The following is a 112,038-nucleotide window of genomic DNA, read 5'->3' as shown; positions in this document are numbered from 1 at the left end:
ATTTGGTCTTCTAAGTTATGACAGTTTAGATTCAAACACATCTATCTTCTGGACAAATCCATCATGCTTTTTAGTAGCAGATGCATTTCCATGCAAATAGCTTCCTGGGCCAGGTGTGTGTGATAATCAGGTAGCTGCAGAAAACTGAAGCACACATTGAGCTGAAGTTAAGCCAGGTAGCATGTTTGCTGAGCACTCTGTGGGTGCTTGGTTCCAGAGGCAAGGTGAGGTGAACATCAGATGACGGAGGTAATCTTTATGGTCAATAGCCCTGTCAGACTGATGACTATGCATCTATATGTTCTGATGTATTGAGCCAGAAGGGGAAATAAAGGATTGTGCTCCTGGACAGACACATGATGGCAATTATTAGTAAAGTGTTGGGTCATCTCCTATACTATCCCATTGGAAAGTCTGACTAATTCCTATCCTCAATAAGGTAACATGTCAAGAAAAAAGATTGTACCTTTGGCAGCACTCTGAAAATGTCAGACTGGAAGAGAGACATAAATGGAGAATCCTAATAGTTTTCCAGTTCCCAGTTCTGGGCTCCAACGAGAGTCCTGAAGAATCGCTTTTATACCGAAAACATGACCTGAAGATGAATGCACATTCATTCATTCATTCCTTTGGCCAGTATCTGTCACGACCTACCACAAGCCACGCATTAGGTTGGGTACAAGGGGCATGAAGATGAATAAGACAGTTCATTTTCCTCCAGGAGCTTATAGCAGAGGGAGGGAGTGGTATGTTCCACCCAAAGTGGGAGCACAGGGAAGATATAAATAACCTGAAAGGTAGGGTAGGAAAAGAATGCTAGACAGGTAACATTGAGCTGGAGCTCAGAGGACTAGAGAGTTTACTAGTTGAAAACAGTAAAGGGCATTCCATACAGAAGGAATAGCAATATGAAAAGGCTAATCAGCTTGAAGGGGGCAGGGCATGTTAGAAATATGAAAAGTTTAGAATGATCAGAAGAGGGTAAATGAGAGGGACATAATGGAGAATGAGAGTCTGGAGAAGGGTAGTAGTAGGTATGAAAAGAGGGAATTTTAACATCTGTTGTCACTTTTGAGAGTTAACAGGAAAAAGGGCCACAAAGCAATGTGGTGTGAATGACATCACACAGAGAAAATGGCAACCTAGTGGAAACAGTGCAATGTTATAAGCTTCTAGGTACACTTCTGGTGTATAAATGATGGGTTTGAGTTGAATGGTTCTCAGATGAACAGAGCTTAGTCCATGTTTAGGGGGCAGCATGGCATGATTATGGGTGCAATTTTAAAGAAGAAGGTAGGAAGGGGCTGGTAAATGAGTTGGCCTTTGATGGGACTATAGTTTGACCACGAAGCTGGGAGTTTGGCCAAATGATGGGAAAGAGTGCTTCTGGGAGGGTAGTATGGCTGAAATGAAGCTGGAGGAAGAACATCAACGTTATCAAGGGACTTTGAAAATAACTTCCAGACATTTGCATTTGGCTAGACAGATCTGGAAGCGTGAATGCTTGATGTGAGAAGGAGAATACACATATTTAACTCAGTGCAGTAGATTTAAGGTATTTGGAAAATAAGATAACTGCCTCCTTTCTAGTTTCATGCATCAAGTTAGTCACTTTTTATATTGTCTCATTTCGTTCTCAAAGCAACTTGCAAGGGAAATACTTTATTACTCACATTTTACACAAGCAGAAACCATGCTGAGAAGTTAGGTAGCTTCCCCAAGTCTCACAGTTAGTAAATGGCAGAATCTAGTTTTCAGCACCAGATCTGTCTTATCTATAAAGTTTGCATTCTCCCACCCTCCCAACTTTTATTTTAAAACATTTTAAACCTAAAAAAAAGTTGAAAAAGCTCAACTTTTCAATCTCTTTACCAGGAATAACCAACTGATTAACAGGCTGAGCTTGATGCTACAATATCTTACCTTATCTCCTTCAAGGTACTACTTGGGATGTGACTGTATACACAACAAAATCCCAGTATCTGATAGAAGGAAGTCATGGGGGGAAATTTTTTTGGAGAAATCCCTGTACAGATGGCTGAAGAAAGCCTGAAAATGTATGGACATCTAGAAGGCAGAGAAAGAATAAGAACAGCTACGGGCTGTCCAACTTCTGTCCACAGACCAAGGCCAGGGGAGTCACTGGCAATGGAAATGGAGGGTTAGCCCTAGAATCCAAGCACTGAGCAGAAAAGAGTGACATATTTTTGAAATGAGCTTCAAAAAATTTGGGGGAAGGGGGTACTGGGGATTGAATCCAGAAGCGCTTTATCACTGAGTTACATCTCCAGTCCTTTTATTTTTTATTTCGAGATAGGGTCTCACTAAGTTACTTAGGGCCTCGCTAAGTATTGAGGCTGGCCTCTAACTTGTGATCCTCTTGCCTCAGTCTCCTGAATCACTGAGATTACAGGCAAGCTCCACCATGGCTGGTGTACTTCAGAATTTTATATCTATATCTATACAAACTTTTTGTTAGTGAGTATGGTACTGGGGATTGACCCAAGGGTGCTTAACCACTGAGACACATCTCCAGCCCTTTTTATTTTTTATTTTAATATGGGTATCCCTGAGTTTCTTAAGGTCTGGCTAGACTGCTTAGGAGCTTACTAAGTTGCTTAGGGCCTTGCTAAATTGCTGAGGCTGGCCTCGAAATCGCAATCCTCCTACCTCAGCTTCCAAAGTCTCTGGGATTATGGGCATGAGACACTACACCTGGCTAGATGTTTTTTAACAAACACTTTATGCATTCGTTCCTGTGTCTGAACTCATAAAATAAGTCTTCAGGCCAAGTGGTGGTGTTCTTATCAGGCAAAGGGGAGAATTACATTCTCTTCTCTCACTTTCTACACACATACACACATACACAACCTACACCCAAGAAGAAACTGGGGTTTGCCAGAAAGAGTTAAGGGCTTGGCAGACGGAAAGATTCAGGTTCAAATCCTCAGCACCAGGAAAAAAAAAGAAGAAGAAAAAAAAAAAAAAGTCCTGACATAAAGCACATCAGTCACAACCCCTTCTACGTCGTAACAGGGCAAGGAAGACTAAAAGACAGGCTGAGGCAGTTTGTCTTGTTCTGCTTTTAGCTCCATAACTGGGCACTGGAGCATAGGACTTAATTTATCTACTCCCCTTCGCTCTCCAAAATATTTCAGGTAATAGCACATCTCACGGTAATATCAGGGCTCTCCTGAAACTGGGGGTGGTAGGGGGATGTTGAGGTTAACAATTCCTCAGTGGTGACAAATTACAAATACCACCCAGACTACAATGAAGCGTCCCGATTTCAAAAGTCTTGTCCGTTTGTCGCACCACCCCATCAACTGGGGTGCCTCACATTGTTAAGAAATTCACGCTCGAGGAAACCCTCTCGGCTCGCAGTCTATTCCTACCACAGGGAGCTCACCCAAACCCCTCACAGCTCGGGGCGGCGCCTATAGCGCGCAGGAGGCTGGGAATGGAAGTACTTGCCTGGGCTCCGAGGGCGGGGTCGGGGGTCGAGGCAGAGGGAGCCGCGCGCCCAGGCTCGCCCAGGAGTTTCCGGTCGCAGGCGGGGCCTGAAGGAGGACGGCACGCGCGAGGCCATCTGGGAAAAGGGGCGGTGTAAGAGCGTGCGCGCTCAGCCGGCCGGCAGTGGTGGTGGAGATGGAGGAGGGTGGCCGAGACAAGGCGCCGGTGCAGCCCCAACAGCCCCCAGCGACGGCCCCCGGCGGGGCGGACGAAAAGTCGGGCGGCAAGGAGAGGCGGGATACCGGGGACAAAGACAAAGAGCAGGAGCTGGTGAGGCGCGGCGCCGGGAGCTGCCAAGAGGAGGCCTCGGGCTGAGTCACCGCGGCCCCGCAGGCCTCGGGCCCGACTTCCAACGGCCCCACCATGCCCGGGAGAGGGCGGATGGGGCGACCCCCAGGGCTCCCAGCACCTTGCCTCTCTGTCCCTCATTCTCCATTTCGTGCTGTCACCTCCGTCGTCCCCACCAATCCTCACCAACGTTTCATGAGGTGGGCTCGGGCGGGTCATCATCATTCGCTTTTCCTAGAACGGCATTCAAGCAGAGCCTGGCCCAGAAACTGCCTTCCCAACAGGGCTTCCCATTCTCATTCCCTTTCCTTGCCCATCTGGCCCCTCCAAAGGAGGCAGGCGCACTCTGCACCTGCCCCAAGGTGAATGGGAGGAGAATGTGATTGAGATTCCTTCTCTTGATGAGCTTCTTCCCTCAACTCCAGTCTGAGGAGGACAAACAACTTCAAGATGAGCTGGAGATGCTCGTGGAACGACTGGGGGTGAGTCATGATGTTAATGTGAGCCGGTAAATACCTGAATCTTTCCCACTTGTTTTATTCCCACTTGTTTTTGTGATAACAACTCCTATGTATTTTAGGGTCAGTGTTTTGATGATAATGTGAAGGAGGAGAATTACAAATGATATTTTAAGTGGGTCTTTTGGTTCTGTGCCTGGCAGGGTGTTGGGGAATTACAGATAGATAAGACATAGTTATATACTTGGGGGAAATTTTGGTAAAATGTCTCTGTTGACTTGGAAGAGTCGTGACTCCTTTTGTCTCAGTCCTTACATCTCCATGATCAGGAGAAGGACACATCCCTGTACCGGCCAGCCCTGGAGGAACTGCGAAGGCAGATTCGATCTTCTACAACTTCCATGACTTCAGTGCCCAAGCCTCTTAAATTTCTGCGTCCACACTATGGCAAACTGAAGGAAATCTATGAGAGTATGGCTCCTGGGGAGAATAAGGTAAAACTAGTTCAGAAGCTGGTGGAGGGCTAGCTAGCTAGCAGTTCATTGGAAACCTAGCAGACCTAAGAACTAATTGAGTTGAAGTCCGTTGCAGTGAAAATATCTGCAAAAGAACTGAAAGGAGGGTCACTTTTCAGAATATGTTCCTGTGTTTATGTTGGACCTTCGATTTTCTTAGCATTTTCTGTTTCTAATTTATGTTTAACTATGTATGCTTTTTTTCTCCCTTTTGTCCCATGTACATGCATTTATCTCTAAAACATACCCCCAGTTCAATAACTTCTCTGCCTCTTGGTACTTTGTAATCTTCAGTTCTCACCTGGATTATGGCAGCAGCCTCCTAACTGATCTTTTTGCTTTTGCCTGGGACCACTTATGTAATCTGTCCTTCATATAGCAGCTATAATGATTTTTCTAGATCATGATTTTTTGCTTAAAACTTTTTAGTAGCTTATTACTACAATTAAAGTAAAATTAAAACTAAGCATGGTAGCATGCCTATAGCCCCAGCTACTCAGGAGGCTGAGGCAGGAGGATCTGTTGAGTTCAAGATTGCAGGGCCAACCTGGGCAACATAACAAGATGCCTGCCCCGCCCTCCCTGCCTATTTGCAATAGTGGGGATTAAAACCAGGGACACTGCCTCTGAGCTACATCCCCAGCCCTTTTTACTTTTTATTTTCAGATGGGGTCTTATTAAGTTGCTGAGGCTGACCTCAAACCTGAAATCTTCCTGCCTCAGCCTCCCAAATAGCTCAGATTACAGGTGTGCACCACCATGCCCAGCTAAATCCCATATCTTTAAATAGATAAGTAAAATTTAGAGTATCTTTCTTTACTTTTTCTCTTGTTTATTACCCTTCATCTCTGTTGGTTTAAAAGGGAGATGGCAACACCAGCTTTAGGGTTATTGTGAGGTTTAGCTTAGGTAAGATAGAAATTTTTAGTACAGAGACTAGGATATAGTTATTGGTTAATTTTGAGGACAGTAGCAATGATCTCAATTCCATAATATTACACTGCCCTTATCCTGGACTATTGAGTTTGACTTTAAATTTCTGGTTTCTTTATAGCGTTTTGCTGCTGACATCATCTCTGTTTTGGCCATGACCATGAGTGGGGAGCGTGAGTGCCTCAAGTATCGACTGGTGGGCTCTCAGGAGGAATTGGCATCATGGGGTCATGAGTATGTCAGGTAAGACCCCTTGGGAATCGGAATGGGACTCAGGCATAATTCTGAGATCTGTCTTAGATATTTATTTTAGAGTATGGGCACACTGAATTTCCTGAACACTAAATTCCTGTGCACAGGGAACTGTTTCCCCTAAAACTGTGCTCCCTCAATGTTCTATGTCTGTCCACAGGCATTTGGCAGGAGAAGTGGCTAAGGAGTGGCAGGAGCTGGATGATGCAGAGAAAGTACAGAGGGAACCATTGCTTACCCTGGTGAAGGAGATTGTTCCGTACAACATGGCCCATAATGCAGAGCATGAGGCCTGTGACCTGCTCATGGAAATTGAGCAGGTGGATATGCTGGAGAAGGACATTGATGAGAATGCATATGCGAAGGTCTGCCTCTATCTTACCAGGTAAGTGAGCGTGGTAGAAATGGGTGGCAAGTGTGCCCTTCCCAGCATTTCTCTCTCAGTTGTCCCTCTTCTTTTCTCCTAGATCCTTTACTTCAAGGGTCACATCAGACTGTAGTTAGTTGATATTCATGAATTTCTCGAAGACAGAGATTTTGTGTCTCTTCAGTAGTCTCAGCATCTAGCATGGTACCTGATGTATAGTAGACATTTGGTCTTTATTTGGGGATAAGTGAATTAAATGGGATAAATGAATGTCTGAGACTTCCTGAATTTTATTATTTGTAACCTTCATAGTTGTGTGAATTACGTGCCAGAACCTGAGAACTCTGCCCTACTGCGTTGTGCCTTGGGTGTGTTCCGAAAGTTTAGCCGTTTCCCTGAAGCCCTCAGATTGGCATTGATGCTCAATGACATGGAGCTGGTAGAAGACATCTTTACCTCCTGCAAGGATGTGTATGTAAAAAAGAAATTGGCAAAAGAAGACATAAGCTCATGCATGGGGCATTTGCATGAGGAGCTGGGACTTGTAGTTCTGGTTAGGGATAAGGGACTTTCCTATACCCTTAAGGGATGAGAGTGAGCAGGGATGATGGCTGTCTCCCACAGGGTGGTGCAGAAGCAAATGGCATTCATGCTAGGACGGCATGGGGTATTCCTGGAACTGAGTGAAGATGTAGAGGAGTATGAGGACCTGACAGAGATCATGTCCAATGTACAGCTCAACAGCAACTTCTTGGCCTTAGCTCGGGAGGTAAGACTCTTTTCCCTTTTTCATTCAGGCTTTTTGATTGTAATTTGACCTCCCCAACTATACCTCTGACTTTACTCTCTCTCTGGTTTGAGTTGTCATTCAGTGGGATAGCAAAAGGGACAGCTGGGGAAGCAGTTGTGACCCTCTAGCTTCTTTTTCTTCAGCTGGACATCATGGAGCCCAAGGTGCCTGATGACATCTATAAAACCCACCTAGAGAACAATAGTAAGTAACCCTCTTTGTAGAGAATTAGAGGATTGTTAATGGTTCCCCTAGTATTGGGAATGATGGCTTGGCCAACCTGCTTATTCTAAAGGGCTTGGATTTCCATGAACCTTTTTTCTAAGTTATTGTCTGGAGCATAGTTAAATATCCTAAGGGGCCAGCTTAGAAACAGGGACTGGCTGCTGTGCTGTGTTCTTTTGTTTTTCTACTCTAAACCCTTCCTTTCCTTCCTGTGCAGGATTTGGGGGCAGTGGCTCTCAGGTAGACTCTGCCCGCATGAACCTGGCCTCCTCTTTTGTGAATGGCTTTGTGAATGCAGCCTTTGGCCAGGACAAACTGCTGACTGATGATGGCAATAAATGGCTTTACAAGAACAAGGACCATGGTATGGTTCTGTTAGTACTTTTATTTGTGTATTGCTTTGGTTATTCTTTTTGTCCTCCTAGAGTCATGTTACTTGATAAGGCATCCACAGTATAGTTCCTTGGGGAGCCTTTTATAATAGTTTCCTAAGGGTAGGATCCTTTTAAGGCTGATTGATTTTTCCTTGGTACAGGAATGTTGAGTGCAGCTGCATCTCTTGGCATGATTCTGCTGTGGGATGTGGATGGTGGCCTCACCCAGATTGACAAGTACCTGTACTCATCTGAGGATTACATTAAGGTTGGTCTGGGCATAACCTGTTCACTGGGGACTTCTTGCCTTCTTCTAGTGTCCCCCAGTTTTTCATTCCAGTTAAGTCAGGTGCTGCACTGAGGCTTATGTTGCATCTTTTTTGGTGAAGAAGCTAGAGTCACCTGAGTAAAGAATCTGTTTGCTCTTTACAGTCAGGAGCTCTCCTGGCCTGTGGTATTGTGAACTCAGGGGTCCGGAATGAGTGTGACCCTGCTCTGGCATTGCTTTCAGACTATGTTCTCCATAACAGCAACACCATGAGACTTGGTTCCATCTTTGGGTAAGAATTCTCACTTTTGGTAGTGCTCAACTGGGGAATAGGAACTGAACCCATTTCACCTTGTATTGCCAAGGACTGCCACCGTGTCACTGAATATTTGGCTCTTGGTGATTGTGTGGAGGTGCTGGTGGTGGTGCTGGGGATGGGCCTCACACACACTAAGCCTGCACCCTTCCACTGAGCTACATCCCCAGCCCATTGTGGATGTTTGTTGACATGATGAATGAATGACTAGTCCTCTCTGGTTCTTTATTGTCTCCATCCTTGGGTACATGTTGGGGACTGACTCTATCTGGCTTTTGCAGGCTAGGCTTGGCCTATGCTGGCTCAAATCGTGAAGATGTTTTAACATTGCTGCTTCCTGTGATGGGAGATTCCAAGTCTAGCATGGAGGTGAGTAGAGGATGTTGGTCATTTATAGAAGGTAGGAAAGGTGCTCTAAGTTACTCTATGATATCTAGTAAAAAGCAGGTATATGTGTGTGTGCTTATGTATGAGCTTGCACATGTTGTGGGGGTGGTCAACCTCAGTGAAATCCCTTAGAACTGGGATTTTAAGATGAGTTGAAGCTAAAGAGTTAACATTTTGGTATTGAGTTCCAGTCCTTGGGTATCCTTAAGGCTGGAGGATGGGGTAAATTAATGCAGTTTAGGGTTGATGATTGTGTTAGTCAGCTTTCTGTTGTTATAACAAAATACCTGAGATGTTCAACTTATAAATGGAAAAACTTAGCTTATTGTTTTGGAGTTTGCAGTCCATTGATTGAGTAGACCCATTGCTTTGGGTGAAGTATTACATCATGGTGCGAGCATGCAGCTAAGCATAACTGTTCACCTCATCACAAGCCAGGGAGTAGAGTGAGAGAGAGAGAGAGATGAAGAGGAAGGGCCTAGGGTTTCACAGTCTCTTTCACAAGCACTCACCAGTGACCTAAAGATCTCCCATTAGATCCTACCTGTTAGTTTCTACCACCTACTAATAGTACCACCTTGGGGACCAAGCTTTTAATTTTAATAATTGGGCCTTTGGGGGGCATTCCATATCTTAACTACAGCAATGATTTTCTCAGTGTTTTAGTCATTGGCCAACCTTAAGTTTTCTTGCCTGTGCAGAGTAATTTCAGTGATGATTAAATACAGTATGGTGACTAGAAGTAGAGGTTTTTAGAGTTAGAAAGACCTGAGTTCAAATCCTGCCACCTCTGCTTAGAAGGAGTATGATCCTGGAAAAACAATCTCTTTAGGCCTCATTTTTTTCATCAGTGAAAATGGAATAACAAGGCCTGTTCATGGAGTTGTTGTGAAGATTAAATGTTAAAAGTATGCAAAGCAGTTGGCACAGCAGCCAGCATGTAGTAAGTACTCAGTGAATAATCATAACTCTTGTTATTTTGACCTACTATCAGAAAGTGATTATCACCAAGTGTGGTTAGGGAGGATGTCTAATACTGGACTGTGGGATCAGGTATCTTGAATAAAGACAGAAAAAATATCTTACTATGTGTAATACTGATTTTCTTATTTGTAGGTGGCAGGAGTGACAGCTCTAGCTTGTGGAATGATAGCAGTGGGATCCTGCAATGGAGATGTCACTTCCACTATCCTTCAGACCATCATGGAAAAGTCGGAAACTGAGCTTAAGGATACTTATGCTCGCTGGCTTCCTCTTGGCCTGGGCCTCAATCACCTGGGTGAGGAGGCATCTGTTTGGTCAAAGGGCTAACAGTAAATATGTCAGACTGAGCTGGATAGAAGCAAGTGTTCTCTGACCTCTTGATTCTGTCCTGTAGGGAAAGGTGAGGCCATTGAGGCGATCCTTGCTGCTCTGGAGGTTGTGTCAGAACCATTCCGCAGTTTTGCCAACACACTGGTAGACGTGTGTGCCTATGCAGGTCTGTGCCTCTAATACCGTGGCTTGTGGTGTGCCCCGCTCCGCCACCCCCACCATATTGTTTCTCCTTTGTTATTCATTCTGAACTGCTTTAGTTTCTTTAGGCTTCTCCCATTTACAAAGTAAGTTTTTCCTTGATGCCTTCTCATTTCCTTCTCTTCTTACCCCACCACAGGCTCTGGGAATGTACTGAAGGTGCAGCAGCTGCTTCACATTTGTAGTGAACACTTTGACTCCAAGGAAAAAGAGGAAGACAAAGACAAGAAGGAAAAAAAAGACAAGGACAAAAAGGAAGCCCCTGCTGACATGGGAGCACATCAGGTTAGGGAGGCAGCTGGGCACTCTCAGAGGGGAGGCTTTGAGAAAAGATGAATGTGTAGGAGAACAGCTTCGGCTTTGTTTTTTTGTGTTTGGGTATTGCCATCTATCGAAATAGCAGGAGACTTGAGTTCTGTCTATGAGGGGCATAGAGTGACTTTTCTCCATAGAGTGACTTTTCTTCTTAGATAGGTCCTGAGTCAAGGAAGTCAAGAATAACTTTTTTATTTTGTTTTTTTCTGGTGCTTAGTGGATTCTGCTGTCTCTTCAATTGCAGGGAGTAGCTGTTCTGGGTATTGCCCTTATTGCGATGGGGGAGGAGATTGGTGCAGAGATGGCACTACGAACCTTTGGCCATTTGGTGAGTAAAGACAGAGAAGATTGGAATATACTTTTTTTTGGTGATGTTGAGGATTGAACCCAAGGGCCTTATGCAAGCAGGGCAATTGCTCTATACCCCCGGTCCTGGACTGTTACTATATTATGATGACTGAAGGGTCCCCAGAGAAGACTCTCTTGACCGATTTTCTGGGTGGAGAAATGATCTTTTTGCTGTGCCCTTTCTACAGAAGTGAAGTCTTCCTTTCACTTGTCAGCCCATTCCTATAACTGAATTTGTTTTTACTGCTTTCCCTCATTCTGTCATTGTTTTCTTTTAACACCAGCTGAGATATGGAGAGCCTACACTCCGGCGGGCTGTACCTTTAGCACTGGCCCTAATCTCTGTTTCAAATCCACGACTCAACATTCTGGATACTCTAAGCAAATTCTCTCATGATGCTGATCCAGAAGTTTCCTATAATTCCATCTTTGCCATGGGCATGGTGGGCAGTGGTGAGTACCAGGCAGAAAATGATGGTAAACAGACTGAGGGAAGATTTGAGATTCTTTAGCTCTGTCATTCTTAATATTTCCAGGTACCAATAATGCCCGTCTGGCTGCGATGCTGCGCCAGTTAGCCCAATATCATGCCAAGGACCCCAACAACCTCTTCATGGTGCGCTTGGCACAGGTAAAAAATAGAACTCTTCTCCTTGGAGTGTGCCAGGGGTGGTGGTGGTGGAACAGAGAGATGGAGTCTTGGCCTGGAAGGGAAGATGTGAGCAAGTTGTAGAATTTCTGCTTGACCAGGTTAGGTGGTGTCTCCTTCTCTTGCCTTTTTTTTTTTTTTTGTAGGGCCTGACACATTTAGGGAAGGGCACACTTACCCTTTGCCCTTACCATAGTGACCGGCAGCTTATGAGTCAAGTGGCTGTGGCTGGGCTGCTCACTGTACTTGTCTCTTTCCTGGATGTTCGCAACAGTGAGTTCCTGTCAGAAATACTGTATTGTGGCATGTGACACCCTGTTTCCACCTCTACCAGGGCCACCTTGGCAATTTAGGATCAAGACCCCAAGTTAGCTCTATATTAGTCTAGATTCTTTGGGCCTATAAGGGCTCTCATGAGACTATTATCTCTCACAATTTTGATTAGGCCTAAAAAGGCTTAAGGCTGATCAGCCCAGTAACTGCTCCTAAATGGCTAGGGAAAGTGATTCTCAAATCTGAAGCTGTGGATAAAGGGAGGAAGGGCATCTTGGATTAGTAGTAAGGTTTATGAGGACAATGTGGATTCAGCTGAAGATGGGTTAAAGGGTCATGGCTAGGGTGGAATCCCAAGGATCAGGCCGGGTTTGCTGTATTGTCTATAACAGTGTGTCCCATGTGCTTCCCTCAAGTAATTCTAGGCAAATCGCACTATGTATTGTATGGTCTGGTGGCTGCCATGCAGCCCCGAATGCTGGTTACCTTCGATGAGGAGCTGCGGCCATTACCGGTGTCTGTCCGTGTGGGCCAGGTGAGGGGCTGAGTTGTGGGGAGGGCTCAGACTATACTCTAGGACTTGGAGAATGCACATATAATCTTGCTTTTCTGAAACTGGTGTGGGCAGTGGGGTGTTCCTTCTCTCCTATTGGCCATCCCTTCATTTCAGTTTTCTCATCCCACAGGCAGTGGATGTGGTGGGCCAGGCTGGCAAGCCTAAGACCATCACAGGGTTCCAGACACACACAACCCCAGTGTTGTTGGCACATGGGGAACGGGCAGAATTGGCCACTGAGGAGTTTCTTCCTGTTACCCCCATTCTGGAAGGTTTTGTTATCCTTCGGAAGAATCCCAACTATGACCTCTAAGTGGCCATCAGGGATGGACACTGCTCTAGATCATTGGGGGAATTATTACCTCCTATTCTTTTGTTACTGAGTGAGATAATTTGTTCAATAAAGACCTTTATCCCCAAGGTCTCCGTCTATTTTCTGGGGTATCATGGCCCAGGGCTAGAGTAGAGTGTGAAGCTGATGTGAGAGAGCATTGTTTGGAGCAACTCTGAGCCTAGACTAGTAGTAGGGAGGCTGCCCCTGAATCAAAAGAACTAGCTCCTTTCTCTTCTTCCCCATCCCTTCTTAATCATTTTCTGTTTTCATTTTCTTAGAATCCTTCAGAAGCTAATAAGTATAATGAATCTTCTTTATAGGAATTGCATATATAAAAGTTTTTATGTAAACTTTTTTTTGGTACTGGAGATATAATCCAGGGGTGGTTTATCACTGAGCTACATCTCTAGCCCTTTTCAGTTTTTATTTTGAGATAGGGTCTCACTAAGTTGCTTAGGGCCTTGAACTTCTGATCCTCCTACCTCAGCCTCCCAAGGCCTTGGGATTATAGGCGTGAGCCACCATTCCTGGCTTTAGATAAACTCTTAAGAATTTCTAAGGGACTTGTTGATCTTGTGTTCCCCACTCTATCACACACCCATGCCCATCATCTCCTGACTTGGGGCTGAGGATGCCCAAGAATAAGCAGCCCCCCCCCCCCCTTTTTTTTTTTTTTTTCCCTAACTTGTGCTGCTGAGCAAGAGGGACATCTTTATCTCCTGTGACCCACCCTCTGTTGCTCTTGGGAGGATTTGATCATATTAACATCTACTTTTGAGTTGTCCTTGTACAAACTAGATAGAAAGCCTGACCCTGACCTTCCTCTTAACTTGGTGTATAAATGGGAAAGAGGAGTGGCCTCCTTCCTGGAAAATAATCATCCTTGATCTGCCGTGCTCCTTCCTGGTGATGCTGGTACAAGTATAGCTATCCTGCTGCTTAGGGCCTAAACCCCTGGAGATGCAGTGTATGTGGAGGGGGATCATGTCCTGCCAGATAATCTTAGCTAACATTAATCCAATACTGTAAATTTAACCACCTAACAGTGGCCGGTACTAAATAGATTTTCTATAAATATTGAAAGAATAACTTTTTCATGCTTCTGAGACTTTACAACAGTTTTCAAGTAGGTATATCTCCATGTTTTGTTGAGAAATGGTTTGGAGAAGTTCAGTAAGTTATACAAAATGATAAAGGCTAGATTAGAATCTTAAGTCCATTTGACTCCAAAGCCCATGAACTTTTTCACTGTATTAATCTGTATTTATTGGAGACTTGAGAGCCTCATTTTAATTCAAGGACTTACCTGGAGAAGCAGCAACAACTTTGAATGTCTCCATGTCTCTGCTTTCGCTAGGCAGCCTATATAAAAGTTTGAAGTACTGGGCACAGTGGCGCAGGCCTGTAATCCCAGTGACTCAGAAGGCTGAGGCAGGAGGATTGTGAGTTTGAGGCCAGCCTTAGCAACTTTGTGAGACCCCCATATCCAATTTAAAAAATAATAACAAAAAATGGAATATAGCTCAGTATCCCTGATACTAAAAAACAGTTTACACTGGACATCAGCAGCCCTGTTGTCCCCTCTTTATGTGACTGCTATCTTGGCTCTTAACCTTTCATATTCAGTCATTTATTTAGTAACAAATACCAGTGGAGCTTTAATCTGCATTGGACATTAGATGTTTGTGGAAATGAAAAGCTAGGGGGGAAAAAAGCCTGTCCTCAAAAACTTAATGAAAAAAAAAAAAAAACACACACATGAAAACAATTGTGAAAAATTATGATCCATGCTCTATTGAAATGTGAACATTTACCCTGAGATCATTGAAATAGGGCCCAAGTGCCTGGTTTAATCAGGGGAAAGTTATTTGAGGAAACAGATTTGGAAGAAGGTGAATTTGTACAGAGGAATAAAAGAAGGTTAGATATAGCTTATGGAGTAGAAATGGCAAGAAGGAGGGAGGAAAAGCTATTTTCAGAAATCGTGAATAATTTGGTTTGACTTAAGTATTTAGGGTCTGGGGGGAAAGTGGACGATTCATCTGAGATTCAGACTCAAACCAGGGAAGAGCTTTGTCTTGCTAAAAGAATGCGAGTATCTCAATAGAGATGGTTGAATGAGAGCAGACAAGTGACATGATTTACTATCTGGGTAAAGAAGCTCACTCGAGCTGTGGAGATCAGGTAAGGGAATGAATGCCTCAACTAGGGCAATAGAAGTGGGAGATGGAAAAGGGAGAAGCAAGTTTTTTAAAAAAGTAAAGTCAATAGGATTTGATTTTGATTCAATCCCCAATAGGACCTGGGTCTGATTAGATATAATATAGTGAATGGGAAGGAATGTAGTATGATTCAGGTTGGCCACTATTCATTGCAAGGAACAGAGCAAAAACGGGTTAAGGGTGGGGAGGGGGACTTTAGTGTAGGGATCCTTGACAAATTCTTATCTGACCATTTGTAATCTGAGATGCCTGTGGGAGTGATAAGGTAAAGATGTCTTAGTACCTTGTTCTGACCAGTATGAGTTCAAGAAAATGGTTTCTGATTTAGCAATGGATTGAGGGACATGTGGTGTCATGCCATGCATGTCATTATTGGGTAGGCAGTAATTGATTTAAAAAAAATTTTTTTTAGATCTTGATAGACCTTTATTTTATTCATTTATTTATATGTGGTGCTGAGAATCGAACCCAGTGCCTCATACATGCTAGGTAAGCGCTCTACCACTGAGTCACAATCCCAGCCCAATAATTGATTATTAGTTTGCTTAGGAAAAAAAGTAAGAGAAGTGAGAAGAGGTAAGGAAGGAAGTCCTGCATGACAGCAGTCAGAGCTCAGGTGGAGTGTCCCAGAACATTATGGATCTGCATTTTCATTCTCACTAAGGGTCCTCCTACAAGTATGTTTTACTCTCCTTTCCTTAGAGTTGTTGCCCTACTTTTCTTCAGGAAGGTGACGTGAAGGGATTCTTGTGCCTGTGTTTGTACTTTAATTGTACTAACCTATAATTGTACTTTTTTGACAAGATGATGATGAAGGCTATTTTATTGCCACTCTGCCTTAGCCCACCAAGTTCTGTGGTGTCATGCGTGTCAGGATGCAGTCCATGATAGCAGGAAAAGTGGGCTTTGGAGTAAGGTCTATGGTGCCCTTCACATAATTGGGAATAATTGACTATTTTGTTGGAGATCAAGAAAATTAAGTGAGGTCACAGATCACTTACATTAAGTGACCAGTTCACCATTGGTGCTCAGAACGGTGGGAGGGAATACCTTTTGTTAACTACCAAGGCACTGTACTGTTTTAAGCACTTTCACATGAAATCACAACTCCTTTAATCCTCAAAATCTAGAGTGGATGTTACCATTGTGAGAAAAAGCACAATGGTTAAAAGCTTAGGACTGGAGCCAGACTGGTTTCAAATCTTTCCATTTTACAACAGATAGTAGGCAATAGTAAGTAGCTAGGTATTAAGTAATGGAGCTTGAATTAAAACGCAAGGAAGCTGACTCCCAGTACTGGTTTCCTCCCTAGGACTGTACCTTCTGACCTCCAAGATTTGGCTACTTGGCAAAGGTCTCTGAGTTGTTTCTCTGAATTTTTTTGACGGACTTTTGCCCCTCCCTGTGAGTGGCAAAAGTGAACAACAAAGCTACTCAAGTTACTTCTTTAGTTAGAATGTTTCAATTCTTTTAGGGTAACATTTAATTTCCTTTGTGAAGCCCTTCAATGATCTAATGTACACTGTTTTCAAAGGCTGCATAATTCGTATTGTATCAAGATTTACTTACACAGGACCCAGTTTTAGTATTCTCAACCCTGGGTTGGCTTCTCGCCTAGCACTTAGTATGCACTAAATAAATGCTTGCGCAAAGTATGAATGAGCTAAAGAACCAAACAGCCAGAGAGGGGTCGGTCTGGGAGTTCCAGAGTTCGGAAGGGGACACGGGGGCGGGTAGTAGCTGTCACGTGATGGGGCGGGGCAAATCCCATGTGCTTCCCGGCGCCGGACGCCCGGCGCGGCTCCGCCTTCGGCGCCGGTCACGTGGGGGCGCCGGCTGCGCCTGCGGAGAAGCGGTGGCCGCCGAGCGGGATCTGTGCGGGGAGCCGGAAATGGTTGTGGACTACGTCTGTGCGGCTGCGTGGGGCTCGGCCGCGCGGACTGAAGGAGACTGAAGGTAAAGCCGCCATGTCCGGGCTCGACCCGGCCCCCCCACCCCCTCCCCCCGCATCCGCCGCCATCCGGGCCGGGACCGGCCACCCTGCGCCGCCGCCCCGGCGCCCTGGCCCCAAGGCCCAAACCCGGGCTCCGGCCCGCCGGGGCCTGATCTCCGGCCCACGTGTGCCCGGCCTGGCCCGGCCTGGCAGCCGAGTGGGGGTGGGGGAGCGCGGGGCCGAACTGTGCGGGCCCTGCGGGTTGGGAGGGCGCCCGGCTCGCTGGAAGCGAAATGCCACCTCCGCCCGACCCGTGGAGGCCCGGCAGCCTGCGGGCACAGGCACCACGGTTCCCGGCCTGCCGCCCCCTCCCCCCTTCGCGGCCGGGCCGCCGGGAAGTGACACGTTGTTCTTTGGCACTGGCCGGCGCTGCGCAAGGAGGGCGCAGGGGAGGGAGGCGGCGGCGGCGGGCAGGGAGGAGCCCCCAGCCCCGCCCGCCTTTCCAGGCCGACCCTCACTTGCCTGAAACCGGCTTCTCTGTGACCGCCGCCCGCCTGGCCTTTTAGGGTCTGACTCCCGCCCTTCCTGGCCTACACTTCTGGGCGGTGGCAGGCTTCGCCCCTGGCCCCGCGCGGGTGTTCCCGCGGCAGACACCTTGTGTGCCCCTGGGCCAGGCCCCGAACCCGGTGTCCCCGGGTGGGGGGGGTGGGGACACCACGGCCGAAGCAGCCTGCTCCGTTTGTGATCCGGGAGCCTGGTGCCAGCGAGACCTGGAATTTCCGGTCTGGTTGGTCTTGGGCCCCGTGGAGCCAGGTTGATACCCCTCACCTCCCAATCCCAGGCCCTCGGATGCCCAGAACCTGTAGGCCGCACCGTGGACTTATTCTTTACCGAGGGGGTGAGTGTGGGGGCTGTTTCAGCAGGGCCCGGGGTGTGGGGTTGGAGATGATGCGGGTTTGACAACGTAGTGGTGGGGACACAGGCTGAATCTTTTCTGCACCTTCACTCCCTTGGCACCTCCTGGGCTCCGGGTTGAACCCAGCCCTTGCTTCAACCCTTACCCCACTCCATTTGCTTTAAGCTTAGGTCCCTTCTCCTTTCCAAGCTCCACTCTTTCCCAACAGGTGCTGGGGGGACCCTGATGTGGCACCAAATGAAATGAACAAAGCTCCACAGCCCACAGGCCCCCCGCCCACCCCATCCCCTGGACTCCCACAGGTAATTAGGGAGGAATTAGCAGGACTGGGATGGGGGTGGGGGAGACCAGGCAGTCGGTCAGGAACAGGTTTCAACCTCTGGATTTTCCCAGCCCCATCTGTGTCAGGGCAAAGTGCAGCTGCTTGCTGCCAAATTGAGACAGGGCCCCTGGCTGTCCCTGGGGGCTGTCACAGGGAGGGGGTATGTAGACTGCTGAGGCTCTTGCCGCAGATCTGCTCCCCTTATTTCACCAGCTTGGGTTTCGGCCCCAACCGGGCTTCCCCTCTTGCTGAACTCTGGTCTCCCCCCTTCAGCCAGCGTTTCCCCCGGGGCAGACAGCACCGGTGGTGTTCAGTACGCCACAAGCGACACAAATGAACACGCCTTCTCAGCCCCGCCAGGTGAGGGGCTTTGGGAGGGGAGTAGGGGGCCTGGGTGGAAACTGGAAAGCTTCTGCACATTTGGGCCTAGGATGGAAACTGTGGAAGCTGTGTACCTGGCCCCAACTTCCTGACAGTTGCTCTGTGTTTTTTCATCTGGCTCTGCACTTTGTGCTATTGATTACTTTTGGTGACTGGCCCCTTGAGGAAGTATGTAGTTGGTAAGGGTGGCATTATTTGGGTCCTTATGCGTGAGGATTGGGGACAGTGCTGTGGGCCCTGCTGCCAACTCTTGCTTTCCTATTTCCTTTCACTGGGAGGTTGCCATTGCTCTATTCCCCTTTCCTATTTGTCTTTGGACTGTGTTTTGAGAAAAGCATTCCAGCTGGTTTTTGCCTTTCTCTCTTCCCCAAGTTCTTCCTCACTACTAAGTGGGAGGATTCTTGTCCTACCTCCTTCATTTCCCCCATCACCTTGGGGATAATTCTCTTCTTTCCTGTCCCCATGTGCTCTCAGGGAGGATTCAGGTCTCTGCAGGTAATACCCCTTTCCTAATCCTGGACTGTCTCCTGATCTCAATCCTGCCCTCTGTCTAGTCAGGGGCTAGACCCAGAGATTGGGGGTCTTTAGGGTGGGGACTTGTTTGCTGTTTAGGTCTTGAGTTTGAGCTAAGTGATGCATGTTAGGGGCTAAATATTGAAGAGTGAGTATCTGGAAGCTAGGAGACTTGCATGTTAGTGGTTAGCTGCTCAGTGCCTTAGGTGGAACAATGCATGCTGGGGAGTATGTTGCCTGAAAGGGCCTTACTGTAGGCATGATGCATCTGGTAGTTAGGAATCCTCTGCAAAGGGGTAGACTGGTGGAGGTGACATGAGTATGCATGGTAGTGAGTGATTAAATATATACCGGATGCATAGTGTTCATCTGAATTTGGAGGGTGTGAATACAAGAGGCCACTTAACCCTCAGTTGATCGAGTGGGTTTAGGAGGATTGGTCTACATTCTGTAAAGCCCACAGTACTTCTCTCCAGAGTGCAGAGACATCGCGGAGTGATGATTTTGCTGTCCACTTCCCTTCCTGATGCCAACTGCTTTCTTCCCTCCTGACAGCACTTCTACCCTAGCCGGGCCCAGCCCCCAAGCAGTGCAGCCTCCCGAGTGCAGAGTGCAGCCCCCGCCCGCCCTGGCCCAGCTGCCCATGTCTACCCTGCTGGATCCCAAGTAATGATGATCCCTTCCCAGATCTCCTACTCAGCCTCACAGGGGGCGTACTACATCCCTGGACAGGTGAGGCTGGAGGTTTAGTGGCTGGAAGCCACAGACCTTGTACCCCAATCCTTAACTTCCTCCACCTTGATCCTCTAGTCCCATTCCTTCTCTGGGGGTGGAACAACTTGTCATCGCCCAGAGTTGATTTGCTCTACTTTTGTCATTATAGTCTGATGTGATGCTGGTAGCTCCCCTCAACTCCTCTTCCCTCTTCCTCCCCATCCCCCACCAGGGGCGTTCCACATATGTTGTTCCGACACAACAGTACCCTGTGCAGCCAGGAGCCCCAGGCTTCTATCCTGGTGCAAGCCCCACCGAGTTTGGGACTTACGGTAAGCAGGGGAGGAAGTCAGGTGAGAATGACACAAAGAGCATCTAAACTGATCTATTGCTTTCTAAAACATAAGATCAGTCCTAGGCATGGTTTTGGTCAGAAAATAATAGGGTTAATAGGTGGTAGGGATTGATGCTTAATATTTAACTGGAGTTGGTGGGGGGAGAAGATTTGATCCTCTGCCAACAGAGTTGAAGTCCCCATGTCAAGAAATGTAGGATTAGGCTCCAGCTTCAGAGCCCGTTAGTGGACTTTCCATGTGATACTCCTTCTATGGTTGGGGATTGGGTCTTGTAGCATGATTTGGGGAGATTTTCATAGCTTTTTCATTTATGTTCTAGGAAAGGATTAATCTGTTCTTTATGGCAGTGGTTTCCAAAATTTTTTCTACCAGGAAAATTTTTGACTGTATCTTTAATGCATGTGTAGTTGTGTTTGTATATATGTATGCATAATTTAAGTAACACTGGCGATTGTTAAAAACAAGTGGAAATTATGGATGAGATTAGAAATACATCTCATTTGGAGACTATTGCTTTGAGGAATATTTTTCATCCTGGACCTGGTTCATAGTGTTGTTTGTTTCCTCGCCCCCTCCCTGCAAAGGGCAGGATGCTAGAATTGGACTTAAGTTGAATTGAACAGGGTTGGCAAATTTCACATTTTTCATTCCCAGTCAAAGAGTTGATTCTTTTTTGGTTTCACAGTATATGTGTGTATGATGCTGGAGATAGAATGCTTATAGAGTCCCTTGTGGGATAGAACAGAGACTTCCAGGTAGCTGGTGTGGTGGAGAAGGAGTGTCTGCCTACAAGGCACATGCGTGCGCACATGCGTTTGTGTGTGTGTGTGTGTGTGTGTGTGTGTGTGTGTGTGTGTGTGTGTGTGAGAGAGTGTCAGGAATTCTTGTAAACGCAGTTCAGACTGGTTCCCCAGCTTTGACGGGCACCTAATTCCCTGGGGGAGGAGGGCGGGGCAGGGCAAGGGGCCGGCTTGGGTGATGAGAGGTTCTGGGGGTGGGAAGTCTTCAACAGGCATTAGTATATAGTTAGGTCTTGACGCTGCCACCATTCTTCCTTTCTGTCCCCCTCCCCCAAGCTGGCGCCTATTACCCAGCCCAAGGTGTGCAGCAGTTTCCTGCTGGTGTGGCCCCCGCCCCAGTTTTGATGAACCAGCCACCCCAGATTGCTCCTAAGAGGGAGCGTAAAACGGTGAGTAGTAGCAAGGGGCTCTGGGTTGGGGAAAACTCCAGCGCCGCTGGGACATTGTGCCTGTGGGAGCAGGAAGTTGAAAAAGGTCTTTAACTGAGGATACACAGAGAGTGGGGGGTCATAGAATGCTCAGGTTCTTTGTAAGGTACTAAGGTTTCAGTGAGATGTAGCTTATGGGAAGGCTGAAGTGGCTAACAGGGAAATTCCCATGAGACTTGGGCTCTGGTGGCGGGGGTTCATAAGAACTATGCTTGGTTTTGGGTTTCTGATGGCTTGTCTTAGAAATGGTTTGTTTTCTATAGCCCCACCCCCCCACCCCCTAGTCCTGGAAGCTCTGGAGGCCTCCGCCTCTGCTCAGTCCTCAAGCCCTGGGCGTGGTGCCCAGAATAGGGTGCCAGGGCTGGGGAAGCCGCTGAGTCACCCTGGCTCCACCCACTGGATCTGGGCCCTGCCCCCAGAGATCAGTCCGACTAGCCACAAGTGAGCCCGCTGGGTGCTAGATGGGGGTCCTGGGCCCCAGGGTGTGCAGCCACTGACTTGGGGACTGCTGGCCAGGGCAGGGGTGAGGGAGGGAGGGGCATTGTGATGTACAGGGCTGCTCTATGAGGTCAAGGGTCTCTTAGGGGTGGGGGCTAGGGCAGGGACTGCAAGAGCAGCTGGATGGGTTGACAGTAGAACTCATGGGGTTTCTGGCACCCACCCACCTACTTCCCAGTAGGGGGTGGGGGGTTGGCCCAGAGTCTTAGGAGTGGGGCAGGGTGGAGAGGTGGGCTCCTCCTGCTTCCCGCTCATTCCATAGCTTTCTTTTCCTCAGATTCGAATTCGAGATCCAAACCAAGGAGGGAAGGATATCACTGAGGAGATCATGTCTGGGGCCCGTACTGCCTCCACACCCACCCCTCCCCAGGTACTGCCTCCTCTTTTGAGTGATACCTTAACTGGGATGACTTTTCTGTCTTGAACTGTGAAATACCTGTCTGCTTCCTGAAGGGTTTTGTTTCCTTGCTTTCCTGAATTAGGCAATGTTAAAGTAGAAATAGCCTAGCGAAAAAGGGTTGTGGGATTGTTCAGTGCAAATTTGTTAATGACCCTTTGTCCTACAGACGGCGGGAGGTGGTCAGGAGCCTCAAGCTAATGGGGAGACACCCCAGGTTGCTGTCATTGTCCGGCCAGGTAAGAAAGACGCTGGGAAGGAGCTTTTGTGGGAAATAAAGTATGACAACTGGAAATTCCAGGAACGTGGATTGACTTGAACTGGGTACCACAGAAGAATGACTGAGGTTTTGGGTAGTGGATTCAAGGGCGGGTGGCATTTTGGATGAGACAGGAATAACTTCAGTGGAAGAAGTTTTGAAGGGTGAGGTGGAAATGTTTAATTAGGAGTGTTCTGACTAGGAGAAGTAACAACAGTGAAGGACTTGGCTTCAGATACTCATTCTTCCTTCCTGTGGTGCAGATGACCGGTCGCAGGGAGCAATCATTGGGGGCCGGTCAGGTCTGCCTGGCCCAGAGCACAGCCCTTCAGAATCCCAGCCTTCATCACCTTCTCCAACCCCATCACCCCCCCCAATCTTGGAACCGGGGTCTGAGCCTAATCTCGGAGTCCTCTCTATTCCTGGGGACACTATGACAACGGGGATGATACAAATGTCTGTAGAAGAATCTACCCCTATCTCCCGTGAAACTGGGGAGCCATACTGCCTCTCTCCAGAACCCACTCCTCTTGCTGAACCTATACTGGAAGTAGAAGTGACACTTAGCAAACCAGTTCCAGAATCCGAGTTCTCTTCCAGTCCTCTCCAGGTTCCCACTCCCCTGGCATCTCACAAAGTGGAAATACATGAGCCTAATGGCATGGTCCCATCTGAGGATCTGGAACCAGAGGTGGAATCAAGCCCAGAGCTTGTCCCTCCCCCTCTTCCGGCTTGCCCTTCCGAATCTCCTGTGCTTGTTGCTCCAACTGCCCAACCTGAGGAATTGCTCAACGGAGCCCCCTCGCCACCAGCTGTGGACTTAAGCCCAGTCAGTGAGCCAGAAGAGCAGGCCAAGGAGGTCACCACATCAGTGGCTTCCCCCACCATCCTCTCTGCTACTCCAGCTTCTCCAGCTTCGGCTCCTCCAGCTATTTCCTCTGCTCAGGAGGAGGAAATGGAGGAAGAAGAAGAGGAAGAGGAAGAAGAAGCAGTAGAAGCTGAGAATGAGAAAGGAGGAGAGGAACTCCTCCCTCCAGAGAGTACCCCTGTCCCAGCCCACTTGTCCCAGAATTTGGAGGTGGCAGCAGCCACCCAAGGTAAGGTGTGGCTGGATGGTGGAGGTGGGGCAAGCTACAGGGTGGGGCTCTTTTCTTCATTGATGACCTTCCATTTGGGCAGCCTGTCTGGGTTTTGGAAGTCCTGTGACTGAACCAACCTAGAGCTAGAATAAGAACTTTTAAAACTTGTAAGCCTAGATTGGGTGTGATTGAGAAAGATTTTACTGATTGCTTTGTAATTTTTTCCATGAGGGTTAGGGGTACTCTTTAAGTTATTCCCACCCTGCCTTTTTTTTTTTTTTTTTTTTTTAAAGTGGCAGTATCTGTGCCAAAGAGGAGACGGAAAATTAAGGAGCTCAATAAGAAGGAGGCTGTGGGAGACCTTCTGGATGCCTTCAAGGAGGTAAGGGAAGCAGGAAATATGGGGAAGGAAGAGGGCAGAGTTTGGGTATGAACAGTGGTCATTTTGTAACCCAAACTGGGTGTTGTATGTTTATAGGTGAACCCAGCAGTACCAGAGGTGGAGAATCAGCCTCCTATAGGCAACAATCCAGGTCCAGAGTCTGAGGGTAGCAGTGTGCCCCCACGACCTGAGGAAACAGACGAGACTTGGGACTCAAAGGAGGACAAAATCCACAATGCTGAGAACATCCAACCTGGGGAACAGAAGTATGAATACAAGTCAGGTATGCGGAAGGAAGGGTCAAGAATGGCTAATGGTTCTCGTTCAGGCTGTAGGAGACCAAAGTATGACGGATGCATCTTCTGTTGCAGATCAGTGGAAGCCTCTGAACCTTGAGGAGAAAAAGCGTTATGACCGCGAGTTCCTCCTTGGCTTTCAGTTCATCTTTGCCAGTATGCAAAAGCCAGAAGGATTGCCCCATATTACTGATGTGGTGCTGGACAAGGTTGGTAGTTTGAAGGGGAGGAGGGTAAGTGTGAGCTGGATGAACTGAGGAGGAGCCTGAGGCTTGGAAAGAATAGTCAGTAATATTGGCTGCTTTTGAGTCCTTCTGTGTCTTCTTTGCAGGCCAATAAAACACCACTGCGGCCGCTGGATCCCTCCAGACTACCTGGCATAAATTGTGGCCCAGACTTCACTCCATCCTTTGCCAACCTTGGCCGACCAGCCCTTAGCAATCGTGGGCCCCCAAGGGGTGGGCCAGGTGGGGAGCTGCCCCGAGGGCCGGTGAGTGGGGCTGGCTAGAGGCAGATGGGCAAGATGTTAGGGTCTTGGGTGTGTCTTGGGGGATGGGGAGAAATCTGCCCTTGAGATGTGTGCTTTTGGGGTCATGTATTGTGCTTCTTGGCTTTGTATCTTCACTTGTCCTAATCCCTTGCTTAGCAGGCTGGTCTGGGGCCCAGGCGTTCTCAGCAGGGTCCCCGAAAGGAACCCCGCAAAATCATTGCCACTGTTTTGATGACTGAAGATATAAAGCTGAACAAAGCAGAGAAGGCCTGGAAACCCAGCAGCAAGCGGACAGCAGCTGATAAGGACCGTGGTGAAGAAGATGCTGATGGCAGCAAAACCCAGGTACTGGCAAGTCCTGCTATTGGTCTCCATTTATGCCCTCAGGTCTACCATCTTGAGCCTACTATGCTCTCTCATACTGACCACTAGTGCCTACCTCTGTCCCCACCATCTTCTCATGTCCTTCCTAGCAATCTTTATCTTAGAACCTCATGAGCGCCTATGATTTCTCTATCCCTTCTTCCCTATAGGACCTGTTCCGCAGGGTACGCTCCATCCTGAATAAGTTGACACCCCAGATGTTCCAGCAGCTAATGAAGCAGGTGACGCAGCTGGCCATCGACACAGAGGAACGCCTCAAAGGGGTCATTGACCTTATCTTTGAGAAGGCCATTTCAGAGCCCAACTTCTCTGTGGCCTATGCCAACATGTGCCGTTGCCTCATGGCGGTTAGTTTCCACTGTTTTCTAAATCTCGTCTCTTACTTCCAATTTCAAGGCTTCTGGAATCCAGCTTCTTGGTTCCCCTCCAGCCTGTGTTGTTGATGGCAGCCAGGAAGGGGTAGAACCAGGGCCAGAGGTCTTCTGGGTCAGGTAGTTAAAGACTCATGGCCTTCCTTGCTCTGGACAGGTCTGAGTATGACATTCTTTTTGACATACAGCTGAAAGTGCCCACTACAGAAAAGCCAACAGTAACTGTGAACTTCCGAAAACTGTTGTTAAATCGATGTCAGAAAGAGTTTGAGAAAGACAAAGATGATGATGAAGTATTTGAAAAAAAACAAAAAGAGATGGATGAAGCTGCTACGGTGAGAAAACCTGCCAAATTTATTCTTTACCCACCCTCCAGGTGCTGCTAGGCTGTAGAATTTGAATGGGGTGGGGTTCGTGACATCCTTGTTGGGGAGGAGATCTCTGCCTCTGGCTGAATTTCCACATAGTAGAGAAGAGTTTTTAGCCAAGCATCTGGTATCTTTTTGAAATGGATTCCTGTTCTGTGACTGGTAGGCAGAGGAACGGGGACGCCTGAAGGAAGAGCTGGAAGAGGCTCGGGACATAGCCCGGCGGCGCTCTTTAGGGAATATAAAGTTTATTGGGGAGTTGTTCAAGCTGAAGATGTTGACAGAGGCCATAATGCATGACTGTGTGGTCAAACTACTCAAGAACCATGATGAAGAGTCCCTGGAATGCCTCTGCCGTTTGCTTACCACCATTGGCAAAGACCTGGACTTTGCAAAAGCCAAGGTAGGGGCACTTGGACATGGAAGTGGAAGGCTGAAGCATATGGAGCCCAGTCCACTGACCTTCTTGTTAGGCTGATGGGTCTGTGCTACTGAGCCATAGCATTGGAAGGGAGGTATTACAAGTTCCTGACCTGATCCCTTTGCTTCTTCCTAGCCCCGAATGGATCAGTACTTCAACCAGATGGAAAAAATCATTAAAGAAAAGAAGACGTCATCTCGCATCCGTTTTATGCTACAGGATGTGCTAGATCTGCGACAGGTCTGAGTTCCCTCCTTGCTACTGCCTTTCTGCTGTTTCCGGTTCCTGATACCATCTTTCTAACATAATTGCAACTGACCTCCTATTCACACAGAGCAACTGGGTGCCTCGCCGAGGGGATCAGGGTCCTAAGACAATTGACCAGATCCACAAGGAGGCTGAGATGGAAGAGCATCGGGAACACATCAAAGTGCAGCAGCTCATGGCCAAGGGCAGCGACAAGCGTCGGGGTGGCCCTCCAGGCCCACCCATTAGTGAGTTGGTGGCTAAGACCAAGGAATGGGCAGTGAAGGGACTGAGGGGTTATTCTTTCCACTGATGACTTCTTGTTAGTGCCACGTGTCTGGGCCACTGAGACCCCATGATGGAACTGAGGATCTGAGGAAGGGAGGCTTAGGGTGGCCCAAGGGGAAGGGACTTGTAAGATCTACTCATTATTCCAGTACGTCCCCCTTTTTGTCCCAGGCCGTGGTCTTCCACTTGTGGATGATGGTGGCTGGAACACAGTCCCCATCAGCAAAGGCAGCCGCCCCATTGACACCTCACGACTTACCAAGATCACAAAGGTAGGGCTATGTGCTTGTGAGGAAGAGGGTAAAGAGGGATCAGGCAAGCATCAGGCTCAGGTTTGGATCTTAGTCTGTAAATTGGGGGAGGTAGCTGCTCAATTTTTCTTAGACTCACTGTTGAGGTTATTAGAGACGGAACTGCCAACTCTAGGAATTTATTCACATTGTTCTGGGTAAATTGTCAGAAATGCCAAATCCAGTCATCGCCTGCTTCTGTACTTCCCGTGCAACAAGAATTTTTTTTATGTTTTTAAATGGTTGAGAAAAATCAAAAAGTAAATATTTTATGAAGGAGAGATTACATAAAATTTTAATTTCAGTGTCTATAAATAATTTAGTTGTGCTGACATGGTGGCCCACTCCTGTAATCTCAGCTGTTTGGGAGGTTGAGGCAGGAGGATCACAAGATCAAGGCCAACCTCTGCAATTTATCAAGACCCCGTCTCAGAAGCAAAAAATGAAAAAAAAAGGGCTGGAAATGTAGTTCAGGTAGAGTGTCCCTGGGTTCAATCTTCATTTCCTGGTGCATTACATTGTAACCACACACACCAAACACAAGTTTTACTGGAATATAACTGCATTCATTCCTCTTAAGTATCATCCAGGGCTGTTTTCATGCTACAGTGGCAGAATTGAGTAGTTGCAATGGAGACTGTGACTTATAAAGCTGTATGCTACAAATAAATTTTTTGCTCTTTGGCCTTTTACAGAAAGTTTGACCCCTGATCTGGGGTATCCACTACTGGTGTGGCTGTGTGTGGTGGTGCTGGCCAAGAGTTTTGGCCAGGTCAGACCCAAGACTCTCTACTCCCTTTTATTCTACAGCCTGGCTCCATTGATTCCAACAACCAGCTCTTTGCACCTGGAGGGCGACTGAGTTGGGGCAAGGGCAGCAGCGGGGGCTCAGGAGCCAAGCCCTCAGATGCAGGTATGGGTGCCACTGTAAGGAGCTGAGTGGTTATAAATCTAAGCTCCCTTGAGGATAGAGCCTTACCTCTACCTGTATGAGTGGTTAGGTATGCAGGAGGCATAGAGGTGGTGCTAGATGTTGAATTGCTTTTTCTCAGCACTGGAACCGATTGGCCTAAACTGGCAAGTAGGAGAGAAAATGCAAGAAAGTGGAGATTTTAATCCAGGTTTTCTGCCTCCCCAGCATCAGAAACTGCTCGCCCAGCTACTAGTACCTTGAATCGCTTCTCAGCCCTTCAACAAGCAGTACCCACAGAGAGCACAGATAACAGACGTGTGGTGCAGAGGTGAGGTTTCTTAGGGGTCTTTGTTCTTGTCACTCAGAATACTGTGAGTGGGTTTTGGTTATTTGGTATAGCATGGGAGTTCCTCATACCTGTAATGCTCAAAGCCCTTATCTAAGATTAAGGCACATTCCTGATGCCATCAAAGAGGTCCAGCAGTTGCATGTTGGGTAATTACATGCCTGATTTCCTGACAGTACAGGGAAGAGACAATGTGCCTCTATTTCTTCCAGGAGTAGCTTGAGCCGGGAACGAGGTGAGAAAACTGGGGACCGGGGAGACAGACTAGAGCGGAGTGAACGGGGAGGTGAACGAGGGGACCGACTTGATCGAGCACGGACACCAGCCACCAAGAGAAGTTTCAGCAAGGAAGTGGAGGAGCGGAGTAGAGAGCGGCCCTCCCAGCCTGAGGGACTACGCAAGGCAGCTAGCCTCACAGAGGATCGGGACCGTGGGCGAGATGCTGGTGAGGGGCTGGGAGAATGCAGAGAGAAAGGGTGTTGGCTAGTGTGGGATTAGCTGGTTCCTGTCTCTCAAGAGGTCCAGGTCCTGCTTACTAAGAAGACTAGAACTAAAGAATCTGGGATCTGTTTTCCCCCCCACCCCCACCCCCCAGTGAAGCGGGAAGCTACCCTACCCCCAGTGAGCCCCCCCAAGGCCTCACTTTCTGAGGAGGAGCTGGAAAAGAAATCTAAGGCCATCATCGAGGAATATCTCCATCTCAATGACATGAAGGTTAGTCAAGGAATGGTCCTGAGCTGTTGCCAAGTGGGTAGGGTGGGAGCCATGTTGACAGGCATAAGGGGGTGCAGGGTTTAGATCAGGCTTGACTGCTCTCTCCCTGCTCCCCTTAGGAGGCAGTGCAGTGTGTGCAGGAACTGGCCTCACCCTCTCTGCTCTTCATCTTTGTGCGGCATGGCATCGAGTCCACGTTGGAGCGCAGCACCATTACTCGTGAGCATATGGGGCGACTGCTGCACCAGCTGCTCTGCGCCGGGCACCTCTCTACTGCCCAGTACTACCAAGGGTATGACCAACTTCTGTGGGCCTCCCACATTCTTGTACCTACAAGTTTTTTTTTTTTTCCTTTGTGGGATCCCCAGAAATTCGCATAGGCCCAGCTGGGCATGGTGGTGCATGCCTATAGTCCCAGCTCCTTTGGAGTTTGAGGCAGGGGGACGCAAGTTCGAGGCCAGCCGGGAAGCATAGCAAGACCCTGTCTCAAAAACATAGTAGGTTCAACCATCTTGGTCAACATTGCAAGGTGGGTGAGCCATCCAAGGATAAGAAGGTGACCTTAGCTTGAGATAACTCTCACATTCCTAGAAAATGTTCCCGGAGGGTTCCATAAGTTGATATTTAATCATGCTGTGTTACCCCAGAAGCAGAGTGGAGGCCTGGCCCATCTTTCCTAGAATGCCCTGACATTGTATTCCCTTTGCAGGCTGTATGAAATCCTGGAATTGGCTGAGGATATGGAAATTGACATCCCTCATGTGTGGCTTTACCTGGCAGAACTGGTAACGCCCATTCTGCAGGAAGGTGGCATACCTATGGGAGAGCTGTTCAGGTAAGTTCCCCTTGGTGGAACTCAGGGAAGGTAGAAGATAGAGGAAAGAGGGAGGGAGGGAGGGAGGTGTGATAGGCTGGATGGCTATATTTGGAGAGGGATGGAGTGGAGTGGTGGTGAGAGGGCAGTAGAGGCTATCAGCACTGGGATTTTCTCTTTTTATAGGGAGATTACAAAGCCTCTGAGACCTTTAGGCAAAGCTGCTTCCCTGTTGCTAGAGATCCTGGGCCTTCTGTGCAAAAGCATGGTGAGTGGGCCTGTTACTGGATGATGTATTCATGATTTCTGTATGGTTTTTGCTCTTCCCTGTGGCTGTGAATCCACATGGTCCTTTGTTGGGCCTAGAGTATTGGTGATGGCAGGACCATGATGGTATCTGAGAGAGGAAATGTTGAGGTGGGCATTCTCCTTCATATAGTTCCTGTCATAAGTTCTGGTCAAGGCCAGAGAACAGCATTGTAAGATCCTACACTGTGATTGATTGATTGATTCAACTAGAATTCCTTTGAACATTTACAACCTGCGAACACTGAGGATACAGCAGTGAGTAAAATGCTGTTATGTATGAAACACTAGTTGGTAGAGAAAAGGTAAGAAATGACAGCTTACTAAAGGCAACAGTGTATTGTGGAGTGTGAAACAGTAGTTGAAAAAGGAGTGTCTTAAGCATTGTGAGGTTACCAAGTGTTTGCCAGTGTTCACCACAGAAGGTTTTCTTTGAAAGGCGCTGAAGCTGCTTTTGAAAGTTAATTGGTGACTGACGAATATAAAGGCGAAAAGATGGAGAAAGGCAAGTTGGGTGTGGTGCTTATTGGTAGTGAGAAACCAGGATGTGCAGTTGCAGGAGTTCAGCTACCTGGAACTTGGAGGAGTGAGACTAGATTGAAAAGGACTCAGATTGTTCATTTTGTGAGGATTTCTGATCTGTGTTGGGGGTGTGGTGGACCACCTCCTGAGATTTTCTGAATTTAGGAAACAAGTAGGCATACTCGTGTTACAAGTTATCTTTCCAAAAGCAAACATTTGTTAGTTGGGATGATGACAAGCTATTTTAGAAAAAGAAATGTATGTAAGATTGGAAGGCACTAGAGGTATTTGGATTTTTAAGATTCAGTAATTTATTGAGAGTCCTGCAAAAGCTGGTTGATGTTTGTTTATCTAGAGGCTCTTAAGTAACTTCCCCCACCCTAATATCATAGCACTATAGTGGTGTGTGTGTTTTTGTTTTTGTTTTTTTATCTGAGTGTTTGACAGCTGTGCTCTACACTAGAGTGTAAGCATGGAAGGGCTCTGCCTTAGTGTTACCTCTGTGGCATCTTTAGCTCCTAGCAGGTACCTAGTGGGCTTTTAGTGAATATTTGTTGGATATCTGTGTTGAAGTTGTTGGATCTTTGGAGAGATACAAGGTTGCTGAGTTGTTCTTATGTTTTCCAGGGCCCCAAAAAGGTAGGGATGCTTTGGCGAGAGGCTGGACTCAGCTGGAAAGAATTTCTACCTGAAGGTCAGGATGTTGGTGCATTCGTCACTGAACAGGTTTGGGGCTATTAAAATGTTCATTTTAGCATTTGAGTCTGGCTAGTGTTCACCTACTTCCCTCATCTGACCTCTTGACTGTGGGTATTTGTGATTGCAGAAGGTGGAGTATACCCTAGGAGAGGAGCCAGAAGGCCCTGGCCAGAGGGCACTCCCCTTTGAGGAGCTGAGCAGGCAGCTGGAGAAGCTGCTGAAGGAGGGTAGCAGTAACCAGCGGGTGTTCGACTGGATAGACGTATGTTTCTCCTGAATACTGGGGGAGAGGGATAGAGGAAAGGCATTTCTTGCATTGGGGTTGGGGGTGGCAAGCATGGAGACTGAAGGGCACAAGTCAAAACTTACGGGCCATTTGTTTCTCCTACACAGGCCAACCTGAGTGAGCAACAGATAGCATCCAACACATTAGTTCGAGCCCTTATGACAACTGTCTGCTATTCTGCAATTATCTGTAAGAGAAGCCACGGAGAAGGGAGGGAAAGGGATTTCAGTCTTGCCTCCTAGGGCCGAACCAGGCTAAGGCTGCATTGTTCCACTTACCCATCTTCTTCCTTATAGTTGAGACTCCTCTCCGAGTGGATGTTGCAGTGCTGAAAGCACGAGCAAGACTGCTACAGAAATACCTGTGTGATGAGCAGAAGGAGCTACAAGCGCTCTATGCCCTCCAAGCCCTTGTAGTGACCTTAGAACAGCCTGCCAGTAAGAGCCAGGCTGCAGGGACAGAAGTTGGGGTGGAGGGATTTCCAGATAGCAGGGGGTGGTTGTGGAAGGGACTCAAACCAAGAAAAGTTGGTGAGCAAAATGCCCTGATGGTTTGATTCCTTTCCCTTGCACTGGTTTTCCTTGCCTACAAATTGAAGGACTTTGTCTCAGCCTTGAAGGTTAATTGGCTACTTGCTTGCTTTATGTGTAGCTGTCTGTTAGATGCCAGTAGTGCAGAGGTGATAAATGATAGCATCTTTTGTCCCACTCTGCCTGGCACAAGTCTGAAATGCTTTGTTTAACCTTGCCTCCTTGTATCTTCACAACTATTGTTGAGGGTAGATGGTATTATCCCTGTTTTCCACATTAGGAGACCAAGGCTTAGGTTCACATGTCTGAAATTATGCACTCTGCAGATAAGTATGTGTCAGGGCATTGGGGTAATCGCAGGAAGTTTAGCGTAGTTCCCATGGTGGTGTGGAGTCAGTGACAGTGTAAGTGATTGAAAGATGGGTATGAGGGATGATAAGTGGGTAATAGCTAAGAGACAGATGGGAGGGGGATCCTGAAACCAAAGGAACTATGTATATAAAGTAGGTCCTCAAGTGGAAAATGTGACATAGGGCAGAAGAGCTGCTGAAGAGAGGGCCAGTGCAGGAGAGCACAGTGGCCAATTGGGTATAAGGCAGGAGGGGCTGGAGAGATGGACAGAAACAGGGTCCTGCAGGGCTGTGTGAGCCATGGCAAGGTCTTTGGGCTTTTACTTACCGGCCAGGTAAGACCCTTAGGGGAACTGAAGTAAGGGAGAAAAGAATTTTTGTTAGATCATTGGCTGTACTGGGAAAGAATGGCTTGGAGTGGGGCGAGAATGTGGGAGATTGACATTCGTAGTTCCATCTTCCTGGTGATAATGGAGATGGAGGAAAGAGTGGGCAGATTCAAGAGATACTTAGGAAATGGAGTTGATGGCTTTTAGTCACTGGCCTGAAAGATTGGAAGTCACAAATGGCTCTCTCAATAGTTTGAGTAGGGGAGGTGATGCCATCTGTCACTGCAGAGTTCATGGTGTCGGTCGGGACTCAGAGAGGGTAGGTAGATAGTTGGATATTTGGATCCGTCTGGGGAGAATGAGGTCAGGTTAGGAGACACCTCTGTGAGGTGCTAGCACAGGGTAATAAGTACCTGTGTAAGTCACAAGAGGTTGTCTTGTCCAACGGGGAGCCTTGAGGGCCTGGGCTAAAACACTGGGGAGGATACAGGTAGGTACTAAAAGGAGGGCAAGGACCTGTGAACAAAGAGAGATTTTAGGATAGGGAAGTAATTGGTAACTCTAGAGTGCTGGAGAGTTCAGTAAGAGCAGACCTGAAAGGGCTTCTGAAATGTAAAAACATGGCTGTTATCCTGGCAAAAGCAGTATTTAGTGGCGCAGGAGGCAGGCTTTGGTTGGAAAGGACTGAAGTAATGACTGAGACAGGAAAGGGAGACAGCAAGTGTAGACAGAATCTTCTATTTAGCTATGAGTTAGTGGTTGAAGGGGCCCTTTGTGTAGATGAAACAATATAGAGGGCAAAGTGGATAGTTGATTAAATGGAGTCCTCTGTGAAGGGTGTGCATGGGATTTGAAGCACAGGTGTGGGATAAGGGAATAATTTGCTGCTGGTGGGTGCCCAACAAGCAGTTTGTGGACTCAGGAGTGGAATGTCCTGAGGAGTATTCTGGTTTGCTGCTTCTCATAGATGGTGTAGGATTTTATCAAGTCTAGACTTGAGATCCTATATTTCACTTACTCTGCCATCCTGTTTTTAGGAGTATAGTTTGGTTTGGAAAGACAGGCAAGGCTGTGTGGGATAGGACAAGTGTTTGAGGAAGCCCTGTAGTGGCCAGTGCTGGAGAAGGTGTTAAAAGCAGTGGGGGTACTTGAATCTTGTAGAGATTTATCAGGAAAGTGACAAGAGAAAGGGTCTGGCAAAGGATATAGCACCCCTCAAAAGTATCAAGGCTGGAGATGGTTCAGGAGGTGTATGGGAAGGAAGAGGAAATGGGAATCAAGGGTCAGGATATTTTGGTGGGCTGGTGGATGTTCCAGGTTATACCCTTAACCAATTGTGTTAGACTTGTGAGTCCACCAGTCCAGGAGTGCCAATTCTGCACATTCTCTACATTATATATGTCACAAGTAGAGAAGTTGAAGCTGCCAAGGTGAGGCTGGGCAAGTTTGTAAAGTTTTTTGGATGACTGACTCATTTCTGTGCATCAGTCTCATCATGAGATTAGTATCCTGACCGAGGCCTAGTCACTGTGGAATGCCTAGACAAATGTCAGGGTGGTAGGTCAGGGCCTTGTTTTAACCGTGGAACTTGAGAGGAATCCCTAGGGACCGGATAGCATGGCTGTGGCTAGTCACTTCTAACTGCTGTCCTGATGGCTTGCAGACCTGCTTCGGATGTTCTTTGATGCGCTGTATGATGAAGATGTGGTGAAGGAGGACGCTTTCTACAGCTGGGAGAGCAGCAAGGATCCCGCTGAGCAGCAGGGCAAGGGCGTGGCCCTTAAATCTGTCACAGCTTTCTTCAATTGGCTTCGTGAGGCCGAGGAGGAGGAGTCCGACCACAACTGAGGGCGGGTGGGGCTGGGGACTTGGAGCCCCATGGACACGCGGATGGCCCGGCCAGCCGTCTGGACTGCAGGGGGGCGGCAGCGGCGGCGGCGGCGGCGGAGTGGGTGCCTGTAGTGCGATGTGTCTGAGCTAATAAAGTGGCTGAAGAGGCAGGATGGCTTGGGGCTGCCTGGGGCCCCCCTCCAGGATGCTGCCAGGTGTCCCTTTCCCCCTGGGGCACAGAGATATATTATATATAAAGTCTTGAAATTTGGTGTGTCTTGGGGGGAGGGCACCACCGCCTGCCCCTGGGGTCCTTTTTTATTTTCTGAAAATCACTCTTGGGACTGCCGTCCTCGCTGCTGGGGGCATATGCCCCAGCCCCTGCACCACCCCTGCTGCTGCCTGGGCAGGGGGAAGGGGGGGCACGGTGCCTGTAATTATTAAACATGAATTCAATTAAGCTCACTGCCTCTGCTTTATGGCCTGCTCCTTTTGGAGAAGGGGTATGGATAGGTGGGCATCTCCCTTTTTCAGGGCTGGCACTGTAGCATTGTTCCTGTAACCTAGCACCCCTCCTGACATTCTTTCCACGATTTTGGAGCCTTCTGAAGGGTTAGGCTCTTGATGTGGATGTGAGGGGTTCCCTCGGTTAGGAGACGAGATGGAAATCTGGTACCTGTGGAGTACTTAAGGTAATTGGCAGGGACTCCTGCTCTTACCTGAATGTGATCCATTCCCCTGAGTGCCAAGAAGCCTCTGGGTTTCAGGCAGATGGCAGAGAAGCCCTTCTGACTTAAGGATGTCCTCTGTAAAATGGGGGGGACTGGATGCAGCAAGATTTTCTGCCCTTGTGTAGTGTGGCAGTACTGCCCAGTGAGAAACCACCGCTCGTTTTCAGGGAGGTTTCGCAGTGGCGGGCAAAGAGACCAGCGTTTTCCGAACTCAGCCCTAGGCCCCCACTGCGCGGCTGTGACGTCAGCTTCGTCCCGCCCGCTCTAGGTGGAGACGCGGGCAGCCACGCCCCTGTGCTTACGTCATCGACCCGGTTCCCTCTCCCGGGAGCGGCGACGGACGCGCGGCTCCCACCCCCTCCCCTCACCGGCTGTCCCCTCCCTGGTGGTGGCCGCGGCCGGACCCTCTGCGAGGCGATGGCCCGGGCCCCGAGCACGGGCTAACGTGCTTGGGTGCCCGGCCATGGGCTGTATCGGCTCCCGGAGCCCGGCGGGTCAGGGTAAGAGGCGGAGGCCGGGCACTGTTGGGGAGTCGGGGAACGGCCGCCCGATGCACGGCCGCGGGGGGGTGTGGGCCTTGAGGAGGGGGCTGGTGACAGAAGGAGGAGCCTGCACCGGGGAGGCGGGCCAGGCCAGAGGAGAAAACGGGAATGGGAGAGGAGGGGGCTAGCCGGAGTCCGGTTCGCTCCCTTGGCCTGCCTGCTTCTTGGCTTTGCTAGGCGGACGCATGGTCTCACCGCCGTCCCGTATTCCTCCCACTGCTGAGGGTGGCCAGAGGCGCACAGCCTTGGAATGGACTGGACCAGCTGAGGTCCCCGCCTCTACGGGGCCCCTGGCGACTGGCCTTGCGTGCCCACACATTCCCCTTTGCCTACACCTCGCCTCTCACACTGTCCTGGGAGTGGCCCTGCCTTTCCCATCTAGGTCGCTGTTCTCTTAATGAAGCAGCCTGCAAAGGCTGGCCAAGCACCCCGTCACAGAGTTTTGGCCTAACACTTGCTCACCCTTCAGAGTCAGCTGGTTGATCAAGGGGACTAAGGCCCCATGTAGGGCACCTGTGAGCACCTGGTCACCTCTCACTTGTTATAACTTTTAATTTCGTTTCTCCACCACCACTGAAAACAAAAACAAATCACCCTTACTCTGTGGAGGAAAAGGAGTTCAGAGGGAGACTTCCTTCTCACAACTGTTGACCCCTGCTTGGGCCTTAGTTACCATGGATGGTGATGCATTCAGGGGCCTGGCCTTAGTCCTATGCATCTAAATTCTGCCGGGGTACTTTACTTCAGTGTTATGCATGGATTTCGCCAAAGCCTAAGGCCAGACAGGGACTTGTGATGTCAAGGGCTGGATTTGGAATGGGTTCTGAACCTTAAGGGCAGGTGGTCAGTCACATAGGCCTTAGTATGGTTGGCACTTCAGATTCTTCAGAGCTAAACTCTGGCTGAGATTTGTACTTTCCTGAAGGAATTCTGGGATTTGTAGTCCTAAATAAACCTCATGGCTTTTGAAGCTGAGAAGCAGCAGGCTGCTCTGATCCCTCTGGTCTGCTTGGAGTTCAGGAAATCATCCCCTCCTGTAGTCAGAGGAGAGTTTGGTTGACCTCAGGACTGGCCTTGAGAACCCTGATTGGGTACCAGCTAGGGGCCAGGGATGGCCTGTAACCTGTCTTCCTTCTGGTTGGTAGCATTTCTGGGGACCACCAGCTGGCTGAGGCTCAGGGACAGAGACGGCTGCTCCAGCTAAAGGTCAGTTGTGATGTACATGGCCTGTTGGCACTAAGGGATGGGCCTAGCTCCCCAAGCCAGCTCCCCAAGCCCCAGAGAGCTTGGCTAGGCCCCTGGCACACCCACCTCCTCAAAGCCATGAGGCAGGAGTGTTCTCCTTATGTGACTAGGCACAAGTTCCAAGTGGGGAGGGGACTGGCTCAGCATCCGGAGCCAAAACAGGAATAGAACTGGGAGCTGAGCCTGGAGCAGTTCTGGGCTTTTGGTTCTCTGCATCAACACAGCCAGCATGCCTATGATTTCTGTGCTGGGCAAAATGTTTCTGTGGCAGCGTGAAGGGCCTGGAGGACGATGGACTTGTCAGACAAGTCGCAGAGGTGAGACTGGAGACCCCAAATGTGATCTGGGAGGTGATGAGAAGCTGAAGAGTAAGGTGCTCAGATGGCAAGAGGAAAATTACTCTGGTTTAGATACTGGGAACCAGGCTGAAGCAAGAACAGGGCTTTAGGATAGGGCAAAAATCAGAAAAAGAAAAAAAAAATCATGGGTTTGTCAGAATAGAAGAGTAAAGAACTGCTGACTAGCTAAGGCTGGTGATGGGAAAGAACCAAGGCAGCAGAAGGAGAGAAGGAAGGCAGCCAGCCTGCAAAGGGTCCCGGTGGTGGTGGGAAGGGGGACAGTGATGGTGGGAGAATTCAGTGTGCTTTCCAAGAGGAATGGTTAGGCTGAGAAACTGGAAGAAGATTCAGAAATTATCTACATTTGGGTTTCACCCTTGAGTTTTGATGGCAAAATATTTGCAGAGAAGGGTGGCCAGTGGGCTGCCACAAAAGGGCCCCAGAAACACAGCTGTAGGATTGGGATTTTCAGAGTTGAGACCACCAGGTTGTGGCTGATGTTCTGGCTAGTGGGGGAGGAGATGCCAAGAAATGATATGGCAAGACTGGATGTAAATCGTGATCTTGGCAGAAGTGGGGGCCCAGCTGAACAGTCTTTCCCCTACTTCTCAGTGTCCTCGGACCCCGCGTGGGCTGTGGAGTGGATTGAACTTCCTCGCGGCCTTTCTCTATCCTCCTTGGGATCTGCTCGGACCCTCCGAGGCTGGAGCCGGTCTTCTCGTCCTTCCTCGGTGGACAGCCAGGACTTGCCAGAGGTGCTTGGCCCCTGGTGTCCGTGTGTGTCGGGGGGGGGGGGGGGAGTGGGGGGGGGGCCACATCCACATCCAGGGGATCTGTGTTCCCCCACCCCCGCCTAGCCAGTCTGCTTCGGGCTCCCTTTTCCTGCGAGCGGAGGCGCTATCCGGCCGGCGGGCAACAAGGCCGCCCCCGCGCCGGTCTGCTCCGCTCGGCTCTGTGCCAGCGGGCGGGCTTGCTCGCTCCTTTGGCGCTGACGTCAGCGCATCCCAGGCCGTATCCCGGGAGACCCTGTTGCATGGTGATGGGTTGCCAGGGAGACATACACCTTTTTCTCTGGGCCTGGGCCGCAGCTGCGCGGAGCGCCTGCACGGATGGCGGCGGCGCCTGGGGGGAGCAAGAGGAGGGAGGGAGAGAGAGCCTGGAAACACCCTGTAGGTGCTCCTCCCCTCAGGCCTACCCGGAGGCTACCAGCGCCACCCTGGGGGCCCTGTCAGCCAGGTACTGAAGGGGAGGGACAGAGGGTGGGCTTGAGGTCAAGGGGCAGGTGGAGGCTGCTCCTGTGCGAGGTGGGATTGTAGTAGAGGAGAGCTAGGTAATGCTGGGGAGTGGGGGTGTGCCTCCCTTCATTGAGGAAAGCATTTGTTGGGTTTGCCAAGGAGCACTGAGCTAGGTGCAGGGTGGAGGTAGGAACCCAGATGGATCAGAATGGGGCCTTGCCATTCCCTGCTCCCTCAGGAGCCATACAAGGGCAATGCTGGGGGAAGGGTGTCAAAGAAAAGTCAGTCAGTCTGGGCTGAAAGCACCACTAGGCACTTGAGGCAGACCTTACATGGTAGGAAGCACACTGTCAGTCAAGGAAGGCCTTCTTGGCTCAGAAGAAAGCTGGGTTCCTTTTCCTGGAGGCCTGCAGGCTGCTTACTGACAGGGAAGGCGTAATGGGGTTGTGTTGGACAGGGGTATCAGTGGTGAATTCCAAGGAGGTCTGAAAGGAGGCAGGGCCTCACAGAGGGGTCCTTCAGTGCCTGGGTGTGAAGCCTGCACTAATGTTACTGAAAAGATTTTAACTAGAGATATGCTGTGACCAGCTGCACTCCAGGAAAATTATTTGTTTACATTTATGCCTTGTCTCATTCATTCAGCCAAAGCATTTTGAGAGAGTACACTTTATTAGGCACTACACGAAACACTGGGGTGCATCAGTAACCACAACAGATGAAATTCCTCAAGGAGGTAAGGACCATTGAGAGAGACCAGCAAGAAATAGGAAACACATGAAATAGACCATAATTACATCCTATAATTAAGGGTCACAAACAGGGTATGTTGATAGAAGACAGATAGTGATTTATTGGCGACTACACAGGGAGGACACAGTGGCAGGGTGGCCAGGAAGGTTCTTCTGAGAGGGTGATAGTTCAGCCAACATTGGAGGGATGTTCAAAGGAACCAGCCAGCCATGGGAAAGAGAGGGAGGGAAAGAGAATGCTCACACATAACATCCTGGGTTGAGAAAATACTAGTAGGAGGAGGTTGGGGAATCCCAACTTGTGCTAATCTGAGCAGGGATCCTTGAGGACTTAAGGAAAGATGAGGTTGGTATTAGAGGCAGTTTGGAGGTGGAATCACGAGGTCTTAACAACAGATGTGAGCAGGCCAAGAGCATAGGGAAGAGTTGATGGTAATGTTGAGGTTTGACACCAGGCTGAATGAGAAAATGGCAGGATGATACAAAGTAAGGGAGTCAGGAAATAGGGCCAAATGTGGGAAGAGGGTGTTGGTTCGATTTGGTCATACTGAGTTTGTGGCTCTGGTAGATGGTCTGGGAATAACTGGAATGTAGATCTGAAAAGAAAGGAAGAGAGGAGCAAAAGGGAGAGGAACTTAAGGAAGTCTGATACCATATATACCATATATACCCTTCCTCGTCTTTCTTCTCCCTGGAGGCCCCACTCTTTGACTCTTCACTTCCTGACCTGCCTGCTTCCCCTCTGGTAGCCAGGAAGATGGAGGGTAGCAATAGTTCTGTTCCCTTGGACCTGCCTGATGCTACATTGTTCCCTGGCAGGGCAGTTCACTGGTCCTGGCTTCTTAACCTTTTAAGTTTCCCAGCAGCCACCGGGCCACACGTGCTGCCCTTACATTCTTCCCAGCTCCAATGTCCCCCTGATACCATGGGTTGGGGTTTGGGTCTATTGGGGTGAAGATCAGTGCTATCAGAGGGGTACTGACCTTCTGATTGTGCCACTCAAGGTGAATGTTGGAGACACAGTCGCAATGCTGCCCAAGTCCCGGAGAGCCCTAACCATCCAGGAGATTGCTGCGCTGGCCAGATCCTCCCTGCATGGTATGCACCCGCCTCCCATGCCTCTGACCATTTTGTCCTTTCTCCTTCCTTTCACACATGTCTTTTGGAACTCTTTCGTGTGCGTGTTGTCTGGGATCCCCCTTTTCCTAATGAATCCCAGCCCTTCCTCCCACCTGCAGGTACACTTGGATTCTTACTATCACCACCTTCCACTTCCCTTCCAGATGTTTCCTGATTCTTGCCCTTCCTAGTTTCTCTCTCTTTCTCCCATCTCCAGGCATTTCCCAGGTGGTGAAGGATCACGTGACCAAGCCTACGGCCATGGCCCAGGGCCGAGTGGCTCACCTCATTGAGTGGAAGGGCTGGAGCAAGCCGAGTGACTCGCCTGCTGCCCTGGAATCAGCCTTTTCCTCCTATTCAGACCTCAGTGAGGGTGAACAAGAGGCTCGCTTTGCAGCAGGTAGGTGGCACAAGGGGTCAGTCGCATACCACTGCCTCTGATCTTGGATTTGGCAGGAGGGTTGAAGTCTTTTCCTACCCGTCTCTGCTCTCCCATCTGTACATTGAGCCCCAGTATTAGCTGAACTCCTGTTAACAAATTCTGTGTCCTCCTGATAGGAGTGGCCGAGCAGTTTGCTATTGCAGAAGCCAAGCTCCGGGCATGGTCTTCAGTGGATGGTGACGACTCCACTGATGACTCCTATGACGAGGATTTTGCTGGAGGAACTGACACAGGTGAGGAGCATTCTGTGCTGATGCTGTGTGCTGGGGTGGACTTGCCTGATAGGCCTTGTGATTCACTCAGAGCCTCTGGAAGGGGAGGGGAGAGGGACAGACTATTCAGGCAGACCTTGACACCCCAGGGGCAGGAGGGCTAGCCACACTCATGTGTGGGGTATCAGCAGTTGAAATGGAGTGGTCCCTTTCCTAGACATCCTGAGCCTTCTGTGCCTGTGTGTGCAGTTGGGCCTCACAGTCCTTAGGGAAAAAAAAAAAAAAAAAAGCCCAGGGATCTCTGTGACAACTCAAGTGCAGACATGTCTGCGAGAGGGTCTGTGGTGCCCTTGCCTTTGCCTCTCAGGCAGGCTTCTGGCTGTCTGTGGCAGGACAGATGAGCCGCAGTGCAGCACCTCACAGGGCACTGGCCCCAGGCAAACAGGAAGGCATGCTGGGCCTGGACTCCCACAGGGCTGTGCTGGCTCCAGCTCAACATCCTTGCATTCCAGCCTGTGGGCCTTTCTCTGGGCCATTGCTTGTGGAGGGGACCCTGCAGTGCTGCACAGCTGTGCTCAGCTCTCCTTTCATCTTCCTTTCCCTGGAGTTCATGGCTGACTTTCTGTACAGCTTCTGGGCTCAAGCCTTGCAGGATCCTGCCCCCACCCCCACCTCTATGCCTTTGAGGATCACTGTACCAGCCCCCACCCCTCCAGTTAGGTAATAATTCTCCATGGCATACTCTACAGCAGGACAGCCTAGTGATGGCTGCTTCGGTAAAAGGGGGACTGATTTGGATGCCCAAGGCCAAGATGGAACCCCCTCCACATGCATTTTCCTTTGATTATAGTCCAGGCCTGCTTTGACCTTTGAGATAATAACTAACATTTGTCTGAGGCTGCTACTAGCCCATGTGGAATCTTTAAGCAAATTTTAAAAAGGCACCCCTTTCTCTGGTGGGCACAGCCCCAGGCCAGGGCATGTTGCTCAGTGAGCTGGAATTCAGCCTACACCCACTGCCTTGTGCATTGAACAACCTGCATGACCATATGCAGTGGCTCTACATTTATTGTTTGCTTCCTGTGTGCCAGACTCTTGTTTTCTCAACAACCCCGAAGGTAGGTATTATTAGAATCCCTAATTCTCCACGAAGGGAAATAAGGCATTGAAAAATTGTGTCTACCCCTAGCCCTAGCCCAATTAGCAAGGATAGAGTGGGGCAAGGGAATGTGGCTTCCAGGTGGGGCAATTGAAATGAGGCCAGCAGACCTGTCTTCTTTTCTTTCCCCCTCACAGACATTGCTGGGCAGTTGCCTCTGGGGCCCCACTTCCAGGACCTCTTCACCGGCCGCCGATTCTCCCGGCCTGTGCGCCAGGGCTCTGTGGAGCCTGAGAGCGACTGCTCGCAGACCGTGTCCCCAGACACCCTGTGCTCTAGTCTGTGCAGCCTGGAGGATGGGTTGCTGGGCTCCCCAGCCCGGCTGACCTCCCAGCTGCTGGGCGACGAGCTGCTTCTCGCCAAACTGCCCCCCAGCCGGGAAAGTGCCTTCCACAGCCTGGGCCCGTTGGAGGCCCAGGACTCGCTCTACAACTCGCCCCTCACGGAGTCCTGCCTTTCCCCTGCCGAGGAGGAGCCAGACCCTTGCAAGGACTGCCAGCCACTCTGCCCACCACCAGTGGGCAGCTGGGAGCGGCAGCGGCAAGCCTCTGATGTGGCCTCTTCTGGGGTGGTGTCCTTAGATGAGGATGAGGCAGAGCCAGAGGAACAGTGACCCAAATCATGCCTGGTGGTGGCATGTGTCCCCTAGCTGCTGCTGGGGGCAGAGCCTCTGTGCCCAAGTGTGGGCTCAAGGCTCTCAGCCAGCTCCTCAGCCTAGAAGGGCTACTGGGAGCCCTCACTTCTCCGTCGTGTGTTTTGCATGAAAGTGTTTGGAGAGGAGCCAGGGACCAGGCTGGGGGCGCATGTCCTGCCCCCACTCCTGGGGTTTGCCGGGGGTTGCCCGGGGCCCCTGGGGCATGGCTACAGCTGTGGCAGACAGTGATGTTCATGTTCTCAAATCCAAAATGCCACATTTTCTCCTCGGACGATGTGAACCCCTGAGGGGGTTGTTCTGGGCTGTGGGGTGGAGTGGGAGGGAGCTTGGCCACCTCCTCTGTCCTCCCCACGCCTCTCTCTGCTTCTTTCCTCACTGAGTCCATGTGCAGTGCTTGATAGAATCACCTCCACCTGGGGGGCTGGCTCCTGTGGATTGAGCCACCCCCGAAGGACCCCCTTGCCCAGCTGGGCGTGTGCTGTGCTTCACCTCTCCATTGTCTCTAAATCTTCTTCTTTTTCCCTAAAGACAGAGGGTTTCTGGTCTATTCTTTCAGTCGGATCTTCTCTGGGAGGCACTGGAACGATGGAAGCATGTACCCTTTACCCTTTTCCTGCCCTCCCCAAGGCCTGGGCCCTTTCCCAGCCCTCCATGGATCTGTAAGCACTTGGAGTTCACTTTAGGGTGGAGCTGGAAGAAAGGGTTGCTCTGGTTGCTAGAGCTGTGACTTCGATGTTCTTCCAGGGAGGGCCACAAGGGGGCCACAGGAGTGCCAGGAAATTGTCAGCTGATGCCTGCACAGCCAGCCAGAAATTGTGCCAAGGAGTGATGGTCATGAGGGAGTGCCTCTCCTTGGGGAGGAAAGGGTAGTGCCTTTCTTGGCTGAATGAAAGGCCACAGCCATAGGACCAGGGGCCCTGCCCCAGGGTGTTGATGACCCAGCATGGAGGTCTCTGGCAGATCCTGCATTCCAAAGACACTGGACTCCAGATTTTTATGGCTGTGGGGAGTTAGGCGACTGCAGAATTAAGAGCCTTATAGGCTTTGGCAGGTAAGAGGACCCAAGGTAAGAACAAGAGCCAATGGGCACAAGCATTCAATATATAAGTGGCTCATTAGGTGTTTATTTTGTTCTATTTAAGAATTTGTTTTATTAAATTAATATAAAAATCTTTGTAAATCTCTATATACATCTGGTCATTGGAGGTTCCAGTATAAACCCATCTTAGTTCTACCCTTTTCCCTTCAAAGGGGAGCAGAGGTCAAGGGACCCCACCCCCATCCTGCCAGGGTGGTGCCAATCTTCCTGCACTTGGAAGTCTTCCTGCAGGTGGGTGCTGGGTGAGATTCCAGGTAGGATGAACTGGGAGAAGCTAGCATCCCAGGTTTGGGCAGGGGGCTGGGGCTCCAGCTTTTGGCTGCAGCTTCCTCCTGCTTTCCCAAGGCAGAAGGTTTATGGCTACCACAATCCTGGGCCACCCATGGAAGGGTTCACTGGCACTTGTCGTCGCTGTCAGAAGGGCTGCCTTCCCGGGGGAGGCCGTGGCGGGAGCGGGGCCCCCAGAGTGCATGCACCTCAGTGGTCTCTGTATCACTGCTGCTGGTGGCACTGTCTCGGAAGCTGGCGAGGGGTGGCCGAACTTTCACCCCCTGTGCTGTGACAGAGCCCTCGATGGCCTTCCGGAGCTGGAAGGTGAGAGTGTCAGCTGTCTGGACTTGGGGATCCCTGCTCAAGCCCCTCCCCAGCACTCCCCTGGAGGAACCAAACATAAGCTTCCATGTCATCTGGAATTGGATATGGCTTTGGTGGCTACTGCCATCTCACCTCCTTTAGGGTAACAATTCCAATGAGTCTGCCAATACTGGTGACATAAGCATGGTCCACTCCCAGTAGTGAGAAGATGGTGTGAGTCTGCAGGGTGGGGAGAACACATATTGGACTTCATGTTGGAAGGGGCAGCTCTAAACCACAGGATGAAGGGACCCAGGAGAAAGTGTGTGTGTGAGTGTCCCAGATAATGGGAGGAAGGGGACAGGTCTACTAGAGGGAAAATAGAATGTTTCTGTGCTTCTAGGTTTCAGAAACTTGACAGCTGAAATCCCTTATGTTGTTTCTATTGATGGGCTCACCCTCATTCCCTGTTTTGCTTTGGGCCCTCTCCCAAGCTTTCAAATGTGATCCCCAATAGTTAAGAAATTGGGCCAGATGCAGTGTCACATGTTTGTAATCCCAGCAACTTGGGAGACTGAGACAGGAGAATTTCGAGTTCAAAGCCAGCCTCAGCCACTTGGAGAGGCCCCCATCTCCAAATAAAATACAAAAAAGGGCTGGGGATATGGCTCAGTGGTTAAGCCCCCTGTGTTCAATCCTTAGTACCAAAAAAAAAAAAAAAGGAGTTCAGAAATTGTCAGCCAGTTCCCCTTGCTATAAGTGGATTGTCTTGAAAACAGCTTTCCTGACTCAGCACTTCCTGGAATTTTGGCCTATCAATTATGTCACTGTTCTGAGTTTAATTGTAAGCTTCTTGGCTTAATGGTTGAATCAAGATGGGCAGTAATAACCCTGCTTCTTGAGTACCAATTACTCAGAACTCACTTAAATTGTCTTAACACCCCTCAAATGTTTTCTTTTACACTGAAATTCTATAGGAAGGGATTTCTAGAATTTTCTTAACTTTTTCCATCTAAGACATGACAGTATTTATAAAAAGAGGCAAAAAGTTCAGTTTTGGAAAAAGCTCCTCTGTGTTTCTTCAGTACCTACAATTGTCATGTGATTAGCAAGTCCTTCCTCATATCTAACTTGAATCCTACATGCTACAAGTCAGCCTTAATTTCCTTGTATGACTCCAGTGGGAAACATCTTTATTATAGGGTTTCTTGTTTTAATAAACCCGTAGCCTTGTCATCTTATGGTCAAATAATCCCTCTCATCTTCTCCCAAGAAGCCTATTAAATAGTTTCCTTGGATTTTCCTAATCAGAGTGGGGATTGATAGGCAATAGGTCTTTTAGGGTTGCCAATCACTTGTCTGTGGCAATCACCAAGCTGCACCAATATACTTCCTAGACATCCTTGTCATTCACCCTGGCTATCAGTCGCACTACCTTCACTAGGACTAGGGCCACTCTCTGGCTTGGCTCTGCCATCCTGTTTTCTCAGACTTGCTCAGTGCCTAGCTTCCATGAGATTCTTTCCAAGTCAACCCCAACTTGTCTTCCCAGCCTGATTCCATGGTGCACCTCAGCTTCCAGACTCACTCAGTTTTCAGTTCTGTTCTGAAAAATACTCATTTCTTCCACACCTCAGATCTTCCCTCACTGTACGATCTTTTAAAATTTCCCACTGTTCATTCTTCAGGATAAGTAGCAGTAGTAATTCCTAACACATTTTAAATATTTACTCTGTGTGAGGCACTGTTGTAAGTGCTTCACATGTCTCATCCCCTTTAATCTTCAAAAAACCAAATGAGGCAGGTTCCCTACTTTACAGATAAGTGAAATGAAGCACAGAGAGGCTAAGAAATTTGCCAAGGTTACACAGCTAACCCACACGTGGCAGTGAGGATTTGGGTTCAGCTGGTCTGGCCCTTACACTAGCACTTTCGCCTCACAACTCCCACTGTTTCTCCCTAGGTGGCACCTAAATGAATGAGGGACCTGTCGGCACATGATCAATAGTTGCACAGGTTCTTGAATAGTCTCCAAAGTATTCTCTCTCCTCTTGGAATATTTCCTTCTGAACTTGATTGGGCTGCTACTTACTGGTTCTTTGGGCCTGCAAGGACATTTTGAATTCTAATCTTTTATGTTGTTATCATCCCTAGTTTATTGCACTTTTGTTAATTAGTTCCTCAAAGGCTTCTTTTCCTCAGATTTTTAAGTTTGTAACAAACACCTGCTTTGTCTTTTTTGATTTAATTAGACATTAGGGAGCCCACTGGAGGGCCCAAATTTCTTGGGCTTGAGAACAGTGAACTGATAGGAAGAGACAATGTGGTCTTCTGAAAGCATCCTGGGTGCAGGACCTAGAGATCTGAGTTCTGGCTGACTCTTTTCCTATATACTAGAATGGCTTAGACCAAGGCTTTTTTTTTTTTTTTTTAATAATATATTTTTAGAAGTTGATGGACCTTTATTTCTTTTATTTATTTATTTATTTATTAACTAATTAATTAATTTATTTGTGGTGTTGAGAATTGAACCCAGTGCCTCACACATGCCAGGCAAGAACTCTCTACCCCTGAGCCACAACGCCAGCCTGATCACAAGCTTCTGAGTCAGACCATCTTATATTCCAGGTTCAGTGCCACTTCTAACTAGCTGTGTGACCTTGACCAACTTGCTTACCTCCTTGAATCTCAATTTCTTCTATAGAAATTGGAATATCACAATATCTATCTTACAGCGTGGTTGTCAGGATTAAATTACACACATAAGGATCTCAGCACAGTGTCTGGCACATAATAACACTCAAAAAATATCTTCATCATCATCATCATCATGGTGTCTGAAGATTAAGATGGTCAATCATTGTGGAAAAGCTTTAGTGGTCTTAGTGACAAAAGCTTTAAATAAAAGCCTAAGTATTATCTTCAGGCCTATCTCCTTTTTTTCTTGTAACTGTATTGCAATTCCCCATTCATTTTAATCTGAGGTCTTTATCTAAAGGCTGGCAAGTTCCTTTATGGCTGTTTGCATTTTTGTTTCTCTTGTCCCCTGTCCTTCCTGTCTCCACCTCTGCTTGTACATGCAGTGCTGACTCCTTTAGACACAGAGTGTCTAAGCCAGCCACCCAAGCTATGGACCTTGGGAGTTTTACCTGCTGTTGCCTGTCCCTTCTCCCCACACCTCCCAATCGAGGCTTGGACATTTAGTCTGTCAAACATTTAGATTATGTGAGGTGTGCCTGCACTTCCTGTCTTCACTTGGAAGTCTCTAGTTGCCCACTGGCACCAGCTACCTCTTTGAAGCCCCAAAGCCATATTCCCCAGAAGGCCCCTACCTTCCTCAGGTGTCTGTCTCACCCCCAACTAACCTATCTGGGCTGAATTTCTCTCCCCATTTCTGCAGCCATGTTGCCTTTCTGCTGAGCTATTTTCCTGAGCCTCTACTAGTTTTCCTTTGGCCCACATTAAATCAGACTTTCTGGGGTCTGACATTCCAAGCCCCCCACTGAGTGTTTCTCATCTTTGTTTGTTTATTCTCTGCAGTCTCTCCACCCCTACTTGGCTATTTGTTAGCTTGTTTATTAGATTTTCTTATCCTGACTGTTTCTCACCCGATTTTTTCAGTGTGGGCGTATCAGCCTTGTTGAGCTCTGGCAGCCTCCTGCCTAGCTCTGACCCTGGCCTGGCCTTCTGGCTTCCAACCAGATCAAGCTCTGTCTTTGTTACTGCTTTGGTCCAGTGTTCCTGGGGGTGAGGCTAAGCAGAGGAAAAATGATGCCTGGCTCTACTAGGAGCAGGGCAAAGTTAAGGAGCCTTGGCTTTCAGCCTCCTATGGCTCAAAGCAACGTATCTGAAAAATATCTCAACACTGAGTCTACTCTCACCCCCTTCCTTTCTCACCATTGACATGTGGGTGTGGGCGTGGAGCGCGGGTCGACCAGATCCCTACCCTGTTCCACACAGGCCACTGGCCCTACCTTGTGCAAAGAGGTGCGCTCCACCAGCTGGAAGGGGGCAGGATCAATTTTGCAGTCACTGAAGTTGACAGGTTCATCTAGTTGTTGTTCTTCCCACTCTAGAATCTGAGAGGAAGAGACTCTGAAGGTTAGGGAGAAGGTGTCAAAAGCTGCTCTCGCCTTCCTAAAGGTTGACTTTATTCTCCCCCATGGTCTTTCCCATCAGTCAAGATGATGACCGAACACACCCAGGAAGAAACAGGGTCCAAAGTCCAGGGCATCTTACCTCCTCAGGGCTCATCTCGCCTTCCAGGTCCGAGTCACTCTAGAAGTGGGGAGGGAGGTGAGTGGAACCCCAGCTCTGGGAGGTTTACCCAGCCTAGACTCTTGGCCCTCCCTGCCCAGTGCTCCTGAGCTTCAGTGCAAGATGCTGAACATACCGCCAAGGAGATTCGGACCCGCTTCAGCTTGCGCTTGTCACAGGATTCTGGCTTCTCCAACTTTGTCAGAGCCAAACCAGGGAGGAGAGGAGGAGAGGTTATAGGAAGAAGGGAGGTGAGGAGTGTATGGGAGCTCAGCGGAAAGGGCACCCTGCAGGATAGTTGAGAGGGCAGAGGGCAGGGAGAATAGGGCATGCCTTGCAGGGTTAATGGAGAGGGGGTCTCAGCCATGGTGGCTCCAACCACTCACCTCTGAAGCAGCCTCTGGAGGTGGACTGCCACAGAAGAGGCTCCTGAGGGCAATGCCTGCTGATTCCACATTGCCTGTGTACCCAAACACAAGGCCCCAGGGGAAATGTCATCTTTGGGGAAGAGAACCAGGAGCGGTAAAGACAAGGAGAGAGGTCTCATTTCTACCCCTGGCCCATCTGGGCAGCCTCTTCTAGCTGGGATGTGCTCTAGCAAAAGGGGTGAGGAGGAACCCTGTGGCCCTCAGGGGCTTGGCTTGGGCTGTGTCTGGGAAAGAGAGATGGGCTCACCTGTGGGAGTCTCCCTGAGGTTGTTGGCATTGCTGGGCCCCCTCTTGAGAGCAGGCTTCAGGGGCTTGTGAGTCTCCCCACGGGATGCAGGGAAGCCTGAGTCTTCTGTGTTCACCTGCAGAGGCAGGAAAAGGCTGGGGAGGCTGTGGCCCCAGACCACCCTCTAAATCATCTTCCCCATCAGTCTACATAATAGCACTGTGGAAGTGTGTATGGCTGTGGGGCTTTCCCCCTCACCTGGAAGCGGACAGATGTCCCTGGACTAGGGGGACTCTCCTGATCAGAGGGTGGAGATGTTTGGGCCTTTCTACGTTCCTGCATGTACTGCCGCCGGCGGGTGGGGCTCAGTTGAGCTGCCAGTAACGCCACCACCTGTGAGCGCTCAATGGACCCCAGCAGGATCATAGACTCTGGATAGAGCAAGTGGGAAGGCTCAGATGCTGGAGGGTGACCCTCCCACCCCCTGGACCTTCTCTCACACCCAGATTGGGGCCTTGGATATAGGCTGCACGCCACAGGAAAACCCCTGCCTGGCAAGTGCTAACCCATTCCCTTTGCAACCAAGGAGATTAGTCCTGAGCTCCCTTGCCCCTTCCTGAGCAAGGACCCTGGGAGGTGCTCACAGCACCTGGGAACCCTCCTAGCCTCACCAGGGGACTCCACTAGGGCCAACATGCGACCCTTGGTCCTGTGCAGTGCCAACCGCAGGTCCCGGAAGGTGCAGCTGAGGGCCACATGGGGAACATCCCGCACCATGATGTCCTCCACTCGCACCCGGTACTGCCTAGGGGCAGAGTGGGGTACTCAGTTTGTGGTCAGCGTAAGGAGAACAGCCCAGAGCACTACAACCCCAGTGCCACAAGGAAGGTCCCACAGCCCCAGAGGACAAGGGACAAAGGGCCAGGTGTCCAGGAGTGTACCCAACCTCCCCCACCCTTTTTCTTGGTACTGGGGATTTAACCCAGGGGCACTCTACCACTGAGCTACACCCCCAGCCTTTTTTATTTTTTGAGACAGGGTCTCACTAAGTTGCTTAAAGCCTCCCTAAGTTGCTGAGGCTGGTCTTGAAATTGTGATTATCCGGTCTCAGCCTCCTGAATTGCTGGGATTACACATGTGTGCCACTGTGCCTGGCCTCACCCTTCTTTTTGATCAGTTGGGGCCAGCTACAGGGAACCCCAGGGTGAGGGCAGTCTGAAGGGGAGGGAGGGAGCAAGGTGACCAGTCTCCCAGCTTAGGACCTTGCTGGAGGTGGGTGAGAGGGCTCCTAGGAAGCCTTCTGCCCCTCACCCACACCCCCTTTGCACCCGGTCCTCCATACTGGTGGCGGCCCCAGCCCAGCTCAGGCAGGTAGGGCAGTTTCTTGATCCTGATGATGCTGTCATAGAGTGAGGGCTGCAGGCTCTGGGCAACAGCATTGGCCAGGATGACGGCAATCATGACAGGCAGGATGTGGGCGATCTGGCCTGTGAGCTCGAACACAATCACGGCCGTGGATACTGTGTGTGTCACTGCTCCTGCCAGTGCAGCTGCCCCTGGGGACAGCCATTCTCAGTCTCCTCAGGGTGCCCAGGTGCCAGAAGACCCTCCCTTCCCTGGGCAGGGCCTCTGGTGGTCCCTTAGGGCTGTCCTATATGGTCCTTGGGATTGGAACTCTGTGTCTGCCAGCAGAGGGCACCAGAGCCTCAGACTCTGTGGCTGGGGCAGTGGTCTTCCAAGGCAGATACAGACCACTGGGGGTATTTGCCTAGCATGCAAGACCCTGGGCTTGATCTCTAGCACTGCAAAGCAAAGAGACCTAGGGCACTCACCAACCACTGCATAGCCCCCAGGAACAATCCTGTAGGTGCTGCTGTCTGTGTGAATCCCATCTGGGAACCAGGCAGCCATGCTTTCACCCACCAGACGTCCAAATGCTGCTCCTTCAGGGAGGGGGGTGGGAAGAGAAAAAGGTAGTGGAGGGGGAGGGCAGGGGCACTAGGAAGAGAAAGGGTCAGAGGGTAGGGGAGGGGCCAGTGGGTCATTCAGTGCAGGGGGCAGCCTTGCAGGGTTGGGGGTTTGGGCAAGGGGCTGGACCAAAACCCACTCCTGGGCAGAGAGGGGACAGCCAGGGGTAGACAAAGTAAGGGGAGGGTACAGGCTGGGAGGGCAGGCAGTTGCAAACTCACCGATGACAAAGACAGGCATGAAGGCCCCGCAGGGCACTGGGATGGTTGTGGCCAGTGCAGACATCCAGAACTGCAGACAGGAGGCGGTTTAAACAAGTAGAGGTGCCCCCCAGGGGAGCCTGCCTTGCTTATCAGCAGGAACAATCTCCCCAGGTATCCCAGAATCCCAGGAGGTGAAAGGAAGGGAAAGGACTCTGGAACCAGATGGCTTGGGTTCAAATCCTTACACACCAGTAACTGTGTGACTGTGGGTCAGTTACTTAACTTCTTTGGCTTCAACTCCCCATCTTTAAAACAGGGATAAGAGCATCTTTCTTACAGCACTGCTATGAGGCTTAAAGGAGGTAACACAAAGCAAGGGGCCAACTCCTGTGCCTAGTAAGCCTATGTAATGCTAGGGATATATATACATATATATATGTGTAGGAAGCCCCACCTTCATGAGAATGAAGATGACCAGGGTGAGGAAGACGTTGGCACGCGGTGGGCTCCAGGCCTGTGAGGTGCTGGGTTGCTCTAGTTCCTCTACCAGGCCCTGGCGAACCCATGTCCGGTTGTCAAACAAGGTGACCAGTGTCTCTTTCTGTGAAAGCTAAGGTGAACAAGATGCCTCAGGCTTGGGAACATCAAGATGCTGGGAAAGAGCCCACAGGAACCCACAAGAACAAGGGATCCCAGAGTCACATTGGGGCTGTTGATTTTAGAAGGACTGTGTCTCAAGGGAGAGTGCATGTGTCTATTTTGCCTGCGGTTACCTGTCCAGCCATGAACTGCCCAAAGCCAGGGGGGAAGGTCAGAGTAGAGATGAGCAGGGTCACCAGAGCCGGGAAGAGCAGGCGTCTAGAGATGTAGGTTTCACAGCATCAGGCACGGGTGGCGTAACCTCCTATAGACTGGCGATGAGCTGAGTGCCCTCACATACCTCAGGGCTGAGGTCAGAGCAGAGTCTTGGCTCTTATATGAAAGCACACAATCCTGAGAAAAGGTCCCCTTTACTGTTGACGACATGACAGCCCCGAGGCTGATGGTGGACCAGGGTTATTACAAGAGCTGAGGGGTCTGACCCAAAGGCCTTTCTGCCGCTCCTTAACTCTACATAGGTAGTAGCAGCAGAAAATCCATCCCTAACCCTCTTTTGGACAACTCTGAGCTGTGACTATACCCTCCACCCTCAGAAGCCCCAGCTGAAGGGCACATTGTGAGGGCATAGAGACACTTCTGCCTCTGTCTGTCTCTCTGTGGTGACTTAGGGCAAAGGTTAGTGTAAAAGAAGCTGGGGTCACTCATGAAATTGACCAAAGGTGCTGTAAAGAGCAGGTTCAGTGGGCTGCCCTCTCCCTTAAGGATGTCAGTTTCAGTGAGAGTCACATTTCAGGCCTCTCCACTCCCAATCTTCAGGGTCACAACTGAGAGCTATATTCCAGAGATAAAAAAATCTCATCCATTCTCCTGGGTCACAGAGGGTAAACCAAGGCAAACATTCTCCAAGGAACACTGCTATCTGGGCCAGGCCAGAGGACCCGAGAAAGCTTTAGTCTTTGATCCCAAATATCCTTTGCCACTGACTAAAAATTCAACTTTCCAGTAATTCATATAAATATCAAAATGTTCAGTCAGCCTGGAGACACCACTGGCTAATTTCTCAGTGTGGTGCCTAGGCCACTATCTCATTCCTCACTGTTCCCCACCCCATGTGGCCCTCATACAGCCCAAAGCAGCCTGGAGAAGAGTCTATGACCAACTCACTTCCTCATGAGGAAGCGATTGATGGTTTTCTGCTTCCGCATCACCTGGACAATCTTCCGGTTCAGGTAGACAAAGAGGGCTCCCCCAAAGCCACTAGCAATGCTGGAGAAGGAAGAAGCACTAGTGTTGAAGAGGGTCTTCTTATGGAAGCCTCCCTCCTATCTGCCCCCAGCTCCTCACCCAATGACAGCAAAGGCTGGCAACTCCTGCAGGTCAAAGGGGAAGTCGAGCCGGAACCGGGTTTTGAAGAGAGCAGTAATGGTCTCTGAAGGAGGAGTGGCAGGGAGGCAGATCTAGCTTCAGGGATCGCCCACTCAAACCATCTTGGGCTCCCTCATCCCCCAGGTGCCTCCTACCTTCATCACGGTTCCAGACTGCCAAGACCCGGAAGATGAAGGCACTGAAGGTGGCAGCAAAAAAGCCCCGCCAATAGTTTCGTACAGCAAAGAAGGTGGAGGTGACCTCGATACTGAAGAGGACACCTGCCAGGGACAGGTGAGAGCATCACTTGAGGCCTGGACCTGGTCTAAGGACTCAGACCCAGAGGAGGGGGCAGAGGAGGAGAGGCCAAGGGCAGGGTTGGGTGGCTGTGCTGGCCAAGGAGCCCTACCTACCTCCAATAGGCGCTGCAAAGCAGCAGCCCACGCCCACAGCACAGGCAGCAGCCAGCATCTCAGTGTTCCGGGATTCATTCTGGCAAGAGTGGTGCAAGAGGGCATCAGCCTGGGCTCAGCACCTACCCACCCCATGTCCCCCAGGGTTCCCCTTACCTCGTAGATACCCCCAAAGAGGGAAAGGAACTTGCTGAGAAGGGCAGCACACATGCTTGCGATATGCACAAAAGGGCCCTGCAGGGTGGGGGCCTATGATGAGTGGGGAGGGGCCCTGCCCTGACCTTGGCCTGGCCTCTTCCTCCACTGGGAGGGACCCATTCCCCAGCCTGCAGTTTACCTCTTTGCCAAGGGGCATCCCACTGCCCAGGGCACAGGTTAGCCCAATGACCTTAGCCACAAAGGTCTTGAGAGTGAGGTATTCTTTCAGCACCACTCCCCGCAAGATGGTCTTCATCTCGGGGATGCCAGACCCTGCAGGGGATTCATGCCCAGAAAAGTCATTTGATGTACACATTTCAGGAGGCCTGACCTCTGCCCTCTCCTCTCTCCTATCATACCAACAGCCTGAGGGGCCAGGATCTGTGTGAATCCAGCTGAGAAAGTGATGAGGACGACAGGGTAGGTGACCCAGGCCAGGTACTGGAGTAAGATGCTGGTGTTTAAGCCCCGAGACATCCACTGCTGGGCTGTGGAAAGAGGACATGCTGCTGGATCCCCAGTGCACACACTGACCCCTGGACACTGGGACACACTGATATGACAGGTTTTCCCAGGAATACCACACAGAGCCTGGGCACAGATAAAAGGAAAGAGGCCCTAGGGGGCATACACTGGAATAAAGCCCACTATAGGTAAGAGAGTCAGTTGGTAAGAGGCAAGAAGTTATGCTGGGTGTGGTGGGGCACATCTGTAATCCCAGTGGCTTAGGAGGCTTTGCAAGTTCAAAGTCAGCCTCAGTGATTTTAACAAGGCCCTAAGCAACTTAACGAGACCCTGTCTCTAAATAAAGTATATAAAAAAAAAAAAAGGCTAGAGATACAGCTCAGTGGTTAAGCAGCCCTGGGTTCAACCCCCCAAACAAAAAACAAAACAAAAAAGAAAACCACCATGAAGTTATGACCTAGGGGAGTGGCAGCATTTATGCCTGAAGATGGGCAGTTAGACTGTGTGGGGAAAGTGATCAGTGGCCAAGAAGCCAAGAAACCTCAACAACTGTTGCACACGTGAAGCAGGTTGGTTCTCCCCAGTCCTCCCCCTGCTAGCCTTTGCTCTCACCCTGTAGACAAACAGCAATGGCATAATCCATGGCCCAGCTGACCAGTGCCATGAGGAGCCCCAGTAGGACCAGGAAGATCCAATCTTCGCCAACCCTGGATACTAGGAACTTGTGGCAGCGTACGGAACAGACTGGGAGGAGGGAAGGTAAGATCAACAGGGAGGCTGGCACCAAAGTTCCCCTTCCTCCATTGGTAGCTCCAATGGCTTCATCCCCCATTAGCACAGCACAGCTCAGCCAGGTCCCCTGCCCCAACCCAGGTCTCACTGCGGCATTTGGCGCAACGGCTCTGTCCATATTCCAAGAGCTCTGGGGGAGCCCGAGGGGAAGGAGGCCCCTTCCAGGGCTCAGGGCCTCCCAGGCGAATCCGAGCAGCTTCCTCTTTGGCAAAGGCCCCAAGTTCCTGAGTATACCGGCCATACATCTGGAGCAATGGGGAAGATGGGGCATTAGTGTGCATGGGCTGAGTGGGGATGAAGAGAGGGCTCCTGGGGCCTTGACTCCCCTTCTCCCCACCCCATATTGTATACCCTCTTGAACCCACAGTTCCCACTCTGGCTTGGAGTGTGGGAACAATGCACATTGCTGAGTGTGGGGGCTGCCCTGGCTAGAGTGACAGGGACAGCCAAGGTACAGGGACATAGACCTGGGGGTGGCAGAATAATTGGTCCTCTTCTCATAGGCCAGAGGTGGGAGCACTGAAGAGGAGTGGGAGGGAAAGCTCCAGAAGAGGGAAAAGATGGAAAGGCCTAAGGCACAGTCTGAAAGTGGGAGGAAGGTCAGAGAATAAGGGATGGTCAAGGGCATATGGGCAACAATAAGAGCCTGGTAGAGCTGAGGGCAGCTGAGTAGGGCCTAGAAGCAGGCGCGGCCCCAATCCTTATCACGTTCCTGCTGGGCCTCTGGCCTGTTACCAAATCAGCTGCACCCCTCCCACCCACCCTAATCCCCTTGTCCCCATTCTCCACCCCCACCCCCCACTAACCAGCCCGCCCAGCAGGGAATGGAAAGCTTCTCCAGGAGGGTGGAGAGTGCTTGGTGGCCTCAGCCCCACTCTAGAGCTGCCCAGAGTCCAGTGGCAGGTCGGGGACAACAGAGGCTATGGATGGCAAAGCTGTGACTGTGGATGCTGGGTGATGGGACGGGAGAGTCGCCGAGCTATGGCTAGACCTGCCAAGCTGGGCGTGTGTTGGGGGGTGGGGAGGAGTAGATTCCGGCTGCCACCCGCAGAGCTTCAGGACACAAAGGGCTCCTGTTGGGGCTGGGGTTGGAGGGGGGAGAGGGAGGGACAGATAGAGACACACAGAGAGGGTGAGAGATAGTGAGAAAAGGGAGAGGCTCAGAGAGGAGAACTAGAGAGAGGTCAGAGAAAACGACAGAAATGAGAGGGGAAGAAGCAGGGAGGAGGAAGAGTAGAATATATAGAGACAGTGTACGAGGGGGGAGGTGAGAGACAGACAAAAGGGTAGGAAGGAGAAGGGGGAGAGGCTGGAGCAGAGAGTGCTGGGAGAGAGCTTGACCCTGAGAGCTCATTCCTGAGATAGAGACACAGGGGAAGGAGATGGAGATGTGGCTGGTGCAACAGAGACACCATCTCAGAGGTCAGGTGCCTGGCTCCATGGTCAGTGCTTCTCTCTTTGGCCTGTGCGGACTGACAGATATCTTCCACCTTATCCCAAGGGCTTGTTCTGCTCCCTTTGCTCGGTTCCCACACCTACCACCTCTCCCAGTCATCCTGTTTCATCCAGTCTCCCTTTCTCCCTCTCTCTCTTGTAATTGGGCACCTCCCTGACTCAGTTCCAGCCCAGCCCCTCTTCTCCTGGAAAGGTTCCCTCCCTGCCACCTTCCTGGGCAAATTCCAGCCCAGGCTGATAAAAAGGAGCCATGGGGCATTCCTTTACCTTGGGCTTGGGTCTCCTGCTCAAGTGACATAAGCCACTCAAATGGCTTCTCAAATATTAAATAACAGTTGTGGCCATGAATCAGCTCAGAACCCAGGACCCCTGCTTCAAATGAGGTCAATGGACACCAGGGGTTGGGTGGGATCTGCATCCCCAGGACCAGCAAGGCCATAGGTCCCAATTTCCACACCCATATCTGCTTCACGCATCCTCCTGTTCTCCAGGGTGGCAGGTCACTTTTCCCCCCAGAGGATCAACTGATCCAGCCTTTGCTGCTTTTGAGACCAAAAAGGCAGAAGCTGGGGTGAGGTTTGAGTCTGATCACCTGTCTACACACTCTAGATTCTATGCCCAGCAGAATGTCATGTACATGGCAGGGACACAGGGAATGTCTTGGATGGTGGAGAGAGGAGGAGTGTGGAGAACGTTCAAGGATGTGAATGGTACTGGGGAGGGGTACTGGCCCTCTGAGACTTGGGCTCAGATGGTGAGGAGAGGGGCAAAGAAACGTGTGTGTTGGTGTGGGGGTAAAGGGAGGCACACCACAGAAAAACACTTGGTGTCATTGTCCTTTGCAGGCCCCCAGGCTCAGGCAGAAACCAGCAATCAGCTTTCCAACCTTTTGGAGCTGCAGCCACTTAAGACTCTCTGCCTCAGTTTCCCCAGCTCAGATGACTGAGGAGGAGGTAGGGCAGACCCGCAACCCTTGCGCTTCCTAGGGTAATCTGGAGCAGCTGTGTCGAAGTGCAACCCCTTTGAGCTCGGCTCGGCTTCACTTACCAGGGTCTGCTCGTACTGCAGCGCTCGCGGCTCCATCCCTTCCTCGGCCGCCACGGCCCCCGTGGCCGCCATCTCCGCGTACTGCCCTCTGGCTTTCCTCTGCTGCTCGGGCTCTGGCCTGGACTCGGCTCACAGCCCGCAGAACCCGAGCAAGCACCCGTCCGGTTCCCGTAGCCCGAGCGGCCGAGTGCAGAGTGCGGCGGGCCCCGGGCGGGCGCCGCAGGCTCAGCCTCCCGCTCCCGTCCCCTCCTAGGCGGGCGGGCCGAGGGCGGTGCCCTCTGCGCCGCTCCGCCCGCCGGCCCATCCGGAGGGGCCGGCCCATCCCCGCTGGGGTCTGCGCTGGAGACGCCTCCCAGGATCGAAAGAAGCGGTAGGGGGCGCTTTGAGTGCAAGCCCGCGCCCCTCCCGTGGAGGCTGGGGACTGACTGGGGCGCCCGCGGCTGGGGCGAGGGCGGGTCCGCTGGGCACGTGGAGGGGCCGGGCCAGGTCCACAGCTCTCTGCAAGGGGCAGGAGGACCTGGAGAGGCTGGGGTTCCGTAGGGCTTGGGGCTGGGGGCTCCAAACCGTCTAAATTGGGCCCTTGAGACTCGATTCGTCAGGAGCAGCCCCTTCTCTGCTCCTAGAGAGGAACAGGTGGCTCAGGAGAACCTGGGTAGTCCCTTCTGCCCCATCCAGGGTGCAAAGCAAAGCTGGGAGCGATTCAAGGGGAATTCTAGGCTGCCTTCCTCATTCCCTCCCCTTCTTTCTTTCCTCGGGGTTCCCTGAAGGAGGTGCACCTGGAGCTGCCGGGCCTGCGGGGTGTGCCGGGGAGAGGGCACGGGAAGAGGTGAGGCCTAAGGGAAGGGAGTTGTAGGTGCTGGGGAGGCCACTCCTGAGAGGCGGGTGTGGGGGAGCAGAGGTCGCTTCTCCCTGGCAGGGCCCAACGAGAAACCCGAGTAGCTGCTGACGTCTCTCTGTGTTGGGGGAATGACCTGCTGGGGCTCCGCATTCTCTATCAGGGTCCTTGGAAAGACAGAACAGGGTGGGGTGAGCACAGGGTGGATAGGCAGTTAGAGCTAGAACCACGGGAGAGCGCAGTGCCTAAGAAACAATTCGTAGGAAGGCGCAGTACGAGGGTGAGGGGCATTTGGGAGGCAGCGGCAGTGCTCAAGGGGAGGGGTCAGTTCCCAGTGTAGAGGCAGTATGAGAGGAGTGAGCAACCAGGAAGAAGCGGCAGTCTGAGGGGAGACCTCTCTTCTTGGATAGGGGGACAATGCAAAGCCGAAGGGGCATGTAAACCACTGTGTAGAAGGAGGGCAGTGGTGGGGAAAAGGGCAGAACCAAGTTCAAGGGGCAATGCTTTGAGGGAGCGCAGTGTGAGGGGGTTTGGGTCAGACTGGAGGGGAGGTGTGGAGAGGAGAGCAGGGCCCAGGGAAGGAGGGTAGTGGTGGGGAGGTTGCAGCACCAGGGGAGGGGACAGTGCAGGCTTTTCTCTTCTCCATAGTGACATCATGGCAAATTCCCAAACTGGACGGCCCCGGCTCGGGTGACGTCCAGCAGGGCCGAACCGGCCCGGGCCGGCCCCGGGGGGCCTTGTTGCCAGCTGGAGGGGCCGGGCACTATGCCCTGCCAGGCCAGCTTTCTGGGGGCGGGGTTCTGTTCCACCCGCCCCCGGTGCGGACTGTGCCCCGGCGGGCACGCGGATCGGCAGGGCAGGGCTAGGGCCGGGCTTCTCTGGGCCAAGGATCAAGGTCCTTGCCTGGGTTAGGCACCCACGCATTCCAGTCTTCGGGTCCCGGACTCTGAAGAGGGCGCAGTAGAGCTGTAGCGGATCCTGAGAACCCGCGCCACCTCCGCGGAGGTGGAACCTGTTATGTCCCCGCCCTGGGCGGTGCCACCTGAACCTAGAAGCACGCCCTCAACGTCTGAGCCTCTCCACAGTAGTCTTTCCGGGCGGAAGTTTAGAAGCCCCGAGAGGGAGTCGGCGGAAGTGGCTGCCTTATTGCAGGTCGGTGCGCATGCGTCATTGTGCTCCGGTGTTGCCGCTCTTCATCCCGCACATTTTTCTTGTCTCTTTTTCTCCACGCGAGGGTGTGCGCGAACCCCAGTCGTGGCTGCGTGGTCTGCACTTCTTCTGGTCTCGTGGCCCCCTCACGATGGCGGGCATCTTGTTTGAGGATATTTTCGATGTGAAAGACATTGACCCGGAGGGTAAAAAGTTTGACCGAGGTAAGTTTAAGTACGAAAGAAGAGGCCTGCCTTCTTGCCACGCCCCTGGGCCCCCCCCTTCTCCATCCAGCTCACGTGGCCAACTCCAAGCGACAGGTTTTGATGAAGCGACCTCCCTCTGGAAACGTTTTATGAATGAGAAGATTGAGACTCTTGAGTTTTTCCCGGCTTCACACATGCGGTGCCTGGTGCCTAGGTGGCTTTCGGCCATGGTGCTGGCAAACTCCTGGGCATCTTTTATAATCGCTACATACTCCGTAGTAGAGGCCATACTGTGCTCCCCTCTCACACACATTGTGCCTTGTTTCTTGCTCGCAAGAGTCGCCATGAAGTAGGTGGTGCCTTTCTCATTTTGTTCCAAGAGGTTAGGTAACCCACCGAAAACCACAGAGTGAGTTATTTGACTTCCTAACTTATATTCTTATATTACCCCAAGAATATTTAGCTCTTTGTGAAGTCCTGGGTTAGAGCTAACTCCTTGTCATACACCTCTTCTGCCATTGATCGACAATTTTTTCTCCTTGGTCATACTTTATTTGCCTACAGACTGAGATGTTTATCAAGTTCTTAAACGTCCTGGTAATCCTTTCAATATAATGCATAGCATAGAAAGAGGAAACCTTTGGATAAATGAATAACTTGCCCAGGGTCATGTTCTCAATCATTCAGGAGGCTTAGAGCCTAGATATTGGCTGCCAGCGGATCTTTGATTCTTTCTGGGGTTTCTGTTCCCTTGTCGTCGTTTTGCCTTTTTTTCTTCTTACACAATTGGTTCTGATTGAACCTGGACTTCCATGAAAGCAGTGGAGAGGCCAGTGGATGTATACCAGGTTAGATTAAAATTCTTTCAGTTAACCACCATCCTGGGATCTGTAAATTCTGCTCCAGGTCTGATAATTATGCCTGCCACTCACTTTCTGGTTTTCCCCAGTATCTCGACTGCATTGTGAGAGTGAATCTTTCAAGATGGACCTCATTTTAGATGTAAACATTCAGATTTACCCTGTGGACTTGGGTAAGTATTGAACACAGACAATAGCAAGAGGTTTTTTCCCTCTTCTTAATTTCATCTATTCGTCATCTTCAGACATTGCTATTATTTCCAGGTGACAAGTTCCGATTGGTCATAGCTAGTACCTTGTATGAAGATGGTACCCTGGATGATGGTGAATACAATCCCACAGATGACAGGCCTTCCAGGTGAGGGTATGGAGAAGGGAGCACTTTATATATTGAAATATTCCCTGAGGACTAAGTTGTATAGAACCACCTGTACAACTGGTGATTGAACTGGGCCTACGCCTCTTACATGCACTGTACCATGGAGCTCCATCCCCAGCCTTTTTTAGTTTATTTTGAGTGAGGGTCTTGCTAAGTTGTCCAGGCTGGTCTCAAACTTGCAATCATCCTGCCTCGGCTTCCCAAATAACTGGGATTACAGGTGTGTGCTACTGTGTCTGATTTAGAAAGACCTTTATTTAGTCCCTGGAATAAATGATTATCTGCAGAATCCAAGTAACCTTAAGGAAATTGCTGTACTTAAGAATTCGAACAACCATCTGGATGTGGTACATGCCCGTAATCCCAGTGACTTAAAAGGCTGATGCAGGAGAATTGCAAGTTCAAAGTCAGCCTCAGCAACTTAGTGAGGTCCTAAGCAACTTAGTGAGACCCTTTCTCAAAATAAAAAGGATGGGGGGATGTGGCTCAGTGGTTAAGCACCCCTGGGTTCAATTCTTTATTTATTTTTTTTTTATATTTATTTTTTAGTTGTTTATGGACGTTTATTTTTATTTATTTACATGCGGTGCTGAGAATCAAACCCAGTGCCTCACACATGCTAGGCAGGTCCTCTACCACTGAGTCACAACCCCAGTTCAGTTCAATTCCTAGTACCAAAAAAACCCAAACAACCAACTAGATATTTACTGAGAGCAATGATATCATGTGAGGGATAGCTTTTAGAAGGCCGAGGAAATAACCATTGAGTGACCTAGGCTATGTGGAAAGGAGTTTGGTGTGATAGAGAGGCATTGGAGTGCCACTGAGTTCAGTTCTCAGCTTTACTATTTAACACCCTAACCTCTTTCATTTTCGGTTTTCTCATCAGTAAAATATAGATGGTCATGCCTGGTTTACAGGATAATGGTAAGGAAGGACTAAGTGACATTTAAAAAAAATTTTTTTTTGTTGTCACTGGATTTTTATTTATTTAAATCTGGTGCTGAGAATTGAACCCAGTTCCTCACACACATGAGGCAAGTGCTCTGGCACTGAGCTACAACCCCAGCCCTAACATCATGTTTCTAAGGTGACTGTTGTTATAATTCTGGCACTTCATTACCAGTCACCATTTTGTTCTTATTTTTAATCTTTTTGAGATGATGTCTCACTATGTTGCCACTATGAACTGGCTACCAGTTACTGTTTTTAAAGGATCTTTTTTTTGGGTGTGGGGGGGTACTGGGGTGTTGAACCAGGGGTTTTAACCACTCAGCAACATCTCTGCCCCCCCCCCCCCCCCCTTTTAATGTTTTATTTTGAGTCAGAGTCTTGCTAAGTTGCTTAGGGCCTCACTAAGTTGTTTTGGGCAACTTTGAACTCAGAATCCTCCTGTCTTGGCCTCCTAAGCCTCTGGGATTACAGGCATGTACCACCATGCCCAGCTGAAAAGGATCATTTGTATGTAATCATGAAGAATAACTGCCACTGTTGCTCTGCAGGGCTGACCAGTTTGAATATGTAATGTATGGGAAGGTGTACAGGATTGAGGGGGATGAAACGTCCACTGAAGCAGCAACACGCCTGTAAGTTCCACCATCTGGTGAGAATCCTTTCCTTCCTCCCCTGGCTGAGAATTTGGGCCATGCTCTTGCTTCCTATTGTGGGCTCCTCTCCTCAAGCACCTCAAATTTAGTTAGGACCTAAATAGTAACTATTCTTAATACAGTCCCCAGTCTGAAGTACTGGCTGCCCACTTTGCCCTTTGTCAGGATCTCAAGGCCCGGTGGTCCAAAAACTGGTAATCCGGCTGTGTGAAGTGCCAAGAAGGGTGGCTTCCAGGAACTACATGCAGCATAAAATGATTGCACTGCTAGGCTTTTTTGTTTTTGTTTATTTGTGCGTGTGTGTTGTGCTACTCTGTAACCTAATCCCTGGTTCTTTGGTTTCCTCGCTTATTTTTTTCTTTTCTTTAAAATTTTATTAAAACAATGTGTTCTTTGTAAGTTATTTGAAGCAGAGAAGTAATATGAAGGAAAGTTACCTATAATTTCATACCCAGAAGAAACCTTTTACATAAACATTTTTGAATAGTCTTAACTTTTTTTAAAAAGTCTACTTTTTTCTTTGTGATCATATTGTTTATTCTAAAGTTTTCTTCTCTTTGTTTAACATATGTACAACATGTTTCCCACCTTAGTGTTTAGCTTTTCCTAAACACTTTCAATAGCTGTGTAACATTCTGGTAAATGGATATATCTTAATTTGTTTGACCATTCCCCTAATTTTGTACATGTAGGTGTTTTTCACTTTCGCTAGTATAAAGAACACTGTTCACACACATCTGTGCATTTTTCTTTGTCTGAAATTTTGGTTCCTTAATGACAGAACACTGGTTCTTTTTCATATGCTGGAATGGAGCTTGGACTCATGGGATGGGGATCCTTCTATTCCAGTTCTGCCTACGTGTCCTATGGTGGCCTGCTCATGAGACTGCAGGGTGATGCCAACAACCTGCATGGATTTGAGGTGGATTCCAGAGTTTATCTGCTGATGAAGAAACTGGCCTTCTGAACCTTGAGGGATGCCAGCCTGCTGCTTGTTCACTCAGGTTGTGGATGTTGTTCAAGCCTGAGTAGAATTTGCTGTTGTTTACCTGTTAAGGAGGAACTGGCTTTCTGCCCACTGTTGGTGCACCTTTAGCTAGTCTGAACTCAATGAGAAACTGACTTGCCTGTGAAAGACCCAGTGGGAAAGCTTGAAGTGAATCAGAAGTTGTGTATATGACTTTTTAAACTACTTTTTCAGACTCTTCCCCTCCCGCTTCTTTAACAAATATACATTTTCTTTTAATTTAATTTCCAGTTTGTCTGTGGTATGTTTCTGGCCCATAGCCACCATATGTCAACAGAGGGTCTGTCCCAATCCCAGCCTTTTGTTTTCTGGGTTTAGGGTTATCTCCATCTCCTGGCTGACTCTTCTAGTATTTATCCTCTGGTATGATTTTCTATCTGGAGGGAGGATTGTGCTTTGGCTTCTGAGAGTCATACCCCAGGCCCGGAAGATACTACCCATTTGGCATAGAATTTTGAATTGGCAAAGCTCCCTGCTTGTGTCCTTCCAACACTCAGTTTCCAGGAAGCCAGTTCACATTGACTTGAATGAGCTACTTGCATAGCCTGGAAAAGTTCTTTTTTGTGGAAGCTTTGGATGGAGTCTTTTTGACATGGACTTGGGGTGTGACTGATGAGAGGAGGAAGAGAGGACTTGGCTGTAGAAGCAGGTGGAGTTGGTTCTCTGCTCCATGTTCCATTGGTGATCTGGGAGGGAGAGTAAGTGGTCCTTACCAGTGACACTGAACAAGGAGCTGCTACACAGACCAGTGCAGTGGACAGGACCGTAATACCAATGAGGTTGGCAGTTCAGTATCAGTGCCCAGGACAATGCAGCAGCCTGACTGCAGTCACTAAATTATAACTGGAAGAAGAAAAATGTTAAGGAAATGGTGATGATGTCAAGGACTCCAGCCTGCAAACTGACTCTTCAAACTGGCATTAGAGGATGCTGAGAAAGTATATGGGACTCTTTTCCCCTGGGAAATACAGGGTAGTAATTCAGAAAGATTGTGTATTAATCAGTTGTCTTTTGATACCCTGGTTTTGCCACAGGAGCTTATCCCCAGGGGTGTTTGCTTTTGCATCATTTTCAGATCTTTACATGAGGCATTAGAAATAGTATTTAGGGAAATGGGTTGAAAATGAATGACCTCAGCAGGGAGGAGAGAGGGTAGTTTTTTTGTTATTGTTGGTTTTTTTGTTTTTTTTTTTTAACCTTACCATGGGTGGTGTGGGGAGGTGCTTTGGGGGTTGGGGTGAATTTTTATGGGCTCTTAGAATCTTTCCATGGGGTCAGGTTCTCTTGAAGGATTGGAGAAGGATGGATTTAGGTTAGAGTGGAAGAACCTAACTACCAGGAATAGTTTGTAGCATATTATAGCAGACTGTTCTGGGCAAAGGAAGAGGATTAGTGTAAAGTAAAACAGGGGTAAGAGCATTTTGTTGTAAAGTGTGTGTGTGTGTGTGTGTGTGTGTGTGTGTGTGTGTGTGTGTGTAGAAGGGAAGAAGGGATGGAATCAGCCAGATGAAATGATTTGGGAATGGGTTAGAGTCTTTTTTCTTTTTTGGTTCCAGGGGGTGAATCCAGGGCTTCACCTATACTAAGCATGTGCTACACCTGCTGCTCCAGGTTAGATTAATTATCTTTTATGGTGCTGGGGATCAAACCCAGGACGTTGCACGTGCTAGGCAAGCACTCTAGGATAGATTTTATTTTATTTATTTATTTATTTTTTGGTATGGGGGATTGAACCTGGGAGTGTTTAACCACTGAGCCACATCCCCTGCCCTTTGTTATATTTTATTTTGAGACAGGGTCTGTAGGGTTTATATTAAGTTGCTTAGGGCCTCACTAAGTTGCTGAGGCTGGCTTTGAACTTGCTATCTTCCTGCCTCAGCCTCCTCAGCTACTGGGATTATAGATGTGTGCCACCGTGCCTGGCTAGGATAGATTCTTAATTGGAGCAAATTTATTCACACTGGGGAAAATTTTGAGCTTTTTTTTTTGTCTGAACTAGCGTAAGTCAAACTGGAATATCAGATGCCTGGAACTTTCTGGCTATATTTGCATTTTTGCCATCCTTACCACTCGTATGACTGTGCTGAGAATCCATAATTCTTTTGTCCCTTTGGCATATCTTATCCTGGGTTCTGGTTTTTCATATACCATAAAGTGTTTCATTTGATCATTATATATATTTTTGATCATTAAATTTAACATACTCTATGGTATTTAAGTAAATTACAATTTCCACTAACCATTTCATTACTGCACCCTGAAATTTGTAGTGTGGTTGAACTAATTCTTTCTTATGCAGAACTGATAGCACCTGAGATTTGGATAACATTTGAGCTCTGTGCACTTTCTTTGCGGTGCTGGAGATGGAACCCAGGACCTTGCCTATGCTAGGCGAACACATTACCACTAAGCAACACCCCAGCTTTGTGCATTTGTTAATTCCTTCTCCATGGTAACTGTTCTGCCCAGGAAGAGAAGGATACTTGGAGATGTCTAAATTGGTCATGCCCACTAAGAGCTTAGGTTGTTTGCTCAGAATTTGTTAATAAGAGCTAAGGATGTAGCTAGGATATAATCCCAGTGACTTAATCACAAATGCAAGGAGGATCACAAATGCAAGGCCAGCCTCAACAACTTAGTGAGACCCTGTCTCAGAAAAGGACTAGGGATGTAGCTCAATGGTAAAATGCCTCACTAATAATTGATGAATTTACTCCCTAAGGACTTGGAAGTCTTTCCCAGTAAGTAGAACCACCAAATGATATATTAGACAGTGCACCACACTGAGGAGACTAAGGGCTTGAGAGTGAATCAGACTAGGGTGTTTATTCCTGCTAACAGGCTCTGTGACCATTGGTAATTTACCTGGCTTCTCTGAGCCTTCATTTCCTCATCCTTAAAATAGAGGTGGTAATATCCACTTTACTGAGTTGTGTGAGCATTAAGAAAGGGAATATAAACTGGGTGTGGTAGTGCATGCCTGTAATTCCAGTGACTCATGAGGCTGAGACAGGAGGATCTCAAGTTCAAGGCCAGCTTCAGCAATTTAATAAAACCTTGTCAAAAAAAAAAAAAAAAAAAAAAAAGGAGGGGGCGTGGATATACATATGGTTCCTGACTTTCACCTAGTGTTTTGGAATGCCTTTTGAGATCCTGGGCTATCGCAGTATTTGGAATTCTGAGTTCCCGGTGCCTCCTCCTACATGGTAGTCTTTCCTTTGGAATGGGAGAGAGAGAAAAGTTCCCACTTGTTCTCCTACAGGAACCTCAGGAGGTTGACCTTTCTGTGGAAACCTCCCCTTCCTGAGCATCAAGACAGCAAGACTTAGTTGCAAAGCCTCTAAAGTTTACTTCTCTATCCCCTCCTTTCCCTGCAGTACAGGAGATTGAACCTGCGACACTCTACCACTGAACTACATCCCCAGCCTTTTTTTTTTTTTTTTTTTTCTTTCGTTTGTTTGTTTTGGTTTTTTGGGTGGGTGGGGGTGGGGCATGTCTAAGTTGCTGAGGCTGGCCTTGGACTGTCATCCTCCTGCCTTGGCCTCCTGAGTAGCTGGATTACTGATGTGCACCACTGTGCCCCACAACCCTACCTTCTTTTTAGGGATCCCATAGTAGTGTTCATGGTGCTCACACAGGACTGCTTTTTGGATGCACTTGTGTGGTTTGAGAAGTAAGCCTCTAACTTGTTCTTAAGTTTGTCCTCCTGCTGTGTGAGCTCAAGGAGCCCAACTCATGCCACTTCCTGCACTTCCCCCTGACCTCCACAGGAGGGAGGCAAGAGCCCAGGCCTGGCAAAGCCTCCTGCTGAGCTGCTGAAGGGCTAGCTGTTTGCTCAGCTGTCACATTCAGATCTTGTCTTTACTGAACTGCCTGCATAGCCTTACCTGGGGGGTGAGGCTCTGTTAGCTTTCTTGGGAGGTGGAGTTGTGTGTGTGTGTGTACCCCCTGTGAAGAACATCTTTCCTTTGCTTTTAGTTAGCTTTTGGGTGCTCTCATTTATTCTTTTATAGGCTTAGTTTTATCTGTTTTATAGGGACAGTGTTTCTGAGAGACACCTGTTATTCATTTATCAAAAGTAAGGCTCTCTTAAGAATAGAGGACCAAACAATCCCACTGAGAATGATAGTAAAGGGAATGGGGCACTGGCGGGCCTTAAACTTGAAGCAAAGGAAACTACCTTTCTGTTTTCTAACACAAAGATAGTATCTATCTCTGTTCAAAGATGATGCCAGAACAGGCCTTTGCAGAATTATTGTATGAATAAAAAGCATGTAGAGAATTAGTGATTTGCAAATTTATGCAGAAAATAGACTAAAGATAACTAGCTTAGAAAAATAACTTGAAGTTTTATAATGTACAGTGAAAAACAATCCCTTTTTTTGTCCTGTGTATCCACCTTTACCAGGGCTTTGGCTTTCAGGTGGAAACAGGTTATCTGGTATAGCTGCAGTTGTCTTCCAGAGTCTCTCCAGGGAAGGGAACTACACGTGAGGGTCACTGCCAGTGCTGGCAGTGTCTGCATACCTTACCCTTCCCGAGACAGATTTGGAGAGTGAGGGTGGGTTCTGATTAGAAGAGGGTTCGTAGAGTTGGCAGAAGGGTCAGGAAGCAGGGGGTGGAACTGGACCATGGGGGTGGGCAAGGTGGGTGAAGGGGAGAAGAGTGTGTACTGATCAGTAGGAGAATGGGTTGGGGAAGGAGAATATCTAGTCTGGAGGTTGTGTGGCTGGGAGCCTGTGCCCAAAGTTCCTGGTGGAATGTCTGGGGCTTCTAGGGTCCCAGGTAAGGCTCCAAGAAAGAGTCCATGAGTTCCATTCAAAGGTCTGTGTGTCCTGTTCAGGTATCCAGGGATTTGGTCTGGGGACCTGGTGGTTTGATTCAGCAGACCAGGAATCTTGGCTCTGAATCCCCGCAGTCTGCTCAGAAGTCCAGAGCCAGTAGTTCTGGCTGAGACACTGAAGTTCTCCTCCAACAATCCAGAAGTCCTGTTTGGGAGCTTGTTCAGTGTGAGGAATAGAGAAGTACTGCTTGGGACAGCTGTGGTGGGCAGGGACCGCCTGACACAGAGGGCAGGTCCTCCTACAAGCAGAAGAAAACGCACCTTTCCTCGGAGCAGTTGTTGGAAGCTCAGGAAGATGGCATTGGGATCCTTGTGAGCTGTGGTCCTGCCCTGTGGAGGATGCTGAAGGCAGAGGATGGGCCTGAAGTCAGAGACCAGGCCTGGATATCAGGCCTCGCTTGACTATGTAGAACAGATAGGATGCCCATACCCAGGCATTATGATTGGGAGGGAACATTCCTATTGCAGATCAATTCTTCTATCCTCAAGATCCCTAGAATCCCCTTTCTTCCCTCAGGTTGTTTAGGGAGATTGAGTCAGAGGAAAATTTCTATGGATCCCTTACCTGGGGATTTACCTGAGTTCCAAGGAGGCCTTGCAGGGCACCAAGGAGGATTCGGACCTGTCCAGAAAGCTGTCCCAGGAGGGCTGAGAGGCAGGTGGGACCCAGCTGTCCCCGTGCTGCCATCACTCCCTCCAGTAGAAGGCTCACTGCTCCTAGAATGTCCTGTGCCTTCGTCTGCTCCTGGGAAAGAGATGGAAGAAGTAGACTGCTTCAAAGGGCATGCTAATAGCGGGTGGGGAGCCTGGAGGAGTAGCCAGCAGAATGAATCATAGGAGCTGAGAATTGGACAGGACTGGGGTCCCACCCAGCATAGGAATTCTTTCACAGTCTCCCGACAATTGGTCATCGGCCTCTGCTTCAATAACTCCACTGTCCGCCAACCCTGCCTGGTCTTACACTGACTTTCAGTCAGAAAGTTCTGCCCGTTATAACTTTTAGCTCTTGAAACTAGTGCTGCAAGTCTGCTCTTTCTGTTTCAAACATTAGGACCATAGCATTTTTAAACTAAATGAAGAGTCTGAGGCTTCAAAATAGTGATCCTAAAGATGAAGAAAACGAACTTAATAGATGGCAGAGCTGGAACTATAGGTAATCCATAGGGACTGCCCTTCTCCCCTGACTCAGTGCTCCTAGCAGACCTGAGGAAAGGAGGGGAATTCTAGAGATCTTGAGGGTAGAAGAGTTGACCTGCCTATGAATGCTCCATCCCAGTAGATTTCCTGAGTCCCAAGTGGAAGCATTTCTTGCTGTACCACAAGACTACTACTTTTTTCCAAGCTAATCAGACAGGTTTGTGTCTTTTTTTTTTTTTTTATGATGTCTCATATAACATGTTTTCTAGGCTCTCACTATGCAGGTTGCTTCTTTCTGGACACATGTTAGTTTAGTATGGTCTCCTTAATAAATTAGCATATGTCCTGAGGGGGATGTTTAGTACTCAGACTAGTGTTTTTAAGTGCACTTCACTCAAAAAAGAGTTCTCTAAGAAGATTTTCACAATATGAATGCTAAACATCTAAAGCAGTATAGAATTGCTAGCTTTAGAATCAGTTGCTTTAGATTTGGGTTTGTAACTCAGTGGTAGAGTGCTTGCCTAGCATGCACAAGGCCCTGAGTTCAGTGCCTAGCACTGCAAAAAAGAATTAAATAAATAAATAAATGTAAAAATATTTGCTTTAATAGTGTCATTATTAGTGGGGCACAGTGGCACATGCCTGTAATTCCAGCAGGCTTGAGCCTGAGGAAGGAGGATTGTGAGTTCAAAGCCAGTCTTAGCAACAGTGAGGCACTAAGCAACTCAGACCCTGTCTCTAAATAAAATACAAAATAGGGCTGGGGATGTGGCTCAGTGGTCGAGTGCCCCTGAGTTCAATCCCTGGTATCCCCCTCAAAAAAAAAAAAAAAATAGTGTCATTACTTGCTATGTTTGGGGTCTATTTAACACTTCCAAATCTTTTTCATAGGAAGTGCTAGGGCCAGAAGCTTAAATGAGGGAAGCAGGGCATCAGGACCCAAAAACTGGAATAGGACTTAATTCATTTTACACATGTAGAATTACATGTGTCTCTGTTAAATTTCACCTTGTTTTTGACCTAGGTTTTTAGTGATTTGAATCTTGACTGTGACTTCTGTTCTATTAGGGGTGCTTCCCAGCTTTGTGTCATCTGTGGATACAGATCAATCTTACTTCTCCATGCCAACTTAAGAAGGTTGAACAGGTTCAGGTCAAAAGCATGATCATGAGAGACTTCTATCCAGCTTTTCATGGTGTTCAACTTTGAATCTATTGGACATATTGGGCCTGACATCCATCATCTTGTCCACAGGATACATATCACAGGTGAATGTACATTGGGTTTAGGATGGCCACACAAAGGATGAGATTATTTTTAGGGACCTCAAGAATTACGAAGGAGCCATGGGAAGCAGTAGGCAGCTGGTAATGACAGGAATTTGGGAAGCCAAAGTAAGGGATGACTTTGTGTGTGTGTGTGTGTGTGTGTATGGTGCTGGTGATCAAACCCAGAGTCACATAGGCTGAGCAAGTACTCTACCACTGAGCCATATCCCCAGCCCAGGGATCCCAGGGATGACTTTCTTACCGTCTGTGTTTTCCATTCTCCCAAGCTAAAGTCCACAGCAGGTAGCAGGACAGGGGTGGACAAAGGATTGATGTCTGGGCACTGGCTCTGTTGGGAAAGATGTGTGGGGGAGAAGGGAGATGAAATAGAGAGGGGTATGGTGGCCCAGTGACTGGAATAGTCTTCCATGAGCACTACATTGAGACCAGAGCTTCTAAAAGAGGCTCTAGTGCAAATCACAGTTCTTGACAGGGAGTGATGATCAGTAGGCAGTGGAATACCAAAGGCAATATTGGAAGGATAGTTATCCATCAAGGAGAGGAAGTGATGAGGGTGAGGGTACCTTACCAGTTAAAGTGAACAGAGGAGCTAGTGCTTGGGAATTCTCACCAGTCTGCTGTGAAGGACGTGGGAGTCACGAAGCAGTTTATTTAGGAGTCGGGGGTCACAGGCAGGAGGAGCCGGGCTGGACAGAGTTAGTCTTGCAGTAAGGAGAAGCATGACCACAAGGAGCAATTCTTAGATGAGGAGAAGTGAAGTTGAACAGGGTGGATAAGGAAGAAATCATTGTTGGGTGATGGTCCAGGATATCCCATTTGGGACCCAGACCTGAAATCAGGAATCTGCTACTTGGACATACCTTATTCCTGGGAGATTGGGTTCCCCAGTTCCCCACCCCTGCAGCATGCCTCTTTTCTCCCTGCCATGCTCCAGCCTGGGCCTAGCCTCTCAAGTGTGATCTTACCAGTCAGCTCCATTCTGGCTGGGGTGTCTGGCTGGAGTGGCTCCCTGTATGGGGCCTCTCCCCTGAATCCTTCCTGGGGCCATGGAGGCGGCTTGGGCTCTTTGCACTTCTGGGCAGAGTGGGGTGGGGCATGGGTGGGCCAAGGAAGATGATTTGGAATCCTGAAAGTGACAGAAGGGGTGAATATTTTATTAAGTTTCAAGAAAAAAGACTGCCTGGCGGGCGGGGGAGCAGATGCTGGGAGAGCTTGAGCTGCTGACCAGCTCTGAGCTGCTAAAGCTCTGATTGCTCCCAGGTTTTCTTGTGATCATAGCATATGGTGTCAGGGCTCCTCAGTGACTCTGATACTCCCACCCACATACACACTGAAAGCAGCAGAATGTGATATGTGTGTGTGTAAGTGCATGTACACACACACACACATGCACACACACACACACACACACCTTTTTTGGCCTCAAATTTTGAACAACCTCAGTTGTTAGGTTGGAAGAAATTTGGGATGGGGTTAGAGAAGGAAAATACCGTGGGTGAGCCTGGAGAGTGGAAAATAGGATCTAGGGGGAGGACTTGGAAACTGCAAACTTGCATAATGTGTTGAGGTGTGGCTTCCTTGTTGGGCATGGGGTTGAGGAGGGGTATTGGGCAAAGATATAACTGGGACCACCAGAGGACATGGATTAAAAGGTGGTACCATAGCCGTTAATTCCACACATACAACCTCCTGGAGGTTTTCTTTGCACTCCACGTTCTGATATATCCTGTTCTCCAAATCAAAGAGATGGCTAACAGTCCTGGGATTTCCTTCCTAAGGCAAGTGGTCCAGGAATGAGCACCTAACATGGCTTACCTTACTTTAGACACAGGCCAAGTAATCTGTCTCATGGCTATACCTGCTTCCCTGCCCCCTCTGCAGACCCCTTCCGGTTCCTTCACAAGACCCCCCACATGGCTTCCTCCTCCTTTCACAAGTTGTGCAAAGAGGCCTGCACCTGATTCAATATTGGGATTTCCTGTAGGTCTGTCAACATGCATGAGCCCTCCTCCCTTTATGTTCTCCCTGTGCCCCTGGCTTGCCTGACCCAGCTTCCCCAGCCCCAGGATTCAGAACTTTAAGCTAACAAAGAATGACTGGGTAAGACTAGGGATTGGACTGTGTCTATTTTAGTATTATGTTCCCTAACCCTCCATGCACCTTCTTTCTTATTTTCTTCCTGGGCTGGTGTCCCCTTTCCCTAAATCCGATGAGGGCTGTGCTATATTCCACCCAGTCTGTGATCAGTCCCTCAGAAACTAGCACCCCACCCCCTACCCCTGCTCTGTCCTGCTCCTCCCATTCTGGGAAGGCTTCACTCTTCTCGACAAAGGTCAGTGCCTGTAGGTTCCACTTTGCTTGCCCCTCCCCCAGCTGAGAGCCCAATTCTTCTTTCCTGTCTTTCATACCCTCACTTAACCCCAAACCCTGTTTGCCACTCACCGGGTGGAGAAGGACTTAAGGACCCAGGTGCACAGCAGGCAGCAAGCACTCTGGGGAGCAGATGAAATAGGAAGACATGTGGCGTTGGGGCACAGCCCCTCCACTGCAGTGGGGTCACAGGCTTGACCTGGCCACTTCTGCCCAATCAGAGAGCAGAGAGCCACCAGACACTGGTGAAGGCCCCGGAAGTGACGACTTCTCCTCCTATCCACGCTGGACGTGGAGCCCCAGCCTGGACCATGGTCCACTAATGGAGCCCAGATCCTCCACCCACACACACAACAGGGAGGATTTGCATAGGAGGATCCATCTTTTCCTAGAAGATGGGAACATGGGACCTGGCTGGGGGAGAGATGGGAAAGGAATAGAGGTTTTGTCCAGGAGATATCTGGCAGGACATGTTTGTCCTGGGGGAAAAGTCATGTAAGTCTTGCTTCAGATTGATGAGGTTTTCAGTTCCTAGCTATCCAAATTTCTTCTCTCTGATTACCACACCAGCTGCCAAAATCCAGGTTTCTCCTACAACTCCCTAGGGAGTCTTGTAATTCCCCTTTCCCAAATGGAATCTGGGTATTGCCTATATTGGAGAATGATCTTGTTAGGGGTCATGGTATGGAGAAAAGGTGTGAACAGTTTGAAGGGATTGGAGGGTGAGGGGTGTGTGCTGGGTTAAGGCTGGGTCCAGGTGCTCTTCTGCTGGGGCCCAAGGGCTTGGACAAATAAACCCCCTTACCTCTGTGCCCATGCACTGTGCTTGCCCTGCCTTTTGCCCTCTTCCATCTCTTACCACTCCACATATGACAAGAGGAATAATCAGGCCCATGTGTCCCTGTCTTAGGAAAGGCAGCGGCTAAGCCTCCCCTGCAAGTACTTCCATGCTGCCACCCCCATACCCCCTTTCTTTGACCCTGGCTCTAGCTACTTTGCTTTCCCCTCAGTTCCAGTTTCCCTACAGTCTCCGTCCTCAGGGGCCTCTTGGCTTGACCTTGTTCCCACCCCCCACCCCCCAGTTCTTCCTCAGGCTCTCTCCTGTTCCTCCTCCTAAGGATGGGGCTGTCTGCTAGGAGTATGGCCTAGATCCCGGAATTCTCCAGTTCAGCCAGAGGAGATGCCTCCCAAGATTAGGAAGGAGGGTGCTGGGATAGCTGGGAGGATGGTGGGGGTGTGGGGCGGGATGGGACAGGGAGACAGGACCAGAAAACCAAGACAAAGGAGTTTGGGGGTGGGCTGGAGAGGAAGAGGGTCCTTCGGTGAAGGAAAAGGTTGAGAAAGCAAGAGGGTGATCGTTGAATGGGCTTGAGAACAGGGAAACACTGACACTACTCAAGGGGGAACACTGAGTATTTTTGCCTGAGTCTCTGTCCTGGGAACTTTTAGAATGAGGACAGACCTCAGAGGGGAAGTAGGGACACGGGGTAGGCAGCAAGAGAGACAGGGCCAAAGGAAGAGGGGTACTGTAGGCCTAGAGACAAGAAGAGATCAGGTGTCATCCTTAAAGACAAGTCTTCATCCTTCAAGCAGGAACCCGGTCCTTGCCCAGTGACCCGTCCAGGCCTCAGACCAAGCCTTGGCCCCTCCCTGGCCCTGAGGATCTGGTGCTGGGCTGGACACCCATCTCCTGGTCCAGCCGCCCTGTAGCCACCGGCAGCTGGGGGCTCCGGCCCGCCGCTCCTCCCCTCTTCGCGCCCCCTGGTTCTTCCCCTCCCCCTCCCCTTCGCTCCCCCTTTCCCTCCAGCCCCTCCCTCCCTCCCCTACCCGGTCCCAGCCCCTCCCTCCCCTCCCCCACTCGCGATCCGGGCCGCTGCCGCTGGGCCGGACCCCCCGGGCTCAGCCCGGCCCCTCGCCGAGCCGCCGCCGCCGCCCCGTTTGCTGAGGAGGAGGCCCCCGGCCGGGGCGTCGGGCGCCGGGCATAAAACGGGCCGGAGCCGGCGCCCGGGGCACTAGAGTCGCGTACCGCCCGGGTCAGCGCCCGCCCGCCTGCGCTCCTCCCGGCCGCTCCTCCCGCCCCACCCGGCCCGGCGCCGACTCTGCGGCAGCCCGACGAGCCCCTTGCAGCACTGCCCCGGCCCTGGCCCCGGCCCCCTCCCGCCGGACCGCCCCCGGCCCGGCCCTCCTCCCTCCTCCCGTCCTGCTCCCTCCTCCCGCCCGCCTCCCCAGCTGTCCCGTTCGCGTCATGCCGAGCCTCCCGGCCCCGCCGGCCCCTCTGCTGCTCCTCGGGCTGCTGTTGCTCGGCTCCCGGCCGGCCCGCGGCGCCGGCCCGGAGCCCCCCGCACTGCCCATCCGTTCCGAGAAAGAGCCGCTGCCCGTTCGGGGAGCGGCAGGTAGGTGGGAGCCCGGGGGGAGGCGCGGGCGGTGAGTCCGGTTTTGGGCAACTTCGCACCCTCCGGGAGGGGACCCCGGGCGCAGGTGGCTCGGCGCAGCGGGCGGGCTGGAGGGGTGGGCAGGGCCGCCTGGTACGTTGTGCCAGGGGACCCAGGGCCCGACCGGCAGCCCCCAAGGCGGGCATACTGCACGAGCGGGACAGCGGCCGCTAGCCAAGCCCGTCCCCGCAGGCTGTTCCTTCGGCGGGAAGGTCTATGCCTTGGACGAGACGTGGCACCCGGACCTGGGGGAGCCCTTCGGGGTGATGCGCTGCGTTCTGTGCGCCTGTGAGGCGGTGAGTGGACACTACGGTCGCCGCCCGGGCTCTTGAGGGTCGGGTACCTCTGGGGTTCTGAGACGTCGGAGTGGACTCTGGGTTGCTCAGGAGATAGAGACTGGTCCGCAGATATTTGGGATGTGTTTTCTGGTGGAGGAAGCTGGGATCGCCCCCTTCAAGTCTCAGGTGTTGACTATTATTGATCGCTCACTTTGTGTCGGGTTCTGAGTCAACTACCTTTCCTCTATCTCTTAACTACCATTTCAACTTTGCTAGATAGATAACACTATTATCCCCATTTTCTAGAGTGGAACCCTAAGGCCTAAAGAGTTAAGCAACTTGTCTAGGGTCTTTCCGCCTGTAAATGTCACAGCTTTCTGACTCTGCCGGTGGACTGTGCACAGGTCCCTGATTCTCCCTCTTTGCCCTGGGGTATAACGGTCTGACATCTTGCATTCACTTGATTTTTCCGTGTTCTCTGAGATCAGCCACAGTGGGGTCGCCGTGGGAGGGGCCCTGGCAGGGTCAGCTGCAAGAACATCAAACCCGAGTGCCCAACGCTGGCCTGTGGGCAACCTCGCCAGCTGCCAGGACACTGTTGCCAGACCTGTCCCCCGGGTAAGAGAGGCTCTGCGGTAAGGGGAGGGCGACAGGGTCGCAGTACTAGGTACTGGGCTACATGGATTAGGGTGACCTGCTGTAGCCCGTGTCTCTTACCCCTGGCACAGAGCGCAGCAATTCGGAACAGCAGCCGCCGGGCCTGTCCTTCGAGTATCCCAGGGATCCGGAGCATCGCAGTTATAGTGATCGCGGGGAGCCAGGTGCTGAGGAGAGGGCGCGCGCTGACGGCCACACCGGTAGGAGGGGATGTGTGTGTTGAGGGGTAGCCCTTGGGGCAGCGGTCAGCGATGGTTGACAGTGCTCATGCTGTCTTCCTCCCTTGGTAGACTTCGTGGCGCTGCTGACTGGACCGAGGTCGCAGGCAGTGGCACGTGCCCGAGTCTCACTGCTGCGCTCCAGCCTACGCTTCTCCATCTCCTACCGGAGGTGAGAATGGGGAGGAAGGGAGGAGCCGGTCAGCAGAGGGAGGGGAAGAAGAACTGAAAGAGCTGGGTAGGGGTGTGTGTGTGGGGGGACTGCTCTGGATCCAGCCTTATTGGATCTTTCATTCCCAGGCTGGACCGTCCCAGCAGGGTCCGCTTCTCAGATTCCACAGGCGGCATCCTTTTTGAACATCCTGCATCCCCCACCCAAGATGGCCTGGTGAGATGATGCCATTTATGAGCGCTTATCCAGTCTGGGCACTGTGCTGAGAGCATGCTCTGCATTGCCTCCTTTGGTCCTCAGAACAACCCAGTGGGAGGAAGGCACTGACATTATGATGCCCATTTTACAGATGAGGGAACTGAGGCTCAGTAGCAGAATGTGATTTGTTCAAGGTCACACAGCTAGTAAGTGGTGGAGCCAGAATTTGAACCCAAGCATCTGGCTCCTGGGTGCCTTCTTAAGCTTCCTAGAAGGGCCTGGGGCTCCCTTCCATATTCTTTCCTCACCAGGCCTGGGCCTCTTAGCTGGCCTGTCTGGCATACTGTCTGAGTGGGCCTTCTTGTCTCTCTGCTACAGGTCTGTGGGGTGTGGCGGGCAGTGCCTAGGTTGTCTTTGCGGCTCCTTAGGGCAGAACAGCTGCATGTGGCCCTTGTGACACCCGCTCACCCTTCAGGGGAGGTCTGGGGGCCTCTCATTAGGCACCGGGCCCTAGCTGCAGGTAAGGGGAACATGCAGCTCCTGGATGTGAAGATTTGAGCTCTCTTTATCTGGGGACCAGGGTGGGCTGAGGAGGTACTTTCTGATGGGCTTTCACCATCCTCCCTCCCTCAGAGACCTTCAGTGCCATCCTGACTCTGGAAGGTCTACAACAGCAGGGTGTAGGGGGCATCACCCTGCTCACCCTCAGTGATACGGAGGACTCCTTGCATTTTTTGCTGCTCTTCCGGGGGCTGCTGGAACCCAGAAGTGTGGGTAAGTGTGGCAGGAAAGTGTGAGGGAGGGCAGGGAGGGTACCTATCTCTCAGAAATGTCCACATGTATGCCCATTACAGGAGCAACCCAGGTTCCCTTGAAGCTCCAGATTCTACATCAGGGTCAGCTACTGAGAGAGCTCCAGGCCAATGCCTCAGCCCAGGTGAGGGAAGGGAGGGTCTCATTCTTGTTGCCACCTGCTCTGGCCTCTTGCTAGTGCCCACCATACCCTGCTCTGTCCCCAGGAGCCAGGCTTTGCTGAGGTACTGCCCAGTCTGACAGCCCAGGAGATGGACTGGCTTGTGCTGGGGGAGCTGCAGATGGCCCTGGAGAGGGCAGGAGGGCCAGAACTGCGCATCAGTGGGCACATTGCTGCCAGGCAGAGCTGTGATGGTGAGGCAGGGTGGGGCCTGGTGCCTTGGGTACACTCACCTGAGAGGCATAAGCAAGTGCCAGGGAGAAGGCCAGGGTGGACGGGGGAAGACATCCTGGGGTCTCAAGGTATGAGGGGCCATATGGTAAGCCTGTCTTGCCCCTCTACAGTCCTGCAGAGTGTCCTTTGTGGGGCTGATGCCCTAATCCCAGTCCAGACAGGTGCTGCCGGCTCAGCCAGCCTCACACTGCTAGGAAATGGCTCCCTGATCTACCAGGTGAGAGTCAGGGACTGCAGGAGGTGGTAAGGGCAATAGGGCAGGGCCTTGACCTGTAATGGTTCAGGCCTCAGGCATTTTCTGCCAATTCATTTTGCCTTCCCCCACCCTGCCCACCAGGTACAAGTGGTAGGTACAGGCAGTGAGGTGGTGGCCATGACACTGGAGACCAAGCCTCAGCGGAGGAATCAGCGCACTGTTCTGTGCCACATGGCTGGATTCCAGCCAGGAGGACACATGGTAAGGCCACAGGCAGAGCTGTGCCATAGTGCCAGGGTTACCAACGCATGGGCTGTGGAAGCCTGGTTGGATGTGCAGGGATATACAGCATCCTTCACTTACTCACAGACTCTCTTATTGATTCATTTGACACATTTTTAGTATCCCCGGGCTAGGCTCTAGAGTACAAAGAAAATAAGAGGTGGGGGCTGGGCTTGGTGGTGCACTCCTGTAATCTCAGTGACTCAGGGGGCAGGTGGATCTCAAGTTCAAGGCCAGCCTCAGTGATGTAGTAAGGCCTTAAGCAACCTAAAGAGGCCTAAGCAACTTAATTAAACTGTGTCTCAAAATAAAAAATAAGGGCTGGGGATGTGGCTCAGTGGTTAAGCACCCCTGGGTTCAATCCCTGGTCCAAAAAATTAAAAATAAAGAAAATCAGATGTGGTCCTTGTCTTCAGCAAGCTCACAGTCAAATCAAATGGAAAGAGTTAAGGAGGACAGAACATATAACTGTGATAGTAATGGTTGCTACTATTGGACATTTCTACTGCCAGGTACAGCACTGGTTATCTTATTTATAGATATATTTTCACTTTCACAGTACCCACTTACAGGTGAGGAAGTGAAGGCTCGGAGAGTTAAGTAACTCTTCAAGGTTGTTACATAGCTAGGAAGTGACAGAGGAGAGACTTGAAACTGGGCTTGCAAAGTTCTTATCCAGTGTTACTGGTGTGTAGAAATGTGTATGGTGTAGCGGGGGCACAAAGCATGGAAAGGCCTCAGCCTCAGGGCTTGTGTGAAAGCTGAGGGGGCTCATCCTTTTTTGCCCCCCAGGCTGTGGGTGTCTGCCCTGGGCTGGGTGCCCGAGGGGCTCATATGCTGCTACAGAATGAGCTGTTCCTGAATGTGGGCACCAAGGACTTCCCAGATGGAGAGCTGCGGGGGCATGTGGCCACCCTGCCTTACAGTGGGCACAGTGCCCGCCATGATAGTGAGTGTTCCAGGGTCAGCTTGCCTTTCTGTATCTTCTGACTTGTGACTAAGGCGTGAAAGGGATGGTGCCAGAAGACCAGAGCCTGGAGTGTCTTTCTCTGCCTGAGATTCAGATTGGCATCTGGAGAGGGTGGGAATGTATAGGGGGTTCCGGCTGGCAGACCCTCCCTGTTGCCATGGTGTAGGAGTCTAAATCTTGGTGCTCCCAGGCCTGGACCCATAGACAGTGCCTTTCAGCTTTCAGAGTCTATGGTGGAGGAGAAGGGGAATGCTGGGAGTAAGGGGTTGCTCTAGGCCGCCATCTCATCTGTTGCCTTTACTCTTGTCTCTGGACCCAGCATTGCCTGTGCCCCTGGCAGGAGCCCTGATGCTGCCTCCTGTGCAGAGCCAGGCAGCTGGGCATGCCTGGCTTTCCCTGGATACACACTGTCACCTGCACTATGAAGTGCTGCTGGCTGGGCTTGGTGGCTCAGAACAGGGCACTGTCACTGCCCACCTCCTTGGGCCTCCTGGAATTCCAGGGCCCCGGCGGCTGCTGAAGGGATTCTACGGCCCAGAGGTGAGGGCTGATTGTGGGAGGCAGCTTGGGAAATCTGCTTTTTAGCTTGAAGGGTTGGGGAAGCAGACAGCAGGCAGCCTGGTATTACAGAGGGGTATGGGCTTGGGATTCAGGCACGTCTTGGTGTGAATCTGACTCAGACTTTCATTACCCATTCTCCTTTCTGAAGGAAACCCTTGGATAGTATGTAATATCCTGGTACTCCAGAGGGGTAGTGGGATGGCCAAACCACCTGAACTAGGTTGGGCTTCTGTGCACTTGGAGTCAGGAAGACCTGGTTTCCAAGCTCCACACCATTGCTGATCGACTTTGTTACTCCAAAGAACTTATTTAATCTTTCTGGGTCTCATTTTCTTTGTCTGCAAACTGGGGACAGTAGGTTCAGTCCTAAAGTGCCTTATACTCATCCCTCATTCTGTCTACCTGTAGGCCCAGGGTGTGGTGAAAGACCTGGAGCCTGAGCTGCTGCGGCACCTGGCACAGGGCACTGCCTCCCTGCTGATCACCACCAAGGGTAGCCCCAGAGGGGAGCTTCGAGGGCAGGTTGGTGGGCATTGTGGGCAGTGGGGATGGGCAGAGGGACTGGCCCTATGTTCCTTTGTACTAGTCACTTACTCTCTCTGAGCCCCCAGTGGGGTGGGGTGAGGGGAGTAGTATCAAAGTCTGGCTGGTGGAGAGGATGAAGCCACACAAAGCCCCCTGAGGAGGCTGGCAGCCCACCGACTGGTCCCTGCAGCTGGGATGATTGCTGAGGCTAATAGCTTTCCCCTGGGCGCCCTGGTGCTGAGGGGCGGAGGTGTCTCCTGTCCGCTGGCCAAGCCGGGCAGGCGGAGGCTGGAGGGGGAGCCTGGATGCTGTCTCAGTCGGCCTCTCCTCCCAGGTGCACATCCGCAACCAATGTGAGGTGGGCGGCCTGCGCCTGGCTGCGGCCGGGGCCGAGGGGGCGGGGTCTCCTGGCGTTTCCGATGCAGCGGCTGCTGCACTGCCAGCGCTGCCCGCGCAGCCCGCTCAGCCCGCGGTCCCCGACCCTGAAGCCCCAGGGCCCGCCAAACCTGGAGGCCCTGGGCGGCCCCGAGACCCCAACACGTGCTTCTTCGAGGGGCAACAGCGCCCGCATGGGGCTCGCTGGGCGCCTAACTATGATCCTCTCTGCTCACTCTGCACCTGCCAGGTAGGAGGCCCCGAAAGGGCTCAGTTGAAGCCTCGGGTCTGGGGCTAGAAGCCCAGCACCCCGTCAACGCTCCCGCTTCTCTCTGTAGAGACGAACGGTGATCTGTGACCCGGTGGTATGTCCACCGCCAAGCTGTCCACACCCGATGCAGGCACCTGACCAGTGCTGCCCCGTGTGCCCGGGTGAGTTCCCTGCAGGAAAGGAGAGGCAGTGGAGGGGCCGTCCTTGGGGTTGCTTCCTCTAGGGAAGGATGGAGGGGTGGTCATCCTCTGCCTCACCGTTTCTTTGGCTTTACAGAGAAAAAAGATGCCAGAGAGCTGCCAGGGCTGCCAAGGAACCGGGACCCAGGAGAGGGTGAGCTGGAAGAGTGCCTGTAGAGTTGGAGAATCCAGAGGAGCCATTGGGTTGGACCAGGAGGGGGAAGGGAGGGGAAGAGTGTGCGTGTGTGGGGGTGAAGGGTACAGTTTCCAAGTGACACCCGACAGACCTCATTAGTGTTACCGGTCGCCCAGGCCCTTGGGTTAGCTAGTGTGGGGCTGCCCTGAAGCTCAAGCCTTGGTTGTGGGCCCAGCTGATGAGCTCAATACTAATGACAGCTGGGCACTGTCCCCCACCAGGCTGCTATTTTGATGGTGACCGGAGCTGGCGGGCAGCGGGTACCCGGTGGCACCCCGTCGTGCCCCCCTTTGGCTTAATTAAGTGTGCTGTCTGCACCTGCAAGGTATGGCTGCCCAATCTTCTCTGGTGCCATAACCCAGCGGGGTCTGCAGAGATGGGGAGGGGGTTGCCATCCTTGGTGAGGAAGGTTCAAGGATGAAAACACCATCAGAAAAATCCCTTGAGCTTTGAGAGCTGGCTCTGGCTTCCTGTAGCATAAGGGAAATGGCTGACCTGGGTGTGAAATCTACCTCTGCTCCCTGACTGGCCTCATGTTTCTGAACCTCCCTGAGTCTCTCCCTTTCCTCTCCTGTAAGCAAATACGGTGGTACCTACCTTGCAGGGTGCAATGAGGATCTGAGTTCAGGTATATAAAGCAAGCCCAGGCCTCTGAATAAAAGGCCACACATATATTTTATTTGAGGTGGGAAAAGGAGAGGGAGAAAAGAAGAAGTTTATGTGTCCTCCCTTCTTCCTGACCCTCCACTCAATGGATCTCTACAGGGGGGCACTGGAGAGGTACACTGTGAGAAGGTGCAGTGTCCTCGGCTGGCCTGTGCCCAGCCCATCCGCGCCAACCCCACTGACTGCTGCAAACAGTGTCCAGGTGAGGGACTTGGGCACTGAGGCCTCACTCTTAGGATTGGGGCCAGCCTTGACTGGGGTGAGAAGGGGCATGGTGAGGGTGAGGGGAAGGGGCTTCTCAGCTACTTCAGCATCGACGGAGCACTACTCTGTGTGTAGCCTGGAGCAGAGCTCTAAATGCAGTGGGAAGAATGTGCATGTACAAGTGGGGTGTGATGGGCTTCAGTTCCTGCCCTGTTCATCCATCTATCTATCACCCACTCAGTGCCAGAAACTGCTAGGTTTGGAAAATTCAAAGAGGAATAAAAGCTGGTTTGCCCTTCAGGGTTGACTCCTGCCTCTTTCTGCCAACAGTAGGACCAGGGGCCCACTCCCAGCTGGGGGATCCCATGCAGGCTGATGGGCCCAGGGGCTGCCGTTTTGCGGGACAGTGGTTTCCGGAGAGCCAGAGCTGGCACCCATCCGTGCCCCCCTTTGGGGAGATGAGCTGCATCACCTGCAGGTGTGGGGTAAGTGGGAGCCTGGTGAGGAGTACCTATCCAGGGAAGGCAGACTCCTGGAGGTGGGCCCTGTGGACCCTCAGCATCTACTCTGTCTTGCACCAGGCAGGGGTGCCCCACTGTGAGCGTGATGACTGTTCACTGTCATTATCCTGTGGCTCGGGGAAGGAGAGTCGATGCTGCTCCCACTGCACACCCCGTCGGCGTAAGTGAGGGTGGCCAGGGAACCTGGGGAGGGAAGGGAGCCCCTGTGGTGCCCGAGCCATGCAGTCTGCATCGCAGGTGCCTTCCTAGTCTACCTTCTTAAGGTAGTCATCGGCTGGGGGCTGTTATCACCATTTCTACAGAAATGAGATTTCTGAAGCTCAGGGCAGTTAAGCAACTAGACTTGGATCACACAGTTTGTATGCACTGACTTGCTTGGAAAATTCTGACCTGTCTGGGCCCAGAGCAGAGATGCTCTGCTTGGTCCCTATATGACTTTCTCCATGTCATCCTGTTCCTGCTATCCTCCTCCAACATCTACCTGCTTCCGTCTGCAGCAACCTCTGAGACCAGGAGTGTTCCAGAGCTGGAGAAAGAAGCTGAAGGCTCCTAGGGAGCAGCCACAAGGCCATATGACCAAGAGGACGGGGTCTGAGCTGGGGGAAGGGGTGGTGCTGAGGACCCCGCATTCTCCTCTGGGGAAGCCCAGTGCCTTTGACTCCTCTGTTCGGCCCCTTCTCCCTCCCCCTCTACCTCTGGGAACCACAGCTCCGCAAGGCGGAGAGGCAACTGGGCAGGCCAAGGTCATATCCACTCCAGCTTCTGCCTTGTTACGGTCTGGCCCCTGGCCTAGAAGCCCACCCCTTTCCTTCTGTACATAATGTCACTGGCTTGTTGGGATTTTTAATTTATCCTCACTCAGCACCAAGGGTTCCCCCACTTCACTCCTGCTGCCCCTGAGCTGAGCAGAGTCATTATTGGAGATTTTTGTATTTATTAAAACTTTTTTTTTTTTTTTTTTTTTTTTTTTTTTTTTTTTTTTTTTCAGTCTTTGGGCTTGCAGTGGGCTCTTTGTAGCCAGGGACCGGAGTGGGCCCCAGTGGAGAAGGGTCTGAGAGTAGGAAGTGAGAGAGGGGAGCTCTGGCTCTAGGGCCTTTCCTCTGAACCCTGGAACTGGCAGAGTCCTGGAGAGGAAACAGGATGGTGCAGCAACTGGCTGGCATGCCTGGATTCTGCAGGGGGTTGAGGATGGTCCTTGAGATAGACTGGAACCTCCAGAGTCCAGGCAACCTTAAGCAAGATTTAGACTCAAGTTTAGTCACCCAGGGCTGGCATTTTTGCTGGCTCCATGTTCGAAGTTGCTCCAAAGAGAGAAAAATGTCACTTTACTTTCCTTGTCTAAAGCAAGGCACACACTTTGCTGTTATTCTTTCCTGGAAATGAATTGTGTTCTGCACCCATTCTGGGGCAAATCCAGATCTGAGTAGACTGGGATCCAGTTCTTGGCTGAGCTTATCTTGAGATCAAGTGATGTGATGTGTACCACCCCTGTCCCTTTCCACCTTTCTCCCCTTAACCCCTTACTCCTGCCACTGGGAACTGGGCATTCCCACAGGCTTTACAGGCTCTAGGGACATAAGCATATCAGGACAGAAAACTAACATGTGTGTACCTGCAGATCTGTTTTGTACAATGTTAAATGAATCTGGGATTTTATGATCTAGTAGAGCAGAGTGAAAGGGAGATGAGAGCTTTTTATTTAGTGTTAGGCATGCCATATGTGGTTAAGCAGTTACTGTCTGCTCAGGTTCCAGTTCTTCTGTTAACTAGCTGAATTATTTCACTTCCACAAACCCTTTTCCTTTCTGTAAAGCAGATACCATCCCCATGGGATACTATCAGAACAGGTGCTTGTTCAGCTCAGTGCCTGGCACATATTTGTTGGAAAAGCCACTCTAGCCACAGTGGGACTTTTGGAGATGTTCGGCAGGGAGAAATGTGGGGAAGAGAGTGGCATTGGGCGTCCATTACATTTGGCATGATGTTTGTGGAGGGGTTAGGCTGAGAATGGAGGGATGATAAGGGTGGAGATAACTGGACTTGGGCCAGGGCCTTGGCCTGTCATGGTAGGAGATTATGAGGGCCAGATAGGAATAAGAGAGCAACAGGATTCAGCATGGGATTAAATGCAGGAAACTAAGCACAGCACCAGCCATGGTGTAAAGGAGGATTTGGTCTGAAAATGGATGCTGACAGTACTGTCTTCCCTGAAGGAATCACAGAGTCGGGTTACCACAGGGTGGCTCAGTGGGCTCCATGAGGTAGAATCTTATTCCACAGAACCTGAATTGCAGGCACCTAGCAGGGATTTGGAGCAGGCCTCTGGATGTCAACTGAGCAAATGAATGAACAGCTGATGGATCAGGCAGAGTTGTATCCTCTTCAGACAAGTCTTTGAAACACCTTTCCCATCCTACCCTGCATTCCAACCAAAGCTGGCTACCCTGCCCAAGCCCCAGGGAGGTGGTATGGTGACCCAGGAAGTCCAGTCCTTTGCATCTAGTGAGGGACTTGATGTCAGGCTCCTTGGAGTCCTGGTGTGCAGAGACCTCAAGGGAGCACACCGTCCACTTCCCTTTGGACAACTAACTGCACATCATCAGAAATCACACCATATCCTAACACAACGAAATCCAAGGAGGACCAGTTTTCCTGGGTAGACTATTTCAGAGTCTCAAAAGCATAACTGGTAGGATTTAAAATTTGATCTCTAATGCTGGGAACAATGAAGTCTTCTACACTGTAGAGGGTTTGACTGGACTTCTCCAGCAGAAAGGCAGAGGTCATACATAGATGCTCTGAGTGGCTGGTCAAAGGGGATGGTTCTGATACACCTGTTTTTTTTTAAAAGAAATCTTTGATGTTTAGTCTTCTAATTCAAAATGTTCTTCTGGTGAATGCGTGAACCCCCTTTCGTGCATTCCTGTGGCACTCTTTATTCATGATTTTCTATGCGAAATCCATGTTTGGACATGTCAGGTGATGAACAGTCACTAGTTTGGAGCTGTGGTATGATGGGCTGCTGGCAGCCATCAGCTCGCTTTTGGCCAAGTCACCAGAGCAATGTCCATGTGTTTGAGTAATTTATGATAGTGACTTATGAAGAGTAGTTTTCAAACTATGACCATAAACTTATGAAAGTACCTCCAAGCAGAGGGAGAGTTGAGGGGGTACCCAGGCACCTACTGGGAGTGGGGGTCCAGGGCCCACACTCTCATGACAGACGCTCAACCACTAGCAAAGATTGCGTTCTGAAGACCAGTTGGTTGTTTTCAAAAATTTTTTCCAAACTACAGTTTTTTTTTTGCATTTCCCCCCTTTATCTTTTATAAGAATAATGGCAGATAGAAAAAACAAAAGTGCCACTCTGACACATTAAAAGTGACAGGAGAGCTCTCACAGAACTGGGATAAGGGAGGCTTTCACTGGGCCAGCCGGAAGAGACACATTTTAGCTTGTCACATTATAAGGTGGTCCAGAGATGTGTGAAGAAGACATGTATGGGATGCATAGAGATGTTGTATGTAGTGTCTGTGTATGTGGTCTATGTCACACCATTGCTACAGATGACAAAAAGGGAGGGCTTCTCGGCATTCTGGAGTGATTTTAGTGCTCTGCCCCTCGTACCATTGTTTGACTTTGACACTGGTTTCATGTATAAAGAGGGCTGTCAGAATTATTTTTGCTCCTCTTAAAAGTAAATTTTGTGAATAATTGTGGTAGTATGAAAATATGTGAGGAAGAAAGACTAATTTGTTTGTTACTCCAATCCTAGGTAACAGTTTTCCAAAAAGCCCACTGAGTAGTTTTCTAAGTTGTGGTTTGTTAACACATTCAGTTGCCCAGATCCACTCTCATTCTGGGTCCTGCCCCTGCAATGCTTGGGTCCCCACTGTGAAGTGGCTGTGATGTCACAATTTGGGGTATTTTGTGGCAGCCTCTGGAGCTAGATCACATGCTATGGAGCACAGGTGTGGGTACTCCGATCTTTGGCATTGAAAACGGCTGGGGAGCTGGGCACAGTGGGCCACGCCTGTGATCCCAGCAGTTTGGGAGGCTGAGGCAGGAGGATCTTGAGATCAAAGTCAGCCTCAGCAAAAGCGAGGCACTAAGCAACTCAGTGAGAGCCTGTCTCTAAACAAAATACAAAATAGGACTGGGGATGAGTGGTTGAGTCCCCCTGAGTTCAATCCCTGGTACCCCAAACAAAGAAAATGGCTATGGAGGCACAAAAAAAGAAAAAAAAAAAATCCTCAACAGCTCAGAGGATCTGGCAAATTGATATTTGGTGACCTGATTTTCAGCAAACTGACTAGAGGCCACTAGTGGGTTCCCAGCTCCTCGACTGATAGATTTAGGGTGGGCTTGGAGGTTGTCCTATCCTCATGTGGCAGCAGAGCCCCCATGGGGAAGGTCTCCTGGCAACCAGAGCCCCTACTTTTGGGAGGTGTCATTCCCACTTTCTTCATCTTCTTGCCTTCGTGGCTCTGGCTTATGGCTGAGCCACAGACTCTTTGTGAGATTCCAGAGTTTCTCCTCCTCTTTTGGAACCACCTGCATCCTGCTGCTCTTTGGGACAGAGGCTTGCTCACTCGTGTGCGGTGGGACAGTTGAAGGGGAACAGCTTGATGAGCAATGCATGGGCCCTTCTTCATTCAGGAGCAGAAAGACTGCTGCCTAGGTTTTGGGAAGACAACCCGCCAAGTACATGTTCTTTCAGCCGGGCCAGCTGGTGTACCTCATGAATCTGACGTGGCTGGCCAAGAAGCACATGAAACCGGAGCAGGTGGCCATGGCTGTGACTTTCCACATGCATGGCAAGAACACCCATGTGATGACATATGCAGCCTGCTGCCGCTGCCCACATTCCTGATGATCCTAGGGTTTTGAACATGGAGGTCTGGGTCCCTGAGAAACCCCCACTTTGAGGGAAAGTGAGGAAGGCCAGGGACATTCTGTCTTACATGAATATAAAAAAGTAAAGAACTAGTCCTTTAAAACTCAAAACATCTGTAAGGGCTGGGGTGTGGCTCAGTGGTAGAGCGCTTGCCTAGAATGTGTGAGGCACTGGGTTCGATTCTCAGTACCACATATAAATGAATAGATAAAACAAAGGTATTGTGTCCACCTACAACTAGAGAAAAATATTAAGAAAATCTGACCCATTATTGCTAATTTTTTTGCATATAAGAAAAGCCTTTGAGAACAAGGATGTCTAAGACTTATGTCTAAGTTATTCACATTGCTATGACGTAGACCTGGAGCTTCCAGCTTTGCAAACTTTATCATGCATTTGAATCATCTGGGGGTCTTGTTTAAATGCAAATGCTGATTCAGAAGGTCTGGGGTGGGGCCTGAGATTTTGCCTTTGCTGTCAAGTTCCCAGAGGATGCTGATGCTGCTGGTCCAAGGAAGATGCTCAGTACATATTAGTCAAGTGCTTAAACAATACATGAAATCTTGATGACATGGCAGATTCTGCTGAAAATATGAGTGAGAAACTGTCTATAGCCCTGCTACTCATATGGGTCCTGCCTATGTGGAATTTATGATGTAGTGGGAGAAGACAGTTAATAGATGTCTTAGCTTTCTGTAACTGTAACACAATACCCAAGATAATCAACTTAAAAGGAAGAGAGTTTTCTTTGGCTGACAATGTCAAAGGTTTTGGTACATGGTCATTGACCCGTTGCTTTGGGCCTGTGGTAGCACAGTACATGGTGCTGGGAGTGCATAGTGGAGGAGGACTGTTCACCTCGTGGTGACTGGGGAGCAAAGAGAGACACACAAAGGGATTGGGGTCCCAATATCCCCTTCAAGGGCACACCCCTGATGACCTAACTTCCTCTCACTAGGCCCCAGCTTCTGAAGATTCCAGCACCTTCCAATAGAGCCACAGACTGGGGACCAAGTCTTCAACATATGGACCTTTGAGAGATTATCCAGATCCAAATAAATTGGTTATAGAAATAAATAAAATGTAGAAAAGACAGTGCTTTGGAAAATACAGCTGGAGAAGGGAAACTGGGTGTACCAAGGGAAAAGGAGCTGGATGAGAATACGCTAATGGGGTGACATTTACATAAAGACTTGAAGGAGAGGGGATGAACCAGGGGAATATGCAATGATTTTATTTTAAATTATGAATGTGGCTAAGTTCCTTGTCAGGAAAAATGAAGGGAAGACACCTGCCATAATTATGAGATTCATGTGAAATCAATAGATTAGTAGATATCAGAGCTGAGTCAGAGAGAACACTGAAAAAGTCAGCCCCTTGGGGTATTCATAATTGAGCAGGAAGTCTTGACTTAATCATATGCAAATCTCAAAGGACATTGTGCCTCATCTAACATTTAAATTATGTACTATATAAAGATGAAATATGAACAGAGGAAGAGTTAAAGAAATAGCTATTACCAGATACAGTTAGGTCCCATACATTAATGTGCCAATCTGCTTACCTGAGTAAGATACATAAGATATGCTCATAAGATACAAACCACCCAGGTATTTGGAAGTTAGAAGGAGAAAGAAGGGAGGAGGATTTATCCAGAACTAGGAAAGGGAACTATCACACAATCTATACTTAGGAAGAGTTGTAATTTAAGCACATATTTTGTGGTCAGAAATGTTAGAGGCCATGCTGGATGTGGTGGCACATACCTGTAATCCCAGTTGATTCAGGAGGCTGAGGCAGGAGGATTCCAAATTTGAGGCTGATCTCAGCAATTTAGGGAGGCTCTAAGCAAATTAGTAAGACCTTATCTCGAAATAAAAAATAAAAAGTAAAAATGACTTGAGGTATGGCTCAATAGTAGAACATCCCTGGGTTCAATCCCTAGTTCGGCAAGAAAAAAAAAAAAAAAAAAAAAAAAGAGGCCAAAATGCTACATATGTAGCATAAAGAGGCATCCTCGTTGACAGACAAGGCAGGATGCAGTTTGAAAATCACTGGCTGTTACCTAAGGAAGCACTATACTAGAAGACACATGAAGTTCCTGGAAATTCTGAGGAAAGGGGTTAGTGGGGAAAAGGGGGAGCAAAGGAAAGAGGGTGAGGGGCAATACCTGGTAGACATCTTGGAAGGACAGACCCCAGATGTGGAAGGACAAAAGATGCTTCACTTACCTGAAGCAGCTCCAGCAGCTGGAACCGGCCCAGCCCACTCGTACTCCCACGAAAGTGGGAGCCCCCTGGGGAGAGGCCCAGCACCCCTCTTCCTACCCCCTCCACCCCAGTCCTAGGAAGTCTACGTCAGATTTACTGTCAGGACCCACCCCGGCTCCTTTTGGCAAAAGCTTGGCTGCACCTGCTGGCTGATGCCTGGGATTCTTTAGTAGAGGCTTTTTTTTTTTTTTTTTTTTTTTTTCTTTTCTTTTTTCTTATTTCCTTGTGAAACAGGAAGATGGGAATTTTAAAGTGCTAATGACTGGTTAGATCCTAGGTCATCTGCTGAAGTACAATCTGTCGGTCAACAAGTGTCAGTGATTATTGTCTGGGTTAGAGAAAGGAAGAGATGACTGAGGAGTGAGGAGTGAGGAGAGGTAGGGAAACGGGGACCTCACAGCCAGGTTTCCAGGAAGGGACAAGAGCCAGCCTATTTACCTTCAACAGCTCCAGCAGGGGATAGTCACTGTGCAGAGAGGAATTTCTATCCAGCACATCTGTGCACTTGCCCAACTTAGCGGGAACTCTGCCACTCAGACATATGATTCACATCAACTGTGTTTTTCATGAGTTTGAGAGGCTTTTTTTTTTTTTTAAAGCAAGGCTGATGTCATTATGAAGGAACTTTTTTCTCATAGGTTCTAGACGAGGTACCACTGACAAGTGGCATCAGGAAACCCTTCAGAAGTAGCTCCCTTTCCAAAACCCTTCCTCCAGAGATAGGCGAGGGGACTTCTAACAGGAATAAAAGAAATAGTGTTTTATTTTTATCTGATCATAAATGTAATGATTCCTCATTATAAAAGTTTTGGAAAACAGACCTATATAAAATGAAGAAAAATCTAAGTTAATAACTTTATAAAATTAAAACTCTAACTCAGAATGATCCAAACTCATTTACTTTTGATTTACCCCTTGCTTCTCCCCCATCCCTGCTTCTGTGAATTAATAGACTACGATTTATTTCAAAAATTTAGATGATACTTTTAGTGAACCATGTCTCAAAAATTAAAAAAAAAAAAAGTTTGCTTGAAGTAGAAAATTTGGTAAAAAAAAAAAAAATCAAATGAATAATAAAATGAAACAAAACAAACCAAGAAGAATTCTTTGTGGAGTTTTTTTTTTTTGCGGGGGGGGGGATGTTTTCTTTCTGTGTGCTTTTTGAGTTATTGTTTAGTGTTTACATCCCCTTTCCCTTGCTCTGCCTTATTATCACGAATATCATGGGCTTTGGCCTGGAATTGTTGGAGGTTTGAGAGAGAGAATGCCCGCCCAGGCGCAAGGCCCTGGGTTCCATCTCCAACACCTGAAACAAACAAACAAACAAAACAACCCAAAACCACTACAAGAAGAAGACAGTGCCGCTCGGGTCTGCTGGTTTTGCTCGTCTGGATGAAGCCAGACGCACACGTCCGCGCCATCTTGGTGGGCAGACCACCCTTGGCACTGGCTTGACAGCAGAGCAGACTCTTGGCGACAGCGCCTCGGATGGAGAAATGAGTTTGGACACCTCCAAGAAAACCACAGTCGGGAGCAGCGGGGAGCCGTCAGGCAGCCGGCAAAGGTTGGTTTTCCAGGGGTGGCTGCAGCCAGAGGCAGTGGAGATGCCGCTCCTGGGGAGGCGGGGCCGCCCTGAGGCTGGCCGCGCTCTCTCCCCGCATAGCTGTGGTTACCTTGATGTTTTGCGATGTGTGTCTTCGTGTTGGTTGCCAAGAAGACGCAGCTGAGGCCAGGAGCGCCCGCGCTTGTTTGTGATCCTAGCGACCCAGGAGGCTGAGGCAGGAGGATCACAAGTTCGAGGACAGCCTTGGCATTTAGCAAGACCCTGTCTCAAAATGAAAAAGTAAAACGGGCTGGGGATGTGGCTCAGTGGTTGAGTGTCCCTGGATTGTGAGGAAAAGGGAGGCATTTTTGGGCAGGGGAGTCTTCTGAGGGGGAAAAATAAATCTTACTTTTCTAGTGAACTGTTTGCTCACATGAGCACCATGTATCACCTCAGTTTACTACACTTGTGAATAGTCTCAGAAATATGGCAAGTCTTGAACTGGCCGCAGTTTGGTAGAGGGGTTTGAATCCAAGGACCAAAACTTGTTGGCTTTGTGATTTTGGGCTCGTCTAAACCTCAGTTTCCTACAAAATGGTGATGATAATGGTTGCCTGTGTGATTGCTGTGTGCACTATAGAAATGTCTGTAATGTGCTTCGCATATAGTTGGCACTCAATAGCATCACTGTAATTGGGTCTGATAATGGGTGTGAGGATCATTATGGAGGTGTGAAGTGTTCTGCATGCCCATGAAAGGGTGAGGTCATTCTGGGGTGGAGGGAATGAAGCACTCTGGCTTCCATTATGTGATGGGATAAAAATTACCACCGTGGGTGTGACCGCAACCTTTCTACCTTTGGCAGCCTGTCAAAGAGAATCCTCTGTGGCCAGTCTAATCCTTGACCTCCTTTCCAACCTCAGTGGAAGCATTTTCTTGCTGGGAGTGAGACTAAGTGAATCCACCTAACCAAATGACAAGAGAGGCGGGGTGCAGGGGTGGAAGCTCTTTTGTTGGAGGTGGTGGGGTCCTAGAGCCATGTACAGAAGCCTACGAGGGCCGAGAGAAGAATCCATATGAGTGCAAAGAGACTCTAGCATGTTCCTGTGGACTGTGTTGAAAGGTTTCCCTTAATATCTTTCAAGAGATGAATAAAAAATGGAACTCCTTTTTTTGTGATAAAATATATGTGCATAAAATTAAGATGCACTGCTGGGCTTGGTGGTGCATGCCTATAATCCTAGCGACTTGAGAGGCTGAGGCAGGAGGATTGCAAGTTCAAAGCCAGCCTCAGCACCTAGTGAGGCACTCAGCAACTTAGTGAGACGCTGCCTCAAAGCAAAAAATAAAAAAGGCTGGGGATGTGGCTCAGTGGCTAAGCACCCCTGGGTTCAATCCCCAGTACCAATGAAAAATAAATAAATAAAATAAAAATTTAAAATGTACCTTTTTAATCATATTTAGGTATATAAATCAGTGGCATTAAGTATATTCACAATGTTGTGTTCATCACAATCATCCAATTTCAAAACTTTTTCATCATCCCAAACAGAAATTATTAAACAATAACTTCCTGGGAAGGGGGTGTGGCTCAGGTAGAACACTTGCCTAGCATACTCTAGGCCCTGGGTTTGATCCCAAGATATTAAAAAAAAATAATAATAATAACTCCTCATCCCACCCCAACCCTAAGTACCTGGTAACCTCTATTCTACTTGCTGTCTCTATAAATTTACTTCTTTTATACTCTAGTTACCTGTACAAGTAGAATCATACAATATTTGTCTTTTATGTAGGGCTTATTTCATTTAGCATAATATTTTCAAGTTTCATCCATGTAGTAGTGTGTGCATCAGAATTCCACTACTTTTTAAGGTTGTATAGTATTCCATTCTATGTATATGCCACATTTTGTCCATTCATCTTTTGATGGACATGTGGGTTGTTTTTACCTTTTGGATGTTATGAATAATACTGCTCTGAATATTGGTGTATAAGTGTTTGAGTCCCTGCTTTTGATTCTTTGGGTATATATCTAGAAGTGAAATCATTGGATCATATGGTAATTCTATGCTTAGCTTTGGAATTCCTCTCTAAGTGACTTGAGCTGTCAAACTGTGTCTTTTATTCTTGTTTCTTAAATTGTTTCATTCTGTTGTAGTCCCTCTGTCTCTTTATTTCATGTCATTACTCTATTGGAGAATCTGGATTATTTGTCTCTGGAGAGTGATCCACAGTCTAGGTTTATTTGGGTGCCCACTTGTAGTGCCATTTAATTTGTCCCTCTGTCCCCAATATTTTCTGTAATTTGGAAGTTAAGTATAGAGTCTTGATTAGATTCTGGTTCTGACAGGAATATTCCATAGAGGTGCTCTGTATTTCCCATTGCACCAAAAAAGGAGGCACCAAATGTACTTTTAAATATAAACATAAATTTATGAGAATAAGTTTCTAAGAATGAATTACTCAGGTATGTGGGCTAAAGCCTCTTTTTTTCTGTGACATGCATTTTTAAAAATAATTTTTAAAAATTTTTTTATTTGTTCGTTTTAGTTATACCTGCCAGTAGAATGTATTTTGCATATTATACATACACGGCTGTGACATGCATTCTAAATTTTATCCATAATGTCCTGGGGTAGGAACTATCATTCCTACTTTATAGAAGAGGAAAACAGGCTTAGAGAGATTAGACAAGGTGTGCAAAGACACCATTAATAAGACTGAGTAACGATGCAGATGGGGGTCTGATTCTCAGAACATGGATTTGAGGGAGCATTTCAGCTTTAAGGGAGGGGTCAGCCCATCCAAGGTCCGTGGACCCAGAACTCAGGCCTCCTTGAGGAAAGATCCATGCAGCCTCATCACGGTGTTCTCTGCAAGTCGTAGCTGTTTTGTGGTGAACCTTCAAGAGATTCTGCAAGAGCACAGGTTAGGCAGAGGTGCAGTCCTGGCTCGGAGTCATTTAGATTGCTCTTACATCACCATCTCTTGGGGTGGGGTCCTGGAACCAACAGTTTTAAGAATTTCCCTGGGAGATTCTGATGCCGGTGAGGGAAGAGGACAGAAGCAGATCTTAGGGGTATGGTCAGGAGATACAACCTGCAGCACCCAGGGCAGCCATCCTGGGAAGGGGCAATGACCTTGGCGTACCTTGCCTGAGAGCCAGGGTCATAATCTGTTATCTGTGTCCATGAAGAGAAAGATCATTCTGCAGTGATATCTGAGTCTGAGGATTCTTTCACAGAAGACCCCTACCCGCTCCGCATTGTAAAGTTAGGTTAAGGTTACTTGGAATGTGCTGGGTTCCTTCCCATCAACGGCCAAAGGTAAACCAAGGCCTTTCCATTATTGCATCTCTCAAGGTGTCCTGGGGCCAAAGATGAGGATGGAGATAGGAAAGGGGGGCCCCACCTCGGATTTAGAGATCCTCTTCTCAGTTGCTGCTTCCACCATCTCTGCTCCATCATCTGCCATCTCCCAACTCCTTTCCACGGGCCTCTCTCCCTGCTGTTTGCAGGTTGTCTCTGATCATCAGCTTTTGGCTACTCCCTGTGGCCAAGCATCGGTCAGCCAGACACTTGGTGCTGACTGTTCATGCAGAAATGATGTCCTGTCCTCATCCTTAGGCCCTAGGTCATGAGACAGTGCTCACTGTTTTGTCCCTACCTAGAACTCCTTGTCACCTATTCCCTGATTTCTAGAGCTCACAATCCTATTTCACTTTGGCTTTTTTGGGGAGAAGTGTGTGTAAGTGTTCCATAGCAGCATCGCTTGAGTTCCTAATGGTGGGTCTTCCCATCTTGCCATCAGGATTTCCCTCTGCAGCCTTCAGGATGAGTCATGCCTCCTTCTCCTTCGCCATCACCATCATGACCATTTAGTCAACGTTTGTCATGAACCAAGCACTATGGTAAGAGCTTAGCACGCTTGTGGTCTCACAACAACCACAGGGGATTGTTAGCTTCGACATCCCTTTCCTATGTTGCAGATGAAGAAAACAAGATGCAGAGCTGTAAAGTCATTTTCTGACGTTATATAGACAAGTAGATATCTCACCTGCTCCTCCAGCCCCTTTAACTTCAGAGCTTTGCATTCCAGGAAGGAGATGAATTTGGAGTTTTCAGGAGCATCCTCACAGGACACCTTGATCTCTCTGCTGGCCCTGACCTTCACACCATGGTGCTAAGTTAGGCCCACTTCCTCACTTGCAGTGATTTCTTTCTTGGGGCTGCATCGCAGCTTGTGTTAGGAGCTTCCACTGAATCTCTTCATCGCCACACCCACCCAGTAAGGCGTTGTTATGTCTGTCCTTATAAATCTCAAATAGGATGAGGGTTCAAGTTATTTTTCCCCCATGAGACAAAACACATTTTTAAAAATTTTTCCAAACATTTTATGACAACTTAATTGGTATAAGGGTCATACAAGGTGGTGTCACTCATTTCCAAAGGCCACACTGTTTATGTGTGTGTGTGTGTGTGTGTGTGTGTGTGTGTGCGTGTGTTTAAGGTAAGAAATCAAATTGTTAACAATCACAATCTCTGAGTACTGGGTTTTTGCTGAAAAACTAGTTTTTCTTCATGATTTTTGCTCCATCAAACATTTAGTATGTGCATAATAAAAGTAAAATAAATAAAATCTGGGAGAAAATTTCAAAGCATATAGAAAAGGTAACTAAAATCACCTAAATCTTAACACCCAGAAGTAACTGCTACTATGGTCTTGTTGTCACTGTGCTGTAACAGCCACACATGATTGTGGTTGTCTTACTCTTTGGGTCACAAATAACACATCATTCCTAGTAAGATTAGCCAGAAGGAGAAACAAAGGGACTCGTTGAATGCGTGACTGGACTGGGAGGGAGGAAGCTGTCTTGCTGTCTCACTGGACTTACTGTCGCTGCTGGGAACAGGACCCAGGCAGAGGTACCTGTGGACTGCCCATCTTGCTTTCCCAACTCCACTTGCTTCTTCTACTACCTGGGACTCCTTTCTCAGTCCATGTGGTACTGGGAACTGTCAATCACAGAGTTTCTGTCCCCACCGCTACCAGACACGCACAGACACCCAACATACAGCATTTTTTGACCCACTTATTAGCTCAAGGCTGGAGTGTGGTCCAAGCAGTTTCAGCCAGACTCGCCTGTGACAGATCCATGGACTCGTGGGCAGTTTTCACACCCCTGGGGCTAATAGGCTGGAGGAATTGGAGCCTGGCACTTCTAAAAGGTCTTCGTACTTATTATGGGGAGAAAACTAATTCCAAGTCAAATCGAGGAGTGGAGAGAGGGACGAGGCTCTGTTGCCCAAGGACAGCTGGGTGTGAGGCAGCACCACTCTTGGCAGTTGGTGAGTCCAAACAGTGCCTTCTGGCTCAAGCTGGTTTAATCTGAGTTTCCATCACTTGTTTCTGAAAGACACCCGACCAATAGCACTTCTTTTGCCTCATCCACTAGAGTTCCCTCTTCTGGACACAGGTCTTTGCTGCTTTTCCAAGTACAGAATGTAGGCCCACAGCCTGACAGTTTGTAGGTACTCAGTCCCTGGCTGTGTTTAAGTCCAGATCCCTGGAGAGGGGATTTGGTCAGAGACTGGAGTCTCACAGCACAAATGATGATTGCTAGAAACCTCTGGGGAGGGGGCATAGTGGGCAGGTAGGTGGGACAGGGGCTGAGGGGGGCCCTGCTTTCTGTGTCCTCCTCTGTGCCTTTCTGCTCCTTTCCTGGATCCCGCTCCCCACCCCGCTTCACACTAGTCAAGGCCCTGCCCAGTACAGCCCTTGCATTTTGGGTTCTTATTATCTAGTAAGAGAGACCTGATTTATGCATAGAATCCTAGTGACACTGAGCTGAGTATGAGGACCTGGGGGCCATTGGAGACCAGGTAGGGAGGCACACTTCCAGCTGAGAGAAGAAGGGCAGACCTCACAGAGGAAGTGGCTTCTGAGCTGATTTGTGGAGCATCCCTAAGTTTTAGACATTGAAAGTAGAGGGAAGGACCGGGGCCCTAAGGTGGGAAATAGCAAGAGGAGAGTGTAGACTCAGTAAGGTTGAAGAAGAAATATGGGGTAGAAAGATGAGGCTGCACAGGCAGAACTGGGCAGCCTGGAGAGGGTCCTGAAGGTCACGTATATCTGCACCAGAAGGGACCCTGATGGCTTGGAGGTAAAGCGTCTCCTTGGGCTAATGCCACCTTTAGATGTGGGCACGCAGGTCTCTGTCCCAGAGAGCCCAGTGCTTCAGAGGGCCTTCCTTTGAATGGTCTGAGTCCTCCTTGGCTGCCAGGGATGGGTTGGGCTGTAGCACTAACCCAGACTGGGTGAATGGGTTCATATTTTCCAGGAGCCCACTTCTCAAAAATTTCTTTAATGACCAGCACCAGTCAGAGCCACCCTCCAAGCAGACCTCTGAGTCAGATCAGAACTGACATGGAACCAAGTCCCTACTGTGTGTCCGAGTCATGTTCTCTGACCCTCTGCTCCAGGTGTGGGTAAACCAGCTCTCCCAAGGAGCTCTGGGAGTCAGGCCTATGGTGTGGTCCTGGGGTCTGTGCATGGGTACCACTTTTAAGAGGGCAGCCTGGATTGCTCCCACCATTGAGTATGGTATTTTTTTGTGGGATCACATGAATTTGGGTTATTCTGGTTAGTCAGACGAAGGACAAGTTCAAGACTCCGAGCTACAGATGGTCCACTACCAACTCTTAGGCTTGACTGCGTGAATGGCCACATGTCAGCTCTCACCCATTAGTGCTCCAACGTGATGTCGACTTGGGTCTACTGCTTCCAAGAACAGTGGAGTGGCAGCGAGTGACTCGGAGGGCTTCCCATCCTGCCAATGGCACTGCGGCAGTCAGCCAAAGCTCTCCGTGGCCTCTGCACCTTGTGTCAGCCAGTCCTCTGGAGGTGGTCCAGCTACTTCCTCTCAGGCCTCTCAGCACCAGCTCAACAACACCAAAGGATGACCACCATGAATGGCCTCCCTTGCCTTGACAGGCATGGTGAGCACAAATAAGGCTGCTCTTCTTACTGTCCCTGGGCCCCCTGAGGACTGATGTTATGTTGAAGGCTGGGGCATGGTCAACAGGGAAGGAGATCACATTCTAGGGATTCAGTGACTATGGCCTAAAGAGTTCTAGAGTAATGTGCTGTTATGTTTATGCTGTGACATTCGCAATGATAAGCTTAACATAGTCCAAAAACAAATAAGGACTTATATTTTTTGTCTTATTCTGGGTTGCATTTGTGATCATTATCAAGAAAGGACTATCACAACCTTGGAGAAAGTCACTGGAAACCAGCACTCATGACTGTACTGTGGATGATGCAGTGTCATGAGTAATGGTAGAACCAACATGAAATAAATAGCACCAGAACTGCAGGGGCCAGAAGGTCTATATTGTTTTAATATAAACAGGTTTCAGAGAGCCATTGTGAGACTTGCTATTGGAGACTTACGAGGTTAGCTAAGAACAACCAGTTGACCATAACAACATGAAGAGATGGGTCCTGGGCTGAACGGGAGAGATGGTGCCTGTACATCATGGAAAATCTTCAGTTACACTGACTAGGCAATAAACATATGTAAATATCTTCTTAATCAATCAGTGTAGTTCATGTGGACCCAGAACTTTTTGTAATATATTATAAAATCACACTGTTTCTTTTTTTTTTTTTAATTGTGAACAAATGGGGTACAACTTGTTTCTGTTTGTACATGAAGTAGAGGCATAACATTTGTGTAATCATATATTTACATAGGTAATGGTATTTGATTCGTTCTGTTATTTTTCCTTTCCCCCACCCCTCCCATCCCTCTTTTCCCTCTATACAGTCCCTCCGTCCTTCCTTCCTCCTTCCTCCATTCTTGCCTCCCTTCCACCCCCCATTATGTATCATTGTCCACTTATCAGCGAGATCATTCGTCCTTTGGTTTTTCGAGATTGGCTTATCTCACTTAGCATGATATTCTCCAATTTCATCCATTTGCCTGCAAATGCCATGATTTCACTATTCTTTATAGCTGAGTAATATTCCATTGTATATATATATATATATATATATATATATATATATATATATATATATACACCAGAGTTTCACATTGTTTCTGTTGGCAGGGGCTCCACAAAATACATTGGCCCTGGGCCTGCATACTTAGGGGTGACCTTGCCTTGGGCAGTGCTTGAGAGACCACAAGCTCCTAGCCCTCACCTTTGTGAGAAGCCTCATCTGTCCTAGTGTAGAGAGAATGGTCACTGCCATCACTTGGGACCCAGGGCTCTGCACTCTGTGTGCAGCTACCTGGCCCTACACACGAGGTGCTCCTGGGGGACAAGATATGTGTGATGGCATTAGAGACCTGTGGTTGGGGATGAAAAGGTCATGGATCAGGTGGAAGAGGGAGATTGATGGGAAAAGACATGCCAGATGCCTGATCCATAAATCGGGGCACATCTAGGGCTTTTCCTGTTCCTCACCCTTTCCCCTCAATCAATTAGTCACCATTTCATCCAGCTTGTATGAGTCAGGGTTCTCCAGAGAAGCATACATACGTATTATCTGGTATTATGATAATTGGCTTATTATGAGAATTATTATTATTATGTCTCACATGATAACGGGGACCAAGAAGTCCTACCACCTGCTATGTGCAAGCTGGAAACCCAGGAAAATCAATAGTGTAACTAAGTCTTAGCCCAAAGTCCTGAGAGCTAGGAGTTTCAATGTCTGAGGGCAAGAGTTAACCTAGCTCAAGAGAGAGAATTTGCTTTGCTTCCACCTTTTTGTTCTGTTTGAGTTCTCAAGGGATTGGATGTTGTCCACTTACATTGGTGAGGGTGGGTCTTCTGTACTCAGTCTACTGATTCAACTACTAGTATCTTCTGAAAACATCCTCACAGACACACTTAGAAATCGTGTTTTATCAGCCATCTGGGCATCCCTTAGTCTAGTCAACCTGGCACATAAAATTAACCATCACACTGCTATTCCAACTTTCCTCTTCATCCCACTGCCCCCGCCTCAAGAGGGGTCTCATTTCTCTCCTGGACATTGCAATAGTTCCCTCCCCACTCTTTCTCTGCTCTTTCTCCCTCTCCCCTGCTCGTCCAGTTTTCTCTAATTCGGCATTTATTTTTATGACAGCTTTACATGCATCTAGTTTAAAGAGTCGACTAACTCAAGAAGACTTTTGGCCCCAAATAATAGCTTATGCCCAGCTTCCTCACCATCTTCCTTTCCTCCCATTTTCTGCTTCTTAGAGGTGACCACTTTTTGGTGTGTGTGCGTGCATGTGTGGGCATATCACGTGTGCATGTATTGGAGGAGTGTGCTTTGTTGCGAGCTTTGTCATTGGTTGGTCTAGGCCAGGCTGCTTGATGGGGAGTATGGATTTCAGAATCTGCAAGACTTTCTTCTTGGACTGGTCAGAGTCTTGCAGATGGCTCTTCTTGTGTCCTGGATGGGTGTTAAGAACCAGCCTAACCTGGCTGCCAGAGTCGGGGAGAAGGCAGGTGAAGAGGCTGGGATGGGCGTGTCTTGTATTCAACTTGTAATCCCTTGTTTGATCTCATTTTCAGAGTGGTGCCCTTAATTGGCCTGTTATACTAGTTCAGAGACCCTTAAATTTATCCTTTTAGAAGAAAAACATCCCCAGTCTCTGTCAGAATGAGGGAGCAAATGGACAGAGTGGAGAAATCAATCCTTAATCCTCCTATTTTTATCTCTGTCTTCACCAGACTCTTCTTCCCCACTTTCCGAGGTACCTGTGCCAGCATTCCTGAACCATTTGTCTGTTCTGGGGTATAAATAGAATTTGTTCCTCACTGCCTCTTTGGTTCGGGATTGGGCTTTCTTGGTTCTGCTGCACTGGTTGCCATTTGTCTAGCTGCCTTTCAGCTTCCAAAATGTTGCTATTGGTGCCTCCTCTGTCCTTTTACCTTATGGATTTTTAAAGTCATTTTTTTTAAATAAAAAGACTTCAGGAGGAGCAGGGATGAAGGCCTGTCCCCAACCCACCATTGTTAGCGACCAGAGTGATCCTAGCATTTAAAACCTGTCCATGTCCCCATCCTATGCAAAATATTTCTGTGACTCCTACTGTCAGCAGGGTGCAAGATAGAAATCTTGTGTATGACATTTTTAGGTTCTGCCCCAAATCAAGGTTATGCCCCTTATGGACAAGACTACTTGATTTTATTAATTTTAGTGGTCCAGAAATTTCAGAACATCTAGAGATAGTAAGAGTCAAAAGTTTACTTTTGTTCTCTATTAAATGCCAATTCTAAAATGATACTTAGCTATAGTCTGTATTGTTTTTAGCCCTTTCTCACTGGTAAACTTGAGTTGCTTTGTATCAGGAGTCCTGACATGACTGGGGTTGGAAGAACTGGGACTCAATGATGGTGGGGGGCTCGTGTGTGTGTGTGTGTGTGTGTGTGTGTGTGGTGTTCACACCTGCAGCCTACACCTTGAGCTGCTGCAGGGAATTTCCAGTTCATGTTGCCAGCAACTAGAAGGCAGACTCTTTTGTATTCTTTCTGGGGCATGGATTGCAGCTGGTGATGAATTTGTTCATTCTCTCTAAATCACCTTGAACCACACAAATGCTCATCCTCATCCTGGGTTATCCTCCTAGACCTAAGCCACAGGGACAGACTTTTCCCTAGATGGATTAGGGACATGTACATCCATAAAGTGGGCTGGCAGAATCATCCAGCAGGCAGAAGGCTTGGCATCCTTTCTCTCTTCTTCCTTAATGATAACATGAAGGAATTGTCATGGGCAAGTGGAATTGCTCCCAGGAGACCTTGCTCAAAGAGAGGATGTATTGATCTTCCTCTGTTACCATTTCAGAGAAAAATGCCCTCAGAGGTGGCTCCAGCAGAGCACCAGGACCCCTGGTGAATTTGCTCAGACTATGAGGAAAGGCAGAGGTTCTTATTCTTAAACACTTGCTGAGGGCTGGGGAGATAGCTCAGTTGATAGAGTGCTTGCCTTGCAAGCACAAGGCCCTGGGTTCAATCCCCAGCACTGCCAAAAAAATAAAAAATAAACACTTGCTGTATAATCTTTCTGCGTCCCAGAACAAATCACATTGGCTTTCTATTTCAATCATAAGGCACTACTCAGACTTTCCAGCAATGGCCTCCTTTCCATGAGGTTTTCACAGTCTGTTCCCTCTGTCTGGAATACCAGCTCCGCCTTTTCTGCTGCAGCCAGGTTGACCTGCTTACTCTTTCAAACATGCCAGTTGTATTTCCACTCTGGAGCCTTTGCATGCCTGTCCTGTCTGCCTGGAATGTTCTTCCCTCACATCTCCACATGACTTACTTCTCATTTCTTTGGACTCCTGCTCGTAGGCCATCATCAATGCCCTCCACCCAGAGCCCATCAGGAACCCACCTGTAGCAGAGCGCATTGGGTTTATTGCTTGTTGCAGTGAAGGGGAACATGCAGTCTGAGGCTCTGTGGGCGCCTGGGTAAGGAGGTGTCACAAAGGACACAGAGGATTTAAACAAATTTTTGTCTAGATCCAGCACAACCACAGAGGGGTCTTGTCTGAGATTGATGTCCTGTGAAGTTGTTTATGTTCAACAGGAAAGCACCTCAGCCTCACCGTGAGTGCCCAACAGCAGGGATGGCTTCCCTTTCTTGTCAGGGAGTTCCTAGTGCAGAGAGCAGAGCTGGGGAGAAGGTGGTGGGAGAAGAAGGAAAGTATATTGAACGAACTGGTGAAGTTTCATTCAGCGGCCCAGCCAGCAGCCCCTCTCCTGGGAAGAGCGGCCCTACTCTCCCTGGCTGACCTGGATCTGTGCTTCACTGAAGGCTGCACAGACTCATGGGAGTAGTTATGGAGTCATGTCATGAGGGTCTGCAGTCAGTCTCCCCATTGTGCTGTGAATGCCTTGAGAGCAGAGATGTGTCCTTTCTCCCCAAGGAGAAACACAGACAGGTGCCTAATAACTTTAGTATGACTGACAGGCCAGCTGAAAGCACAGTTAAGCCTTGCTTGGGTTGTGCCTTTGGTATGGACTCCAGAGATTTGTCTGTGTTCTCTAGAATGTGGGGCATGGGTGGAAATGAGTTAAACAGAGAAGCCCAGGCACCAGCAGCCAGGGGATATGTTTGTGAGTTTGTGATTCTCAGGGCTTTTAAGGCCTGAGGACTTTGGTTCCCATGTGGGGCCCTTGCAGCGTGCGCTTCATCTGGGCCTGGCTCTTCCTCAAAAAATCCTCCCATCTCTGCTGCCCTAGCCAAGGTTGGCTAGTGGAAGCCTGTAGGTTCTAAGAAGGGACTAGGAAAGGGCAATATAGAGCCCTCAACATCCAAAACAGGTGATGAAGACGAGTTATCTGCTAATCTGGCTCTAATTCTCTGGTTCTAATCTCACAGGAACCCATTAAAGTAAGTACAATTATTATCCTTATTTTTTAATAGATGAAGACCAGAGGCACAGGGAGGTTAACAACTTGCTCAGAGGTACATAGGTAATAAGCAACAGAGGTTGGATTCAGATCCAAATCTATCACCTCCAAACTTGAATTTTGGATCCCGGAGTTCCTTCCCACAGTCCTCTGTGTGACCTCAAGGGGAGTTTGGACATTTAAACTCAAGAACCCATTCAAAAAACTCTCTGGACCAAATGGCTTCTATAGTCAATGTTCTTAAGCTTAGAAAGACCAGGCAGGAATATCTGCCTTCACATAACAGGTCCTAGTAGTGCGGACTCTTCTGGAACAGCAGGGCAGGCAGGAGAAATTTCACCCTAAGCCCTTTGTAAGTAGGACCTTCAGGCAGCCTTTGCCATTTCCACAAGTCTCAGATCTATTGGAGTGTATGTGTGTGCGTGCGTGCGTGCGTGCGTGCGTGCGTGCGTGTGTGTGTGTGTGCGCGCGCGCGCGCGCGCATGCTATAAAACCTTGACTCCTTGTTGGCCGTTTCCCTGACAGAGGGTACTGCAGCTTCCTCTTGTGGCCACCAGGGGGAGATGCTCCCCTGGGAACCGTCTGCAGAGGAGGATCACCTTCCCAGTCCTCTTCAATGGCACCCAGAGTCCCAGGAGTCCCATCCCCTCCTGTTATCCTCAGGTTCAGCTCTGCTCTGAGGCAAGAAAGAGTGGTTATTGTTGAGGCCTCCTGCATCCTGTGGCCTCTCCTTTCAAAGAGGAATTCACTCTGTGTGTGTGTGTGTGTGTGTGTGTGTGTGAGAGAGAGAGAGAGAGAGAGAGAGAGAGAGAGAGAGAGAGAGAGAGAGAGAGAGAGAGAGAGAGAGACAGACAGAGAGACAGACACACACTTGGGGACATACACACTCTACCTCCATTATCCTGAGAGGAAGCATGTTCCATCAGGAGCCACTAGCCTTCATGTGCTAAAGCCTACTGAAGTTTTATAAAAGATCTCTCCTCTTTTACAATTCATAAAAGAATCATGGGACTTCCTTGCTGGTATGACAGTCATACAATTAAGTCCTTGACTTCCAGTCAAGTTGACATAGTGAGTTCACGCTGCGGCCTCCCCTCTCTGTTCCAAACACATAATGAAAGTAAACAAAATAGAAAAAAAAATGATAAACAAAAGAACATGGCTGGGCCCAGACCAAAAGGGATAGCTCTGTGTACTAGAAGCAGCCCAGAAATGCAAAGTGGTGAGTGGCGCTCGGGTCTGCTGGCTTCAAATCTAGAACAGCAGTGGCTGCCAGCAGCATAGCTCTTGGTAACTGGAGCTAATGAGCTCCAGGCAAGACAGGGGACGAGAGCCAGACCCCTTGAAGCCAGAGTGGGGTAAGTCCCTCTGCCTATGAAAGGAGGTGGTCATGGTGGTGGGGATGGTGGGGGAGGAAGCCACCTGTCCACAGACAGCCTGGGGCTGGAGGTGCAGGAAGATGAACATGCTCTCTTGACTACGAACCGAGCCAGGCCACCCCTGGCTACGTGCCTGAATCTATGACATCTTCATGCCACAACAGACAGGGAGTCCTGAAATGCTGTGACAGACCTGCTTCTCTATGGGGCCTGGGGTCCCAGCTCAGGACATTTGGACAGAGCGAAAAACAGATATAAAAACAAATTTAAAAAATCCCTCAACTCATGGTGAAGTTGTAAACCAAAATAAAAGAAAAATACTTAATGGTTAAAAAAAAAAAAAAAAAAAGTAAAACCAAAATCAACACTTGGAACATGAATTTACTCCAGATAAATTAATTTCACAAAAATCTCACAAGAATAAAAATCATGTTTAAAATGCTCAAAAAAGTAAATGAAGACTTAACATTCTTTGGAAATTAATAAAAAATAAATGAAGGCAGATAGAAATGAAAGGAGAACAAATAGATATGAAAAGAATCAATTAGAACTCTTGGAAATAAAAAGTTTGTTAACTAAAAATAATAAAAATAACAACAGTGGATAGAACATGCTGCAGACTAGAAACAAAGAATTAGTGAGTTAGAAAATATGACTTAGATATTAACTATAATATGATACACAGAGGCAAAAACTCAAATATATAACAGGAGTTATGAGACATGAAGGACAGGATGTAGTAAGGACAATGTATGTCCAGTAGAACTATTTTTTTAAATATATTTTTTAGTTGCTGATGGATCTTTATTTTTTATTTATACGTAGTGCTGAGAATGGAACCCAGTGCTTCACACATGCTAGGCAAGCACTGTACCACTGAGCCACAACCCCAGCACAGCAGAAGTTTTTGAGGAAAAGAATGAAAGGAAAGGCAGTAAAGTCAGACATGAAGAAATAGCTGAGAAATTTCTTTGGAAAACTGCAGAATACCAAATGCAAAGAGGACCTTACAATAGATCTGAAAAACCCACAGTAAAGAGTGAGGCTAGGGACGATGGAATAGTATCTCCAAAGTGCCAACTAAACTTTTATACCCAGCTAACTTAGTCAAAATATAAGATAAAAGGGGGCATTTCATAGAAAGTATGCCTATAAAGTAGGGACCCTCATTGAAAGAATTATTATACGATGTACTTCAAGAAGAAAAATGAACACAGAAAAAAAAAAAAAAAAAGAGAGAGAAAGGAAACAAGTCACAATGTTAAGCATAGAAATTTGTAAGATGGGCATTTCCTCTTTCCAGCCGGCGCCGAGTGATGGGCATCTCTCAGGATAACTGGCACAAGTGCCACAAGACTTGGGGCAAGAGAAAGCCCTACCACAAGAAGCGGAAGTATGATTTGGGAAACCGCGCTGCCAACACTAAGCTTGGCCCGCCTCAAACACCCTGTCTGAGTGTGAGGAGGCAACAAGAAGTACCAGGCTTTGAGGCTGGATGTGGGGAACTTCTCCTGGGGTTCTGGTGTTGTACTCGCAAAACAAGGATCATTGATGTTGTCTACAATGCGTCCAGGAATGTGCTGGTCTGTGCCACCACCCTGGTGAAGAACTGCATGGCGCTCATTGATGGCACAAGGGAAGGACCGTGGTACGAATCCCACCACGCACTGCCCCTGTGCCACAAGGGGGCCAAGCTGACTCCTGAGGAGGAAGAAATTTTAAGCAAAAAGTGATCAAAGAAAATTCAAAAGAAATACGATGAAAGGAATATGCGAAAGTCAGCACTGTCCTGGAGGAGCAGGTCCGGCAGGGCAAGCTACTCGCCTGCACTGCGTCAAGAGCAGGACAGTATGGCCGCGCAGGTAGCTATGTGCTAGAAGGATAGGCACTGGCGTTCTAGCTGAGGAAAATCAAAGCCCAGAAAGGCAAATGAGCCCTCCTCCCTTCTGTCTTAGCTCATGTAATAAAATGTTTAGTGTTCTATGCCCTAAAAAAAAAAAAAGGTAAAATGTTTATCATCTAAATAAGCATTGACTATTAACAAAAACTTTTCCCCCATTTTAATTGGTGCATTATAGTTGCACATATCATGGAATTCATTGTTACATATTTGTACGTGCACACAATATAATTTGGTCAATATCGTTCCCCAGAACTTCCCTCCCATCTCCGCTCCCCGCTCCTTTCTTTTACTGTACTGATCTCCCTTTGATTTTCGTGAGATCTCCCCTGCCCCACCTTTATTTTCCTTTTTTCTCTCCATCTTCCACATATAAGAGAAAATATATAACTCTTGACTTTCTGAGTTTGGTTTATTTCACTTAACACAAGTTTCATCCATTTTCCTGCAAATGACATAAGTTCATTCTTCTTTATGGCTGAATAAAACTCCATTTTGTATATATGACATATTAAACAAAAACTCTTTTTAAAATTCTCTCATTTACAGGGGGTATCACAATACCAGATCTTCAACTCTACTACAAAGCAATAGTAACAAAAACGGCATGGTATTGGTACCAAAATAGACAGGTAGATCAATGGTACAGAATAGAGGACACGGACACAAACCCAAATAAATACGATTTTCTCATACTAGACAAAGGGGCCAAAAATATGCAATGGAGAAAAGATAGCCTCTTCAACAAATGGTGCTGGGAGAATTGGAAATTCATATGCAACAGAATGAAACTAAACCCATATCTCTCACCGTGCACGAAACTAAACTCAAAATGGATTAAGGACCTCGAAATCAGACCAGAGACCCTGCAGATTATAGAAGAAAAAGTAGGTCCAGATCTTCAACATGTCGGCTTAGGACCAGACTTCCTCAACAAGACTCCCATAGCACAAGAAATAAAAGCAAAAATCAATAACTGGGATAGATTCAAACTAAAAAGCTTTCTCTCAGCAAAGGAAACTATCAGCAATGCGAAGAAAGAGCCTACAGAGTGGGAGGAAATCTTTGTCAATCATACTTCAGATAGAGCACTAATCTCCAGAATCTATAAAGAACTCAAAAAACTCTGCACCAAGAATGCAAATAATCCAATTGACAAATGGTCTAAAGAAATGAATAGACACTTCACAGAAGAAGATCTACAAGCAATCAACAAACATATGGAAAAATGTTCAACATCTCTAGTAATAAGAGAAATGCAAATCAAAACCACCCTAAGATTCCATCTCACCCCAATTAGAATGGCGATTATCAAGAATACAAGCAACAACAGGTGTTGGCGAGGATGTGGAGAGAAAGGTACACTCATACATTGCAGGTGGGGCTGCAAATTAGTGCAGCCACTCTGGAAAGCAGTGTGGAGATTCCTTAGAAAACTTGGAATGGAACCACTATTTGACCCAGCTATCCCACTCCTTGGCCTATACCCAAAGGACTTAAAATCGGCCACATCAATGTTCATAGCTGCTCAATTCACAATAGCCAGATTGTGGAACTAACCTAGATGTCCTTTTATTGATGAATGGATAAAGAAACTGTGGTATATATATACAATGGAATATTACTCAGCCATAAAGAATGACAAAATTATGGCATTTGCAGGCAAATGGATGAAATTGGAGAATATCATGCTAAGTGAGATAAGCCAATCTCAAAAAGCCAAAGGACGAATGATATCGCTAATAAGTGGATGATGACACATAATGGGGGGAGGGAAGGGTTAGTGTTAGGGATAGAGTTAGGGTTAGGGAGGGGGGCAAGTATGGAGGAAGAAAGCACTGTATAGAGGGAAAAGAGGGACTGGAGGGGTGGGGGGAAGGGAAAAATAACAGAATGAATCAAACAACATTACCCTATGTAAATTTATGATTACACAAATGGTATGCCTTTATGCCATGTACAAACAGAGAAACAACATATATCCCATTTGTTTAAAAAAAAAAAAGAGCAAAAAAAAAAATTCTCTCCTTTATTTTTTGTCACAGTGGGGTAAAAATCCAGGGCCTCTTCTGTGCTAAGCAAGTGCTCTACTATTGAGCTAGTCCCCAAATCCCCCTTTTTACTAAAGGTATATATACTAGTATTTTAAAAAGTCAAATAGTTCTACAAGGTTAACATGGTAGCCAGCTTCTTGAGTGTCCCCCAACGATCCTCACCTCCTAGAACTGATGCCCCTGTGTCATACCCTCCACACTGAGTAGAACTGCTCTGCATAACCTATACGATGCTGCAGAAGATAATGGTGTGTGACATCTGAGGTTGAGGGATGAAGGACACAGCCATTTCTGCCAGGTTTTCTCTGGGATCACTCACTCTAGAAGAAGACAACGTCCATGTGGTGAGGGCACCCAGGCAGCCCTACAGAGGAGTCCAAGTGGCAAGGAACTGGGGCCTCTTGGTGCCATTAGCTAGCACCAACCGCCAGGCTTGGTGGTGAACCTCTTTGCAAGTGGATCCTTTAGCCTCAGTCAAGGCTTTATCCTAATTAGAATAAGATACACTCCATGTATGTATAATATGTCAAAACACACTCTATTGTCATGTATACGAAAAGAACAATAAACAAACAAACAAACAAACAAACAAACAACAACAAAAGACTTCAGTAGATTACAACCCTCACCAGGATCTTGACAGTAACCTCAGGAAGGTTCTGAGTCAGATTCTCCAGCTATGCTGCTCCCAAATTCCTCACTCACAGAAACTGTGAGATAACAAGTGTTTGTTGTTAGGGTAAGCTGATAAGTTTGTGGAGTGATTTGTTGCATCAGAGATAATATAGCCATTTTACCCCACCCCAGTGCCCAATACCTAAAGGCAAATACTTTCCACACTTTTCCTTTTAGCAACTACATTTGTTGTTACTTTGTAATTGGCCTTTATGTTTCTACCTACCTTGTTTATATTTTTCTTTTAAATTTTAGGTATTATAGATTAACTTCCTTTTGTGGTAGATAATATCATTTTCCTTTCTCCCAAATTCTCCTTACCTTCAAGGTAGTTATATTAAGCTATTTTGTTATTCAGTGCTTATATCAGTATTTACCGTGTAAATACTATTCCCAGTGTCACCTTGCATTGTAATATGGTTCCAATTACTTTCTTGTCCTAACACCCTACCCCCTCATGATAGTAATAATAGTTTACTATTTTGTTTGTTTGCTTGAATTTCTCTTCCTGTGAGTAATTCGTCTCCTCTAAGCATGTCTGAACTTATCAGGTATTCTATTAATTTCATCTTTTTCTTGGGGACGCCCCATCTCCTCAGGGCTCGCTGCTCCTTAGGCCTTCCGTACAGCTGTCTTTCTGGGATGGCACTCTCTGTCCCCTGGGGATCCCCTTTGCTGACCTTTTGTGTCCTGTCTCTTCCTCTTTGCTTATTCCCTCATTTCATGGAGTATATTCTCCAGTGGTTTCCTGAGCAGGGTGCATAAGACCTTTGGGTTCCCCCACCTTTTTTAGGGGAAACAAATACACGAGTCCTTCCAGACTGGAAGGTTTTATTGTGTAAAATCACATTAAAAGCAACATTTCCTACATAGTGAGCCAATATATCAAACATTCAC

At 49.0% G+C, this 112,038-nt stretch overlaps 7 protein-coding genes and 1 pseudogene across 28 annotated transcripts; 6 read left to right on the top strand and 2 right to left on the bottom strand.

Moving 5' to 3' along the window:
• Positions 1–3,599: 3,599 nt before the first annotated feature.
• Positions 3,600–12,762, top strand: PSMD2 (proteasome 26S subunit ubiquitin receptor, non-ATPase 2). The gene is made up of 21 exons (XM_079100685.1): positions 3,600–3,783; positions 4,227–4,283; positions 4,589–4,753; positions 5,829–5,950; positions 6,120–6,344; positions 6,639–6,797; positions 6,951–7,095; positions 7,260–7,320; positions 7,559–7,705; positions 7,877–7,983; positions 8,148–8,275; positions 8,581–8,668; positions 9,803–9,965; positions 10,065–10,166; positions 10,341–10,486; positions 10,761–10,844; positions 11,149–11,317; positions 11,401–11,495; positions 11,660–11,786; positions 12,203–12,321; positions 12,473–12,762. Exons 1-21 carry the CDS (start codon positions 3,649–3,651, stop codon positions 12,653–12,655), a joined length of 2,727 nt encoding a protein of 908 aa, XP_078956811.1. The 5' UTR covers positions 3,600–3,648; the 3' UTR covers positions 12,656–12,762.
• A 3,942-nt stretch (positions 12,763–16,704) lies between these two features.
• EIF4G1 (eukaryotic translation initiation factor 4 gamma 1) lies at positions 16,705–35,129 on the top strand. Of its 9 annotated transcripts, none has more exons than XM_079100636.1 (34): positions 16,705–16,854; positions 17,673–17,729; positions 17,956–18,049; positions 18,343–18,429; positions 18,925–18,945; positions 19,519–19,695; positions 19,910–20,009; positions 21,110–21,222; positions 22,037–22,129; positions 22,326–22,395; positions 22,679–23,512; positions 23,788–23,876; positions 23,973–24,159; positions 24,248–24,381; positions 24,504–24,662; positions 24,822–25,007; positions 25,196–25,393; positions 25,606–25,752; positions 25,952–26,188; positions 26,342–26,446; positions 26,541–26,700; positions 26,912–27,012; positions 27,841–27,943; positions 28,169–28,271; positions 28,502–28,734; positions 28,885–29,003; positions 29,123–29,295; positions 29,713–29,838; positions 30,004–30,085; positions 31,273–31,371; positions 31,472–31,606; positions 31,738–31,819; positions 31,927–32,067; positions 34,503–35,129. In XM_079100636.1, exons 3-34 carry the CDS (start codon positions 17,990–17,992, stop codon positions 34,685–34,687), a joined length of 4,839 nt encoding a protein of 1,612 aa, XP_078956762.1. In that variant the 5' UTR covers positions 16,705–16,854; positions 17,673–17,729; positions 17,956–17,989; the 3' UTR covers positions 34,688–35,129. The 9 variants fall into 9 exon arrangements, with proteins under 9 accessions (XP_078956762.1, XP_078956760.1, XP_078956764.1 ...); XM_079100634.1 differs by having other exon boundaries at positions 24,819–25,007; XM_079100638.1 differs by lacking the exon at positions 18,925–18,945.
• A 568-nt stretch (positions 35,130–35,697) lies between these two features.
• FAM131A (family with sequence similarity 131 member A) lies at positions 35,698–43,627 on the top strand. Of its 3 annotated transcripts, none has more exons than XM_079100647.1 (6): positions 35,701–35,900; positions 38,138–38,280; positions 40,514–40,607; positions 40,846–41,028; positions 41,187–41,303; positions 42,579–43,627. In XM_079100647.1, exons 1-6 carry the CDS (start codon positions 35,864–35,866, stop codon positions 43,052–43,054), a joined length of 1,050 nt encoding a protein of 349 aa, XP_078956773.1. In that variant the 5' UTR covers positions 35,701–35,863; the 3' UTR covers positions 43,055–43,627. The 3 variants fall into 3 exon arrangements, with proteins under 3 accessions (XP_078956774.1, XP_078956773.1, XP_078956772.1); XM_079100646.1 differs by lacking the exon at positions 35,701–35,900 and adding an exon at positions 37,211–37,504; XM_079100648.1 differs by lacking the exon at positions 38,138–38,280 and having other exon boundaries at positions 35,698–35,900.
• Positions 43,628–43,769: 142 nt separating this feature from the next.
• Positions 43,770–59,532, bottom strand: CLCN2 (chloride voltage-gated channel 2). 3 transcript variants are annotated; one of them, XM_079100644.1, is made up of 22 exons: positions 58,186–59,507; positions 55,772–55,928; positions 55,504–55,635; positions 54,786–54,914; positions 54,566–54,699; positions 54,385–54,462; positions 54,229–54,307; positions 53,971–54,096; positions 53,795–53,879; positions 53,615–53,716; positions 52,624–52,708; positions 52,305–52,460; positions 51,869–51,938; positions 51,512–51,622; positions 49,938–50,110; positions 49,701–49,815; positions 49,412–49,485; positions 49,162–49,221; positions 49,008–49,046; positions 48,743–48,847; positions 44,922–45,008; positions 43,770–44,782 (listed from the first exon to the last, which is right to left on the bottom strand). In XM_079100644.1, exons 1-22 carry the CDS (start codon positions 58,255–58,257, stop codon positions 44,588–44,590), a joined length of 2,364 nt encoding a protein of 787 aa, XP_078956770.1. In that variant the 5' UTR covers positions 58,258–59,507; the 3' UTR covers positions 43,770–44,587. The 3 variants fall into 3 exon arrangements, with proteins under 3 accessions (XP_078956770.1, XP_078956769.1, XP_078956771.1); XM_079100643.1 differs by lacking the exons at positions 55,772–55,928; positions 58,186–59,507 and adding exons at positions 50,351–50,484; positions 51,022–51,235 and having other exon boundaries at positions 55,504–55,650; XM_079100645.1 differs by lacking the exons at positions 43,770–44,782; positions 44,922–45,008; positions 48,743–48,847; ... (2 more) ...; positions 49,412–49,485; positions 49,701–49,815 and adding an exon at positions 51,022–51,235 and having other exon boundaries at positions 50,096–50,484; positions 58,186–59,532.
• A 508-nt stretch (positions 59,533–60,040) lies between these two features.
• On the top strand, positions 60,041–64,472 carry POLR2H (RNA polymerase II, I and III subunit H). 4 transcript variants are annotated; one of them, XM_079100649.1, is made up of 5 exons: positions 60,041–60,393; positions 61,325–61,408; positions 61,500–61,593; positions 63,117–63,200; positions 64,071–64,472. In XM_079100649.1, the coding sequence occupies exons 1-5, from the start codon at positions 60,183–60,185 to the stop codon at positions 64,186–64,188; spliced, it is 591 nt and encodes a 196-aa protein (XP_078956775.1). In that variant the 5' UTR covers positions 60,041–60,182; the 3' UTR covers positions 64,189–64,472. The 4 variants fall into 4 exon arrangements, with proteins under 4 accessions (XP_078956775.1, XP_078956777.1, XP_078956776.1 ...); XM_079100651.1 differs by having other exon boundaries at positions 63,117–63,217; XM_079100650.1 differs by lacking the exon at positions 64,071–64,472 and adding an exon at positions 63,387–63,606.
• Positions 64,473–68,577: 4,105 nt separating this feature from the next.
• On the bottom strand, positions 68,578–75,639 carry THPO (thrombopoietin). Of its 5 annotated transcripts, XM_079155755.1 has the most exons (7): positions 73,960–75,638; positions 72,483–72,643; positions 72,128–72,255; positions 71,759–71,845; positions 69,669–69,836; positions 69,353–69,433; positions 68,815–69,236 (listed from the first exon to the last, which is right to left on the bottom strand). In XM_079155755.1, exons 2-7 carry the CDS (start codon positions 72,493–72,495, stop codon positions 68,958–68,960), a joined length of 756 nt encoding a protein of 251 aa, XP_079011881.1. In that variant the 5' UTR covers positions 72,496–72,643; positions 73,960–75,638; the 3' UTR covers positions 68,815–68,957. The 5 variants fall into 5 exon arrangements, with proteins under 5 accessions (XP_079011878.1, XP_079011879.1, XP_079011877.1 ...); XM_079155752.1 differs by having other exon boundaries at positions 68,578–69,433; positions 69,657–69,836; positions 73,960–75,637; XM_079155753.1 differs by lacking the exon at positions 71,759–71,845 and having other exon boundaries at positions 68,578–69,433; positions 69,657–69,836; positions 73,960–75,639.
• Positions 75,640–75,747: 108 nt separating this feature from the next.
• CHRD (chordin) lies at positions 75,748–88,932 on the top strand. 2 transcript variants are annotated; one of them, XM_079101493.1, is made up of 23 exons: positions 75,748–76,280; positions 76,512–76,615; positions 77,086–77,215; positions 77,326–77,454; positions 77,545–77,644; positions 77,773–77,860; positions 78,221–78,362; positions 78,476–78,616; positions 78,697–78,779; positions 78,862–79,009; positions 79,160–79,266; positions 79,387–79,506; positions 80,320–80,476; positions 80,817–81,037; positions 81,467–81,580; positions 81,918–82,208; positions 82,297–82,390; positions 82,506–82,562; positions 82,826–82,929; positions 83,370–83,472; positions 83,805–83,959; positions 84,056–84,155; positions 88,655–88,932. In XM_079101493.1, the coding sequence occupies exons 1-23, from the start codon at positions 76,133–76,135 to the stop codon at positions 88,738–88,740; spliced, it is 2,922 nt and encodes a 973-aa protein (XP_078957619.1). In that variant the 5' UTR covers positions 75,748–76,132; the 3' UTR covers positions 88,741–88,932. The 2 variants fall into 2 exon arrangements, with proteins under 2 accessions (XP_078957619.1, XP_078957618.1); XM_079101492.1 differs by lacking the exon at positions 88,655–88,932 and adding an exon at positions 84,493–84,684.
• Positions 88,933–107,807: 18,875 nt separating this feature from the next.
• On the top strand, positions 107,808–108,445 carry LOC306670480 (small ribosomal subunit protein eS8-like; annotated as a pseudogene). Its single transcript has one exon. The product of its transcript is annotated as a small ribosomal subunit protein eS8-like (transcript).
• Positions 108,446–112,038: the final 3,593 nt, after the last annotated feature.

The sequence above is a fragment of the Sciurus vulgaris genome (genome assembly GCF_902686455.1).
Source record: "Sciurus vulgaris genome assembly, chromosome: 10".
NCBI lineage: Eukaryota > Metazoa > Chordata > Mammalia > Rodentia > Sciuridae > Sciurus > Sciurus vulgaris.
The sequence above is the reverse complement of the archived record's forward strand: the minus strand, read 5'-3'. Positions and strand labels throughout refer to the sequence as shown.

What these genes read in the sequence shown, in the direction of transcription:
- EIF4G1 (XM_079100634.1), top strand. Translation starts at nt 17,990, where the DNA reads ATGAACAAAGCTCCACAGCCCACAGGCCCCCCGCCCACCCCATCCCCT. An exon ending in CGTACTACATCCCTGGACAG is followed by an intron (nt 19,696 to 19,909) that starts GTGAGGCTGGAG and finishes ATCCCCCACCAG; the next exon opens with GGGCGTTCCACATATGTTGT. An exon ending in GGGAGCTGCCCCGAGGGCCG is followed by an intron (nt 24,663 to 24,818) that starts GTGAGTGGGGCT and finishes TCCCTTGCTTAG; the next exon opens with CAGGCTGGTCTGGGGCCCAG.
- PSMD2 (XM_079100685.1), top strand. Translation starts at nt 3,649, where the DNA reads ATGGAGGAGGGTGGCCGAGACAAGGCGCCGGTGCAGCCCCAACAGCCC. An exon ending in TCTTGGCCTTAGCTCGGGAG is followed by an intron (nt 7,096 to 7,259) that starts GTAAGACTCTTT and finishes CTTTTTCTTCAG; the next exon opens with CTGGACATCATGGAGCCCAA. An exon ending in TACGAACCTTTGGCCATTTG is followed by an intron (nt 10,845 to 11,148) that starts GTGAGTAAAGAC and finishes TTTTAACACCAG; the next exon opens with CTGAGATATGGAGAGCCTAC.
- POLR2H (XM_079100649.1), top strand. Translation starts at nt 60,183, where the DNA reads ATGCGTCATTGTGCTCCGGTGTTGCCGCTCTTCATCCCGCACATTTTT. An exon ending in GGGTAAAAAGTTTGACCGAG is followed by an intron (nt 60,394 to 61,324) that starts GTAAGTTTAAGT and finishes GGTTTTCCCCAG; the next exon opens with TATCTCGACTGCATTGTGAG. An exon ending in ACAGATGACAGGCCTTCCAG is followed by an intron (nt 61,594 to 63,116) that starts GTGAGGGTATGG and finishes GTTGCTCTGCAG; the next exon opens with GGCTGACCAGTTTGAATATG.
- CLCN2 (XM_079100643.1), bottom strand. Translation starts at nt 55,555, where the DNA reads ATGGCACTGGTCAGCTGGGCCATGGATTATGCCATTGCTGTTTGTCTA. An exon ending in TCTTTGGGGGTATCTACGAG is followed by an intron (nt 54,308 to 54,384) that starts GTAAGGGGAACC and finishes CACTCTTGCCAG; the next exon opens with AATGAATCCCGGAACACTGA. An exon ending in GGCCCTAGTGGAGTCCCCTG is followed by an intron (nt 50,111 to 50,350) that starts GTGAGGCTAGGA and finishes TGCTCTATCCAG; the next exon opens with AGTCTATGATCCTGCTGGGG.
- FAM131A (XM_079100646.1), top strand. Translation starts at nt 37,417, where the DNA reads ATGCCTATGATTTCTGTGCTGGGCAAAATGTTTCTGTGGCAGCGTGAA. An exon ending in GGCCAGATCCTCCCTGCATG is followed by an intron (nt 40,608 to 40,845) that starts GTATGCACCCGC and finishes TCCCATCTCCAG; the next exon opens with GCATTTCCCAGGTGGTGAAG. An exon ending in TGCTGGAGGAACTGACACAG is followed by an intron (nt 41,304 to 42,578) that starts GTGAGGAGCATT and finishes TCCCCCTCACAG; the next exon opens with ACATTGCTGGGCAGTTGCCT.
- CHRD (XM_079101493.1), top strand. Translation starts at nt 76,133, where the DNA reads ATGCCGAGCCTCCCGGCCCCGCCGGCCCCTCTGCTGCTCCTCGGGCTG. An exon ending in TTCTGTGCGCCTGTGAGGCG is followed by an intron (nt 76,616 to 77,085) that starts GTGAGTGGACAC and finishes CTCTGAGATCAG; the next exon opens with CCACAGTGGGGTCGCCGTGG. An exon ending in GCTGGAACCCAGAAGTGTGG is followed by an intron (nt 78,617 to 78,696) that starts GTAAGTGTGGCA and finishes TGCCCATTACAG; the next exon opens with GAGCAACCCAGGTTCCCTTG.
- THPO (XM_079155751.1), bottom strand. Translation starts at nt 72,049, where the DNA reads ATGGATAACTATCCTTCCAATATTGCCTTTGGTATTCCACTGCCTACT. An exon ending in GAGAATGGAAAACACAGACG is followed by an intron (nt 69,837 to 71,758) that starts GTAAGAAAGTCA and finishes TCTCTTTCCCAG; the next exon opens with GAGCAGACGAAGGCACAGGA. An exon ending in GAACTCAGGTAAATCCCCAG is followed by an intron (nt 69,434 to 69,656) that starts GTAAGGGATCCA and finishes CTCTGCCTTCAG; the next exon opens with CATCCTCCACAGGGCAGGAC.